Source organism: Phaseolus vulgaris, chromosome 1 (genome assembly GCF_000499845.2).
Source record: "Phaseolus vulgaris cultivar G19833 chromosome 1, P. vulgaris v2.0, whole genome shotgun sequence".
Classification (NCBI taxonomy): domain Eukaryota; kingdom Viridiplantae; phylum Streptophyta; class Magnoliopsida; order Fabales; family Fabaceae; genus Phaseolus; species Phaseolus vulgaris.
In genome coordinates, this window is record NC_023759.2 from 18,599,462 (window position 1) to 18,743,640 (window position 144,179).

At 35.5% G+C, this 144,179-nt stretch overlaps 3 protein-coding genes and 1 long non-coding RNA gene across 8 annotated transcripts; 1 reads left to right on the forward strand and 3 right to left on the reverse strand.

Moving 5' to 3' along the window:
- Nucleotides 1-2,622: 2,622 nt before the first annotated feature.
- LOC137813729 (protein VERNALIZATION 3-like) lies at nt 2,623-5,305 on the reverse strand. The gene is made up of 4 exons (XM_068616137.1): nt 5,033-5,305; nt 4,832-4,893; nt 4,696-4,736; nt 2,623-3,054 (listed from the first exon to the last, which is right to left on the reverse strand). Exons 1-4 carry the CDS (start codon nt 5,231-5,233, stop codon nt 2,831-2,833), a joined length of 528 nt encoding a protein of 175 aa, XP_068472238.1. The 5' UTR covers nt 5,234-5,305; the 3' UTR covers nt 2,623-2,830.
- Nucleotides 5,306-62,451: 57,146 nt separating this feature from the next.
- LOC137815463 (uncharacterized) lies at nt 62,452-65,287 on the reverse strand. Its single transcript, XR_011081755.1, has 5 exons — nt 64,942-65,287; nt 64,691-64,780; nt 64,215-64,353; nt 62,720-63,126; nt 62,452-62,632 (listed from the first exon to the last, which is right to left on the reverse strand). It is a non-coding gene; the product is annotated as an uncharacterized lncRNA (long non-coding RNA).
- Nucleotides 65,288-70,645: 5,358 nt separating this feature from the next.
- Nucleotides 70,646-79,587, reverse strand: LOC137815464 (acyltransferase GLAUCE-like). The gene is made up of 2 exons (XM_068618584.1): nt 78,980-79,587; nt 70,646-71,677 (listed from the first exon to the last, which is right to left on the reverse strand). The coding sequence occupies exons 1-2, from the start codon at nt 79,433-79,435 to the stop codon at nt 70,793-70,795; spliced, it is 1,341 nt and encodes a 446-aa protein (XP_068474685.1). The 5' UTR covers nt 79,436-79,587; the 3' UTR covers nt 70,646-70,792.
- Nucleotides 79,588-90,675: 11,088 nt separating this feature from the next.
- Nucleotides 90,676-118,041, forward strand: LOC137813730 (transportin MOS14). 5 transcript variants are annotated; one of them, XM_068616141.1, is made up of 24 exons: nt 90,676-91,242; nt 91,910-92,008; nt 92,151-92,375; nt 92,482-92,601; nt 92,814-92,897; nt 92,971-93,030; nt 95,364-95,492; nt 95,756-95,817; nt 96,180-96,236; nt 100,293-100,413; nt 100,835-100,969; nt 105,491-105,571; nt 105,783-105,896; nt 106,000-106,079; nt 106,230-106,365; nt 106,696-106,845; nt 108,334-108,419; nt 109,041-109,228; nt 109,307-109,399; nt 110,049-110,236; nt 110,404-110,515; nt 110,895-111,052; nt 111,653-111,769; nt 117,444-118,041. In XM_068616141.1, the coding sequence occupies exons 1-24, from the start codon at nt 91,027-91,029 to the stop codon at nt 117,666-117,668; spliced, it is 3,036 nt and encodes a 1,011-aa protein (XP_068472242.1). In that variant the 5' UTR covers nt 90,676-91,026; the 3' UTR covers nt 117,669-118,041. The 5 variants fall into 5 exon arrangements, with proteins under 5 accessions (XP_068472242.1, XP_068472239.1, XP_068472241.1 ...); XM_068616138.1 differs by having other exon boundaries at nt 90,683-91,242; nt 100,835-100,981; nt 110,389-110,515; XM_068616140.1 differs by having other exon boundaries at nt 90,683-91,242; nt 100,835-100,981.
- Nucleotides 118,042-144,179: the final 26,138 nt, after the last annotated feature.

Consider the following 144,179-nt stretch of genomic DNA (forward strand, 5'->3'; position numbering starts at 1 on the left):
AAATAGTTTGTTCAGATTATGTAACAAACAAGAACTGAGATTTAATCAAAGAAAAATAGATTTGAGTTTTTCACATTTTTTGCTTTTGAAGAGTTGAAGTTTGCTTTGTGATGCTTTGATCAAGAGAGTGTGGAATAGGATTTTCATCTTGTATTGATTTCAGATCTTTCTGTAACAAGTGTAATCCTTTTGTACTTTGAGGAAACTCTGTGTGTGAAGCTGAGAAGTGTTGTGTGCTCTTGAGGTTGTCAAGATCAGCATTCTTAGTAGTGTTTGTGCTGAGCCAAAGGAAGTGTGTGTCTTGAGGGGATCAAGGTCACTTCTTTGGTGGTGTTGTAAGTAATCTAGGGTTGATTGCTTAGTGGATTCCCCAGTGGTTTCTGGGAAGATTGGATGTAGCTCTTGGTTTAAGAGTGAACCAGTATAAACCTGTGTGTACAATCTCTCTATCCTTTGAACTCTTTAATTTCAGTTTATATTTGTGAACTGATATAAACAACCGATTGTTTTTCTGGTGCTGTGATAAATTGCTTTGTGTTTTTGGCAAACTGAATTCTGAATCAAGTTTTCTTAAAGTAATTTCATTCTAGACTAAAAAGTTTGCGAAAACCCTCTTTAAACCATTCACCCCCCCCTCTAGTTTAAAGGCATACATTCTAACAATATGATTGGCACCCAAGTGCTTCTAAAGACTAAATTAACCTTAATGAAATGAAAATTAGGGTTTTCTGTAGCCCCCTTAGTTTTCCCTGCACCCAACATACTGCAGCCCCCTTCGTGTTCAACCTTTCTGCCGCTTTCTTCTCTGTGTCGTTATCTGTTCAGTAGCGGCGCTTACATGTGACGAAGACCAACTGAACGACGACGTCAATTGTGGTAGTGGTGGTCAGTTATGCGACATCGTCAGAGTTGGACGGCGAGAGAGAACTAAGCTACCAGAGAAGAGACGACACGCAAAGAAGTGAGTTTTTTCGTTGCGACTATCTTCCAAATATATTTATGCATAATACTTTTATGCGCTGTGGATAGTTTTATCCGGAATTGGTTTTTTTGGTTTTTGTTCCAGATGTGGATTATCCGGAAGTGTGAGTTTGTGCTGCAATGTCTGGAAGTTTTTTCGTTGTTCTGGATGTGGGTTATCCAGAAGTGTAACTTTGTGTTGCGGATGTAAATGTCCAGAAGTTTTTCTAGAATTCTTAGCTCCGGATATTAATATCCGTATTACACTGAAAATGGCACGTTTACCACCACACTAAAACCACATATGCAGCTCAAACCAGCACCAACCAAAGAGAAGAGGAAAACCAAGTTTCTCTGTACACCCTACACATTTTTCAAAATAAAGAAGACAAGGACAGAATTGGATTTTAAAAAGTTTGTCGGGTGCAGGAAGCAATTGATTGGGTGCAGGAAGCAATTGCCAAGAAAAATTCGTACTCTTATGGTCATAAAGCCCATACACGAAGCTTTTAAATATCTAGTCCATGTTTGCAGATGTTTTCTTCCTACACCTCTACAATTAACAACTACACCTCCACAGCAAGAGAAAAAGACTAAAATATACTCTTTGTTGCACCATTCCACCATTGTTGGTCGTGGTTGCTTCCACCATCACCATCGTTGCACCTTCAACTATATCTCAATTCCATAAAATCAGTACTAGAAGTTATTATATATGTTCTGAAAAGTTTATTCTAAAAATTATGTTTTAGAACACGTATCAGATTATGGGATGTTTATTCTGAAAAGTTCATTATGAAAAACATTTCATATATTCTATAAAGTTTGTTATGGAAATTTTGTTGCATAAAGTTCATTCGAGAATATGTTTCATATGTTCCACAAAACTTGTTCTAAAATTCCTATTATGTTCTCGCAATTCTATTTTGAAAATCCCAAAAAGCTTGTTTGTGAAGATTTCCAGGACAAGTACATTGGAAGTTACCTACATGAAGGGTAAAATGGTCCGTTTCTGAAAATTATGAGGGTGCAGTTAGAAATTGTGGAGGTGCGAGAACCAAATGCCTGTTTCCAAAATGGTTTCATTCCTTCTAAATTTGCTAATCCACTTTCGATTTTAAAACCTAGAATAAACCATTGGCCTGAAACTTCATGAAGGAAGAATTTGTATAATGAAATTACATCATCTCCTATTCACAATAAAAATCCTATTCAATAAATATTAACAGTTTTTTAACAATTAAAAAGTCTATATGTTAAAATAAAAATCAATTAAATTAAACATAAAGGGTTTAATTGGGTAGTATGATATATTGGTTATAAAATCTATTTAACAATACTTATCCTATATATTTTTTAGTATGAACGGGAAATGATCCAAATACTTTACATAATACACCTATCTTTGTCTTCTTTTATTTGTTTTTTGACCTCTGACTTAGTTGGTCAATTTTTTTACTTTGTCCTGAACTTTCTGTTGAGTGTTTCATTTATTGGTTTATCTTGGTCACAACTAAAAAGATACTTAAATGTTTTTGAGTGGTCTGAATTACATTACCGTTAAATATGCGTTAAATGACACGAGTACTGAGATTGAAATAATGGCCTTGTTCCTCTAAGAAAAATGAGTTTAAACAGAAAGAAAGCATTAAATTGTGGTAGTTATTAAGAGACTTCTGTGACTCTTATTCCATCTGTCTCATTTTATTTATATATATAAAAACATAAAGTAGTACATATATAGTGCTTCTGTTACATATTTGTATGTGGCCCAATGTGTTATTATGATTATTATTACGTAGGTTTGTTTATTTAGGTGGTGTATAGTATTGATATTAACTACACATGCACTTTTGGTACAAGGAAGGTTTCAAAATGTCCTACCACCAGAACCAGTTTCCCTCTGACAGTTGAAGAAGACTGCAGCAACTGGTAATCCAAGATTGTAAAGTTCAGCAAATTCTCTTGTGTTGAAATTCTGTCGCCATCCAGGAGCATACACCCTCTGTCGATACTGTTGACGGAACAACACAAACACCAAACGATGAATCCCCATCGTTGGTCGTGGGCTCTCATAACTAACAACCTCGTTACCTACGTGCAAATCATGCAAAAATTAGCATATTCATAATCTTCTACCACTTCTTTGATATTTGGCTCTTAGATCTTTTCCATGAAATTTCCTTTTTATCCTTTTTGGTTGCTGTTGTCATTTGTCTCATCATATAAAATTTAGAATTTGATGCCTCTCGTGGAATCAATTTCAATTTCTTCCATGAGATCATGTTCTGCATCATACACATTCTTTGTATTTCAAGTATCAACAAACATGGTCCACATAAATGATTCCAACACGACAAGCCCTTTAAATTCTAAACGAAACAATCTTCCGCATGATGTGATGCCAAAATCGAATTATAGTTATGCATACTTGTCGACAAACTACAAGATCGCAATTCCATAGCAGATTCAAAATATAGTGTTTATTGGCTTCTATATATTCCTGTTATAACTATTTTTGTTAAAATTTTATATCAACCAACACACAACATAAAACAACGTAAACACGCCGTAAGATCACAAAATATTTTCAAACTTTATTTATTTATTTTTGTATTCTTGCTGAAATGAAATAATAATTGATAACGTCACTAATATGATTTCTAGAATTTTTGAGTTATTTTTTATACTTTTTTGAATTGAAATCATGACAAATAAATGAATTAAAACTATGATAGAAGTAGAGCTATAACTAGATTTTAAAGATATCAAATAAGTAAAATTATACATGCACGAACGAAAATGGGTCATTTACATTTTCATGCTCACTCTCTTATTTAATATATTATGCGATTTATAAAATTATGCTCTATTTGTTTTATGTATGCTTTGCTTGCACTGTTTCTCTATCTTCTAAACGAAAGCTTTAGTTTTATAACTGTATATAGTGGAAAAGTATAAAGTGACTTTAACACAATGAAAAAAGCTTAAAAAAAAGTGTAAAACGTACAAGGGACATTTTAACAAAAATAAAAGGCTTAAAAGAATCCACACCATTCTTGTATTTGTAACTACGCTGACTTTTAGACATGATTAGAACTACTAATTATCCATTAAGTTAATTTTTAACAAATATTTTCATACTATAGTTAATGTTTGTCCCAGTTATGGTAATTTAAACTCAGCATGTACCTAGATGAATAAAAATACATAGTTAAAATGAAGATATTACTTATGGCATTGTTAGTCGATTTAACTATAATATTCTTTGACTAACACAAAAGGAATAATCTAAGGTAAAATATTAGAAGTCTAAAAGCATGATAAATCATGCTAATTGACAATTCCATAAGCAGAGAATTAATATGAATTATCAATATGTAAAATTAATATAATGCATTATATTTTTAATATTTGCCTTCTACTGACAGCTTATATTTTTTTCTTAGAGATAATTTAGATTATTAAAGACAATCCTAATTTTTTTCTTATAAGTTAACTCCGAATTCAAAACACAAACCACTAGAATCCATAAATTTACCAAATTATGTAGACATTAGTGCTGCATAGAAATATATTTGGAATACGTCAGAGTGGGTTAAATTTACACTACACTGAAGATTTGATGAGTTAGTGAAATTGAAGTCTTGAATTTTTAATCATAAATAATTTGTTCCCTTCTTTTTACAATTGACTTATTATTAAATGGCTTTTTTCCAAATTAAGTGCACACACCGAAACTAGCCCCAGTAGTTGCTGGAATATCAGTCACCAACCTATATAAAATCCATTGAGAAAAAGCATGTTAGTATAATAATGATATGTTACTAATGTGATGGTAGAAAAGCTTGAGTATGTCTTATTTACTCACCAATGAAGGTACTCTCTAGAATTGGGATTACTTGGGCTGGGAGAATCAGGATCTACTAACAACTTGAATAGGAAAAAATGAACAGATTTAAGTTAGAAGTGGGTATATAAAAATGCCTGCAAAGTGTTTGTGAAAAGTTTTATGAACAAGGGTTTAAAGAAGTTTTGGGTTGAATCTAAGGAAAGTAATGCAATGAATTACCAGAGTATAGAAGATCCTGAGATCATCTCCACCAACACTAACTCTGGGTTGGTTTGCAACTTGGGAAGGTTTAAGCTCACAACCATTGTTGACCTCTCTATTGCCATAGGAGACCCTGAAAGGAATAGAAGTTTCAAAGGGGTCTACTACTTCTCCTATAACACGCCCAACCACAAGAGGATTTCTACTACCAGTAGGCATCACTAACTATAACTCTCTGCTTAACACAAATATGACTTTGTTCGGTCACACACATTGTACTACACCCACATTGCTACATATTTATAGAGTGAAGTATGGGATATTCCCACAACTGTTGTATAGGAAATCATCGTTTTAGTTTTGTGTATACGCGCTACTTCAGAACCTATTCCGGCGAATAATAAAATAAAATCTTCGATAGACAAATTTAGTAGTTTTCATTTTTTTTATATTATTCTAGTTTTAAATTATATCAAATGTATATCGTATCTGCCTAAATAACAGCATAATAAAATAATTCACTAAACTTTAATTGTTTTAAGGACATAATCATCAAACAAATTAATTATGTTAATTATAGAGAGCCTGTGTACCGTATTCAAATGAATTGAACTAAATAAAAACAAAACAAAACTAAAAAAATAGTGTTTTAAACATAATGTAATCTAAGAAATAGTTTAAACAAACCTAATAGGAATTTGTTTTTGGTTTAGTTAATCCTATACTTTTGAATTGAGCTATTAGTTTAGATAGTTTACTGCATTCTATTTTTTTTTCATAAAATAATATAAATATCAAAGTTTTAATATTAGACCAACAATACACTCTCTTAATTGAGAGTACTGACTTAATCATAATTATTATTATTGAAAATAAAGAAACTTTAACATACAAGTTTTTTTTTTATATTATGATTTTTATTATATCTATTATCATTATTATTACTAATATTAATATTATTAATACAAATGTTATTAATATTATTAATATAAATATTATTAATACAAATATTATTAATGTTATTAATACAAATATTATTAATATTATTAATACAAATATTATTAATATTATTAATATCATATATATTATTAATATTTTAATATTTTTAATATTTTTAATATTTTTAATATTTTTAATATTTTTAATATTTTTAATATTTTTAATATTTTTAATATTTTTAATATTTTTAATATTTTTAATATTTTTAATATTTTTAATATTTTTTAATATTTTTAATATTTTTAATATTTTTAATATTTTTAATATTTTTAATATTTTTAATATTTTTAATATTTTTAATATTTTTAATATTTTTAATATTTTTAATATTTTTAATATTTTTAATATTTTTAATACTTTTAATATTTTTAATATTATTAATATTTTTAATATTCTTAATTATTATTTTTTAATTAAATTTTAAATAAGTTATATACGTAAGTAACAATTTTCTTTTAATTAAATTTTAATAAATTACGTATGTAAAATTTTTAGTTATTTTTTAATTAAATTTGAAATAAGTTACATATGGATCATATGTAATAGATTTATTTTGTTTTAATTTATATTACATATGGATATAATTTTTATTTTGTTATTTTTTAATTAAATTTGAAATAAGTTACATACACATTTAATCTGTATGTAACATTTTTTGTTAATTAAATTTTTAATACATTACATACGGATGTTAATCCGTATGTAACTTATTTCAAATTTAATTAAAAAATAACCAAAATTGTTACATATGATTATATCCGCATGTAACACTTTTTATTATTTTTTAATTAAATTTGAAATAAATTATATATGAATTATATCTGTACGTAATAGTTTTTTTAATTAATTTTATAAATATCTTACATACAAATTATATCCGTATGTAATAATTTTTAATTTTTTAATTAAATTTTAAATATCTTATGTAAATATCCATATGTAACGTTCACTTTACATATGGATTTTTATCCATATGTAATAATCAACATGTAAATACAAATTTCCAAAACATTCATGATCATTTTAAATTCTAAAAGGATATAAATACAAATTTAATTATAAGTTTTGTCTCGTTTGTAAGTAAATAAAATAAAAAAATACAATCCCTATATTTCAAGAAAGGATCATTTGTCCCAGTGGTTAATTTAATACTTTCTAATTGGTTTTGGATTCAAATCCTAACTCCAAGCAAAATTGTGTGTCAGCTACCTTCTCAGGCTGGTCAGACGTGCTCGGGGCCCGACCCGAGCACTTAAGTGTGTTATCTTGGCTGGTCAGGTCAATATGGGGGAAATACTTAGCTAAGTCTAAGATAAATGGTATGTCCAATGATACATCAAGAGGTCGGCCCAAACAGCTAGCAACATATTAGAGATAATGCTCTACTCACACCCCTAAAATAAATTAGGTCTATGAATACTATAAAAGGGGCTCGAGACCCTGAGAAAGGTAACTTGATCGTCAGAACCTAATCAATAGGTGGAACTCCTCTCACTGTGAATTATTAGCGTCTCAAAGCAACAACAACAAAAAAGAAAACAGTAAGCTTATCAAAATTCCAAGTGATGCCACCTAAAGTCACCAACTATTCCACTTGAAGCACCAAGTCATGACAACCCAAAGGAATTAAAAAGACATTAGATGTAAATGCTGTTTGCTGTAATTTCCTTGAAAAAATTCTAACCATGGAAGAGATAGTGATCTTGATCCATCTGCAACCGTGACCATCACTAGGTCAAACTCCACAATAGTGCAGCCAACTTTCTTGGCAACCTGAATAACCAAAAACTTATGTGTACTTCCCTTATCCAACAAAATATGCAGTGGGTATTTGGGGACAAAGCTCGTCATGCTCATAGTCCAGAAATTAGGCATTCCCGTAAGAGTGTTAACTGATATTTAAGGATCATGATCAGTTGGTGTAATTAGGTCTTTATGCATAAAATCTTAATCGTCTTTTATTTCTCTAATTTCCAGAACATGCACCTATAGTTTTTTTTTTATGTTTGAGACTGTGTTCTCTTGTATATGATTCATCACAGAAGTAACAAAGTCCATTGGCTCTTCTATCGTTCATGAACGAAGTAGTCAAGGTTCTTGTGGACCGAAACTGTTGTTTAACCGTATATGCGGGTTTAGGTGTTGTATTTTTGTCATTATAACCCGTTTTAGGACCCATAGAATCTGAACTTGTATGTGTATTAGCTTCTTCATACACCAAAATTTGGATTCCTTTATTTAACCCTCCAAGAAAGCAGTTGAGGGTGTAAGATTCTGAGAGGTTTAATAGGTTAATAATGGTGTTGAAGGCTTCATGTTAATCTTTCAATGTGGTCTGATGTGATTTCCTCAGTTAATCTTTCTCTAAGTAAAGTGTTATAAGCTTTCAAAGATAATAAAGAGCAATTGGTATGCTTTGCCATTATTGTATGTCATTGTTGGGTTGGGTTCACTTCCCATGAGGAGACCAGTCCAATATTAACTTTTAGGATTTTTTCGAACAGAGTGACAGTCGTTAGAAGAAACAAAGAGAGAAAAGAAAAGGAGAAAAGAGTAAAGATAAAAAGTTTCTCCAGCAACTTCCGGCCGCCACCGACACTTTGTTCGCCGTTGGATCGGACTAAAAGTTTGTCAACAGGTTCATACTTTGTAGTAATTCAATCTGACCGTTCGGATCTGACAGATGTTGTTTGAGCAGAGAGAAATTCATCTCACATTGCAGCAGCATTTTCAGCGTTTCTATGAGAACGAAAATTTTCGGATTTCTGCTGCTGTTTCGTCCACCGTTGGATCGAGCTAAACTTTTGTCAACAGGTTCATGTCTCGTGGTGCTTCAATTGTACCGTTCGGATTTTTCAAAAGTCACAGTAGCAGTGACATATAGGCCGCGTACGGTAGCTGCAGTTTGTGAATTTTTCAAGTTTCTTGTTCTCTGTTTCATCTCTGTTGTATTGCTATTTGGCTGGTTATTGAGAATAATTTGTGCTGTGATTTGAGACTCTTTTGTAACCATAACTTTAATCATAGTGGAGTTTCACATTGAGAAGGTTTTCCACGTTAAAATTTCTTTGTCTTCCTGAAGTGTGTTTTTTTGTTGCTGTCATTATTTGTTATTGCTCCTCACAAATTCTTGCAAGTTGGGAAAATTATTATGCGCTGCTTATTGCTCTTGTTGAGATATTATTGTTATTGTGTTGAATTTCCCATCAGAGTGGTATTCGAGCTCCTTGGTTGAAGCTATTTGACTGCTTGAATGATGGAGGCAAATACATAAGATGGTTTGTTTGAACGACACTAACTATCACTTGTGGAAGGGAAAAATGAAGGATCAGAAGACAAGACTGGTGAGTAATGGAAGTTTGAGCATCAACAGGTTTGTGGTTTTATTCGTCAGTATGTTGAAGACAATGTCTATAATCACATTGCTAATGAGGAAGATGCAAAATCATTATGGAAGAAGATTGAAACTTTGTATGCTTCTAGTACAAGAAACAATAAATTATATTTGTTGAATTCCTTGATGAATTTGAGGTACAATGAGGGGATTTCTATTTCATATCACTTAAATGATTTTCAGGGGCTCCGAGATCAATTGTCACAAATGGGCATCAAATTTGATGATGAAGTGTTGGAATTATGGCTACTGAATACTCTATCAGATTCTTGGGAAACATTTTGGGTTTCAATTACAAACTCATCTCTGATGGTGTTGTCTCCTTAGAAAATGTTAAGAGTAGTGTTCTAAATGAGGAGATGAGAAGGAAGGCTCATGGTACTTCATCTTATTCCGAGGTACTTGTCACTGAAAATAGGGGAAGAAGTCAAGAAAAGGAACCGAAAGGGAGTAAACAGAACAACAGAAGATAGTCCCAGTCTAGATACAAAAATGTGGAGTGTCATTATTGTCACCAAACAGGGCACATTCAGAGAAACTGTTTTCTTTGGAAAAAGGAGAACAAGGATAAGAAAGGGAAGCAGAAGGAGAAACATCATGACAATGATGATCGTGTAACTACTACTATTTGTGATAATGATCTTATTATTCTCCGTGACCATGATTCAGTTAATTTTGTATCAGATGAGAGCATTGGATAATTGATAGTGGTGCTACATTGCATGTTACACCAAGGAAGGAGTTCTTCACATTTTACACTTCTTGTGATTTTGGAGTGTTGAAGATGGGTAATAATGATGTGTCTAAGGTAGTTGGTGTTGGTGGTGTTTGCTTCCAAACCAATATGGGATTGTAGTTGTTGCTTAGAGGAGTCAAACATGCTCCAGATATCCGCTTTAATTTGTTCTTTGTGTAGATGCTTGATGATAGTGGTTATGAAAATCACTTTGGTTCAGGAAAGTGGAAACTCTCCAGAGGTAATCTAATTGTGGCCAAAGGGGAGAGAATTAGTAAACTATATTGGACAAAAACATTGGTTGCTAAAGAAAGTGTGAACGCCATGGATATGGATGCTTCTTTGTGGCACCAAAGGCTTAGTCATATCAGTGAGAAAGGGCTGAATTGTTTAGCTAAAAAGGATGTGCTTTCGGGATTGAAGAGTGTAGAGTTGGAGAAATGTTCTCATTACATGTCTGGTAAGCAGACCAGAGTATCCTTCAAGAAGCATCCTCCCTCAAAGAAGTTAGAGCTGCTTGAATTGGTGCATTCTGATGTTTGTGGCCCATTGAAGGTAAAGTTATTTACTGGTGCCCTTTATTTTGTTACCTTTATTGATGATTGTTCCAGAAAGCTTTGGGTTTATGTTTTGAAGACAAAGGACCAAGTTTTAGAAAAATTCAAAGAATTTCATGTTTTGGTTGAGAGACAGTCAGGCAAGAAGTTGAAATGCATTCGTACTGACAATGATGGTTAGTATTGTGGACCGTTCAATGTTTATTGCAAGCAACACAGTATCAGACATGATAAGACTCCTCCTAAAACTCCTCAGCTGAATGGTTTAGCAGAAATGATGAACAAGACATTGATCGAAAGAGTTAGGTGTATGCTTTATGAAGCAAAGTTGCCTAAGCATTTTTGGGGTGAGGCATTGTACACTACGGTGCATGTTATTAATTTGAGCCCTGCAGTTGCTTTGAATGGTGAGGTACCAGACAAGGTTTGGTTTGGCAAGAATTACAAGTATGATCATTTGCGAGTTTTTGGTTGTAAAACATATGTGCATGTTCGAAAGGATGAGAGATCCAAGTTGGATGCGAAGACAAGGCAGTGCATCTTTATTGGTTATGGTCAGGATGAATTTGGCTACAAGTTCTTTGATCATGTTGAGAAGAAGACAGTTAGAAGTCGTGATGTGAAGTTCATGGAAGATCAAACCATTGAAGATATCGATATAATAAGGAAGACGACATCTGAGATAGATAATAGATTGTCTAATGTTGATCCAGTTCAAATGCATTTACATGACCTGGATACTATTGAGAATAATGTTCAGCATGATGAGCAACATGATGATGTTGATGATCGACAACTTGGAGATGATTTTGATGTTCCTATTGATGACGTTGAAGAGGAACATGGGATGTCACAAGATGAAGATCTTGGTGATGCTTCTGAACCACCTCAAGTTCAAATTTGGAGGTCTAATAGGCAGAGGGAAGCATCTACCAGGTATCCTTCTAATGACTATGTTACCTTGACAGATGAAGGAGACCCTGAGTGTTATCTTGAGGCCATAGAGAGTGAAGAAAAGAAAAAGTGGTTGGATGTAATGCAAGATGAAATAAAGTTTGTATGATAATCACACTTTTGACTTGGTGAAATTGCCAAAAGGCAAGAAGGCTCTGGAAAACATGTGGATTTATAGGGTAAAGCAAGAAAGAAATTCTACATCTCCAAGGTATAAAGCCAAATTGGTGGTGAAAGGTTTTAGACAGAGAAAATGCATTGATTTCAATGAGATTTTTTCTCATGTGATGAAGATGTCATCCATTATAATTGTGTTGAGTTTGGTTGCTACTCTTGATTTAGAGGTAGAGCAAATGGATGTTAAAACTGCTTTCCTTCATGGTGATTTGGAGGAAGAGATTTACATGAAGCAACCTGATGGTTTTCTTGTTGAAGGTAAGGAAGATCATGTGTGTAGGCTGAGAAAAAGTCTATATGGCTTGAAGCAGGCTCCGCGTCAATGGTACAAGAAGTTTGAGTCTGTTATGTGTGAGCATGGCTAGAAGAAGACTACTTCTGATCATTGTGTCTTTGTTAAAAGGTTTGCTAATAATGATTTCATTATCCTGTTGTTGTATGTTGACGACATGCTTATTGTTGGGAAAGATATCTCCATGATCAACAGGTTGAAGAAGCAATTGAGTGAGTCATTTGCTATGAAAGACATGGGAGTTGCTAAGAAAATTCTTGGTATAAGAATCATGTGTGATAGGCAAGAGAAGAAGCTTTGGTTGTCACAGGAGCACTATGTTAAAAAAGTGTTACAGAGGTTTCAGATGGTAAAGAAGTGTTACACTATGTTAAAGAAGCTAAGGCGGTAAGCACTCCTCTTGCTACTCATTTTAAATTGAGTACAAAAAAAAAGTCCTTCTAATGAAACTGAAAAATCAAATATGCAATGGGTTCCTTATGCATCTGTTGTGGGTAGTTTGATGTATGCAATGGTGTGTACAAGACCAGATATTGCACATGTTGTTCGTACTGTTAGTAGATTTTTGTCTAATCCAGGTAAAGAGCATTGGAGTGTTGTGAAATGAATTTTAAGGTATCTTCGTGGTACTACTTGTTTGAATATTTGTTTTGGTGGTGATAAGCCTACCCTTGTGGGCTATACTGATTCTGATATGGGTGGAGACATAGATTCTAGAAGGTCTACCTCAGGCTACGTGATTAAATTTGCAGGGGGAGTTGTGGCATGGCAATCTAGATTGCAGAAGTGTGTTGCGTTGTCCACTATTGAGGCAGAGTTCATTGACATTACAAAAGCATGCAAATAGTTGCTTTGGGTGAAGAAATTCATACAAGAACTTAGTTTTGTTCAAGACAAGTACTTGCTATTTTGCGATAGGTAGAGTGCCATTCATCTTGGTAAGAATTCAACTTTCCATTCTAGGTCCAAGCATATTGATGTGAGGTATGATGACCAAGACGCTACTAAGAAGCAAGTTTGAAACTTGTTGTGAGATTGTCGGTTTGTCGATCATCTCCACATAGTTGTGAGGGGGAGATTTGTTGGATTGGTCTCACTTCCTATGTGGAGGCCCAGTCCAATATTGCCCTTTAGGGTTTTTTCGAACAGAATGAGAGCCGTCAGCAGAAACAGAGAGAGAAAAGAAAAGGAGAAAAGAGTAAAGATAAAAAGTTTCTCCCAGCAACTTCCGGCAGCCACCGACGCTTTGTTCACCGTTGGAATAGGGTGAAATTTTGTTAGCTGGTTCATACTTTGTGTGACTTTAATCTGATTGTTCGGATCTTGCAGAAGTTGTTTGAGCAGAGAGAAATTCATCTCACATTGCAGCAGCGTTTTCAACGTTTCTATTGAGAACGAAAATTTTCGGATTGCTGTTGCTGTTTTGTCCACCGTTGGATCGGGCTGAAATTTTGTCAGCAGGTTCATACCTCATGGTGATTCAATTGGACCATTCAGATTGTTCAAAATCACTGAAACAGTGACATATAGGCCACGTACGATAGCTGTAGTTTGTGAATTTTTCAGGTTTTTGTTCCCTGTTTCATCTCTGTTGTATTGTTCTTTGGCTGGTTATTGAGCACAATTTGTGTTGTGATTTGAGATTCTTTTGTAACCATAACATTGATCATAGTAGAGTTTGATTGACTGGCTTGTGTCCGTGGTTTTTACTTCTCACATTGAGAAGGTTTTCCACGTTAAAGTTAAAATTTCTGTCTATCTCAAGTGTGTTTTTTTGTTGCTGCCATTATTTGTTAGTACTCCTCATATATTCTTGCAAGTTGGGAAAATTATTATTCGCTCCTTATTACTCTTGTTGAGATATTATTGTTATTGTGTTGAATTTCCCATCAACTTTTCCATTGTTATATGCCATTGAAGGGCGCGTCCCTCAGGATAAATAATGATCATTAAGTGTGTTATCTGTGAGAAAGAAATTCTCACATTGATAAATCACTTATCTACATTATCACCATTGAACCTACGGAAGTCAATTCTTGGCAATCTTGTCCCAGTAAGTATTGTATGCTTTAGAACACCTTTGCCCATTGAAGAATTGTAATCCGATATCTGGTCATTGATGCCAATACCTCCTACAACATCCTCCTCGGCCGACCATCCATCAACCGGCTGATGGCCATCGTATTGATCCCTCACCTAGCAATGAAATTCCCTTCGAAGACGAGAGACATTCTTACGGTCCACGTGGACCAGAAGGAAGCACGAGAGTGCTATGTCGAAAGCCTCTGAGTGGAGCCCTTAAGGAACGACATCTCCCCCAAGAGAAAGTCCTCCCGAAAGGACCGCTCACCCAGGGAGGCCCGACCGATGTCAGTCGAGCCAACCATCGCGTTGGTATACCTTGACCCCCGGGCGACCGAGGATAGAATGGAGGCAAGAGAAGAGCTGAGGAGGGTACCCCTCTTGGACGAAGAACACAACACTGTTGTAGGGACGACCATGGCAGCTGCCGAGGCCGAGATCATGTACGTTGCGCTAAAGAAGAATATGGACATGTTCGCATGGACACCGGCCAACATGCCGGGGGTGAGCCCGGACATCATCAGCCATCGATTGTCGATATTTAAAGAAGCCCGACCGATCTCCCAGAAGAAGAGGGACCTGGGCGATGAAAAACTCCTAGCAGCGAAGAAAGAGGCCGAGAAGCTTCTGTCGGTCAGATTCATACGGGAGGCCCGATACACGACTTGGCTGGCCAATGTCGTCATGGTCACCAAGCCAAATGGCAACTGGAGGATGTGCGTCGACTACAGAAACCTCAACAGCGCATGTTCAAAGGATACCTATCCCCTCCCAAACATTGACCGTCTGGTGGATGGGGCGGCCGACCGTAAAATTCTGAGCTTCCTGGACGCTTACTCTGGCTATAATCAGATAAGCATGCACCCAAGGGACAAGGAGAAGACGACCTTCATGGTGGCCGATGCCAACTACTACTACGAGGTCATGTCGTTCGGCCTCAAGAACGCGGGGGCGACCTACCAGCGCCTCATAGACAAAATCTTCAAAGGCCTAATCGGTCAGGCGGTAGAGGTATGTGTGGATGACATAGTCATGAAGTCTGACTTTTTCGAACAGCATCTGAAGGACCTCGACGAGGTGTTCAAAGCCCTCAGAGGGGTCAATATGAAGCTCAACCTCGAGAAGTGTACATTCGGGGTTGAGGGAGGGAAGTTTTCGGGCTTCATGCTCACCTACCGGTGCATAGAAGCCAACCTCGACAAATTTCAAGTCATACTTAGCATGAGAAGTCCGAAGAACATCAAGGAGGTACAACAACTCCTAGGGCGCCTGACCGCCCTCTCTAGGTTCGTCTCCCGTCTGGCCGAGAAGATGAGACCGATGGTCTAGCTGCTTCGGAAGGCCACCAAGTTCAGCTGGGATGACCGATGTGAAGAAATCTTCAATAGTTCAAGGAGTTCCTGACATCCCCAACTGTCATCTAGAAGCCGAGAACCGACCACCCAATCCTGGTGCATCTGGCGGTCTCAGAGGAAACAATTAGTGTTGCTTTGGTGCAGGAGGCCAAGGGCGAGGAACGGCCGGTATACTTCGTGAGTCGAACCCTCCACACGGCCGAGACGAGATACCAGATGATCTAGAAGGTGGCTCTCGCAAAACGGATGCACTCCTACTTCCAAAACCACTTAATAACTGTGAGGACCGACTATCCCCATTTTTAAAATTTTATCTAAGTCGGACCTTGCAGGGAGAATGATAGGCTGGTCGGTCGAACTGTCCGAGTTGGACATACGCTATGAACTGAGGGGCGCCATCAAATCTCAGTGCCTGACCGACTTCTCGGCCGAGCTGACACCACTGCCCACCTTCTCTGGTGGATGGACGCTCTATGTGGACGGCTCGTCAAACAAAACGACCTATGGAGTAGGAGTCGTCCTGGAAGGTCGTCCTGGAAATCACCCAGGGACGAGGACGATGGCCGCTAAGGTCTTGCGGGCCGTCTACTACTGGCCGACCGTCCAGGGTGACTGTGTCGCGTACGTAAAAAAATGTGACAAGTGCTAGGAGTTCGACCCTCTCCATCACACAAGGCCGAAAGAGCTGCACAGTATTATCTCCCCATGGCCGTTCGCCATTTGGAGGATGAACATTATCGAACCCTTTGCGCCAGGAAAAGGGCAGACCAAATTCCTCCTGGTGGGAGTCGACTACTTCACCAAATGGATCAAGGCCAAACCCCTTGCATCCTGCTCGGGCAAAAATGTGCAAAATTTCATATGGAGAAGTATTGTGTGCCGATTCGGCGTCCCCCACACGATAATCATTGATAATAACCGACAGTTTATTGACCAAGGCCTGCAATCCTTCTATGACGACCTGGGCATCAAGTCTGTTACGGTGTCGGTAGAACACCCGCAAACCAACGGATAGGCCGAGACCGTCAACAAGGTCATACTCAACGAGCTGAAAAAATGCCTTTGCAAGGCGAAAGGTCGATGGACCGAGGAGCTAATAGAGGTACTTTGGGCGTACAGATGCACCCCCCAGACTACCACACAGGAGACACCCTACAACCTGACATATGGGGCCGAAGCCATGATCTTGGTCGAGGTGGTCGAGCCCACCATACGAAAGCAGATGTTCGACCTCACCCTAAACGAGGAAAGCCTACCGGTCAACCTCAATTTGGTAAGCGAATTTCGTGACAAAAGCAAGATTCGGGAGGCCGCCTGCAAAATCAGAGCAACAAGACGATACAATACAAATGTCTGGCCCAGGAGCTTTCAGAAGAGCGACCTCGTCTGGAGGATGCGTAGTGATGCGAGAAAAAATGAAGGGGAGTTTTAACTTGTGAAAATTCTTCTTAAATACAAAAGGGAAGGGTGATACATTGATAATGGCAAAAGGGGAGGTCACACCCCGACCTTGGAGAAGAGAGAAAGATATAAAAACAAGAGAAGGCCACATCCCAACCAAAGATTAACATACTTTTAATTAACTACAATGCACTCGCCCTCCTCGGCCGGCCCAACCCCTTGTGCGGCCAAAGCAGCCAGCTCAGCACTCGGTACCAACCGACCCTGGTGAACCTCACAATCGAGGTCAAAGTCACCAGTGGCCAGCGGCCCCCATAAAGCATGTGGGCTTGGCGCACGACTCGACAAAACATTGCTTCAACAGCTCCTCCAACTCTTCGAAGTTCTGATCAAGCTCAGCCTCGGCCTCGTCCTTTGTAACTTGGAGGGCGACCTATTCAATGGCCGAGGAAGAGAGTTTCTCATCCCTCTCCTCGACCATATTCTTCAATGTAGCAATCTCAATCGCCGCCCTCAGCGCTTCGGCCTTCTCCGTTGCCAAATGTTGTCTCGCCTTGGCAGCGTCTTGCTGGGCGAGCTCCCTCTCAGCCCCCTCCTAAGCAATCTTGGCCGAGAGCTCACTCTTAGCAGCCAAAGACTGCTTTATGTCTTCAGAGGCCTCGTCAGCTGATGCTCCAACCGAGACACATCCTCGGCACAGCGGTCTCGGCCCTAAATCCCGTGCTTGACGAGGACAATCGAGATGCACATCAGCTCCAAGCCGCTCCTCAGCAAGTCCGAGGGGAAGATGCCTCGGATCGACTCCCGAGTCTCCTTAGTGAGGGTCACGCGAACTCTTCGCGTAAATTGGAGGCCACCTCCCAGAAGATCGAGGGGCGATGGTGAAGCCCTAGCACCGGCCTCGGGAGGCTCGACACATTCTCCATACGCCTGGGCGAGGGCGAGCCCACCTGGATTGCTTCGCAACGAGGGGGAGGTGTCGGCATGGACCCAGGGGAGCGGGTGGTGGTGGCAACGTTCCCACCATCTCTTGGGTGTTTTTTGGATTTTTTGGAAGGGCCGGGACGCCGAGCCCTTATGCGCAAGCATCACTTCAATACTACGGCGACCCTTTCGCTCGGCCGCTCGCTGCTTATGCCTGTCAAGAGCGCTGACAGCGGTCGGTCGCTCTTGCACCATGATCTCTGCAAAACAAAACAAAAAGCAAACAAGTGTTAGAAGCGCTTTAAGATCGACCGAATCAAAGGACCGACCCACAAAGTATAAACAAAAGACCCATACCCCTAATGGCTGCCCAACGTGCCACTTGGCATAGGCACCATCAGCCTCCGGCACGGAAGCTTCCTCGGGAGGGCATCAAAGAGCGAAGGGACCTCCAACTCATCGACGCCCTCTGTCGGCCTCGACCACACCTTGAAGTCATAAGGCTTACGAGTCCAGTAGAGGGGAAACCTCGACCGATCGGCCTCGTCAAAAAAGAGGGTCGTCGCCTTTGGCTGAACAATGACCCTTACAAACCTTTCTTTAAATCTCTTATAAGAGACGGCGAAAGAGTCAAATAACACACTCCTCGACCAACCGACCAACAAATGCCAAGAGGCCTTTTGGGCGGGGTGAGGGGCGTAGTAAGAAAGAAAAGAAGAAGGGGTGGGATGAAGGTGCATTACATCACACAATAGGCGAAAGGCCTGAAGGGACGCCCAGGTGTTCAGATGAATCTGGGTGGGAGCCACGTTGAGCGCCCGAAGAACACCCATTGTGAACTCGTCAAAAGGGAGAGACACATGAAGGTCCGAAAAAAGACATGTGTACATATAAAAGAACGGGGGACCGGCGCCCGGTCGCCCCAAACACACCCTCTCGGTGGGCTCACAAGACAAAACACTAAAGTAGTGAGAATGCCCACCCGCCTTTAAAACCGGGTGCTTGGCCAAGAATTCGATCACAACAACCTCGGTCTTATAGTTGGACAATATCTCAACTACCTTAGGGTCTACCCAACTAAGGTCCACCAGAGGAATGGCCGTCAAGGGAGAGTCCGACTGGTCAATTGCATTGGCCAAATCGTCCCCCTTCACGACCTCTACCTGGGGTGGCGCCTCGGCCACCCCAACCGACAAGGAGTCGGCGGTAGATGAAGAAGAGGATGAAGAAGAAGAAGAAGAAGAATAGAGGAAGAAGATTGTTCAAGGGGAAGAGAAAGGCGACCAAGGGGAGAAGAAAGGTGACCGGAAGAAGAGGACGTAGGCCGAGACAGGGTCGACATAACTAACCTTACAAAGAAAGAGAGAGAGGCGATATTGAGGGCGAGAGATCACTCGGTTCTCAGAGCAATGGGCGAGAGAATGCTCGGCTATCAGACAACTCACAAAGAAAAAAGCACAAGGTCTCGACACTGTTGGGACCACTATTTATAGGGCCCAAGGACCTCGGAATACGAAACGTCAAAATGATCTCAACTGTTAGATCTGTCAGATCCAACAGTCCACAACATCTCCCGCCCGAAAAACCCCTCATCAATGCACGTCTTGTCAAGCCGCCGAAGGTCACATCACACCTCGAGAAGCCCAATAGTGACGCGCCTAGGGGAGGTCGACCGACACCCTATCATTCAAGACTCATCAGATGTACCCACTCTCGAGCCTGGGGGGCAACTGTACCGGTATGGCCGATCGACACTATGACGTGTCTCGGTCTCCCTGCCCGAAGTGACCGAGACACACGCTGACACGTCTCTGTCTACCTGACCGACCGACACACGGCCTGGCCGACCGACACGTATAACCATTAACGCTCAAACCAAAGTTAGTGAAGCTAAACCAGCATTATGGATTAGGTAATGCAACCCTAAGTGTGATCCACTCCACTAATCAGGCCCAATGAGGTAAGTCCATTAAAATAATATAAATAGCACACATTCCAAGGAATAAGGTACGTCATTTATTACTGTGCACCTACCTGAATACCGATCACCCGCTTTACTGACTTGAGCGTCAGAGTGTCTTCCACAGGTACCCCCCATTCGGTGTTCACCCAAGACCGAAAGCCGAAGAAGAAGCACGAAGACGAGAAGGACCATAGTCAAGCATCCAGCAACCTGTCCAACCAAAGGAGGAAGACAAATACTTCAATAGTACAGGAACAACTACCATATATCTCACAACACAAATCCACATTCGTTAATTTTTTTTTGATCTTTTAAGTAATAGTTTCTTCATTGGTAATCATATTTATCTTTATTCATAATTCAATATCAAGCATCAGTAGACTTCTACATCAAAGTTACTTCGAAAGATCTAAATATGCATGTTCTTTCGTGTCCTCTTGATTTCAATTCTCTTTGGCAACAAGAGATAGAGAGAGAAAATGCATTAATGTCACAACTTTTTTTACTGTATCACTGCATCATAAATTTTTACAAATTGATAAATATATTGTTTTTCATGATAATTATCATAAAAGTTTAATCGGTGAGATAAATATTCTAACATCGACATTATATAAATGTGGAACTTTAAGTGTTCTTCGTCAAGTCAAGTTGTAGATTAAATAAAACACACATAAAATCTCTCTATAAATATTACGTTGTAATCAGTAGTTCACAAAAGCCAAGATAAATATGCAACTAAAATCTGTTGGTGGAATAAATACCAGGAAATTTCCATGGTTGATGCACTAGTGCTAGGATTAGTCAATGACATTACATCAATTTCCATAAGTATATTAACCTTTTTGTGGTGAATAATCCAATCAAAATACAAATTAACGAATCTTCATTTGCATTTTGTTCAACTATAGTTTTTATTTACTTTTGTGATACCTTTTAAAAGAGCAACTAAAGTGCATTTGAGTTAATATGCGTTGGTGGTGCATCTATGCGGAGTGGCTGTCACACCCTAATTCAACATTGAGTTTTTGTTTTCTTATTCTCAATTTGCATATTCGTTTCGATCTCATGAGTAGTCTTTGAATTCTGTTATCTACAAGCATAGAATAAAAGTTGGATGTACAAAAATAACTGTATTTTTTCATATGGATATAATATATATTCATCATAAATTCTAAAGCATATGTGCATTAGGGATTTCATTGTAAAATTTTAAATACAAAGTGCATTCATGAAAGTGACATAATAAGGGAAAAGAATATGGTCTCAAACTTGATAAAACAAAACATTTCATAATTATGTAAGAGCTGTTTTTTTTATTAATTTGATAGCTACACTGAGAGTTTTTTTTTTCACAACTTTTTTTTTAAGAATTTTTACAGAATTTTATGTAATCTAAAAAAATCAAGTCGTCAAAATTAACTAATATGGTTGATCAATTTTTAACCAACAATTTTTCAAAACTACTTAGTTTTAAACATTATGGGGTTAAATTTACAAAAGAAGAAGAAGAAGAATTCGCAATTATAACTATAGGGGAACAAAATAAATTTAGTTTTTTTTTTAGGTTTTAGTACAAACTTTTGGAGGGTCATGTGTTTAGTTTGGAATTATATTACGTTGGTTTAACTAGAAATAAAAATTTCCTAATTAAAATATCAAATTAAGGTATTATGAATAAAAAAATGTAGACGAGAATACCTTACTAAACATCTATAACGTCATAATCTGAAAATGGGATATTATGATCTCTTAAAAAAGGATTCTATAGAATAAAAATCACAACCGTTTAATTATTGTATTGTGATAATTGAAGGTTTAGATACCATAGGATAATGCCCGGAGGAGACAGTTCGTTACACAATTTTTGAAACTAAACCATTTAAATTTGGCCACCTAGCAATGTATGTTAAAAGCTACACAACATTAAACACAAGAGAATTTGGTGCAAAATGTATCTTTTCCCTATGAAAATGCCACCAATTAAGCCTAAGTTTTTTATTTTCAAACAATTGATTGGCTCCAATAGAAAACATTTGGTATCAAAGAATATTTATGTTATCTCATCATTAAACACACTAGCTATTGCTTGGAAACCCATCTCTGCCTTACATCCTCAATTTGTTTATCTACCAATAAATCAAGAATCTCACATTATGTTAAAGATAAAATAAGAGATTGTGCATGCATTTGATGTTTTTTTATGAATCTTAGCATACATTGTAACTTTAATAAGATTTTCCTTTTTATTGAAGACTCGGTGTTTGTTTTAAAATCATTTTTTAATACTTTAGTATTTTTTTTAGAATCCTTTTTTAATACTTTGAAAGTAAATTGGGCTTGATGATGCTCTTTATTTAAAACAACACAATACTGAGAAGAACATGAAGAAAGGGAAAGAAGAAGATACAAATAAAAAGCCTCATAATCAGACTTCAAATGATTAAATAATTTTTTTTCTAACTATTGTATACACAACAATTCTTATAATTATAGGAATTGGTGGTTAAAGTTTAACTAACTACCATACAACTCACAACACAATTTTACATTCTTTAAATTTTATTTTGATAAGTAATTGTTCTCGTCGGTTGACCTTCGGTTGGATTGAATGTCGTGAGATGATTTTCAAGATTTTTTATCCTCCTAAAAATGCAATTTTAGGTGTGATGGAATGAGCGGACACAGACTCATCCATGATTTCCTTCGAGAATGGTTTGAGACTATCTCTCGCTGGCAAGTTTAGAGATAGTTCCCTGGTGAAACATTGGACACGTTGGTGCAGGCTCTTGCGTAATTCTTCATTGGTTTTGCACAACTTCTCATTGGCTTGCACGTGCCCCTCCATTGCTGCTCGAGAAGCCTCAATTTCTCAATTGCTGCAGAAGCTCTTGCTTAGCTCGGGCTTCTGCTCGTAGCTTCTCCGGTTCAGACTTGGCTTCTTCTTGGATTCGTTCTTGCTCTTGTCTGTGCTCCTCATTGGCCTCCTAGAGGGCCCTCATGGCATCCATGAGTTGCTATAAGACGGGGGCATCGCTTCCTTCAGATCCCTACGAGCCTAGCCTTGTGTTTCTCTTCACGTCTGAAGGCTCAATCAAGAATGCGGATGAGATCAAGTTTTATTGGGCCCCACAGTGGGCGCCAAATGTTCTCGCCGGTTGACCTTCGGTTGGACTGAATGGAGAGCTCCGCTTCTAGCCTGTCTCCTTTCGGTGCATTAGAATAACGCTCCGCTGGGATAGAGGGGGTTCTACTGTTGATCACACTGCGACGATCAAATTAGTGAGAACATACAAAATACTAAACAATTTTAGTCTCAAGTATTCAGAAACAACGTACCTTCACCGGGGGTCTCAAGCCCCTTTTTATTTATAGTTATCCCTTTATTCACGGGTGCTTGCTACTTAATTAACCGCTTCCTTTATTCATTTAACTAACGACTTTATACATATATTCTAACAACTTTTACATATATTAACATATATATTCAACTCAACATTTTCTCTACTCTAATTATTTCTCACCGAACTTACCATTAAAACTGGGTCGAACTCATGACCCGCCTTTTGAACTCAAAGCCGAGTTGACCATACCCAAATGCTTGGGTCCAGTACAATAATAATTTCTTCAACTTTTATGATTTCATAAAATATATATTCCTACTCATCTATACCTTTAATATAATACTTTATTAGTAATGATATCTATCTTTATTCATAGTTCAATGACTTCTACATCAACGTTACTTTAAAAGATCAAAATATACAGGTTCTCTCATGTCCTCTCAATTTCAATTCTCTTTGACAATAAGAAATAGAGAAAAAGAAATGTCACAACTTTTTTTACGGTATCATCCCATCATAAGTTTTTACATTTCATAAATTGATTGTTTTTCATAATATTGTTATAAAAATTTAATCAGTGAGATAAATTTTGACCTCGACAATAAATGTGAAACATTAATTGTTCTTTGTCAAGCCACGGTGTAGGTTAAATAAAACACACATAGAATCTCACTATAGGTACCACGTTGTATTTAGTGGTTCAAAAGAGCCAAGATAAATATGCAACTAAAAAATGTTGTTGGGATAAATACTAGGGAATATTGGTTATTTTGTTTCATGGTTGATTCACTGGGTGTTAGTATTGGTTAATGACATTAGATCAATTTCCATAAGTATATTAACCATTTTTGTGTGTTCAATAATAATCCAATCAAAATATAAATTAACCAAAATCTTCATTTTTATTTTGATCAACCCTGGTTTTTATTTACTTTTGTGATATTTACTTTTTGTAATTAAGCCTAATATTTTTATTTTAAAAAATGACACATCTAAACAATTCATTGGCTCTAAGAAGACCTCTGATATCGAAGAATATTTATGTCATCTCATATCATTAAACACTATCTATTGGTTGGAAACTCATCTTTACATTATGTCTTCAATTTGTTTGTCTCCATCAGGAATCTGACATTATATTAAAGATAAAACAAGAGATTGTGTATTCATTTGACATAAGATATTGTGTATTCATATCATGTTCTAAAAGACATACAAAAATGATAAATAAGATTCTCTTTTATATCTTTTTGTGCATATTATAAAAGAAGCAAATAAAAATAATGAGATTGTTTAGTCATAACAAGAACCGTATCAATTAAAAAGTGAATATAAATCAAAGAATACTTTATACTTTATATATTACAAAACAAGTAAAGTGCGTGAAAAAAACATGATAAAAACAGTTTCGTTTAACGGAATCTTAATTTATCCGTTCTGTTTTTGGGTGGTCGCTTGTCAGCACGAGGAGCCTATCAGATGTGTACAACTTCATTTATGTAGTATCTAGTCTCTCAAGTGCAGTTTACTAAAACGATTTAATTGATATATTCTAAAATATTATGTAAATAAAAGAGTTATTCTTAAACTTTTAAAAAAGAAACTATTTAACGTAATATGTCTTCATTCATATATATAATATTAGTATATTAATATTTTACGTGAAAAATAAATATTTAAATTTATTAAAACAAATAACATTGCGAGATTTTTCGTTTTAAAGAACCATTTTGGCTTCATTTTGGGTTTCAGCATATTTAGAGGTTTTTAAGTTCTCTTACGGATTCACTCCCAGACTAGCTCAACGCAATTTTTTCTTAATCATGAAGACTTTTTAGGCTTGGGCATTGATTTAAGTGAATTTAAAAGTATCATCTTTGGTTTAGCTTAGCTCCCACTACAACAAAATCATGAAATAGAAACCAATTTTAGATACAAAAAATAATTAGTTGTTATAGTGACTAAATTAGAGACTATTTTAGAGACTAAATAAAATTTTGGTTTCTAAATTAGTTTCTATTATTGTTAATGGTTTCTAAATTGGTATCTAATTAGCAACAAATGTTTATTACCAAATATAGAATATAAATAATTGGTAGTTAAAACCTTGGTAGCTAATTAGATACCAATTCAAAAATTATTTAACAATAATAGAAACTAATTTAGAAACCAATTTTTTTTTTCTAAAATGATCTCTAATTTAGTCACTATAGCAACTAATTATTTTGTGTCTCTAAAATTGGTTTCTATTTCATAATTTTCTTGTAGTGTCCAAGCTCTTTCCAAACGAATTTGAGATTTCTTTAGCATGAAGGACTCTTTTTACTCAACCCTTTTGAATTCATTTAACCTTCTAAACTCTGTAAATCTTGATCCATCTGGCCTCAATCCAGTTAGTGCATCCGTTTGGTGCTCAACATTTGATGACTCTTTTACGACAAATGTGTCATGTCAGAAGTAATAATTTGTTCCTAAGGAAGAATATCGGACTTACAAAGAATAGTTGAATTCTCAAGTAAAATTCAATAAATGGAAAACAATAAGTAAAAATTTGTAGGATGTTTATTGTGTTTGATTGCAAGAATGTAAATAAGGCAAAGTAAAGATTTGTTGATTCAATTGGAAAAATTGGGATTGGGATTCATCCTTCTCACTCTTTTGTATTTTGAAAAGCATAATAATATTCTATCATTTGATTGATATTGATGCTTATATAAATTCATTATATCGAGTTTGGACCAAAGTCTAGCAGCTCGAAGCCAAGTCCTCTCAGTCACCAGAGAAACAATAACCACTAGACCAGGCAAGTTCTTTGGTCATATTGCGATTTTTATTATACTTATTATTATTAATATAATTTATACTTATTATTATTAATATAATTATTAACAATAAAAATTATATTAATAATATAAATTATATTCATATTATTAATATTATATTCATATTAATAATGTTATTCATATTAATAATGTTATTAATATTAATAATGTTATTAATATTATTAATACTATTCATATTATTAATACTATTCATATTATTAATACTATTAATATTAATAATAATAATAAAAGAATTTGTCTGATGTAGTGATTAAAGTTTCTTTAGTTACTGAAGGAACTTGAGTTCGATTCTCATCCAATGTAATGTTGACTTTACATACGGATTTTGATCCGTATGTAATAATACGTATATAATTCGCGTTTTTCTTGTAGAGTGATTCTCCTTTAGCCATTTCATCTCCAATTTCCCATAGAATCTTGAAATTAACACAAATTTGGGAATAAATATATCGTTCTTATTTACATTATAATCACAAAATATGTAAAAAAGTTTAAATTCATAAATTAGAGGTTAAATTATAGTGATTTTATCAATAAATATCCATAAGTTCTTTTATTTTAATATGAAATACTACTGAAATATGACATTTTTTTAACATTCTGGAAGTTTTTCAGTTCTTGCTATATGGAGTCAATCCGCTAAGCCATTTTCCATGCGCTGGGAAGATTGCTCATTTCTAATCCTTTTGTTTGTTTTTCTTCCTCTTTTTCAAGATTTCATCAAACTCTTCTTGTCTTCTTTTCTTGAGTTAAGTTTGCTTTGTGGGATTTTTTATGCTTTTCAGGTTGTTTTTCATGTATTCCACTCATTATGCATGCCTAGTTTGTTATGAGCTTTACAACAATTTGTCATTTATGTAGTACTAAGGGATAATTTAGTTCTTAAAGCCTCTTGAAATGCTATCTAAAATCTAGAAATGAATCTAGAGTCTCTATTTGACACTTTGTTAATTGGCACCCCATGTAAACAAACAATCTCCATAATATAGATTTCAGCCAATTCCTTCAAAGGGTAAGTAATCTTAATAGGTAAAAAGGGGACAAATATTGTAAGTCTATAAACTATCACCTGAATAGCATCTAAACCAGTTTGGGTGTGTCCCACTAAAAAGTTCATTACTATGTTCTCCCACTTCCATTCAGGGACATTAAGGAGTTGCAACAATCCTAATGGTTTTGGTGTTCTACTTTAACTTATTAACATAGGACTTTTTGCAAAAAAAATTGCTATTTTTTTATACATGTTTAGCCATCAAAACATTTTGTTTACATCTTTATACATTTTGGCTGTACCAGGATGTATAAAAAACTACTTCTACATGCTTCTTCCAAAAATATCTCTTCTAAGGTTTTCGTCCTTGGGAACACATATCCTTCCCTTAAAGGTTAATGTTCCATCTTGTTCTTCATTTAACTTCCACTTTTCTTAATAACTATGAAGGTCTACATCTACTTTCTTTTTCCTTAATTTGATCTCTCAAGGTACTAGAAAATACTATTTTATGTAAGCTTAATTTAGAACCTTCTAAGTGAACTTCGAGTTTTAAATTTCTAAACTTTTCTAGAAACAAAGACTCTTGAACTAACATAGAGATGTGAAGGGACTTTCTACTTAAAGAATCAACCACAACATTGACTTTTCCTAGATGATATTTTAATTCAAAATCATAATCTTTCAAAAATTTCATCCACCTTCACTACCTCATGTTTAGCTCTTTTTGGTCAAAAAGGTATTTCAGACTCTTATGGGCACTAAAAATCACGAATGAACACCATATAAATAGTGTCTCCAAATTTTAAGAGCAAACACTAGGGCTGTTTATTCAAGGTCATGGATATGGTAGTTTTCTTCATGAAGTTTCAACTATCTAGAGGCATATGCAACTACCCTTTTGCCTTAGAACACATCATATCCTTTATTTGAAGCATTCTATCCCCTTATTTAGAGAGAAATATTTGAATGCTCTTTGAGGGATACATTTTCTGCAAGCATACTTTACCATTTCTTTTCTAAGCAATTTGTGAAATTTGAATTATGCTTAAAACTTTATCACATTAGAAGATATGTTCCAAGTTCAAGATAACGATAACTTTCCACTATTCTCATAAAGTATTTCATAATGCATAGTATTATACTTAGATATCTTTGTATGAAAGGAAAATGGTGATTCTAGAAATAACTTATAAGAAAGGCTTATAAGACAACATATCTCTTTAGAAAATGATTCCAATGGGGTTTCATAACCTATAACCATATACTTCTTCTATGTCACATTTCTCATTATAAAAGGAGGAAAATGATGGAAATAGGAGAATCACTCACCTTGAGAGAAAACTGATCAGTAGAACTTAAAGAGGATAAGAAGAAGTGATGGAGAAAAAAGGAAAAATGGAAGAAAGAGGAATCTCTTGATTCCTTGGGTTTCAGGTGGTGAGGAAACCTTTTCTCTCTCATTTCTCAACTATGTTTGTTAAGTTAGTAGACAATCCATTACCATTAAGACGAACTCATGATATGATCGTCTATATGTTTTGATGATAACAAACATGATAAGGTGTATTGTGATATGACAAAGCTCACTCATCTGCAGTAAAAGTCTAAACAAAAAACAATAGAGTAGACAGACAAGACTCACTAGATGATAGAACAGCAAAAAAGATTGTTAGACGAAGTAATGACACACACTCACAACAATCAAACGATCTAACCCTCATGTTTATGTTACAAATATATTCTAAGTGGATAAATGTCTATGCTAGTGATTGGACTATTTTGTCGACTCTTCAACATGTAAATCATTATTTTAATGATGTCATTATTAGGCAGGAGCAAGATACTCCTAATTGGAGTCTAGATGACTCTATAAATTTTACTCTTAAATATGCTAAGAAGTTCTTCTTGGATCCTGGAGTTCGTTGTGGTTGGGGGTAAGCTTATCTGGTCTCAATATATTCCTCCTTCCAAAACTTTGATCTTTTGGAAAGTTTTTCATGGTCGGCTTCCTATTGACCATTACATTCAACATAGAGGTTTGCATATATGTTCTATGTGTACTCTTTGTGAAAACACAGAAAAATCCATTCAAAACTTAATTTTTGAATGTCCTCATGCTTTGCATATTTGGAGCTGGATACAACAAATTTTCTCTAATCCTTATTTCTCTAATGTTGATGATCTCATTTGTTTTGTTAAAAGTGATGGTATTCATTTGGTTAATTTGATTAAACTTGTTGTTATTACTTTCTCTATTTAGAAGATATGGCATATGCGAAATTATGCTAGATTTCAGGTTAAGATTGGCCTTCCTAGGGCCATTTCAACTATTAAAGACTTCATTTGTTTGGTGGGTGATAAGTGTCTAATTTCAGTAATATTTTATATTAAAATATAGGCACTTATGAGGATTTATTGCTAATTTACATATAAAATAATCCCTAATTTATGAATTTATACCTTTTTACATTTTTTATGATCTTTATTTAAATAAGAGTATTTTATTCCCAAATTTGGTGTTAATTGCAGATTTCTAAGGAAGATTGGTGATTTGGATTAAATATGAATGATTTGAGCTAAAAAGATAAAGATAGAAGGTCCCAGAATGGAAAAGATGCAAAGAAAGATTGGGCCTTTTTTATGTTTTATCATTTAGCCCATTAGCGCGACACAATAAACAACCTAACCCTAGAAAACTAGGATAAATAGAGGGCTAGAGGCTCAACCTTAGGGTGCCAGATTGAGAGGAAAACACCATAGAGTGAATTGTAACCCAATTGGATGGAAGGTGATAGAAGTATGTGTGGCTAATTCTACCCTTTGGGATTGGGAGTAATCTGCTCAAACTCTTATGTATTGAGGTGATATTTTATATATTAATATTCAGTTCTTGATTGATTATTGGTATTGTTGTTTTACTTTTAATTTTTCGTGACAAATTGAGAATCTTAAATCTGACCGGGAGGTATTTTTAGGGTTCGGACCTAAACAACAATACTTAACATATTTGAGTGTTAGGAATAGACTTGAAATGTTAATTGCTATTAAACGTCTGAGCTTCGTTCTAAGTTGTTCTTATAATTATGCGAGGGATCGATAGTTAGGGGACATTCTTAAGGATTTTATATGCGAGGAATCGATATAAATGATTTTTATACGGGCATCAATTTCAATCAAAGAACTTAATATTGACATGCTAATCAAAATATTTGCGAGTGAGAGAGATGAAACTAATCCTTATTTTTCCAATTGAAACAACTAATTCTTTGTTTGTTTTCTTATTGATCAGTGCCAACACAATTAATTCAAAACTCTTTTAATTGTTCTGTTTTTATATTTAGCGATTATTGTACTCGATAATTCACTGTTTCTTGTGGGATCGATATCCGTCCTTAGGGACAATTATTACTTTTGACAAACGCGGTGCACTTGCCGTAAAAAGTCATCAAGTTGTTATTACTTTCTCTATTTAGAAGATATGGCATATGCGAAATTATGCTAGATTTCAGGTTAAGATTGGCCTTCCTAGGGCCATTTCAACTATTAAAGACTTCATTTGTTTGGTGGGTAATTCATCTAAAAGCTCCATGAGGAATGATATGTTTGACTTCTCTATGCTTAAGTTCTTTGACATTAATACACGAAGTAGCAAATTCCTTCATCCTTTTCCTGTTAGATGGAGTTTCCTTTCCCCTGGTTGGGTTAAAATTAATACTGATGGTGTTATTAGGGGTTCTCTTGGCCTTGCTACTTGTGGTGGTATTTTTCGTGGGAGTATGAGGGAGTTAATTGGTGATTTCTCTACTTTCTTGAATATTTAGATTGCTTTGGTTACTGAGTTCTATGGGGTGATTCATGCTATTAAAGAAGGCAAAAAGATGGGTTTTCCATGTTTGTGGCTTAAATGTGACTCTCCCTTAGTTTGTGCTACATTTACTACTAGAACTAATGTTCCTTGGACCTTTCGCAATAGGTGAAACATATGTCACGATTACTGTGGAAAAATCATATTTAAAATTTCTCACATTTTTTGTTACAACAATGCTTGTTCAAACCAATGTCCATCACAACTCCACCACTGCATGGCATAATCTACGAATTTTAGGGAAGTTAACTTAACTTTTTGGTCCTCTTCGACCTCATACAAATTAAATATTTGTTCTACTTTAGCTTCCCATCCTAAATATACATTTATGTCACTATCCCCACTAAAACTAGGTAACTTTACAAAAGGAAAAGAAGGCTTTGGTGGTGGGTGTTGATGGCGCCTTTCTTCAAAGTTATGCACTCTCCAATCTTGGTCTTCTTCTTGACTCCCATAGTGCATGTAACTTCTAGAGGCTCTTCTTAGTTCCCATCTCCTTTCTCTAGTTTGTCTATCTTGAGTCGCTTCTAATCTTTGCAACCTTTCCACTAGTTGCCTCATCTCCAAATGAGCCATACTTTGAAAAAAAAAGAAACAAACAATTAGTGAAAAATAACAATCTTATCCACTCCTCACGTGTATCACTCGACTATTTAGTAAAGGAGGGAAGAAAGGTAATGCACTCAAGAAATATTTGCACTCTAAAAAAAAGATTTACACTTGGTAGCAACACCTCAAGTGAAAGATGACAAAGCTCTTACACTTGCTAACCAAAGATCCCCACAACAAAACTTAAGAAAATTTGAAAGACAAACAAGAAAAGCTTAAAAGAAAGAAAGCTAAACCAAATGGGAAAAAGATAGTGACAAAAATTTGAGAAGACAAACAAGAAAAGCACAAATGAAGACTCAAAGAAACTTACATAAACTTTTTAACTTTGAATTTTTAATTTTCTTAGAAATTGTAAAACCAAAAAGGATAAAATTCCACAAATATGAAAATAATTTGCCACATAAAAAGAATCCTCTTTTTAATAATTTTGAACTTGAAAAGTGAATTGCACTAACTTTTTTTTTTGTCTTTGCTTTTGTTTTATAGATTCAAAATGTTCATAATCTTGGCATGCATATTTTAATTCACTTTCAATTTTTATCAATAGATTGAGATTCAATTCATATAAACATGTGTATCGTTACTTTTGGAGAAACTGTATTTAAATTTTATTGTTATATAAAAGCATAATTTTATTATTGAAACATAGATAATTGAATTATATTTGACATTGAGTATATTTTTTTTTTCTTGTATATCAAAAATTTGTTTTATCAAATAACAAATAATAATGAAAAAGCCATGTACTTTAATTGTACAAAATAAAATTTCTATAAACTGTTTTCTTTCCTGAATTTGTTTATAAGGATTAAAAACCGTACCTACAAAAACCTAAAACCTCCAAATTAGTTCTCTTTAAAAAGAATATTAACTATTTAAAATACTATCAACCAATCATTTAATTAATTAAATTATATAAAATTAAAATATACAAAAAAATATGAATGAAGAAGAATTATGAATTTTAATATTTGAAAAATTAGAAGCACACATAAATAAAGGAGTAAAATTGGAGGTAAAAGTTAAAATGATACAAATATTGTAATTTAACTGAAATATGATGTAGATGCATGTAATATACATTAGCAAAGTTGCAATTTACTTTAAAATTTATTGTAAATACCTTGTGTGGAATAAAAGAAAAGTATGTAAGATTAGAAAAAGAAGAAAAAGTGAGTGTTATTTGTTGCATTCTATTGTAAACCAAGTAAATTGTTGATATCATTGGCTGTGATCAATGAGCTTATCAAAGTGTAACTAGTTAACATAACAAGTGCATTGAATTCCAAATACCTCTCATAGATTTGAATTTCTTTTTATTATATGTTTTTTTTGTGTTTGAATGAAATACATTTGGATATTTTGAACATTTAGAAATAATATTGTATTTATGGGCAGGTCTGAATGTTGATGAATGTTGAGTATTGTATTTAAAAACTGGAATGTCTTTCAGTATAAGCAGGTGTAGAACTGATTTTTGGAGTTTTCAAATATTAATAAAATTGTCCATTGTTACATACAGATTTATCAGTATGTAAGTTTGCCCACTGTTACATATGGATTTATCCGTATGTAAATTTGCCCACTATTACATACGGATAAACGGATTTATCCATATGTAAGTCTGTCCACTATTGCATATGGATTTATCCGTATGTAACTCTACCCACTGTTACATATGGATTTATCCATATGTAAGTCAAGCCATTGTTACATACAGATTTATTCGTATGTAAGTCTGTCCACTATTACATATGGATTTATCCGTATGTAAGTCTGCACATATGTAACATCCATATGTAATTACATACGAATCCCGAATCTGTATGTAATAGTTACCTACGACAGTTTTACATACAGATTTTTGCCTGTATGTAATCCGTATGTAACTATATTTTGCATACAGATTTTTTGTGTTACATACGGATTTGTGTTGTATGTAATACCAAATTTTCTTGTAGTGAGGAGAAAAAGTCGTTATATAGTCAATCCTTTCCACTTGTGTGTAGCCTTTGGCAATTAAGCGTGGCTTATATCGTTCATGCTTCCATTAGACCTATGTTTTATTTTATAAACTCATTGACATCCTATGAGTTTGTGGGCCGCTAGTAATGAAACAATGCTCCAGGTGTTGTTTTCAGTCAAAGTTGATAATTCAGATTCCATGGTTTCCTTCTAATGAGGAGAAATAAGGAGAAAAAATGTCCTGATCATATGATGAAGGCTCTTTGTATGTAGAAATGTTAGCTAAAAAAGTGCAATGAGTAGAAGATAAGTCGAAATAAGAAATAAAATGAGAACGTGGGTATTGTGTACCTAGGAGACAACCTTGGCTAGGAGTGGACTGATTGGCGCGAGGTGGCTACAAGTAATCTTTTTGTCATGCAGGAGGATGCTTGAGATGTGTAGAAATATCAGGGGATGAATTAAGCGCAAGACATTCAATGGTTATAGGTTCAAGAATAGGCTCAATGGGTATGGGTTCGGTAACGGGCTCAATGGGTATGGGTTTTGTAATGGACGCACTGGGTATGGGTTCGATAATGGGCTCAATGGGTATGGGTTCGATTATGGGCTCACTGGGCGAAACTAATTGTGAGTTCGGTAGTGTGACAGGAAATGTAGAATTTTGAGTGTCTAAGTTAATGACCAAATTTGGTAGAATAGAAGAGTGTGAGAGTGATGTTGTTTCATGAAAAGTAAAAATGGTTTCGTTAAAAACGACGCCCCTACTCACAAAAATAGTGTTTTCTTCAAGATCATATAATATGTAGCCTTTATGATTAGGTGGATATCTAATAAAGACGTATCGTCGAGTAAGGGGATCAAATTTGTGTTTGGGATGATTCACTGTTGCATAACATAGGCTGTAAAAATACATAAGTGTGTAACAGATGGAACTTGGTTGTATAATAGTTGAAAGGGTATTTTATCTGACAAAATGGGGGAAGGTAAGCAGTTAATGTGGTAAACCGCGATTAAAACACAATCCCCAAAAATGAATTGGTAAATTAGACTGATAAAGAAAAGATCGTGCAATTGTGAGGATATGACGGTGTTTGTACTAAACCACCCCGTTTGGTTGGGGGGGTATAGACACATGTACGTTGGCATTCAATATCGTGATCAAGAAAAAATTGACGCCTGGAAAGAAATTTTGTACCATTATCTGTTCATACGACTTTAACACGAATGTGAAATTGTGTATACGCAAATGTGATGAAAGATTGTAGTAGACACAGAGTATCTGATTTGTGTTGAATCAAAGAAACCCAAGTGCATATAGTGAAATCATTGACGATGGTTAAAAAAAGTTATCCATTTTTATAAGTAGGTGATTTATGAGGACCCCAAATATTGCAATGTAACAAATCAAATGGACGTTGTGTATTTATTGCACTGGAATTAAAAGGAATTCTTGTTTGTTTAGCAATGAGACAAATATTGCAGTTATTATGAGTAGACATATTGAAAGAAAATAATAAAAATGCCAATTTTTAACGGGATGAAGACGGATGGCCAAATTTCATATGTTAGAGATCCATGTTGCTGGAAACATGAAAAGAGTCAAGCAATTTTTTTAATGTTTTCATGTAATAAAGACCACCTCGCTATTCATCTGAGGCAATTATACTCCCTGTAGCTAGATCCTGTAGGATACAACCATTTCGAAGTAAGACAATACAACAATTAAAAGCTTTGGTGAGTTTACTTGCTAAAATAAGATTTAAATGAAAAGAAGGGACGCATAAAGCATGCTCTAATTTGATATCCCTATTAAATTGGATGGTTCCTTTGGACGTGATTGGGTTTGTTGAGCCTGTAGGAAGGTTTACCAAAGAAACTAGTGATGGAGTTGAATTAATAATAATTTTGGATTTGAAACAATATGATCAATTGCGCCACTGTCCAAAATCCATGGTTTTGTGAAGATAGAATTTACTATAGTATTAAAGTTCATAAGAAAACCTGTTGCAATTGCGTAAACATCATGGTTACCCGAATTAATCATCGACAGTTGTTGTGTCACTTCTTGTATAATTAATGAATATGTATGTCGAATGTTAGATAAGGAAGAGATCATCAAAATATTAGACCAAACACCTTTATATATAGGTGTTATTTAGACCCATAAGAAAGTGCATTAAATGGTCTTCTCCATTCTCATCATTGTGGGCTTTCATTTTATTACAAGGTGAGGATGAGCGATATGTGTCTAACTCGTTCCAAAGGCTCTTGATTTTTATGTAATATGACGAAACAAACATCGTACCTTGAATAATTATGGCAATAACTTTTTGTATCTGAAAAAAATTGAGTCGTTCATTTGCTCCACATTGGGTAGTTTAAACCATTCAAATTCTTTGGGACAAGTAGATGTTTGGGTTGATCTGAAGGATGTACATAGTATGAATTTGATGTATGCGTAACTGTGTCTTTGAAGTTTTCGGCAAACATAGTTGTCGAGAAAAAAAGGGTGAAAGAAAATTTTGTAGAGTCATAAAAAACGTTACTCTCATACCATATCAAATATTATGGAAATAATATTTTTGTTTATTCATTCAACGCATGACTAGTATTTATATTCAATCAGATTGGAGAGATGTGCTTCATATAATTCGCTACTTCGTGTATTATGCCTATCTATCAACAATTATACCAAACTATTACCTGATTTTTGTCACATATATTATACATTGATACACTTTCTACATATAAATTCATATATAAAAATATAATAATTTCAATACAATTGTAATCACTAGTTCACAAAAATCCAAGATAAATATATATAAAAAAAAAAAAACTGGTTCATTCAGTCGGTGCTAGTAGTATTAGTCAATGACATTACATCAATTTCCATAAGTATATTAACCTTTTTGTGGTGAATAATCCAATCAAAATACAAATTAACGAATCTTCATTTGCATTTTGTTCAACTATAGTTTTTATTTACTTTTGTGATACCTTTTAAAAGAGCAACTAAAGTGCATTTGAGTTAATATGCGTTGGTGGTGCATCTATGCGGAGTGGCTGTCACACCCTAATTCAACATTGAGTTTTTGTTTTCTTATTCTCAATTTGCATATTCGTTTCGATCTCATGAGTAGTCTTTGAATTCTGTTATCTACAAGCATAGAATAAAAGTTGGATGTACAAAAATAACTGTATTTTTTCATATGGATATAATATATATTCATCATAAATTCTAAAGCATATGTGCATTAGGGATTTCATTGTAAAATTTTAAATACAAAGTGCATTCATGAAAGTGACATAATAAGGGAAAAGAATATGGTCTCAAACTTGATAAAACAAAACATTTCATAATTATGTAAGAGCTGTTTTTTTTATTAATTTGATAGCTACACTGAGAGTTTTTTTTTTCACAACTTTTTTTTTAAGAATTTTTACAGAATTTTATGTAATCTAAAAAAATCAAGTCGTCAAAATTAACTAATATGGTTGATCAATTTTTAACTAAAAAATTTTCAAAACTACTTAGTTTTAAACATTATTTAAGAGGTTAAATTTACAAAATTAAGAAAAAAAAAGAATTCTCTAGAATTATACAGGGGAACAAAATAAATTTAGTTTTTTTTTTTTTTACTTTTTAGTACAAACTTTAGGAGTGTCATGTGTTTAGTTTGGCACTATATTACGTTGGTTTAACTAGAAATAAAAATTTCTTAATTAAAATATCAAATTAAGGTATTATAAATAAATAAAATGTACAAGAGAGTATACCTTACTAAAAAAAATATACGTTACATCTACAACGTCGTAATCTGAAAATGGGATATTATGATCTCTTCAGCAAAGATTCTATAGAACAAAAATCACAACCGTTTAATTATTGTCTAGTGATAATCAAAGGTTGAGATACCATAGGATAATGCCCCGAGGAGACATTTCGTTCACAATTTTTGAAACTAAACCATTTAAATTTGACCACCTATGAAAATGCCACCAATTAAGCCTAAGTTTTTTATTTTCAAACAACTGATTGACTCTAATAGAAAACATCGAAGAATATTTATGTTATCTCATATCATTAAACACACTAGCTATTGGTTGGAAACTCATCTTTGCATTATGTCCTCAATTTGTTTATCTACCAATAAAGATGAAGAATCTCACATTATGTTAAATATAAAATAAGAGATTGTGCATGAATTTGATGTTTTTTGGAACCTTATCATACATTGTAACACATTATAACTTTATTATGATTTTCCTTTTGATTGGAGACTTGGAGCATTGGTTTGGGAATCATAATATTTTGAAAGTAAATTTGACTTCATGATGTTCTTTACTCGATTCCCTAGAAATAAATTTCTTTAAGAATAATTGCATTCCTGGTAGAATCAACTATTTTTTCTAGTAGAATTGTTCAAGACTGGTACCAATTATTAGAGAGAAAGAATTTAGGATTTTAGTCCGAACAACACAACACAACACTGATAAGAGATCAAGAAGAAAAGGAAGGAAGAAAATTTATGTGTGTCACAGACATAAATTTACAAAAACTAAGTCTAATAGTCAAACTTCACATGACTCGTAATGACTCATATTAAGTTAAGAGTGTTTCAGACAATGTTTAAATAACAACTGAACACTTGAGATTTAACTAACGACCATACATCTTGCAACACAATTCCACATTATTTAAATATTATTTTGATAAGTAATAATTTCTTCAACTTTTATGATTTCATAAAGTCATCCTATACCTTTAATATAATTTTTTTTATTAGTAATCATATCTATTTTTATTCATAATTCAATATTAAACATTGGTAGACTTCTATATCAACATTAATTTAAAAAATCAAAATAATATACATGTTCTTTCGTGTCTATCGATTTCAATTATCTTAGACAACAAGTTAAATAGAGAAAAAGAAAATACACTATTGTCACAACTTGTTTTACAGTATCATCCCATCATAAGTTTTTACATTTGATAAATATTATAAAATATAGCATAGATGAATAAAAGAGAATAGAAATGAACAAAAGAGTAAAATGAAGACAAATGATGAGAATGAATATCTCTTCTTTTTGTTCAATTAAATCAAAACAAATAGTCTGAAAATATAAACAAGCAGTACACTCATTCTAGATCTAACTAAAGAGAGAAATAATCAATCAATAAATACTAGAATCATAACAGACAGAGACAAAACAAAGGTTATTCACCTCTATAAAGGGAAACATGATAGAATTAGAAAATACACAATTAATATTAGCATCCTTCTATAACTCTTGTATCCATATCCTTTAATACCCTCACAAGTTTGGAAGCAAATATTGATGAGACTCAGCTTGGAACAAATGCTCTTGAAAGATTGAGGACTTTTGGTATAAATGTCAACCAGTTGCAAATGGATAAAACCCTTCTTTAATTTTTCCCTAATAACGTGACAATCTATTTCTATATGTTTCGTACGCTCATGAAACACTGGATTCGCTGCAATGTATCTTGCTGAGTCATTGTCACAATATAAAAGAGATGGTTGCTCAAAAGGAACTTTGAAATCTTGAAGAAGATAAGTTAGCCATTGAATTTCACATGTAACAGTGGTCATTGCCCTGTATTCAGCTTCACAAGAACTCTTTGATATTGTTCCTTTCTTCTTTGATTTCCATGATATGAGAGAATTCCTAAGATACACACTAAAACTAGTCACTGATTGTCTAGAGGTGCCCCAATCACTATGGCAAAAGGCTTTGAGGTGAGCAGAAGTGTTGGCAGAGAAAAATAAACCAAGACTTGGAGCTCCTTTAATATATCTGAGAATTCTAATCGCTACAGTATAGTGAGCAATTGTTGGCTTAGCAAGAAACTGAGAAAGTTGTTGCACGGAAAATGTTATGTCAGGTCGGGTATTAGTGAGATACATAAGCCTTCCAATCAATCTTCTGTAGGCTTGAATATCTGCGAAAGGAACACTTCCAGTAGAAGATCATTTTTCATGATTATCAATAGGAGTGAGTGCAGGTTTGCAGACTAAAAGACCTGCATCTGTTAACAATTCCAATGCATATTTCCTCTGATTCACCATTATTCTTCTTTTCTTACTTCTTGCTACTTCTAGACCAAGAAAATATCATAAATCCCCAAGATCCTAATCTTGAATTGAATCCCCAAGATCCTTAATCTTGAATGTCTGATTCAAGGCTTGTTTAATTCGAGAAATCTCTTCTTTATCATTTCCTGCAAATATTATAGCATCCACATACACCAATAATATTGTAAAAGATCCTTTAGAAGAACTAATGAACAAGGAATGATCATTCATAGATTAAGTATATCCCATAGAAAGCAATAAGAATGATAGTTTGGAAAACCACTCTCTGTTGGCTTGCTTAAGGCCATATAAAGCCTTTTTTAGTTTACAAACTTTCCTGGAGGAAAAGAAGTCAATCCAGGAGGAGCAACCATGTATACATCTTCTTTCGAATCTCCATGTAAAAAAGCATTGTTTATGTCTAATTGTTTCAATTCCCAATTATAGATAGAAGCTAGAGAAAGAAGCAACCTTATGGTGGTCATCTTTGCTACTGGAGAGAAAGTATCAAGGTAGTTAATGCCTTTAGTTTGTGTGTATCCCTTTGCCACTAACCTTGCTTTATACCTTTAAATTGTCCCATCAGCCTTATATTTTATTTTGAATACTCATTTGCAACCTATGCCAGCTTTGTCCTTAGGCAAAAGAGCAGTCTCTCAAGTTTGATTTGACTTTAAAGCAGATATCTCACATTCTATAGATTTTCTCCAACAGTCATCTTTCACAGCTTCAAAATAAGAGTTTGGCTCAACATGCGAAGAAAGAGACATAACAAAATATGTGTAAGAAGATGATAAATTTTTATAAAACAAAACAGAATTCAAAGGATATTTAACTCTTGAAGATGTATTGGAAACATTAATATTACAATGATAATCCTTTAAATACTCAGGTGGTCTTTTTATTCTTATACTCATTCGAATAGATTTATCTTATTTATAAATTTGTTCTATGACATGATCTTCATTGAGGTTTTGATCTATATGGGAACAAACTTCTTCTGGAACTTCAATGTGTGACTCACAATTATTATTACTATTATTTTTAGCATTATCACAAGGTGCAAGAATGGCTTGTGATGACTAACTCAAAACAGGTTGATCTTCAATATAAAAAAATTGATCATGAATGTTAGGACTGTTAGTTTCATTGCTAATATCTTGAACCCTTTGATATGGAAAAACATGTTCATAAAAGACAACATCCCTAAACACAAAAAAATCTCTTGGTTCAATATTCAACAAAATATATCCTTTTGTCCCCCTCTTAAAATCAATAAAAACACATTTTGATGCCCTTGGATCAAATTTTCTTCTATTTGTTGACAAAGTGCTAACATAACAAAAAAAACCAAACACCTTTAATACATTAAAATCTGCTTCAGTTTCGTAAAGCATTTCATGAGGAGAAGAATAGTTTAAAACAGGTGTGGGAAGCATGTTTATAATATGCGCAACATGTATCACGAAATATGATCAATAAATTTTGGGTAAATGAAATTGTATCATGAGAGCTCTTACTATATTTAATAAATGACCATGTTTCCTTCCAAATTGTGTTTGAACAAAAACAACAAAAATTTATTACTGTCTCAAATTGTGTTTGAACAAAAACAACAAAAATTTCCAAAACCTTGAAAACTTCATATTTTTGTTTTAAAGGAAAAATCCATGTGTACCTCGAATAATCATCAACTATGGTTAAGAAATATTTATGACCATAAATTGATGGTATTGAGTATGGTCCCCAAATATCTACATGAATCAAATCAAACATTTTTTTGATTTAGATGTACTGATAAGAAATTAAAGTCCTTTTTTCTTTACAAAATAACAAACATCACAAACAAAAGATTTCTTATATTTAACAAAAGGAAATTTATTCTTGATAACATCAATACATTTATTTGAAATATGACCTAATCGAAAATGCCAAAGGGTTTCTACATCACTAGCACTGACATTAACAATATCGATGGTGTGTGTAGATTTGATGGGTTTGATTTGAAGTGTCTGGGAAGATGAGATCCTGAGTATATAAAGTCTATCTTGCATCTTAGCAGAGCAAATCATTTTCAAGGAGTTTTTGTCCTAAATGTGACAGCCATTAAAGTCAAAGGTAAGAACACAAGATACTTTATTAATCAATTTTGCTACTGAAAGGAGATTAAAAGGAATATACAAAACATTGTCTATGACATTGTAGTGGACCAGAGTGCTCAGAGCTCGGTGCTCGAACCTCAGCACTTGCCAAGGCAGGTCAGCTCGGCTCTTCGGCCAAGTTGGTGGGTCATGAGATTAGGCCTTAAATGTATGTATTAGTTCCTTTTTCGTATAACCCTTTGTGCATAAGGCCCGGGCAGCTAGAGAGGGGTAGTTTTGGACCTTGGGGTGTGCTTAGTGCGCAGGGGGTCTAGCTTAAGTAAACGTTTCCTTTAAACATAAGCCCATGTGTGCTAGGACACGTAGAGGTTAGGTAGCATGTATTCAAAAGACAGTGTAGCGCCACATTGAGGGTGGCTACGTAAATAGATTGGACCCCCGATGCTGGTATATGAGTTGATACCCTGGTGGTTATTCTGTTATTATTTCATGCACTCCATAGAGGAAAGATTTTGTTCGGTTACAACACCAAGAGAGTGTGCCTTTAAACATAATATTTTCCTGTTGAGTATGCTTTCAGTTGAGATTATATTCTCGTGAGGGAAAGTTGTTACTAAAGGTAAACTATTAAAAGGGACTCGAGATCCCAGGTTAAGGTATGTTGTTTGTAAGACTGAAACTTGTTACTTCTTGATTCTTATAAGCCTTGTACTGAATTGATCGTCAGAGTGCAATCAACAGGTAGAGCCTCCGCTGTCTCAACGGAGTCGCGTTCCAACGCAACAAAGAGAAGAACATGTTCCAACAGAGATAGTCAAAGCTAGAACTTGTCATCAGAATTAATCGACGAGCAGGTCAATCAGCAATAACATCTGGCGCCCACCATGGGGCCCAATAAAACCAGGTCCCACCCGCAGTTGTGCTCAAGCTTTTAGGAGTAATGAGGAATATGAGATAAGGTCCATTAGGATCTAAAGGGAGTGACAACCGCACCATACAACAACTTATTGAGACTATGAGTGCTCTCCAGGAGGCGATGGCGGCATCTAGGGATGACCAGGAGAGGCTCATGGCAGAGGTTCGAGCCGAGTAGGTGCTCAGACAAGACCAGTTCATGGAAGAACTAGATGTGTCACGAGCGAGTAATGAGGAGTTACATAAAGCCAAGGAGGAATTGTGTAAGGACCTACAGCAGTTGGGCGAACGCTACACAGGGGAGCGAGGCCTGACTATTCAACCAAGAGCTCGCCCCAGGCCATTCTCACAGGTGATTATGGTTGCCATACCAGCTAGTTTCATAACGCCCAAGAATGTTTTTACATGTGCAAAATGTTAGAATATATGGCCTTTAAATAAGAGGGGAGTGAATTGTTTGAAAGAGATTTTCGATTACTTTTGAACGTTTAATGAAACTCAGTGAAGAAATCCAAAAAAGGAACCAAGTTAGCCAAGAATATAATTTGTTTTAAAGTGAAACACATAAAAATAACCGATTGTTTCTTCGATTCAATCGGTTGTTTATACCAGTAGAATTTAAAACAACTTAAAAACATAATCTAAAGACATCATAGTAAGATAAAAGCACACAAGTAGTTTATACTGGTTCACTCTTAAATCAAGAGCAACATCCAGTCCCCAAAAACTTTTGGGTTTCTACTATGCAACCAAAACTAGATTACAACACAAACCACCAAAAGAGTGACCTTGAGCCCTTCAAGAAACACACTCCTTTAGGCACAACAATTCATAGAAATCAGAACACCCTCTGATTCTGCACTTACACCCAATTACAAAAATACAGTAATCAAGGAAGAAGATAATAGAATACACCTGGGTATTACAAAGCTTAAAGATCACAAGTACACCTAAATCCTATTCCACACACTTGAAAATCCAAAGCTTGATGTGAATCTTGAAAACTTGAAATTGAATTAGCACTATGATTTCTCAAAACTATTTTTCTTACTTTCCAGGAGCGTATAACTAACTTTTTATACTCCAAAGAATAATTAAAAACATTTAAAACAAAGTGCATTCAGTTAGAAATCATTAAAGAGAGATTCATAAATCAGAACTGAATTTTGTTAGGATTTTCAATGAAACGATCAGTTGAAAACACGAAACAACCGATTGATTTAGTTTGACAGTTAAGTCAACCAAGTCAAATAGCTTTCAACCTTTTTCAAAACCTTCTAAGAACAAAACAACTGGTTGATTCGATAAAACAACAGGTTGTTTTTCACTTAGTTAAAAAACATTCCATTTTAAAAAGGTTTTCAAATCAAATCAGTTTTGGATTCAAACAAGGAGTGGATTACACTTTAATCCACCTAGATCCCACCCCATACACAGCAGCAACATCAGTCTTTCATCGAACACCTTGGATTTGGATTCTTCAAAGCTCTTGATCACTCTTGATCAACACAAAAGACCTGGAGGCCCATCTCACAACATTTAAGGCTCAAATGATGATTTCAGGAGGAACGAATGTTGTGCATTGCAAGATGTTCAAGGGCACGTTCACAGGCATGGCGCTATAGTGGTTTGTTGGCCTCCCAAACGACCACATCACCTATTTCGATCAATTTTTTGGATTGTTCAGGGAACAATTCATCGTCAACCAAGCTCAACCACCTGTCCCTTTCGACCTCTTCGGTGTGAAAAAGAGACAGAAAGAACCTTTCAAGGATGTTTTGAACAGGTTTGGGGTGGTCGTAGTAAAGCTTCATACTCAAGATGAGGCCTTGATGGTTCATTCCTTTGGGCAGGGGATCATGTCAGGGCCATTCAACGACTCGCTGATCAGAAATCGGGCAAGGACAGTCGGGGAGATTTGATGACGAGTTGTTGCCCACATCGTTGCGGAAGAGGCTGTAACAGTGAAGCGCGATAGCACGTACCCAGGGCAGGCCAAGCCCAAAGAAGACAGTCGAACTCAACCAATGAGAGTACATGAAGTTGTGATCGAGAAGAGGTCAGACACACGGCGAGTGCCTGATGTGCCAAGAAAGAGCCAACCCAGGTTGAAGGCGAAGGACGACCTGCCTTTCTGACCCAAGTTCAAAATGCCTTACAAGGATTTTTTGGCTATGTCGGGTATGACAGATAAGCTGAGGTTCCCCCTGAAATCTAACAGGAATTTGGGACCACGCAAGGAGGTCTGGTGCGAGTTCTACAAAGCGTTCGAGCATGATTTGGAACACTATATAACCTAGGCTACCAGTTAGCAAGCTTGATAAAGGATGGGTTTTTGAAGGAGTATTTGGAGGGGAGTCATGAAGGGTCGAAGGAGGAGCTTCCACCAGCAGACCAAGGGCATGAGGTACCTGTCCACGGCAAGAATAATACTATCTCAAAAGGATTTTTAGGAGCGGGGTGTTCCGCTTCCAAACATAAGAAGTATTTGAGAGAGGTGATGATAGTAGAGGCGCGGGGGATTGGCCAGCAAGTCGAGCCCGACCTCTGCTTTACAAAGGTTGATTTGGGAGACGTAGTCCCACACGAAGATGATCCAGTGGTGATGTCGGTCATCACTGTGGGAAGAAGAGTGCACAGGGTTCTCATTGACCAGGGGAGCTCGGCCGACGTAATGTCTTAGGTAACGTTTAGTAAGTTGTAGTTGTCACCTGACCAGCTGAGACCATACGACGACTGCTTGTTGTGTTTTGCTGAAGATCAGGTGGAGGTAAGGGGGCATGTGGAGTTGAGGACGACTTTCTCATATGGCACCTCATCCCGCACAATCAGTATCAGGTATTTGGTTGTTAACGTTGTTTCTGCTTATAATATGCTTTTGGGGAGACCTTCCTTGAACAGGATAAGCGTGGTAGCCTCGACAAGGCACATGAAGATGAAGTTACTCTCCCTTTAGGGAGGGATAATCGTCATCAATTCTGACCAGAAGGCGGCGAGGAAATGTTATGAAAACAGCATGAAAAACAAAAGGGGAGTATGTGTTGTCACCACCCAAGCACAGGGACTTGATGGGACCACCCATGCAGAAGTCACCCGTGAGAGACGACTTGAGCCTGCTGGTGAGGTTCAGGAGAAAGAGATCAAAGGGAAGAAATTCAAGCTCTGCCCATCACTGGGCTAGGAGATGCAAGATCAGATCGCCGAAGTGATAGCAAGACACTTGAGCGCTTTTGCATGGAATGCCTCGGATATGCCCGACATCGACCCTTATTTCTTGTGCCACAAACTCACTATGGACGAGAAGGTCAGGCCAGTAATACAAAGGAGAAGGAAGTTTAATGAAGAGAGACGTCTAGTCATCAAGGAAGAGACCCAAAAACTTTTGAGTGCTGGCCACATAAGGGAAATCCAGTACCCTGAGTGGTTAGCAAATGTCGTGTTGGTAAAGAAGGCAAATGAGGAGTGGAGAATGTGTGCTGACTTTACGGACATGAATAAAGATTGTCCTAAAGATTCATACCCGCTACCCAGCATTGATTCCTTGGTGGACAACGCTTCGGGTTACAGACTTCTGAGCTTTCTAGACGCGTTCTCGGGGTACAATCAGATTTGCATGCATCCCCGTGATGAAAGCAAGACCGCGTTTATGATAGATCTCTCCAGCTATTGTTATAAAGTCATGCCCTTTATGTTGAAGAACATCGACGCTACGTATCAGAGGTTGATAGATAGGATTATTGCCCCCATGATTGGGAAAAATGTGGAAGCATATGTGGATGACATGGTCGCCACCTCGGAAGAGAAAGACCAGCACGTCGCCGACTTTGAGGAGTTATTCACTACCATAGCTAAGTATGATCTGAAATTGAACCCATAAAAGTGTGTATTTGGGGTGGAGGCATGGAAGTTTCTGCTCACTAAATGGGATATTGAAGCAAACCCGGACAACTACACAACCATCATAGGAATGAGGAGTCCTGCCACTGTGAAGCAAGTGCAACAGTTGACTGGACGTATGGTCGCTCTATCCAGTTCTTATCAGCAGGAGGAGATAAGGGGTACCCTTACTTCCAGTGTTTGAAGAAGAACAATCGCTTCATGTGGACTCGCGAATATGAACCTGAAGGAGTACCTGGCTAGCCTGCCTATCCTTTGTAAGCCGCTACCAGGTACTCCTCTTCGTCTCTATTTTGCAGTTACAGATCGAGCGATCAGTTCGGCCATCGTGCAAGAGCAGGATCAGGTTCATAGGCCCATATATTTCGTGAGCAAGGTGTTGTAGGGGCCCGAGGTACGATATCAGGCCATCGAGAAGGCAGCCTTGGCAGTGGTATTCTCAGCTCAGCGACTCTATCACTACTTCCAGAGCTTCACTGTGATTGTCATGACCGATCTTCCAATTCGTAAGGTTTTCCAAAATCCTGATATAGCAGATCAGATGGTACACTGGCAATCGAGCTATCTAACTTCAACGTGCAGTACGAACCCAAGGGGCCTATTAAGGGCCAGTTATATGCTGATTTTGTGGTAGAGCTATCCTCAAAAGCCACCCAGGTAGACGGTGGAGATTTTTAGTGGGTCCTCTCCATGGAGGAATCCTCTAATAAGCAAGGTAGTGGTGTTGGAATCATTATGGAGGGACCCAATGGACTGCTGATTGAGCAGGCCCTTATATTCGCTTTTAAGGCCAACAATAACCAGGCTGAGTACGAAGCCCTCAGAGCTCAGGGCTCTGTGGTCGGACCTCAGCACTTGCCATAGGCAGGTCAGCTCGGCTCTTGGGCCAAGTTGGTGGGTCATGATATTAGGCCCCAGATGTATGTATTAGTTCTTTTTCGTATAACCCTTTGTGCATAAGGCTCAAGCGGCTAGCGAGGGGTAGTTTTGGACCTTGGGGTGTGCTTAGTGCGCAGGTGGTATAGCTTAAGTAAACGTTTCCTTTTAAACCTAAGCCCATGTGTGCTAGGGCACATAGAGGTTAAGTTGCATGTATTCAAAAGATAGCGTAGCGCCACACTAAGGGTGGCTACGTAAATGGACTGGACCCCTGATGCTAGTACATGAGTTGGTACCCTGGTGGTTATTATGCTATTATTTCATGCACTCCATAGAGGAAAGATTTCGTTCGGTTGTAACACCAAGAGAGTGTGCCCTTAAACAAAATATTTTCCTATTGAGTATGCATTCAATTGAGATTATATTCTCGTGAGGGAAAATTGTTACAAGAGGTAAACTATTAAAAGGGACTCGAGATCCCAGGTTAAGGTGTGTTGTTTCTAAGACTGAAACTTGTTACTTTTTTATTCTTATAAGCCCTGTACTGACTTGATCGTCGGAGTGCAATCAACAAGTAGGCCCCCTCTGTCTCAACGGAGTCGCGTTCAAACGCAATAAAGGGACGAACATATTCCAACAGAGATAGTCAGAGCTAGAACCTATCATCAGAGTTAACCGACGAGCAGATCAACCGGCAAGAACATACATGATTTTGATTGAGAAAAATACTTCCAGAATAATTGGCAATGACTTGATTTCCATTTGGTAATTTGATAAAAATAGGGTTAATTTGATGATATGAAGTGAAATAAGTTAAGGATGAACAAATGTGATCAGTAGCACCACTATCAATAATCCAAGAACTGAAGGAAGAAATAAAGTTATTACCAGTTTGTGTTGTCATGTTGGAAAAAATAACAGAGACTTGACTAGAAACATTGTCACTGGATTTGGCCTGTTGTAAAAGAGCTAACAATGTTTGATACTGCTTAGGAGTAAAACCAATTTGTTGAGACTCCACTTCTGACTTTGAACCTTCATGATTCTGCTCATTATTATTAAAATTTGTATTATGAAAAACTGCATTAGTATGACCTTGATCATAGTTCTGATTTTTAAACTTGAAATGAGGTGGAAAGCCATGTTTTTTATAGCATGTATCAATTGTACGCCATGTCTTTCCACAATGACTGCAAATTTTGGAAGTATATCCTCTTCCATAGCTTCCTATTCCCTATCCACCACTTCTGTCATAGGTTGTAGCATTATTTTTATAACCTCCTTTGCTAGTAGCAATCATTGCCTTGGATTGATCACCAAAAATTTGTCTCTCTTGTTGTGTAACGAGAGAGAAAACTCTATTCAAGGATGGATTATCTGATGAACTAACATGATAAGGTGAACAAAGATCTTGTAAGGGATCAACAACTTTATCCATAGATAAATGTAGCAACCAGAGTTCTGATCAGAGCTCTGATATCATATTATAAAATAGAATAGAGATGAACAAAAGAGGACGAAGATGAACAAAAGAGTAAAAGGAAGGCTAGGGATATGAGAATGAATATCTCTTCTTTTTATTCAATGAAATCAAAACCAATAGTCTGAATATATACAAGCAATACACTCATTCTAGGTTTAGCTAAAGAGACAAACAATCAATCAATAAATACTAGAATCATAACAGACAAAGACAAAATCAAAATAAAGATTATTCACCTCTATAAAGAGAAACAACTAAGAATTAGAAAATATATAATTAATATTAGCATCCTTCTGTAACTCTTGTATCCATACTGTCAGAGCTTGTTTTACGGTATCATTCCATCATAAGTTTTTACATTTGATAAATTTATTGTTTTTCATAATATTATCATAAAAATTTAATCAGTGAAATAAATTTTTTACCTCGACATTATAAGTATGGAACTTTAATTGTTCTTCGTTAAGCTATGTTGTAGGTTAAATAAAACACGCATAGAATCTCAATATAGATACCATGTTGTATTCAGTGGTTTATAAGAGCCAAGATAAATATGTAACAAAAAATTGTTGTTGGAATAAATACGAGAGAATATTGGTTATATTTTGCATTTTGTTCCACCATAGTTTTTATTTACTTTTATGATATTTAGCTTTGTAATTAAGCCTAAGTTTTTTTATTTTAAAAAATGACACATGTAAACAATTGATTGGCCCTGAGAAGACATTTGATATCAAAGAATATTTATGTCATCTCATATCATTAAACACACTAGCTATTGGTTGGAAACTCATCTTTACATTGTGTCCTCAATTTGTTTATCTACAAATAGAGATCAGGAATCTCACATTATGTTAAAGATAAAACTAGAGATTGCGTACTCATATCATGTTCTAAAAGAAATAGAAAATGATAAATAAGATTCTTTTTTTTATATCTTCTCGTGCATATTATAAAAGAAGCAAATAAAAATAATGAGATTGTTTAGTCATAAGAAGAACCGTATCAGTTAAAAACTGCATATAATCAAAGGATACTTTATATATAACAAAACCAGTGAAGTGCATGAAAAGAAAATGACAAAAACAGTTTTTTATCGTTTAACAGAATCGTAATATATCCGTTCCGTTTTTGGGTGATCACTTGTCAGCACGAGGAGCCTATGAGATGTGTACAACTTGATTTATGTAGTACGTGGTATTTCATGTGTAGTTTATAAACGATTTAAATGATACATTCTAAAATATTAATTAAATATTCTTAAGCTTTTAAAAAAGTAACTATTTAACGTAATATGTCTTCACACACACATATATTAGTATATTAATGTTTTACGTGAAAAATAAATATTTAAATTTATTAAAACAAATAACATTGCGAGTTACGAAGGTTCATTTTCAAAATAACTTTTTTTTTTATTAAAAACACAAGCAAAATCTTGTATATATTTTTATGTTTTTCTGTTGTTGTTGCCGATAAAAGAAATTTTGTCTGATTTTAAGCTGGAAAGATTTGCCAAAACTTGACAATAACATAAAACTAAATGAGTGCTGGAACTTAAAGTTTTGATCAAAACGAAAGCTCATAATTTCAAAAAAGTAAATAAAATTCTGTTAAAAGTAAAATGTAGTTTGAAAAGAAATGGAAGATAACAAGTAAGAAATACAAACATAAAATAATAAGTTTAATAATTTAAGCATTTAATAAGTATGTAAATATATTTTTCAAATAAGAGATATAAACATAAAAACAATAATTAAATATGAACTGCAAGGAAGAAATTTAATAAAATGAACATTTAATGCAACACTTTCATCCTATTATTCTTTTTTATTTGGCATTGAAACTTGATAGTGCATTTTATCTAATTTTTTTAACCCATAAATTAAAATTATTTTTAACGAAGTTATATTTAATATTTTCGGTGGTTTTAACCTTCATTAAGTGCGTTATCCGTACTGTAGTTTTTTTTCTGGAATATCCAACATCGTTAACGAATTACCAACGATTTTTACTAACCCCTAGTATGATAATTACTTTCTGACGATTTTTACTAACCCCCTTTATTTTCGGCAATTTCAAAACTCCTATTATTCCTAATGGTTTCGAAACTCCTGTTATTCCTAGTAGTTTCAAAACTCCTGTTATTCTTGGTGATTTCGAAACCCCTGTTATTCCCAACAGTTTTGAAATTATGGTTATTACCATCGGTTTTGAAACCTAATTATTCTCGATGGTTTTGAAAACTCGATACTTCCTACGATTTCTAAAGCTCGTTACTTCTAGTTTCACTATTCCATTAATTTTATTTGTTAAATTGAACTATTTCACGCACATTAGACATTCTTTTGTTAGAAACACTCTTATCATCTTATATAGACACAAACATCCAAAAAAAAAAAAAATTCTTTTATAACTCCTTTATATTCCTTCTAACTTTTTCTTTTAAATTTTTTTTTAGTAATCATTGATGGAAAACCATTCATCATGTCTAAGAAAATTAAAGAAGGGAAAACTATGAAAAAGAATCTACTTATTCAGATAATAGAATATTAAATTTTCTTTTTTTTAGTCTTGTAAAATTTGTATAGATATAAAATAATTTGTATCTTTTTAATAGAATTTTAAATAAATTTGGATTTCAAAATTAGGCATTAAATTCAAATAAGTTTTATTACTATATTTTTGTGTGAAAATCTTTCAAAGTTGAGAAAAAAATTTCATATAAAAAGATGAGTTATCATTCTAATGTTCATAGAAGTTTTATCACTAGCGCAGAAATGTTAAACAATGGCGGTTATTTTACATTTACAAACGTGGCTTTGGTAAATAACCGCACTTGTAAATAATGGTTTTTTTTAGTGCATGATAAACCCATATAAATTAACCTGTTCAATTATATATACCCAGCCAGACAAATACATAAATTCAGATAAATTCAGAGAATCAAATATATATTAATCAAAATATACATTACAAACAGTAATCAAATTACATATAATCCCTACTTTATTGATCAACTATCCTAGAGTTATAAAAATTTATGAAATATGTGGACCAAGAATGTATCACATATGACATGGCTTCCGAACTCATTGGTATTTCTTCCGTGAATAAGTACATTTCAAAATATAGTTGACATAAAGTAGTTTTAAGATACATATATGTTCAAGAATTATAAAAATGATTTAACATATCATGTTACCTCTTTCCAACCAGTTTTAACACCTAGTCTTACAATGGTAATCATCCATTGCATAATGTAATAGCCACATTCATAGCTTCCTGGTTGTTTATTACACTATAATTCAATAAAAAGTAAAAGTTAGTATATTGATAAACAATGATAAGAGAAAGAAAAAAAATTACAAACCTTTATTCTTATCCAATTCAAATTATTTGAGCTGGATTGACCTTTAACGATGTTATATCCACGCCATGAACTGGTTAATACAAAAAACCTCGTTAGTAGATGGTTAATTAGTAACATACAAAGTTAAGTTTATAGTGTACTTACGTATCAATGATATTTTAAAATATGTGGGTATCTTCTTGTGTAGGGAACAAAACCACACAGTAGTCTTATCAACCATTGATAAGACAAGTAACTGTCAATGATGCCTATATCATCCATGAAAAGAGTTAGTAAATATTTAAAACATGAAATAGTAATAATTGATGACATATAATTAAACTTACTCATTAATATAAGGGCATAAATAAATTTGTTTTCCCTCTTTTTCCAGGGTGTTAGTGATGTATGTATGGGTCTCATATGATCTTGGTCCAACGGGATTAGTATATGCAGGATCTAAGAATCCATACACATTTTTCTTCTCCTCAGTGAGACAGACTCTATGCAAAAACCTACAAGTTATTAGTTAAAGCATAATCAATAATAATTTAACATAAAGTAAATTGAAATATAGGTAAAGATACTTACATCATAAAAAATTGAATTATATTTATATTGAGCTCCTGATTCCCAGCTACAAATTCTAATAAATCGGTATTGTACATCATCAGTGGTAGTTTAGTGTTTATTTGAAAAAACGTATCATCCCACGGAACTTCAAAGGGTTGATAACCAATCTGACTAGCAACTAGACCTAAGGAAGCTATAGGATCGTCAACTGGAACCTCACGCTTCTTCTTCGGACTTGGTTTCCAAAGAGGTTTCTACAAGATAAAGAACATTTGTATTAAACTACATGTAATATATAAATATAAATATAAATTAATATAATGAAATGAAATTATTACATGAGGTTGTGGCATAAATCGAATGAGGTGTTTGGGCCAGGCAACGAATGTCTGAAATGCATCTGCTACAGTGGTTACCTCATCTGAAGGTAGTGGAACACGAGCATCAGATACTCGTACTTTTTCAACTGTTACCTTCGCCACATCAAAGGAGAGAGGAACGTTATGTAAGGTGGTGGCCTCTTCATAGACTTTTTCAAGGGTCACCACCTGAGGAAGCTTGTCGGCCGCTACCAGTAGCTCACATTCCCTCGTCTGCCCAATGATATCATCCCCTGATGTTGTAGGAGCTGCACAACTCCCCTTTGTGCTCTTAGGAGTGGGACTAACAAGGGGTTGAATCGGCTCAGCACAAAGTTTTTGCGATAGAAACTCTTGTCGCATTCGATCATTCTCCTTTCTCATCTCTAGCCGCATTAGATCAATCTCCTTTCTCATCTCCTCCATTAATTCTTCACATATCTTAGTCTTCATTTAAGTTTTGCTCTCTTTGGAAGAGGAGGATGACTGTCATTGTGAAACTTCAAAATATAGTTTAATTTCAACCCCTTGTCCAGCTGCACGAACACGACCTCAATGCTCAGGTCGTCCAATTGCTTCAACTAGGATATCGTGACGACCTTCAAGAACAAAATTACCTTGGGATTCCAAGGAATCCTGCAAGAGACAAAAATCATATCAGTTTTTAATATAATTAATGCTTTAAAATAAATGAAAATAACTAAAAATAACTTACAATTTTTTTTATGATAATCCTAGATTGCTCAGAACTTGGTGCACCCGACTTTTTAATTCCTCTTCCATTTTACATGGCGAAAAGGTGGTGATGGAGGAGAAGTGACCCCTGTTTCCACATTCTCATACGACATCCCCTGTCTAGATTGCATCTTTTCACCACCATAAGTGATTGCTCAAGTTTTCGATACCTCGAATGAGAGAGTACGTGCGGGGTAACATTCTTCAAAGTTATCTCTTGAGCTTTCTTCCAACGATCCTGTCAGAATTGAAACAAACAAAGTGAAGTAAATAAGATAAACTTATTAATGTTATATAAATAAAAATAGTTAAGTTACTTCACTTACCATCCAAGCCACATTTTCACGGCTTTCTTTAAAAAGACGTCATGTCTCTTCATCAATATGTTTGTACTTTAAACATGGATTTTTGTCTTTAAGGTCGCCAAAAACATATCTCGAAGTCAGTCTTGACTTAAAGGTACGAAATTTAAGTCTGATATTGGATATAATCTTTGATCGAAGCGGTTCCACATCAGGAATTTCAAAGTTTGCCTAGAAAATAACATCACCAAATTAAAATTAATCAATGAATATTAAAAGCATTATATGGTAACAATAATAATGTAAAGCTTACCAGAACATCCTCCCAGATCATGTTCCGATCGACCTCTGACACCTCATCCCATGAATTAATCAAAATGGAGAGCCTTTCACGAGAAATAACTCCAAGATAGCTCATAAACTATCTCTGCTTTAGGACCAAAAGCCACTCCAGTGTTGACGTCAATGTCAACACGTGTCTTCTCACCAGCAGCACGTCTCAATGTGAGACGCTTCAATCTAGTAGGTCCTTTGCTGCCTCGTCCGGATCGAGGTATGATTGGAGTCTGATCGCCATCCATGTCTCTGTTAAAAAAAATAGGTAACAAACATTAGTTAATCTGCATCGAATTAAAATCATATAAAAATAATACATAAAATTCTAAATGCTTATTTACGGGTTGCATGTGGGTTGAATGTTCATATGTAAATTCCCTCACTGTGGTCTTTACGGGTTGCATGTACATCATCAAGTACATCGTCATTTTATTAATTATCATTGGTGTGAATGAACGGGGGTCACCATTTTCAATATCATCTATGGCCTCCCCTTGTTTTTTCCCGTGTAAAACGACATACCAATGTTCTGACATAGGATCTTTCACGTAGAAAACCTGAGATGCTTGTTGAACCATTATAAATGGCTCATCTCGATACCCTATCTTTCGAAAGGCCACTAGTGTTAATCTTGATTCATCAATTTTAACCCCACTTTTATTGTCAACCCATTTACACTTGAAAACTGGAACGGAAAACTTAGTGTAGTCAGCCTCTCATATCTCTTCTATAAACCCATAGTATGCCATTAATCCAAGTACTAGATTTGTATCTTTCAAAGTCGAAAACTGCATTGACTCGGCTTCAAGAGTAACACCAGGATTTTGAATTGTACTCTTTTCATCCATGGACTTCGTGTAAAATATACAACTATTCACTTCGTACGTTGTACATGAGATGACATCAAACTTCAATCCAGCAACCAACCAGGTCAAGGTCTTTGATTTTGTTGAATCCTTGAACACCTCGTCTTTAAACCAAGGCATGAAACTTCTATTATGTTCCATCAAGACCAATTTCTCTGCTTGTCTTGGGTTATTTGCCTTCACAATGGCTTTATCAGCTTCTATGTAAGGTATAATTTCATCTGTGTTATTCAATATGTACAAATGTGCTTGCAAAACTTCTGATCGAGATTTGCTTACAATATTCACACCACGTAAACATTTACTTGTAGAACGCCTGTGGTGCCATGAATTAGCTGGAAGACCTATTGGATTTGCTTTTGACATGTACTCAGAACAAAATTCAATACTTTCTTCAGCTATGTACCTTTTAATCATTGAAGCCTCTGGACGATAATGATTTTTCACATAACCTTTCAAAAAAATTATATACCGCTCAACAGGATACATCCATCTTTAGTACACTGGTCCACACAATCTAACCTCTCTTACTAGATGCACCACTAGATGAACCATGATGTCAAACAAAATGGAGGAAAAAACATCTCCAATTCATACAAGATAACAACAATTTCATTTTGAAGTTCATCTAGTTTTGATGGATCAATGACTTTACAATAGATGGAAGAGAAGAATGAGCACAAACGGGTTATGGTATGTCTAACATTTTTGGGTAAGATCCCACGAATAGCTACCGGCAACAACCGTTGCATCAAGATGTGGCAATCATGAGACATCAACCCAATTAACTTCAAATCTTGCATTGACACTAGGCTCTTCACATTTGAGGAATGTCCTTGTGGCACTTTCACACCCTTTAGACATTGACAAAAACTAATTTTTTTCATCTTTTGACATTGTGTAACAGGCTGGGGGCAAATATGTACGCTTACCCATTTTTATGGGTGCCAACTCGCCTCATATGTTCATCTCGATCAAGTCTAAACGAGCATTTAGCCCATCCTTCGTCTTCCCGTTAATGTTAAGAAGTGTACCAATTAAGCTATCACACACATTATTCTCAACATGCATTACATCTATACAATGTCTGACTTCTAACCTGGACTAGTACAAAAGATTAAAGAAGGTTGATTTCTTCTTCCAAATGTTTGTCACAGATGACTTTTTTTTTACTTACCGAAGGTGTGGTCTATGTTATTTACCTTTATGTAAACCTCAACACTGATTAATGGAGTTGGTGGACCACTAGCCTCTTAGTCTCCATTAAAGGCTTTTTTCAACCTCCGGTAAGGATGATGACTTCTAAGAAACCTCCGATGTCGAAGATATACTGTCTTCCTTCCATGTTTCAATTGTTGAGAAGCAGTGTCTTCTTCGCATATTGGACATGCTTTATGTCCCTTAACACTATAACCTGATAAGTTACCATATGCTGGAAAGTCATTGATGGTGCAAAATAACATGGCATGAAGCTTGAAAGTTTCATTAGCAAATTCGTCAAATACTTCAACACCCTGGTCCCACATTAACTTCAAATCTTCAATTACGGGACTTAGATAAACATCAATATTTCCCTGACTGTTTCGGACCGGACATCATCATAGACAACATCATGTATTTTCGCTTCATGCACAATCCAGGAGGTAAGTTGTAAATAACTAGTAAAACAAGCCATGAACTATGATTTGTACTCATATTACCAAACAGATTCATTCTGTCTATAGCTAAACCAAGTTGGATATTTCTTGATTCTTTACCAAACTCTGGAAACTCATCATCAAATTTCTTCCACGGAATAGAATCAGCTAGATGTCAGTACATGCCATCACATTTCCTCTCATCTACATGCCATCTAACATTCTTAGCATAGTTTGGGTTTGCAAACAAACGCGTCATCCTTGAAATGATGGGAAGATACCACATAACCTTCATTGGGGATCCATCATTTTCTATATCTTCAATAGTATCATCATCTTTTTGTTTCAACTTATAACGTGATAACCCACACCTCGGACAAGTTTTCAACAATTCAAAATCTTTCCGGTATAATATACAATCATTAGGACATGCGTGTATCTTTTTATACTCCATACCCATTGGACAAAGAATCTTTTTGGCCTCATAATTATGATTAGGTAGAGTATTTCCCTCTGGAAGCATATCCTTCAACAACTGAAGCAATTCTGTGAAGCTTTTATCAGTCCATCCATTTATTGCCTTCAAATTCATCTATCTTAACACCGCCGACAACCGTGTGAAGTTAGTTGATTCAGGATACAATGGAGTCTCTGCATCGCTTGACATACTTCCATATCCATGCACTTTGGAAAAGACTCTGCTCCTACATCACGAATCATGTCCTCCAATCGATCATCATCTACATCATCGTGTATTGCTTCATCCATGGTGGACCCCACGTATTCTTCGGTTACAGAAACACGTGGTAAATTTAATAATTCACCATGCCATGTCCAAGTTGTATAAGATTGAAGAAACTCATCAGATAGCAGGTGCTCCCTCATTATATTAACATCCAGTATCCTTCCATTCAAACAGTTAACGCACAAACACCTGATCTTTGCTCCATCATGACCACTATTAATCGCGTTATGTTGTGCAAATTGTATAAATTCCTCTACTCCTCTTTCGTACTTGTCACTTATACGAACATAATTCATCCAATTTCGATCCATTATATATTCTGAAATGGTTAGGATTTTTCAATCAGTGTTCTATCTCACACGTTTGTCGAGGGTCGAACACCCCCGGACTCAATACCAGAACGTATTATTGCCAAAGATAACATATAAAGTAACAACTAACTACTAAATAATATAAATTTTAAAAAATAAAAATTACATAATACATAAAAAAGAAAAAATTCAAAATATAATAAGTACTAATACTAAATAATATAAATTTTTAAAAAATACAAATTATAATACATAAAATAACATACAAATTCAAAATATAATAAATACTAAATAATATAAAATTTAAAATATACAAATTCTAATAAATAAAAAAATAAATTCAAACAATTAAATAAAAATTCAAAATATTTAAAATAGTACACCAACCTTGTGTGAACCAACGTTGGTGGGAATGCTAATGGAATAGTATCTTCGACCACCAATGCAAGGATAAAAAATAAATATAAGGAAAAGAAAAACATTTATAATACTAACATTTGTGAAGATGGAGAGGAAGAAAGTGATTCAAGAAACTTACATTGGCACAATATAATGAAGATGCAGAAGAAGAGATGAACGAAAGGCCAACGCAGGAATAGTGCAAACGAAAGGCAAAGTGGAGAAAGAAGCTACGAAAGTCTGTGGCGCGCTTCAAAACTTTAGGGTAAAAAGGATTTACAAATGCGGCTATACAAACAACCATATTTGTAAGTCAAATTAATTTTAAGAATGCCACCGCGTTTTTTACGAATGCGTTTAAGCGCAAAGCCGCACTAAATAAAGAGCATTCTTTTCTTCATTTTGCACTAGTGTATGGGTCATAGATACCATAATGAAGGTATGAGCTTAAGAGAGGAAATTTAAAACTCAAGAGAAAAATGGATAAAAGAGATGAAGAGACAAGAGATATATGTTTGCACAACTATGAATAAATAGTAGGAAAATCTAAAAGCAAACATAGTGAGAAAGAAAGACCATTAGATTCCTCCTACCTCTACAAGTGAATGGATGCATAGTATTCATCACAATGATGATTACTATCAACACCCCTAGGCTTCATAAGCCTTGGAAAAATAATTATAACAAGGAACCTAGTATAGACCTTCCTGCATTTTATAGAAAAGATAATATAGAATATTATTACATTGAAAGATGAAAGCATAAAAACTTTTTATTGGCCACCAATTTCATGAGGATAGAAAAGTATCCATGGAAACCTTAAGTTTTCAAGGGTATGTTGATAAGTGCCAATGTGTAGTTTTTATGATTGAGAAAATTGAACACTTTGGAACTTAATTGTTGCTTAATGTAAGAAAATTACCCTAATCTAAGAATTATTGAATCTGGTTATATATTTTGAACCAAGAAACAAATGAAGAAATTTAATCTCAATTTTTGTGTAAATTGCAGATGAATATGAAGCATTGAAAGAATGTATTCAAGTTGGCATTGAAAGAAAGAAAGCAAAAACTTAATTGGATCACAAGAGGATTTAGCTCAAGCTAGAGGATTTAGCTCAAGCTAAATATGTCCAGAGTTGATTAAAGGTGCAGTACTAATTCTAGCCCAGGCTAGAATTGCTAGCTCAAGCTAAAAATGCACCGAAAGATCTAGCTTAAGCTAAATTGGCTAGCTTGAGCTAAAGTTCATTATATAAATTTTGAAACACAACTTAAAAGGAAGCGGTGGAAAAAGATTGGATCTTTAGAGAGAAGTTAGTGAGAGAAGAAGAAGGAGACATATGTTCTTAAGAGAAGAACGTGCTCAGATCAGCCCTTCTTATGCAATCCAGATCAAGAATGAAGATTGGAGGAGCTGTCATGAGTGGCTAAGTTCTTTCTAACTTGGGATTGAATGTAATTTACCTTGATCAAATGTATTCTTGGTGATATATATATATATATATATATATATATATATATATAATATTCTCTTTTCTACTTGTTCTTGGTATTTTCGTTTTATGTTTATTGCTTGATTTTGTCTGATCAATAGAGTCTTGATTCTAATCCTTAAATTTAACTGGAAAGTACCTTTAAGGATCTGAAATAAACGAAAATACTTGATAACTTGTAATGCTAGGAATAGATTCCAGGTTATTAATTGCATCATAATTTTGTTCATAAAGTTGGATGATTTGTTAGATATCTGAGGAATCAGTATTTGAGAAATTATCTTATGAATTTCATCTGTGAGGAATCAAGGTGAATGACTTTAAATTAAGCATCAAGAATAAGTATTTTTTAGTATTATATATTGTATTATTCAAAATACAAATGATTGAAATAGACGCAATTCTATCCCAAGTATCTTTCTCTATATTTGATAAGTTAGTTTTGGTTTTGGTTGAATCAAACCCTAACTCTCCGAGTTATTTGTGAAATCTTTAATTTGGTTATGAACAAAGTCTCAAAATTATTTTCTATACTTAATGAGTTTTACAACATATGTCATCTAGCAGTGAACTTCCTTAGAAAGAGATAAGAGAATCATCATGAGCCTCCAATTAGATCTTGGAATGAACTTAGGAGTGTCATAAAGAGGAGACATATACCCTCATAATACGCGAAGGACTTAATGGAAAAGCTCCAAAGACTCCAACATAGGAACATGTCATAAAGGAGTATAAACAATAGATGGAATTGTCATGATGAGAGTAGGATTAGGGAAGAAGAGAGAACACCAATATGTTGAACAATAGATTGGGTTCAAAAGGAATAGGTGAATTAAATTTTCAAAGATTTTCAAAGTTTTTTCAAAATTTAAAACACTTTATCAAATTTTCTTTGAATTAATCAGTCCAATAAATGATCCTTGAACAATGTCTTTAAGATGTTATATCAAAGTTTTTATATTGAAATAAAAAAAAACAATATATTCAAGATAACAGATATGTAAATAGTATAAGGAAGTAGGAAAAACACACAAAAATTTATACTAGTTCACTTTACAAAGAAAGTTACATTCAATTTCTCTATTACATTTAGTAAGCTTATCCACTAAATTCAAGTTTGTACATGTTACTTTACAAGAAAAACAAGAAAAGCAACACAAACACTTGATCTTGAACCCTACAAAATCACCAACCCTAAATGAAACCCCTTCACAAGCAAACCTTGATCACATTGATAAAGAAAACTAGAAAACTATCAAATTACATTTTAAAGATTGGAACAAAATCACCTAGATACAACAATTGTGATACTAGCCACACTATGAGAAAAAACAAGGTGATTTGCATTATGTAGTAAAGTTGAACAATGCTTGAATTTTTTTTAGAAGAGATTTTTTTAGACCTATTTATAAAGTATTTTCTACTATGAGAGTTTCACAACGCTGAAAACTTTTGTTATTTTCTTATTCATCAAGGTTCATATATTTAACCAATGAAATCAATTTAGAAAACAAAATCTAGTATAATCAACCAGCTGGAAACTATTTTTAATTGATTGATCTAGAGTGTAGGATAGTTCATTTAACTATTTTAATTTGTTGAAATGTAAATTAATCAATTAAAATCACTTAAATACACTTTTTTAGTAATTTCAATTTATGAATTCATGTTTCAATCGATTGAAATAGACCAAGTAAGCTTTTTTATGAAGGTTTCGGGAATTTCAATCAGTTGAAACATTTAAGCACAAGTTTTCACACATCTATGAGCATTTCAACTGTTTAAAAAATATGATTTTAAGTAGTTGAAATTTCATAACCTTCATTGAAAAGAAATCAAAACCATTTTAAACTAATTTAAAAACATGTACTCTCAAGATCAAGTTTTTAATTTAGTTACACACCTTCTATGATAAGAATAACATAAATTACTTATTCTTCATCAAACACTCACTACAAAAAAAAATGTATATTGTGGCGGTTATATTCGTATATTGTGGCGGTTATAACCGCCACAATATACGCTTGTGGCGGTTTCCCAAACCGCCATAGAACTGGCCGCCACAAAGTTTAATGTGACGGTTTTACACTACCCGCCGCAACACCCGCCACTTTAAACATAGTGTAAGTAGTGGCGGTTTTTATATGTAAGTTGTGTCAGTTATAACTGTCGCAATTTACATTCATTGAAGAAGATTTTGGTGTCATAATATACGTAAGTAGTGTTAGTTATAACTGTCGCAATTTACATTCATTGAAGAAGATTCTGGTGTCATAATATACGTAAGTAGTGTCAGTTATAAGTGTCGCAATTTACATTCATTGAAGAAGATTCTGGCGCCATAATATACATAAATAGTGACGTTTTTAACTAACGTAATTTTAATTCTGAATAAATAAAATTTAACCACCACTTTTTTATAATCTGTTTTATACAATTATAAAATTTAACCACCACTTTTTCATAATAAAATAAAATAATGTATAAAGTTATAATCATCCATTCTTTTCATTGAAAATATAAACACATAATAATGTCCAAAAATTTATATGTAATTGAAAATTAAAACACATAAAAAGTTCATACATCCCTAATCAGTTTTGCTTCCAGCACTTGATCCTATTACTTGATTAGGTGAATGAGCACCACTTCCATAATCTGATGCCTGAAATAAATAATTTTAAGTTAATGAACGTGTATGTTTATAATTATAAAATAAAAGACACCAATAAATATTTAAATATATTAATACCTCATTGGTGGATGCATGTTACACTTGATTCTTCACCATGCAAATACCAAGTTTTGTAGTTCTGAGGGAAAGCTGTACATGTTAAGTGTTCTTGAACTACATCCATTGTTTGCCACTTTTTGAAACCACACTTTGCACATGGACACTTAATTACATGACCATTAGTATGTTGAAATGCAATATCCAAAAACACATTCAACCCATTTGCATACTCAATGGTGTTTCGTGGTTTACAAATCCACGATTTATCAATTGGCATGACTACACCAAAACAGAAAAATAAAACATTACTTATCTAGTAATGTGTACATATATTATATATTAAACTGAAGTAAAAAAAGTTAACTAAAACAAACTTACTTGGAGTGATGGTTGTGAAGTTGTGAAGCTGCTAGAAGATTGTGAAGCTGGAAAATGTCCATTAGACACATCAAAGATAGACGTTATCATTAGATTACTTCAGCAATTAAAGCAGAAAAAAAATAACAGAAAAGAAATTTGAAATAACAGAAAAAAAATCAGTTGGTCAATCTTCCTCTTACATGTCAGTTTTATGATGTCATGATCTTAATAAAATAATAGAACACAACCTGGTTTTAGTTACATTCATTAATTATTAAAAGCATAAGATAATTATATTTAGAAGCATATATGGATTTTTAGGCATTGTCAGCACCCTGGTCTGCTTTTCATGACAGCTACACAGATTATACAAATAAGAAGTAAGGAGCAGAGGGCTACAGCAGGGTTATACACCACAAAGAGTGTTGTGTTTAAGATGTAGCTTTCAAACTTATAGGAACCTTAAAAACACCACTCTGCCCCACCCCACAATACCGAAAAATATGTATTTGCCTATTTATACCTCTGCTGCACTCAATTATACTTAATTAATTGTCATAAAATGGAATTAAATTTTAGGTGACCAATTCGTATTCGGTCACATAGTTATAGGGTTCGATCACATGTGTCTATGCCTCTCTGTCACATAGTAACAACATTCAAGAAACTTATAAAATTATTACAAATATCCCTTCACACTGTATTTTTGTTTCACCTTACAGAAGAAATCCAAATAATACTTGTTGGTATCTCTTTCCCCCAGAAAGGATATAAAAATAAGCTAAAGTAATTTTAATTATAATTCAATTAAGTTAGGTAAAGTTATCAAATTCAGTAATTTTAATTATAAAAAATTTATCCCTTCCAAATAAAATTTAACGTTCTTTAGTATCGACAACATGTTAAGAATACTTACGATATACAAATAAGTAATATTAATATGATAAAACATAAAAACAATTGTAAAAGTATTAGATGTTATGAATTAGGTTAACTAAAAAATTTAATACAACTCACTCAATCTAAAATAAAATAATAACCTACATGCATAAACAACATATAATAAACTATATGAATTGTATTAAGCAATATTCAAAATACATTAATTTATAAAATCTTATATAATTGGTGAGTAATTTCTCTTTGAACGTACCCTTTTGGGTGCTGCCTCAAGAGCAATTCTTGTCCTTGTTATGACTCCTAATTATCCTAATTAAGATCACCAACCCCAAATTCAGCCAGGTGCCTAGAAGTGTTGGAATTTTCTACTCGGAATGTGAGACCAAAGGTACCTGTATAAGTACCCAAAACAGTCAAGAATGTTGGTTTTCCAAAGAAGTCCTGATTCACAAAATGATTCAGATTAGTGCAAAAGTACAATAATCGCCTTACAACTATCCAGTAGCATTCTCTATAGGCAAAGACACGATAGAAGTGTTTTTGTTATAACCACAAAAACACTAATAGGAAAAGACACGATAGAAGTGTAGGCACTCTTACTGTTCCTTGTTTAGTTTACAACACATTCCTCAAAATATCTTCGTCTACGTTAAATCCCAAACAACATGCTGCAGAAAATATTTCTCAAGCTATGGAGTATTTGCAGAGAATACCAACAGAGAATTATACCTTGGAATTTTAAGTTGCTCTATTTGATCACTTGCTTCAATTGCTCTCCCCTGCCTCTGTGATAACTTGCTTCAATTGCTCTTTAGCTACCTAGTAAAAAGATGCGGATACACAAATAGAACCACATAACAAATCCTAAACATCAAACAAAGCATGAAACATTCAAAAAAAATCTACGAAGCAAGCACATCCAAAAAATCAATGAAGCCGATGGTCGGCATTGATAAGAGAACGCGCGAGTATTTAATTACCTTCAAATCGGGCCTCTTCACATCGGAGGCATAATTTGAACTTCTGAAGGCGATAGGGTTGGTCACTGACAGCTGATTGTGTTGAATCCTTGCAAGGAGGTGGCGATAGCGGACGCGAGAGTAGGGTTTCGTGACAATAAACGTGTGGAGGCAGAGAGCGCTAGGGTTCGTGTGGAGGTAGAGAACGCTAGGGTTTGTGAGGAGACAGAGAGCGCTAGGGTTTGTGTGGATGTAGAGAGTGCTAGGGTTCTCCACAGAGCGACGAGAATCTTCGTGTGGAGGCAGAGGGACGAGAGTGTTCCTGTGGAGGCCAAGGGACGAGAGTGTTCCTGTGGAGGCAGAGGGACGAGAGTGAAGAGCGTTAGGTTTTCGCAACTGAAATTCAAAAAAAAAAATTCTTAAGTTTTCAAAAAAAAATTCAATTTTCAATTTTTAAAATTCAATTCAATTAGTTTTCGTGAAAGTAAGTTTTTAAAAAAAAGGAATAAAGTAAGTTTTAAAAAAAATCTATTTTCAAGTGAAAGCAAGTTTTCAATTCTGAAGGAAAGTTGTGACAGTTAAAAATGACATAATTTAAAAGATAATTGTGACGGTTAATGAAATGACGTATTATACTGAAATTTGTGGCGGTTATTAATAACCGTCATATTAAAACTGCCACTTTTTACACAATTTTTTGTAGTGACTTTGTATTTTCATCAAACTCTTTCAAAAGATTGGAAACATCAAATCAAATCTTCAAGTTTAAAAATAATCCCCTATTTGATGGTGATAACCACTTTGGTGCCTTCGGAGGAAGCTCAAAACCTGAAACGAAAACTATAACACCTTTCCCCCCTTTTGCATTATCAAAAAATAGTTGGTGAAGATAAGGAATGAGTGTATTAAAATAGTCATTGATAGTAGAAAATTTTGTTAATGACAAAAAATGTTCATTGATAGTTCACAATACATAACATCAAACAATACATAAAAAACAAAACAAAGTAGTAGTGATAAAAGAAATATAATTAGAGAAGCATTACAAACAACCACACAATAAAATGAAAGTGAAATCCTATATTAAGAACAATGAACGAATAAATCATTTTTCTTAATCCTCTTCTTCATCTTCATATCTATAAGACATTTGCATCTCAACAAACTACTCATATAACTCTTCAACACTGTTGTCATGTTGATTAAACCTCTTTACACAATATATTTGATGCATCTCCTAGTTAGATGAGATACCATCTAATCTTTGTATAACCATACATTCTAATTGAAAAATTGGAGCCTCTATCCTTATGTGGGACATATGGTATAACATCTTCTTAAATTACCACATTTGTTGATGGATTAGTAAATGCACTAGGTTCTCAATATTTGTGTAGAACATGGAAGCTTTGATGATCCAAATTTGTGTTGAAGGGTTGATGCTTTGTTGTTTTGGTCGGGGCTTAGTTTTAGGGTGTTTAGAATTCTTGTAAAGATCATTCTTAGTCCTATGCACAAGCTAGATCAAACTGTTTTAAAAGAAAAAATATATTTTTTAACCGGTTGAAATCACGATATAATCGGTTGTTTTACACTTAGCTTATTTGAAGGTTTTCAAAACTATTTTTGACTTAGTTGACTAACTGTCATAAGTGAGATTGAAAAGAAGTTTTAACCACTACACCAGACAAATTCTTTTGTCATATTATGATTTTTATTATACTTATTATTATTATTATTAATATTAATATTATTCATAATAATACTATGATTAATATTATTAATATCATTTATATTATTCAAATTATTATGTGTATTCATATCTTTTAAATATCAAATATTATTAAGTAAAAATAAGATAGAAACATTTTTTCTCATCATGTATGAGTTTCAACCTACTATTTTAATAATTAAGTTGCAGTAAAAATTATATTAAAAAATATAAATTTATAACACAAGAAACATAACCAATTTTGATTTGTTGTTACTAACATAAAACTAAAAAAGAGAAATATAATAATGAAAAGAAAAAAGAAGAAAAATAAGATGAGAAACTCCGTAACAAACCTTAAGAAAATATTTATTTTCTAATTCCTTTCATCCTCTTCGCAAGAATATCATATTCAAAACGCATTCATACTCTCCGTAGATGCTCACATCAATAATGATGTCAAGATAACTCTGTACCTTAAAACAATTACGTCATCATTTTTGTGAATCACTAATTTTGATTTGTTGTTACTAACATAAAACTAAAAACAAAGAAATATAATAATGAAAAAAAATAATAAGATAAGAAACTCTGTAACAAACCTTAAGAAAATATTTATTTTTCAATCCCTTTCCTCTTCTCCAAAAGAATGTTCAGAATGCATTCATCCTCCTCATCGATGCCCACATCAACAATGATGTCAAGTTAACTTTGTACCTTAAAGAAATTATGTCATCATTCTTGTGAATCACTAATTTTGATTTGTTGTTACTAACATAAAACTAAAAAAAAGAAATATAATAATGAAAAGAAAAAAAAAATAAGATGAGAAACTTCATAACAAACCTTAAAAGAAAATATTTATTTTCTAACCCTTTTCCTCTCTCCGCAAGAATGTCATATTCATAATGCATTAATTCATCCTCCCCGTCGATGCCCACATCAACAATGGTGTCAAGATAACTATGTACCTATGCCATCTTAATGCTCTGTATTCTGCCTTCGGTGTACGAAAATGAAAATCAGAGTAAAAAAAAATAAAAATGATAAAAATGAGTAACATTATCAATTAAACAACCAAGAAAAGAAAACTCATTTATAGAGACTAACGTGGGATGCGTGCTCTTCTTCTTAATCTTATCTTGAAGAATGAATATTTTTATCTAATGGAAGTGATGAACAGAAGAGATAAAGTGAGAAAGAGGGAGGAAAGAAAAACGATAATAAAAATTCCAAATATAAATTCAAATTGAAAAGAAATTGTGAGTGAAAACTGAAGAAATAAAGATATATTTCCAAAAACTAAATTCAAAACTGTTTTACGTTCAAAAACTCCATTCTGATAACTGTTTTAATATTTACAAAATTAAAAAATAACTAAAAATAAAATTAACTTTTTTATATATATCAAAAACAGTTATGGAGGTATAGATATATATCAAAAACAGTTATGGGGGGAATCCCCATTATATATAGGTATAGATTATAAACATTATTAATATTATAAATATTATTAATTTTAATAGTATTATTAAATATTGTTAATATTATTAAGTATTATTAATATTAATAAAAATTATAATGTCAATATTATCATTAATATCAATATTATTATCATTACAATTATTAAAATTATTGTATGTAATACTTTATATACGAATACAATCCGTATGTAATTATCCCCGCTTCATACGCTTCATGCAGCACCTAATTTTATTTTTAGTTTTTTAATGAGCTGCAACACATATTTTTAGTTTGTTCATTGTTTTTAATTCCCGTCAAGAATTATACGAATCCAAATCCGTATGTAAAAATTCGTATGAAACGTGCACTTTACATATGGATTTGGATCCGTATGTAAAAATTGGTATGTAACACTTACTTTACATACGGATATGGATCTGTATGTAAAAATTCGTATGTAATGCTCACTTTACATACAAATTTGGATCTGTATGTAAAAATCGATATGTAACACTTACTTTACATACGGATCTAGATTCGTATATAAAAATCCGTTGTAATGCTTACTTTACATACGAACTTGGATATGTATGTAATGCTCATTTTACATACGAATCTAGATCCTATGTAATGTTCACTTTACATACGGATCTGGATCCGTATGTAAAAATCTGTATGTAATGCTCACTTTACATACGGATTTGGATCCGTATGTAACACTCACTTTACATACGGATCTAGATTCGTATGTAAAAATCTGTATGTAAATAGCAAATTTCTTGTAGTGCACTTGGTTAAGTTCGTGTCCAGTGGGAATCTTTTTTAGGTTTCTTACCATATTTTGCTTAAAACAAAAAACCATAAACAAAGTGTAATCCATAAAAATGTGCAATTCTAAAATCAACTTACATCAATATTAGTATATAATACCTTCATCCAATCAAGATAAATTTACCATTTAACTCAAGGAACTTTTGCACACCTTGATAGTCCAACATATTCTTAATTTCATCAAACCTTTCATTTGTAAGCCATTTGAAGTTGAATATTTTAGGAACATTTACCAATTTCCTACTATTGTGCTCGAGGAATTGAATTTTTTCAATTCTTCATCTCCATCAAACCAAATATATATATAACTATCTATAGGAGAAGGTGGGTTTGGTTGAGAGGTTTTTCCAAGAGGCCTTCCTCTAGAATCAACACTTTTGGTATGTTTTTTTGGGGTTACTAGAATAAGCCATGATTTTTGGATAAATGGAGAAAAAAAAGTTTACACACAAACAAATGATAAGAACCAACATATGTTCTTCCTCTTGCCCACCTAATGCGACTATTGGGATTATAGGTTTCTTGTACCACTAATTGGTGACTCCCTGATTTCATAGTACCAACTTAGAAAACAAATTGCCTCTAGCATTCTAATCTTTGGGTACATGTAATAGTTAAAACGAGAGGATTATTCAATGAGTCCCTTAAGGATAACCTTTGTGCTAGAATATATGGCTTGAAACAAGAGGGGTGAATTGTTTTCGTAAGATTTTCGTAAATATTGGTGTTAGATTGAAAACTTTGAACCAATTGATCAATCTGTTCAACTGGTTGTTATAAAAAGCTTACCAGGTATATAACCAAAAATTAAACCTATTGATTCGAGAAATCAATTGATTGTTTGACTCGCAAAAAACTAAAAAAAAATAGTTTATATCACAAATATCAGAGTAGGGAAGAGAGAGATCACACAAGAAAATTATACCGGTGCAGATGCAGTCCGTGGTGGACAGCGAGATCTTTGGTGCGGTAGTTAGGTGGAAAGGAGGTCCAAGAGGTGCTGGAGGCGTGCAGATGTCCTAACAGCACGTGGAGGTGTTGGCGGCGTGCGAAGGTGTTGCCGACGTGAAAGGTTGTTGACGTGAAGGGTAGTAGAGAAGCAACGAGGTGGCTCGAGTGAGACAACACGATGTCTACAATGATGATGAGGGGGGAGGGGAGGGGGGGGGGAGAGATCAGTGGTGCGAAGGAGAGGAGTGGAGCAGAGTGTCATGGAAGAAATGAGGCAACGGAGTGAATGGAGCGTTGTATGGAGAAGAAGAAGTGAGGGAAGGTGATACTTTAACACCCATGCCATGCAGTAAAACAAATTCACTTCACACCCCCAACAAATTATTATTTTAACCATATTTATTTAATTTTTAATTTAAAATATTATAATAATTATTATAATTATTTATCAAATGTATATTGTTTACTATTTGAATTTCAAAAGAAACTTTTTCATAAAATAAATGAGTTGAGGTGATATTTAAACATCGAGATTTTCCTAGCTAATTAATTAGTTTTGGGTTAATTAATTCTCCTATTATGTTCAATTAATTAGTTTTGGGTTAAATTCTCCTATTATGTTTCAGTCTTTTGAGTTCTTTGGTATTTAATTCCTAACCAATAATATAAAAAAAAAAATTATTTGTATATTTAAAGTATACATATGAACCCTAAAATGAAACAATAATTAATTTTCAAGGCCAATATGTATTCTTGTGAAGCAAAAGAACGGTGGATCAGCCACCATATCATCAGCAAATCACCACTTACAAGTAAAGTATCCTTATATTGAAATATACCGATCATCACTTATTACACCATTCGTATATATATAGTTAAACATATGTTGATGACCATATGAAGAGAAGAGATGGATCAGACTGAATTCAAGAACATGTAAAAGAGGGTCTCGAATTTTTGCATTTCCTTGGGAGGAAGAGCCACTATAATGTTTATCCCATCATCACCACCACCACCAAAGGGAGGAAACAACAGAATAATATCCTTCCGATGATGCACCACAGGGCAACAATACTTTGGCTTCCCCCACGGATACTCCACCTCTTCAAACCCTAATCTCCACCACGTAGACACCAAAACATCCCCACGTGGAAACCCATCATGCACCTCTCCACGGTCTATAATAGACCTCGCATACTCATCACTCATTCTCTCTGCCCCCTCCTTCACCATCTCCACCAACCTTGAGAACTCGCCCTTCTCCAACTCCTCGCACGTCGCCGCCGCATACGCCGTTAGCACCGCGTTACCAGCGAAGCCTTTCGGCAACGGAGGGATCAGTTTCGAACGTATGTCCACGGCGAAGAGTATGGTGGATGATCTATTAGGGTCATAGGGTGCTGATAGGGCCTTGCACCTCCATACATGGGCGGTGATAACGTTAAAGCCAGTGGCACGGGCATTGGTGCTTCCCTTTGCTTTCTCCTTCAGGCTCAGGATGTCTTCTGAGGTTAGTTTCAAAACCCTAAAGTCGAGTTCTTCATTGGAAGCATCAAAGACGGTGGACTCAATACCTGTGGGTAGGTAATCGAGCTGGATTAACTCGGGGTGCGGGAAGGTGACACGTGGCGGGGATCGTGCGGCCAAGAGGTGCCTGTCGTTGCAGGGTATGACTGCGAAGGGCTTATTAGCAGCCAGTGCGGCAAGGTTGTCCAAGAAGGTTTTGAAGCTAAGTCCGTCAAAGGCCATGTGGCTGGTTGAGAAGCCCATTGCAAAGCCACCACACTCGAAGGATGTCAGCTGTAAAGTTAAGGCAATATAATCTATTTATTATTTATTGTTTTAACGTTGTACTCATGCATCAAATTTAATGTTTAATGGTGATGTGATTATGATAATGTGATGCTTTACGCTTTATTTTTATTTTTTTTTATCGGCAATAAATAATAAATAAAATAAAATAGAACCACTTTAGGGATGGTTCAACCCTTATACATAAAACGCTAAACCAATTCCAGCTATCTTCTTCTAAAAACCAACCCAACACTTCTACCCCTTACTAAACCAAGCAAAAACCTCAAGAAACTAACCTCGTACACTCCAAAGGAGCCAAACACCAATCAGAATAAGAGAACGAAACTAACCGGGAATTTGTTGAGACCTAAGACCAAGCCTTGACCTGTGCCAATGCAAAGACCTCTTTCTCGTCTGCCACTCCATTATTAAAAATTATACGATTCCTGTGACTCCAAATCTCACTAATCACCCCTACCCAGATCGTGTTCCAAACAACCAGGCCCGTCTCCGAAGGTAAGCTCAATCTAAATTGATCAAAATTGCTCCTTGGATCAATATGAGTCACAAACAGGATTCCTAGCCACTTAAAACATAAACACCAAACTCGCCAAGCAAACGAACAACCAAAGAACAAATGGCTACTCGACTCCTCCTCCTTCCCGCACAACACACACCTCAAGCTTTCTAAAAGAACCCCTCTTCTACTAAGATTGACCCTGGTAGCAAGCTTGTTTTCCAACACCCTCCAAGCCAAAACCATTGCAGAAGGAATTGCCTTACTCCTCCACAACTTTCTAAGCTCCTGCGAGGAAACCGCCTCATTATCCTTCCTGAAAAGGTTGTAAGCTGAGCTAACCGTATATGACTGAGAACCCCCACCCTTCCAAACCCAACTATCAGTCTCTTCAAGAACAACCGCAACCCCAAGCAGGAGCTGACTCAATCGATCCGCCGCCGGCTTCTCCCATTCGAAAAAAGGCCTTCTCCAAACAAGTCCCCAAACCCATCTCCCATTAGACCAAGTCCCAAGTTCCGACAGTTTTGCATTTTTGTTAGAGCTAACTGAGAAAAGTCGTGGAAAAACATTCTTCAACGCCTCACCCATCAACCAACTATCCTTCCAGAAACAAATGTCCGTCCCATTCCCAACCTTCCACTCAAAACTATCTTCGAAACATCTCCCCCACCCCTTCGAATACCAAACTTCCTTAAAATCCTTCCACCAAAGAGAACAACTTTTACCATTACTTGCCTCTCCCAGATCTCTCCACCCACCGTACTTAGAAAAAATGATGTCCTTCCAAAGACCTACCTCAACCGAGCCCAACCTCCATATCCACTTTCCCAATAGAGCCAAATTAAACAATCTCAGATCTATTATTCCAAGCCCCCCAAACTCACGAGGTTTACAAACCAGGTTCCAGGAAGCCCAAGCGATCTTCCTCCCTTCTGCACCCCAGCCCCAAAGAAAATCCCTTTGTAACTTGATCAACTTCCTTGCCACCCCAGCAGGCAATCTGAACAAAGACATAAAAAATAACGGAATAAAAGAAAGCACAGACCTAATCAGACAAATCCTCCCAGCCATCGACAAACTTCTTCCCTTCCACCTGCTTAATCTAGCCTGCACTTTCTCAATCACCCCGTTCCAAAACGCACCGCGCTTGTGACTCCCTCCGACTGGCAGACCCAAGTAAATGAACGGAGGAACCATCGTATCGCAACAAAGAATCGCTGCAAATCTCCGATGTGTGACCTGATCCATCCCCGTCCCTCCAATCCTACTCTTCGCAAAATTAACCCTTAACCCAGAAGATAGCTCGAAACACTGCAGGATCGCCCTGATGTTGAAGACACTTTTGGTATTTGCTTCACAAAAGAACAAAGTGTCATCCGCATACTGTAACATATTTACCTTTACTTTATTCTTCCCAACCTCCAAACTATCAATCAACTTTTTTTCCTCTGCTACCCTTGTCACCCCAGCTAACCCCTCCGCCACAATAAGGAAGAGAAAAGGGGCAAGCGGGTCACCTTGACGAAGACCCTTTCTAGGAAAGAGCTCCCTAGTTGGGCTTCCGTTTACAAGGACTGACACCGAAGCTGACTCCAAGCATCCCTTAATCCAACGAATCCACCGAGCACAGAAACCCAACCTCCTTAGCATATAATATAAAAATTCCCATTTCATCGAATCGTATGCCTTCTCGTAGTCGACTTTAAAGAAGATACATTGTTTTCTCTTTCTCTTGTAATCCTCAAGAACCTCATTTGCAATAAGCACACTATCCAACAAACCTCTTCCTTCTATAAAAGCCGACTGTCTAATGTCAATGATTTTTCCAATCACCTTTTTCAGGCGCAAGGAGAGCGCCTTTGAGATGATCTTATACAGGCAACCTACTAATGAGATAGGTCTGAACTCCCCCAGCTGTTGAGGATTTTCAACTTTTGGAATCAAACAAAGAAACGATGCGTTTGATCCTCTTGGCCAACATCCAAAATCAGCAAAATCCTTTACTGCGTTCATCACATCCTTCTTCAAGATATCCCAACAAGATTTTATAAAACCAAAGTTAAACCCGTCGGGACCAGAACTTTTTGAACTATCGCACCCCCAAATCACATCTCTTACCTCTTCTTCCGAGAAAACGCTGACTAACATAGCGTTATCAGCTTCCGATATGGTATTGAACATGACATTATCCAAAGTGACCTGACAAACATCGTTCCGGGCAAACCTTTCTTCGAAGTACTTACTAACCTTATCCTTTACCTCCTCCTTATCATCACACCATTTATTATTGTCAAAAAAACCATGTAACTGGTTCCTTGCCCTCCTCCACTTAACCGCGGAATGAAAGAACTTTGTATTGTGATCCCCCTACTTTATCCAATTCTGCCTTGCTTTCTGGAATAAGATCGCCTCCTGTTTGGATTTGGACTCAGATAGTTGAGCAAAGAGAGACTTTCTTTCTTCCCTTTCTGACTCCATCAACCCGTCTTCGTCGTCACGAGAATCTAACTCGTCTAACCTTTTTTGGATTTCCTTACTAGCCTGATCCACATCTCCGAATACTTCCCTATTCCACACCTTGAGGTCTGCTTTTAACTTTTTCAGCTTCTCTTTAAACACAAAAATTCCCCCTCCTGTCACCTTGTAAGCAGACCAGCTCGAACTCACAAACTCCTTAAACCTACTATCCTTCAGCCAAACATTCAAAAACCTAAACGGCTTCGGACCCCAATCCACTGAAACTTCCTTCAGAATAACAACGCAATGGTCCGAGATTGATCTATTGAAGACAAATTGTTGGCTGTTTGGCCACAACTCCAACCACTCCTTGGATACCAGCACCCTGTCAATCCTGCTTTTCACCAAACCATTGGGTTTGAACCAAGTAAACTTCCTGCCCACCAGCGGAATATCAACCAACTCAGAGCTTTCAATGAAATCATTAAACCCCTTTATTTCTCTAGAGTAATCAGAGCACGACACCAAACTCTTCCTTTCCTCCTGCCTTCTTATACAATTAAAGTCTCCAATGATGCACCAAGCCTTCAATAGCTGACCCTGTCTGATACCACTGATCTCATTCCACATCTCCTTCTTTTCCCGAAAAGATCCTGAACAATAAATGTTCACAATGGTGACGTGGGTTCCAAAACCCCTCTTCCAAACCCCTTCTAACACTGAAAAGTTCCTACCATTCTTGAAACTGGACAGCTGAAAAACCTTATTGCTCCACATCGTAATCACCCCACCTGCGCTATTAACTGCTTTGTTTTCCACCCAATCCACTTCGTTGGTTCCCCAAATAAGATACACATTTTCTCTACTAAAATCCGAACACTTTGTCTCTTGTAAACATACCATGTCCACCTGCTCCCTACTAATCATATCCCTGACATAATTCTTTTTTACCGCCCCGCCTATCCCTCTGATATTCAGACTAAGAATCTTCATTAACAAACTTGCTCCTCTCTTTCCACATTCTCCTCGTAGTCACCCCGCCTTGGTTAGATAACGAATAAATACCATCTAAAACTATCTCTTCTCGATCAGCGAGCGAAAACCCAGCTTCTTTCCCTACTCCCCAGACACTTGCAACCAAATTCTTATCTGTCTTCACCCAAAAAATCCTGTTACAATTCTCAATTGCACTATCAGAAGTGAATAGCGAATTCGACGAGCTGCCTGTTTGGTGAACCAAAAACACTTGATCCACTGAGGACTGTCTTCCCACGACTTCTCCATCCAAACCCGACACCCTGCCCTCCATATCACCGTTGTTGCCCCCACCTTCCACTTCGTCTTCCAAACCCGCCCCTAAAACCTCTGATTGTCCTCCTGGAGAGGAGGCGCACCCACCGTCTCTCGGCTTTGACGTCTCTGATCTCCTTGCCTCCTCTGCATCATCTGGCTTTTCAGGGTCAGCCGAGCCACTATCAGTCAAACCTTGGACTACTGGAGACTTTGGGATGTCCATTACGACTAACGAACTCCCGACAACTCCATCTCTAATCACACTGGTCCCAGACTGTTCCAAATCGTGCAAAGAAGGTCTTATCCCTATCGAGTCAGCGACCGAGTCAGCGACCTTACTCACCAAACTCGTCTGTCTTGAAACAGTCCCAACTTCAACTTCTTCTTCTTCGTGACAGCCATTCTGGGCGCTCAAAATAATGTTGCACGGCTTCATAAGTGCACTTTGACACTTTAAATCCCCCACCACTCCTTTCACACTTAAAACTCCATTTTCCACGCACCTAATCATAGGGGAACACACCTTTAAAGAAGCGGGCCCACCATCATTAACTTCCTGCACTCCTACTTCTAGAAAAGGCTCTTGAGGTGGCGCTTGAAAAGACGCTCCTGCCCTCACAGAACCACTCAACGTGCACCTACTCACTCCTACACCACCATTACTCCTTGCCTTTTTATCTGCTGACTTGGACTCCTTGGAACTAGCCACCTCCACGTAGGAATCCACTTTCTCTTTCTTTGAAAAGCTAAGAGAACCGTGCCCACCCACTAAAGCCACTATCTCTCTCAAGGAATTACCGTGCACATTCAATGGCCCTCTTAAATGATCTTGAACCCTTCCCTCACGCCCCTTACCAAGACAACCCGGGCCCACCTTGCCCTGCACCGTCTCTTCCATCACCATTCCTCCTTCCCCGACGGCGTCCACACCTCCATCTCCGGCCATCCCAAGCTCCGACCCCACTGAATCACACAAACTAGCCGCTACGCTTCCGTCATCAGAGCTAGCTTTGGTGTCTACCTCTGAAGCTCCGCCATTCCACTTGCCAAGACTCCGCTCCGGGACGCACAACTCTTCAACAAAGGCGACCTTACACAACCTGCCATTGATACACAACTCCTTCTCCATATTGACGGCTGATCTGCCCGTTGTTTTAACTCTAAACCGAGCAAACTCCACTGTTTCTCTTCTCTCAGTTGCTTCATCAACCTCCATCACCTCTCCCACCACGGCCCCTATTTTGGAAAAGCTGTGATTGCACCAGAGCTGTAACGGGATTCCACTGCATCGTATCCATGCAAAACGTTCTTTTAGTTTGAAAGAACCATCCCAGGGGGTAACCGCCGAGAACACTTCGTCGAACCATGACCTGTTGTCTGCTATGATCTTCTGCAGACTCCCTCCAACATCGCATGAAAGCAGAACGAACCTACCACCAAGATATCTTACTTTGACTTGGCTGAAACCTCCCAGCACAAAGCTCTCCTGAATCACTTGCATGCTTGGAAGCTCTTTCAGATTACCAACGTAGCTTCCTTCTAACCAATCATCATGTTCTACCTCCACTGTAACCTGAAAATCGACTTCACCCCCCAAAGAGCTACCCGCATTCTCGCCTGTTCCGAGCTTGCCTGCCCCCCCTGAGACAACTTGAGCGAACGAAACCTGCTCCGTTTGCTTCCCCTTCCCTAAACTGGACCCTTCATTCCTTTGCTTCCTTGGTCCATCCTTCCTCTGATATTTGGGAAGGTTCACCTGCATCTTCCAAGTGCCAATCCAGATTGCACTCAACTCTCTTTCCAGAGAAAGAACATCCTTCACACCCTGGAACCTTACGAAACCAAATTTCATGTTCCTTGCATTGAGCTTTCTTGAAACAAAGACATCCATAACCCTTCCCCACCTTTGAAAAACCTTCCAAAGATCTCTCTCCATGAAATGTTCGGGGAAGTTAGTAAAGAAAAACGAAGTGTCCGCCATTGACGAGAGATAACAAAACCGTAAGAGCCTTTACGTATCCGACCACCATGTTCCTCCGATTGCTCAGGATTTGGTCAACCCATCCACCCTAAAGGTTCCGGCTCTTCAACATACTTTACGCTTTACTTTTTCTTGTGCAATTATAGTTTATGTAATTTAATCTTTAATTTTTATTCATATACCTAAATAACAAGTATGGTTGAACATAATATAATTAATCTCTTCTCTTAATTACTTTTTAATTGTGAAATTTTTAAAATTTATTTATTTATTTACTGTGCTTAAAATTCAAAATATATGTAGTTACATGTAAAAATAAAAAAAATATTCCATAAGTAGTTTATTATGATAAATATTACTATATTTCTTATTTTATATAAAAAAAAATTAAAAGACATAAAAATGATAGAGAGAGTAGTTTATTTCTCAACTTCTTGATAAAAGGGTTCAGAAAAATCAGTGAAGAATGTTCGCTTACATGATTTTGGATAGCTAGAGAAATAATGAAAAATATTACAAAATATTATTAAAAATATTTCATGTGAGATTCATAGTACTAGTGACATCAATTCTCAAAATTATTCCTTTTTTAAAAGTATTTAGTTCCTCAAGCTTAAGAATGGATGTTAATACGACTTTTATATGCGTAAAATCAATCCTAAGAGTGTAAATTGTTTATACTTTGTGTAAGTGGTTATATATTTATCAAAATAAATATGATTTGATATTTCCCTCTGTTAACAATTCCAGAAAAAAACAAACAGAGAAGGAAGCAATTGTAATTTATTGCTATACATTTCTACTATTAAATTTGTTTTTCTCTGGTTGATTATAAACTGGTGGAAATTGTTAATAATATAACTTTTACTAAATTATAGGCAGCTAGTATGAGTTAATGATAATTAAGTAGAACGCATAAGAAGTGTATTTATTCAAATGATGTTGCATTTTGGGCAGCCCAGGCAAGATAAAGTGCAGCTGATGCAACATATTGAACAACCAGATGCAATAAATTGGAGTTACCAAACGCAGATTTGCAAAAATGGAAGCATTTTACCTGTAGTGTGCATAGTGGAAGATCGGTTGGTTTAAGGAAATCCTCAGTCTTGTGAACCAAATGTGCAAAAGCTGGATTGGGATAAGCGAGATCTCCAATCTCAGTTAACATGTGGTGAGTGGAAGCCACCACAAACACAGCACCCTTTGCGTTGCAATCTATCTCTAATCGTTTTGTTTCGGGGTTCAGACTCAATCTTCCGGCTAAGAAGTCATAGCACACAAGAGCATCCTCTAGGGCCTTCTTCAACTTCTGAGCCACCTTTTGGGGTGAAAAATCTTTGTTTGCTGAGAAGAAGTGAACCGTGTCCACGTCAAAGTTCACTACCTTGTCGATGTTTGATAGGAACAAGGTCTTCTTCTCCGTTTCTTTGGATGGGAAAATCGTTGAAGTTTCGTGGATGGTCACCTTCAGATCTTGAACAAGTGATGGAGATTCTATGCAAGAGGTTCCCATGTTTGACAAACTCAACTAAAGTGTGTAATGTTATGTTATACACTGCGTGTGTTATGCTTTTTGGCCTTCACCTATATATATACACTGGATATCATCTTTGCGGAAGCATGCAACATGCACACCATGCACCATGTACCATAACGTGCTTTTATGAGCTTTAAATTCACCGGAGGTTCAGATTGTCACACGATGTCACGCAGAAATTAAGGCACAAAATCAATGGATTCAGTAGCTTGTTTGGAATTTGTTGGTACGTACAAAGGCAAAAAGTAGAAGCAGAAAAGGTGGGTAAGTTTAAAAGAAACTAGAATAGAATAAAAATTAAAGTTACTAAATTGAAAAGAATTAAAACAAAATAATTCTTTTAAAAAAAATTATTATTATTATTCATTTTATTATTAATAGACTATTCTTCTTCTTCTTATTATTATTATTATTATTATATTATTAAGCAGTACATTGCCAAAACATAAAATTTTGAAGACAGTCTCATCATAATATTACGAGAAGAGTTTTTATTCGAAAATCATTATTATATTATGGTCTATTTAAAATCAATGTCCATTCTTTTTCTATGTAGTGAAACATAATTAGTTATGAATCTGAACCATCTTTTAATATTTGTTTACACTTTTAAATAGACCATGTCTAAGATTTTGGCCATGTCTAATTTTAAATAGACCATCATGTCCTTAACAGGGGTTGGGAGATGATAGGAGCTACTGATAAACTCTCCTGGCCTTAAACAGGGGTTGTATTTTTTATTTTTTATTTTTCTTCTGTTGGTGTATATTTGTTTGGTTAGGTACTCTGGTAATGGCTACAGGTCTGAAGACTTCATATCAGATTGGAGTTTCGGGTGTCCTATTCAAAGTATGAGAAGTTAAGCAGGTTTCCTAGCCGTATTCACTGTGTTTTGGATGAGCAGCTGCGTGGTTGGTGTGCAGTAGCTACAGGGGATTGTTAAGTGTCGAGCCTGCTGTGGAGAACGGGTGCTACTCAACACCGTCAGCTTAGCGTATCTTTTACTGGCGTGGAAAGTCTGGTGGTTTTGTAGAGTGCTGATATGATGGTGTGCTATGGAGGTTTTCGTGGAATTTTTTAGGGGTTAAGTTTGTTTTCTGTCTTAGGTAGTGGGTAAGGATCTTTTGTGATGTTTTTATCCGTTGGGGTAAATGGGTAAACCTTAAGTGTTTAGGTTGGCTCTTTTATGTCCAGCAGAACCTTATTAGCTTATGCGTAGAAGGGTTTTTTTTATATGGGTTGGAATACTTCCTGGAGTGTCTTTTTTAAATTTTATTAATTTGTTGCGGATAAAAAAAATGTCTAAGATTTTCTAAGACCGTCGCCTCTAAAATCACTAACTATGTCTAAGATTTTCTATCTAAGATTTTCTATCTAAGATTTTCTATGTAATGAAACATAATTAATTACGAATCTCATCCATCTTTTAATATTTGTTTACACTTTTTTCTATTGTTTTTCGCAGGGAAATTGTATAAAAAATATGTGTAAGATAAATATAAAAATTGATATTGTACATGCAAAAATTCTTAATTTTAACATGCGTTTGTTAACAGAAGTTAGAATAACTTCCAGTAAGACACTTACGTATTGTACTGGGTATTTTTCTAATCCCTGATAAGTGTTGACAGGTTTTTAATAAATCATAGTAAAGTTTTTATTTTTTAAGAAACTTCGGCACGTAAGACTGTTTTTCCTAAAAATATTTATAGACACTTCATCACGTTCAAGGTAGGATTTCGTTTTAGAGGAAAATCTTTGTTGCTCACGTAAGGAGTTTTCCCTCTAAATCATTTCCAACTCGTCTAATCTCTTCACTTCTCAACTCATATTCTCTTTACTTGTATCCTATTTGCTATTTATTTCAAAATTGATTTTCACTTTCTCCATTTCTCATATCTTATATTACTTTTGTGGTTAACTCTAAATGTGTTCTTTATTTTTGTGAACAAATTATTCTAAAGTGGTGTATTTTCATTTCAGAATTGTGGTGTGTTTTTGTTCTGGGAACTACAGTGAAATTTTTGGATTCGATGACTCAAATCTTTGTCATTCGTCTCTCATTTTTCTCTCGTCTATTTATGAATCTTTTAAGTGCTTTCTTTGAAATACATATATATGATCGTCCAACAAATGAAAATAAAGATACTTGATTTTTTTTACTGTAAATTTACGTATGTTAATTTTCATTGGATCTTATTCACTTTTTATTTTATTTCTTAGAACTCGACAAATTATCTAATGGATCAATTTTATCTGTAAATTTTTAAGAATTTTATGTGGTGACATGGGGTTTAGAAGTTAAGAGTTATATTGTTTAAACAAGAAATGTTATAGTTAGATTTCGAAAGAAAATGAAGGTTTTTTATTTCCAATAAATGTTTTTAATTTGACAATTTTTTTAAGGCTCAAAGATGATAAATTAGTATAAACTTAATATGTAAACAATGAAAACTAAAGCTCATTCCCCTCTCTTTCTTTCTCTTTTCATTTGAGTAACTTTATATTTATGTTTTCCTTTTATTTTTTGATGATTTGTTCCTTATAGTTTAGGATAACAATGTATCATCTTCTTTTATGTTGTTATATTTCATTATTACTCAGTTTGTGATTTTAGAGGCGTCTAGTAAACACTTAGACATTGTTTTTGGAATGGTCATTTATGGAACTAGCTGGTCAGAATTTCCATAGAAGTAGAAGGGACCTAGAAATCTTCAAATACTTTTGAGACTACATCCATATGTGTACTTAGAAACAGTAAGTTTATTTTATAAAATTATGAATAATGGTGTGATGCCAAACAAAATCGTGGATTTACATATTATATCACTATTAGATTCCTTTAATTTTGTTTACTTGTGTTTTTAGTACTTTTATTGGTTTATTGTTTTCCGATAAGAGTATCATATAACTAATGTTGTGAAAATTGTGAGTATAATTGCATACTCGTTCGATTAAACAATTTTAGAGAAGAAAGCAAGGAGATTCGCATGGGAGATTGTGAATCGTGCGGATTAGAACGAGTACGCGTGTCGCTTGCTAGATCAAAGGATCGTTCAGTCATCACTGATGGCAGAGAACATATCCCTAGGACAATGACCAGAAGAATCTAGGAAAAGTGAGACTCGGCAGAGACTAACAAAGACTCTCTCTTACATGACCTAGTTGTACAAATTAGAATAGAATTTCTGATGGAGATCCATCTCAGACAAAGCCAGCCACCACAACTTAAGACTAAGAGTAGAGATAGTAGAATATATTTTTTTCAAGCCTTGTATAAAATGTAAAAAGTAGAAATAGGAAATTTCCTTTCTGACCCTGTATTTTGGGTCAAGAGTAGAATAGAAATCAAACTCTAAACCTAAGGATGAGAGGAAGTGAACAACAACCTCTACAAATCCTAACTTCCCATGCAAGCTAGGGTTAGTAGATGAGAAAGGCAACTCCTACAAACCCTAAACCTAACTTGCCATGCAAACCAAGGTTAGGGAAGTTACCCTTCATGAAAACAGCTAGAGTTCTTATTGATATTAATAAGGGAAAGCTGAAAGTCAGAGCTCAAAATGATGAAGTAACTTTTAATATTTTTGGTTTGAAAATTTCCAATACAGGGGAAGATTGCTTACAAAAAGATACAACAAGCCTTTCCTGAAACTAAAGAGCAATTAGACCTCTCAATTTTATTTGAGAAATTTATACATCATCACATTTCAAACGACGAGGACAAGAAGAATAAACTTGTTCCAGAAGTTATAGAAAAGCAACACACCCTAATACATCAGGGACAAAAGAGGAAGACAAAGCCCAACAAAAGGTAACTATAGTGAAGGATGAATTTAGACCAAGGCAACCAATAATGCTTAGAAGTGCTAAAATAAAATTTCAACCTAGAGGGTTGAAAAAAAGGGTCAAGATTATGGGTTATTAAAGAAATTAGGACAGATGAAACTATTGAACTTGAAAGTCCATATTCTAGAAGAACTAAAGTTGTCACCAGGAAATTGTTGCAACAAAGTGGTCGTCCACCTTAGAGAAGTAGGCATGAAGCTATATGATGTTAAACAAGTGCTTTCTGGGAGGCAACCCAATTTTTCTTGCCAGTTGACCCGCTCGCCGGTTGACTCTAGTGACAAGCTCTGGCTCCGTCTATCTCTGCTGGAATCTGCTATTCCTTTTGTTGTGTTGGAACACGGCTCCGTTGAGATCTCAAGTCCCTTTTATATTTTTACCTCTTGTAATAACTTTCTATCACGAGAATATAATCTCAAGAAAAAACATACTCAACAGAGAAATATTCCGCTCAAAGGCACACCCTCAAGGTGTCGCAACAAAACGTAATCTTCCCTTCCTGGAGTGCATAAAATCGTAACAGAATAACCACCAGGGTACCAACTCATGTACCAACATCAGGGGTTCAATTTATTTAAGTAGCCACCCTCAGGCTGGTGATACGTTATCTTTTGAACATATGCAACCTAACCTCCACGTGCCCTAGCACACATGGGCTTAGGTTTTAAAGGAAACGTTTACTTAAGCTAGACCCCTTGTGTACTAAGTACACCCCAAGGTCCAAAACTACCATTCGCTAACCGCCTATGCCTTATGCACAAGGAGTTATATGAAAAAGGAACCAACACATACATCTAGGGCCCAATCTCATGGCCCACCAACTTAGCCCAAAAGCCGAGCTTACTTGCCTACGATAAATACTGAGGTCCGACCTCCGAGCGCTGAGCTATGAGCGCTTTGGTCCAGTACACAAGCCCCCCAGGCTCGAGCTGAGCTTGCTTCAGCGAAGAGGCTATTTGCTCGCCCTTGGTGGCTTACGTGTCTTGTGAGTAGTGGCGCGTGTGGCGCGATGCACGAAGCATTTCTGAGTGGACATCTCACCATACTCCATCGTGAGCGTACACATGGCCCTCATCAACGACTGAAAAGCATTGTAGCTTACCTTTCCCAACACTGTGCCTTTTAACGTTTGAAAAACTTCAACATTTGGCACTGTTTCATTTCTCCTTCACAAAGCTTTCACGCCTCTCTTAAACTTTCTTCACCTCCTTCCTCAACCTGGGAAACCTCCTCGCCTCGACTTACTCCCTGAACACAGGTACCTCTTCCTACCCAAATCATCATTATTTGTTAGACATTATTGTGATCATATCACCTGTGTTGGGACTGTTCCGTATTCACCCTTTTTTAGGTTACACTTACTGCCATTTTCTGCTAGTTTCGTTGTTTTACTTGAATTTGAAATGTGCGTTTGCTTTCTTTGCCTGAATGTGTGCTTGCTTTTGCTTGTTGTTTTCTGTTCTAGATATTCTATTACGACGGATTACCGAAACATGTACTCCTGGGCTCCTGCAAACCCTCTAGAGGAAACCTCTTTATATACTACATGTGACCAAATAGTAGCCCTTAGGAAAGAAAAATGTCAGCTTAAATATCATTTTGGTAGGGAGAGCAATATAGACTTTAGAATAATCCCTTGTAGAGAGGACGAGCCCATCTAATGCGATGAGTCCTCGGACCTTGATGGTCCATTATGCTATTTTTACACCATGTCTTCAAAAGAGTTCTCCTTTGTTTACCCTTGTTCAATTTTGAAAAAGAGCTCCTCACTGAAATCAATGTCGCCCCAGTCCAGCTACATTCAAATAATTGGGCATTTGTTCGGGCTTTTTCCATCCTCTGCACCCATTTCGACAATCTTCCATCTGTAGAGGTCTTTTTATATTTCTTTGAGGCCAAACGCTTGGGCCGCCAATTGTGGGTTTCCTTCAACGGGGTGGTTGGGAGAGCATTGCTTTCATTCTTCCAGCAATCATATAATGGGTTATAAAGACAAGTTTTTGAAAATTCGTTGCAACAAGAGGGACCCAACTCTTCTTGATAGGTTCCCTTTGTACTGGATCCAGAACCCCAACTTCCAAGGTGCTCGATGCCTGGAGGACATGCCACACCGGGATTAAGAAGTGTGCCTCTTCTTCTCCAGCTTGAAGGTGGTTTTTGATACAACCACCCTTATAAGTAAAGAGTTATCCCTAGTGGGACTAAAAGCTTACATAGGTATCCTTCGTTCTCTTGCTCTTACAGATGTTAACTTGTGTATTTTCTTGCTGATCTACCTCTATTTCTCTTGCAGACAACATGTTGGGTAGACTAAAAAAAAGGACTTGGCAGCCAGGGCCAAGAAGATGAAGGAAGTTGCCCAAGCTCGCCCTGTTGAGGACCTGAAGCTTAAAGTCATTGCTAAGGCCACCCCTGCTCCTACTGATGATGAGGAGACCTACTCCGGGCCGGTCTTCAAAAGGAGGCGCAAGGCTTCCACCAAGCCCTCTGAGCATTTTGTCTATTGTTTTTGCATTTTTCAAAATGAGTGATCATTTACATGTATCAAGTGTACAAGGGAGTAATAGAAAACAAAAAGATGCCTATAGGTGGAGAGAGGAAAATAGAATTTTGAGAAAAGATAAAGATAGAAAATGGGATAAGATAAAAGAAATGTTTGGCAAAATGGTTCTCAACCAAAATAAGGACAAAAGGTTTGAAGAAGAAAGACCTATTCATAGAAGAAAGATTTATAACTCCCATTATCAAAGAAAGGAAGGGGTGTGTTTTGAGCCTAGAAGTTTATATTATTCTACATAGCCTGAAGTATACATTGCCTACTTTGATGGAAAAAAAATGTTGAAGAATATTTAGAATGGGAGACAAAGTTTGATCAAACTTTTAAGAAATACAAAGTGGATGAACATACTAAATTTTTCTTGGCTACCCTATGTTTTCAAGAATATGCTAGGTCTTGGTGGCAACAAAGGCAACTTGATGTTAGAATTGGTACAACATCAAATGTATAGTATTGGAGTGATTTAAAGGCATGTATGAGAAGAATATTTGTTCCATCTTCATATGATAGAAAAAGAAAGCTTAAAGAAGAAATGAAAAAGCTTGTTAAAATAGGAAGAAAATTTGTAGACAGAGAAAAAAAATATGCTAGAGGAGAAAAATAGTTTAAAGAAAAATTACAAGTTATTGTTAGAAAGAAAGAAGAGAAAGAAAAAAAGAGAAAGAGAGGAGAAAGAAAGGAAAGTTAGAGAGGAGAAAGAAAAAAGAGAAAGAATGATGACAGAAAAGGAAAGTACAAAAAAGTCTTTTTCTGGAGCTGAACCAGATATAGAAATAAACTCTTCCTGCACAGAAAAGACATATGCAGGTTTGATTGATAAGGAAGAAGAAGAGGAAACCAACAAAGAAGAAGAGTCTTTTATGACACCCCTGCAAGCATAGCTGAGAAAGAATCCTTAAAGGGGGATTGCAATACTTTGAACTCTTCTTTTCAATTATATAATGCTAATTTTCTTCACAAAAATCTCAAAACCAACACTTTGTGATGTTGTTGCCTAGCTTGGGCAATAAACAACACAAAGTGAACAAAAATATTTTTGAAAAAGGCTTTATGTTTTTCTTTCAAACATTTTATAAAAATAAAAGGCCTTATTTTTGTTTTATTTTATTTTATTTTCTTTTAATAAAGAAAATGATCTCATATTTGTTTTATGTCTATTGTAGATTGACATTTGATCCAGGAGGAAAATAAAAAATAAATAGAGGCTGCTATCATTAAACATCAATCAGGATATGAGGATAGATCCTTCTCAATAGGGAGAGAATGATGAAAACCCATCCAGCCTCAAAACATTTGGCTAAGGAGATTGGAAGCAGAAAATGGATCTTAGAAGACTCACATCTTAAGGAGAATTAATGTTGTTTGCTCTTCCATTTTTATGTAGTTTTATAAACATTATACAGAGTCATATATGCTTTATTTTGGGCTTGTATTTGGGTCATTTTCTTCGGCCATGTTTTGGGCCAATTAGAGTAGGGTGTAAATAGAAAAAAGAAATTGTCTAGCTAGAGTTACATTTGATGCAATCCTAAACCCTAAACCTTAAACCTAGGTAAACTTGTCATGAAAGGTGAGCTTGACACAAGCCTAATTTATGCTAAGTACACCTCCAATTTATGCTAATTGAACCCTATTCTAGCTTATTCTTCTATTTAGACCCCCAAAGTGAGCCCAATTTATTTACATAAACTTGTCTTGTGAAAAGACTAAAAGAAAGAACATTTGATATTCTGGTTTATGTCTAGCTCTTCTTTTACTAAGGCTCTCTTGAGGTTTGGTGGGGCCTGGTTTTGTGTTGAGATGACTGACCTAATTGTGAAGTGTATGTTGTGTCCTTAGTCATTTGCTTATTAAGGTGGTTTGTATCACTATGTCCATTTCTTCTTCTGTTGAGGTCTTTCTGATGTTTGGTAGGGCCTTGCCTTGGATGTTGAAATGATTGACCTAATTGTTAAGTGTCCATGGTGTCCTTAGTCATCTTCTTGTTGAGTTGGGTTGTATCAATATGTCTCGACCTTCAATTCTTTTTCTTTTTCAAATTAAGAGGCCAAATTTTTCTTTTTACACATTCATTTTTATGAAAACAACTCTAAAAATGTAGTCAAATTCACTCCTAATCAACTAACAATTGCATGAATTATGTTCAATCAAGTTTCAAACTAGAAGTTTAGGAAAAATTTTAAAAGTTCTTGACACACATGTAGAACTTAAGGAAAAAATGATTTAGAATTTTCTAATGCACTAATAACAAACGAGGAATTCAAACAGGAAAAGAATTAGACAACAAGATGGTTCAACTAACATGTTTTTAAGCAAGAAAAATAATGTAAAAATTTAGCCCTACTTCTAAAGAGTTTATGACATGTTAAAGGACTAAACAAAAACATAGAAGATTCAAAAATTAAAAGCTAAGTAACACTTGTGAGTAAAGAATTCAACAAAGACACAAAATTAGACAATCACACATAATAGAATTCCTAAACATGGCACTGATTCAAGATAATTGGAACTAAAATTTGAATCAACTAAAAATAAACATGGATTGAACATGAAATTTAAAAACTAAGACACAAACATGCATATAAAAGACAAAATCAAGCAAGGAAGAATGAGTGTCTCTTGAAGCTTCCTTACCTGGCTCATGATGCCAAATGATGGAAGACACTACAAGCAACAAAAGAACTTAATTTTTTTTTTTAACTTTTCCCAAGTTTCTAGTGAGCAAAAACAACATTAAAAGCCCTTACTTCCAAGGAAGATTCCTTGGTGGTGAGCCTAGTAGAATACTCTCATTTTAGATGACTTCAAACGAACAAGAAAACAAACAAAATGCTTTAGTAAATTCAAGTTCAATTTCAAAGTGAGGAATACAAGAGGCAAGATCTAAAGAATGTGAGACTAATTACACAAGAAGAGAGAATTTCAAATTCGGCACCTCAAGCTAGTCTTCAAGTCTCACATTACCCAAAATAAGATGTTTTCATGTGTTTACAAGCACTCCATGTAATTGTCTTGGTGTATGGTCGTGTGAGGCTATGTGATGGTTGTGTGTTGTTCTTGTTGGCCTCCTTAATTAGGGTTTTTGACTTCCCTAATGAAGAGGGTTGAAGTTTGACTCTCACACAAAGTAGGGTGTTGACCTCTCACTCACACACTAATTATGGTCCAAATGTAGCCTACTTATGCTTCTACTTTTTACACAAGAAAATTACTACTCTTATACAAAATATTTCGCTCTTGTTTACATTTTTACAAGAATAAGAAAAAAAGGAAAAGAAGTTTTAATAGTTCATACTCCATAGAAAGAGAGTTTTCTAAGGTTCTTCTTCCTCTTCCAATCTCATATAGCCATGCCCTGATCAAAGGTCCAATGTGTGATCTTTCAGATGGTCTTCCATCAGTTAGGTTAAGTGAAGCACTATAAAGCAAATTTTCACTGTCTTTCTATTTCATGTTTATATTACTTATTTCATTTATCCTTTCACATGATTTTGAAAGTGATTGAGAAAAAAAATTATAAACTAATAAAAGCTAATCATTAGATTGTCTACTTATACATACTTTCTAACTAGCTTTGTGAAATATTTTACAAGTTTTGTTCAACTCTTTTTATAAAACTATAACTTTTTTTTTCCATATGTGACTTAAAAGGAAACTATGAGATTTAGTTAGAAAATTACATAAATGACATGAAATAACTTTAAACTAATTTGAGTTTGGCTCATTCCGTGAAATCATGGTTATATATTTTCAGCTTATTAATTTTTGTGACCTTTAAATTATGTTATTGAAAAAATTATGAAAAACAACTTTTAAAAAAATTAAAAAATAAAGCCTTGAAATATTCTTCTTTAACATATCATAATGTCACCTAAACAATTAACATACATACTGCACTTTGGTAATATATCGTATCAAAATGAGTCGCGTGCTAAAGTAATAAAATTATAGGACGAAGTAGAATTATAATGCTTACAATAAGTAGATATACATTATTGTTTAGATAAGTCTACATTATTTTCAGATTCTAAATTATTGTTATCTTGAAAATCTTTTGCCTCTTGTTGTTATCTTGAAAATCTTTTGCCTCTTGTTGTTATGTTGAAAAATCTTTTGTCTCTAGTCTCGTCCACAGTTGCCAGATGCTCCAATTCATGTTTTTTTGATTCTTTTCACTTTGTCTTGATGATAGACAATGTCTTGACACATTACGGTTAATGAATTCTTCAATAATACATGTATTCATGGCAGAGAAAGATTAGAATGTGATGACCGTTTGATGTTCAAATTTCCATAATAATAATAATAATTTTATCATATTCATATTCATATTTTTCAAAGAAAAAATAAAAAACTAAATAATAAGACGGGATAACAGCTAAACCAAATAATGAGAAGGGATAAAAAATTATAATTTTTAAGAGAGATAAATATATAAAGAAAAATTGCTTCACATGCCACTTCTAATAATAAACTGTTCCACAATTAATACACTATTTTGTTCCACGTTATTTAAAAAAAATAATAACTGCTTCTTACAAAATGACACTATATTAATATTAAAAATAAAATAATTTTTTTTCAATTAATTATAAAAACATTTAATTATTTAATAATATTTAGAAAATAGAAAATGATTAAAATATTTAAAATAAAATAATAAAATAAAATATTAATAAAAATAAAATAAAATAAAATTTGTGTATAAAAAATATTTATAATAAGAAATCTCCTTTGTATAGGTATAAATTAATTAATAATTATTGTTATTATTATTGTTGTTAATAATAATGTTGGATTTAACATAAGATGGGAGAGGGAGGGTAGTGGAAGTTGGATGCGAGTGGGGAATGAGGAAAAGAATCTATAAAATAGAGGAGTTGGCGTATGGTGGGATGCAGAGGAGCAGAGCCAAACCCTCAACCGTCTCTCACTGCTCTGTCACTCCCTCATAGCCCGTAGCCGTCCGATGAAAGGGTAACAACGGTTAACTGAATCCGTTGCAGTTGTCCCAGGCGTCGCATCCTCATCATCACCCTGCTTCTCTTCCCTCTGATTCTCTTTTTTCCCAATTTCCTTTTTCTAATTTTCTAAATTCATTTTCTCTTTCCTAATTCCCTCAATTTTCTAAGCAAACAAAAATTAAAAGGCGAAGGACGTCATGGAACTGGCAATGAAGGTGGCGGAGGCCGTCCATGTGCTCAACCACGATACCCAATCCTGCAACCGCGTCGCAGCCAATCAGTGGCTCGTTCAGTTCCAGCAGACCCACGCCGCCTGGGACGTCGCCACTGCCATCCTCACCGCCGATCGCCACCTCCCCCTCGCCTCCAATTTCGAGGTCGAGTTCTTCGCAGCGCAGATTCTCAAACGCAAGGTCCTCTCTCCTCTCTCTGTCTCTCTCTCTCTCTCTCTAAAACCTGTTTCTCTCTTTCTCTCTCCAAAGCCTCCAATTTGTTTAATGTTTATGGATTTAGTAATTGAGGTTTCGCCTTTACTTAATTATTGCTATGTTGTGTGTTTATTGTGCATTATGAACTGGAGTGATTCACTTAGGTGATCGAAGAGATGATGAGGACATGTTAATATGCTAAGCATTCTTTCGTGTCGCAGTTGCAGTGTTATATTGAATCGATTTTCTTAACTTTAGTCGGTGTCGTAAAAATATGTGAGGCTTTATTTGTTCTCAGTGCTCTACAGTGCAGGTCAAACTTGGAGAAGGATTGAAGTTCGGGACTTTTTTTTTATCGTTGTTGTTTCTTGGCTTTCTTTACCCTTTTATGGTGTTTTGTTTTTAACTTCAAGCCTAGCTGTAGTTTTCTACTTAGTATTAAGTTCTTTTCTGTGAGTCATTGTGAGCAGTGCAGTGGTAACTTGCTGCCAATAACTAATGTCTGAAGGTTGATTTTGATTTCTTCCAGCTCTGGACATTTTTTTTAGTCTATGAAGAGCCAATTCCCGAGAGAAAAATAGAAATAAAAAGAGCTTCATGACTGATGCTTTAAGATTAGTTGGTGATGAATGTTACATGGTTCAAATTACAGATTCAAAATGAAGGTTATCTACTGCAATTAGGAGTTAAAGATGCTTTGTTAAATGCCCTTCTTCTTGCTGTCAAAAGATTCAGTACTGGTCCACCTCAGGTGCATTGTTTTTCCTTTCTGTTTTTTATAATGCTGATACTCTTTTCATGGAGGTGCTGTATAGACATTTTTAGCTGTCTTCTTGATGGTTCTTGTTAAGAATAATTTGATTTCAACTTGTTCTTTGTTATTATCATGACAGCTTTTGACACAGATCTGTCTTGCACTCTCTGCACTTGTACTTCAAGTTGCTGCATATGGAAACCCAATTGAACAGCTCTTTTACAGTCTACAGAATCTGCAAAGCCAAGATGATGGCAATATTGCTGTCCTTGAGATGCTCACTGTTCTGCCAGAGGAAGTTGTTGACAACCAGCGAATCGATTCTAAAATTAGTTCATTACACAAAAGCCACTATACCCAAGAGGTTTAGAAACTTTTGCTTCGATACATTCATATATATATGCCATGTTTTTCTGTGTGCATCCTCTCTTTTACTCTGACTTCTGCACTCTTTTATGTCTGTTTTACAGCTTCTCTCCCATACACCTATGGTTCTTGAGTTCTTGCTGCAGCAGTCTGAAATAAATTTTGATGGTTCTGTGCAACAACATGAAAGAAACAGGAAAATTCTACGCTGCTTATTGAGTTGGGTGCGCCATTATACTGATGACTCATTCGGTTTTTACATTTTTGCTAACTTTTATGTTGCACTGCTTTAAGCATGGTTATATCGACAAGACATCTTTTGCTTTGATTCTCCCCTCTTTTGTCTTATTTGAACTTAAATATTCATCTTTCCTGAGCTTCATAAAAAACTTTCTATTGTCTCGAGTTTATTCTAACATGGTCTTCATGTTTTCAGGTTAAAGCAGGTTGCTTCTCTGAGATATCTCCTGGAACATTGCCGGCACACCCTCTTCTAAATTTTGTGTTCAACTCATTGCAGGTATTCCAGTTCTCATATTGTTAAGATGATCATTCATGACTACGCAGAATAATTTGTATCGCATTCTGTGTAGGTTTCATTATCATTTGATCTAGCCATTGAAGTTCTTGTTGAACTTGTGACTAAACACGAGGTAAGATTGCCCAATTTGTTGGAACATCTTTCATACTCATTAGTATTATCTGTTTGGCTTAAGTTTACATGTCTGTAATTATTTTAAAGATGTCATTGTACTACTAGTCTTCTAAAATGTTCTTGATTTATTTTTTCATTCTCTTAGAATTTATAATATGTTCTAGACTTCAAGTTTTCTACTAGATTTGAGAGTTGTTAGGTTCTTAAAATGAGACACATAACTATACTGACTATCGTTTAGTTTAAAGCGATGCTCTCATACTATCTATATTCCAGGATGGATGTGTGATTGGCCTATAATAGTCAAATAGAATACTCAAACACCTGAATTGTTTCTTGTTTAGGATTTAGAGGTCCAACATAACAGTTAATTTGATGGTGTTATTTGCAGAGGTTTCTTATGCTAGGGCAGTTTAGCAAGCTATTATTGATCATTAAGGGTCAGTTATACAGTTTTTTGGGTGCTATGAATTGTATAATAGAAGTTGGGTTATGAAGCTTCTTACAGCAGATTTCTTCAAGACTCTTAGAAAGTGAGGTTTAAGCCTTATTCAACCTCAGAAAACCGACTTGTATGGTGAGGTTTGTATCCATCTATATACTATAATTCAACTATATTTCTAGTCAATGTGAGATCTTTAACAAAGATGAATTATTAAATGAGTGTAACGAGAACAAGTTTAGGAATGCTTTAAATTGAGGAAAACATGTTAGAAGGCAAAAATCCTTTATGAAAAAATATTTGAAAGTTCTTGACTTAAAATAACAACAAAATATAAGATAAATGTTCTAAATTCTAATTATGTGTTGGATGTTCTTGAACTGCCTTGTTCAGTTGCTATTGGGGTTGGTGGAAAATAGGTGATTAAATGTTTATAATATCTAGAGAATGATTATTGAGTGGAAAAGAAAAACAAAGGAATTTAGGGAAGCTGGGTTGCACTGACCAAAGATGAAGTAGAAGAAAAAAGAAAGGAAAAGAGGACTTGCAGTGGAACTAGAGGTGGCTGCAGCAGTGGTGGGACAGTGATAGAGTGCTTGGTCGGTCAGCAGTGCCACAGCACTGGAAGCAGAGGAGGTGTGGGTGGGTGGTGCTTAACACTGAGATAGGAGTGTGTTAGGCTTGTTTTCTAACGTAGTTGTTTGCGTTTGGGTCGATTTGTATGGCCCAACCCCTTGTTTTAAAAAGAAACATTTTAGGCTGACCAAATATGCATTAGCCTTAAAATAGAAATAGAAGAGAAAAAATTTAAGGTTTTAAGTGGTTCGGTCGGGTTGCATCATGCTGATATGAGGCTTCTTCTTCCTTAAGCATAGTGCCCCGCAGTCTAAAATTTCCGCCATGGCTACTCTGCTACTCTGCGACACCCAACATGGCTGCTATGAGCCGTCATGTGAAACCTGATTCGCCACTGCCATGTTGCGGTGGCAAGCAGAGAGTCTGCCACCAAATCTGCCATGGCACCACCATAGCCTTTTGTAGATAACACTGTATACCTTGTGATGCTTAGTTGCGTAAGCATGAGTGATGCAATATCAATATTATGGTCTAAAATTCAAAAGCTGGTGATTACCTATAAAATAATCAATGTAGTATACGTAGAGTTTAAAATTGGATTTGACTAATTATGGCACATAGTGACACATTTTAGAGGCTTGGTTTATATAAAATTACTATATAATTTATTTTCTTGAATTATCTTTTTGGGATTTTGGGTCATAGTCTCATTTTTGCTCCCTCTATCATTCCCTCTTTATGTGCCTGTCATAAATGGGAAACTAATGGAGTCCTACTTCTTTGCCTTTTCTTTCTTTATTGAGTTGAACTTAAAGGAAATCACATAACATATATAAGGGAGGCAGTTGGACTATAGACCCTTTTTATTTGTGTATTTAACTGTTATTTTAGCTTACAGCTGAAAACACAGTAGGAGCAAAAAACTTTACTTTGAGCAGCCAGTTGGTTTTTCTTTTACAAAGCTAATACCTCTGGTTGAGAGAGTTTCTTTTTTTCATCCTTTTCTGAATCACTCTTCCCATCCTCTCGTCACCTTTTAGTGTTGCTAGTTGTATATTCAAAATTATGTTCCCACTATGCTTTCTTTGTGGCATTGGTGATAAAGACTGACAGAAACAATGACTTTATTACTACTATTATTATTGCATGAGGCTAGAACTTGTCTGGATTTATTTGTGTAATTTTTTCTAGATAAATTTGGTTGAATTTGGACAATTTACTAAGTTAAACTAGTCTTCTTTTCTCATCTTGTATTGCCATGCATAGTGTTTCTATATGGGCGATGTATTGATTTTGATTTGGGTTTTCTTTAGGGAGTACCCCAAATTTTATTATGCAGGGTACAGTATCTGAAGGAAGTACTTCTTTTTCCAGCCCTTACTAGGGGAGACATGAAAGTAATTGGTGGCCTCGCGTGCTTGTTGTCAGAAATTGGGCAGGCTGTAAGTATGAGTTCTCTAGGATTTCCAAAATCCTTGCTGTGACATTTTTCTATGTGCTGTCTACTTGTCTGTTGGAATGGCTTTGTTAACAAACTCATACTAATGATGACTATCGTTTCTTTAATTTTACATGTTTGATATATAGGAGTAACTCAATCACATATGGTTACTAACTTATTATCATTCATTGAATTTTTCTTGTTATGTGCAAACCAAATAATTCATGTACCATTTACCTAGACAAGTTGTTAAATGTATGCTAGGCTCCATCTCTAATTGTTGAAGCAAGTGCAGAAGCTCTAGCCCTTACAGATGCCCTCTTGAGGTAATCTCAACAATCTGCTTAGAATTTTTACTTGCTTAAGGCATTTGCTCGTTTTTGGTTTTGAAGAGATCAAGGATTTTAGGGTTTATTACTTATGTCCTATTCAACAGAATCATTGTATTTGAACTCTTAGTGCAGTGTAGTTAGTGGATCTAAGATCATCTCTTTAAATATAACAATATACAGGATACAAATGTTTAGTAATAACTAAAACTAAGATTTAAAGTTTGGGATCTTGTATTAACATACTTGAAAAAATGCTCTCTTAGATGTTATAGTTTTTGCATATATCTAATCAGCTTGTTTGTATATTATTATAGATTTGGTTGATGTTGATATTAAACTGTTTGATATGCTAACAGCTGCGTGGCATTTCCAAGTGAAGATTGGGAGATTGCAGACTCAACACTGCAGTTTTGGTAATGCAATTTTAGTAAGGCTTTACAACTTATTTATTGGGAAAAGTATGTTAGGTAGGTATACTTGAGGTTTTCTTATGATGCACCCCCCTCAAGTTTGTAGAACACTCACTACCCTTGTGTATGGATTAGGTTACGCCTGATATCCCTTGAGAACATGTCCATTAATTGGAGTTGCTCACCTTGCCATGATCTCACCATTATACCCTCATATCCCTTTCTACACCATTTCTTTTCTCCTTCACTGTGATTCTCTATAAGTAAAATTGAGAAGACATAGAAAGGCTTAAGGAGCTTCTTTCTGAGTAGTTGAGAACTTTCACCAATGATATGGTGTTGTATATACAAGTATCAAAATGATCATGTTCCACTTGGTAGGTGCTGTTAGCAGTGGCTTTGTTTGCCCTGCAAAATTTGTAAATAAAAGTGCAGTCCTGTGCTTTAGTGATTGCAAAATCAAAGAAGCTACAAATGAGGATAAAACAGAAGATAAGCTTGAAGGAATTCAATCCCTAGTTTGGTTAATGGGTCTAATGATTTCCAGAACACTACCATATTTGGATGACTGGTGTGATGCATGTGGTTTATAGTTTGTCCAAATTTTCTTAGTCTAAAATGAACATTTTTTCTTTGATTGCTACTTAGTTCTTTTTGAGAAATCACTACCATGTGTCTACCTTTGTTGCGTTGTGTTGGAGATCCGACATTGACTAGAGAGATAAGAACATTTTATAGTATATAAGTGAGTGAAAACCTCACCTTATGAGCTACTTTTTAAAGGTTGAGTTAGGTTTAAAGTCCACTTCTTAAGATGGTATCAAAACCATATAGAGTCTATCTTAGCGAGAATTTGTTGGGCTTATCAAGCCACCTGCTATTGGACCGTTATCGGATCACTCATTATATAGTCCCACACACGAGTTGACATGTCTCGGCATGAGGGGTGTGTTGGAGATTCCACATTGACTAGAGATAAAGACATTTCATAGTATATAAGTGATGCAAACCTCACTTTATGAGTTGGTTTTGTAAGGTTGAGTTATGTTTAAAAGTCCACTTCTTAATACCTTGGATCCGTTGGCTGTTAATATCCATGCCTAAACAGTAAATTTTTTCTAGGTGGGAGATCCCTTGTGATTCAGACTCTCTGGCCACCACTATCTTTGTTTCTTTATTTTCACAAATACTGGTTTGAAACGGATCATATTTTGATGAATTTATACACGACCAACACTAGTTAGTTTAATGAAACATATTGACATGTGTCATTTTGAAAAAATACACCAGCTCATTTCCACTTAATTAGTTTGTACCATCCTGTCCCCTTTCTTTGAAGTCTCAATTAGGCTGCTCGTGAATGACCTGATTTGAAATCAATTGACTGTTCATTGTTTGGCTTGAAACAAGGGAGAACAAGTGAATGAGAAATGCAAAAAAGAGAGAAGAAAGGGATTGACTTACATTTTCTAAGTTGAGACATGAGGAAGAAGTTTGTGTGTTTTTAATTTGAGGACATGTTTCAGATTTGGTTTTCTATTCCAATTGATGCTGAATGCTGCATTCTATGGGGTAGGTTTGTGTCTGTTGTAAATTTGAGTTTGTGTTTGCAATATAAGAAAACCTCACAGGTATTAAGGGCAACTTCCCCTTGCTTATCTAGACTTATTTAGTTTAACATATTCTGATGAATTTATACACGGCCAACACTAGTTAGTTTAATGAATCATATTGACATGCGTCATATTTTGGTAAAATACACCAGCTCATTTACACTTAATTAGTTTGTACCATCCTGTCCCCTTTCTTCTTTGAAGTCTCAATTAGGCTGCTCGTGAATGACCTGATTTGAAATCAATTGACTGTTCATTGCTTGGCTTGAAACAAGGGAGAACAAGTGAATGAGGAATGCAAAAAAGAGAGAAGAAAGGGATTGACTTACATTTTCTAAGTTGAGACATGAGGAAGAAGTTTGTGTGTTTTTAATTTGAGGACATGTTTCAGATTTGGTTTTCTATTCCAATGGATGCTGAATGCTGCCTTCTATTGGGTAGGTTTGTGTCTGTTGTAAATTTGAGTTTGTGTGTGCAATATAAGAAAACCTCATAAGTATCAAGTGCAACTATCTTTGTGCTCTTTTTTTAACCTTGTGGCATAGTTTTTTGTATACATTTATCCTTCTAAGCATGTGAATATTTGTTTGTTCATGTTGCTAATTGATTACTAAGATATGATATAACATTTTTTTTTGGGAATGTGCATGTAAGAATATCTTGTATATTCAAGATGTGGTACCATGAATTAGAAGAGATCTTATTAACTAATTGTTGTAAATAGCAGATTGTTAGGATAAAAGATATTCTCAATATCTCCCTAGTATTTAGGAAAAAATATCTTTAGAATCTTCTTATTTATTGAACATATTTTTTTTTTTAAAGGTTTTGGTTATTACAAATAGAGATGAAGAAAATGTAATTAGTTTGATTGATATCAATAAAATAATTCTTTATTTTCTTACATAGTTCAAGTTGGTATCAAAGATGATTTGTCTATATGACTAACTTAGGTAAGTACAATATAAGAGTGGTCCCTATATCAAGAGTCTTCGGAGGTTTCAGGCAAGCATGTTCATCATGATGAAGGGCAGTACAAGGTAAGGATCACCATTGAGGTAATCATGGTTAGAAATGCTTCCGTTGGAAAGGGAGTGTACCAATGTGAGACTAAGACTCAGACTTGTAGTCCTAACAATCACTCACTCAAGTGTGACTCCCTTTCACATTGGGTACATATGAGAAAACTGAGCAACATTTAAGGAACAAGGCCCACAAATTCATTGCTTGAAGGTTTTGAGTTGAAAGTGGTATCAATCTCTTATATGATGGGTTTGGTTCATGTCTGTTAGGACACAAAATAAGGATAAGACTTGGAAGGTATATTATAAGAAAAATAAAAAATAAAGGGCGGTTAGTAGTGGTTAGTAGTAGTTAATAGCGGTTAGTGCGGTTAGTGGTCTTTAAATATTCTTGAATATCCATTCTGGATTACATTTATGCAAATTAGAATACATTTTGGAATGACCATTTCAGCAAATTAATAATAGACAGGCACTTGTTTCCGGAGTGATTTCTCCAGAATAAAAAAACTATATATTAGAATGGCCTATAAAGAAAAAGCAAAATACATTTTTGAATGTAAAGAATATGTACTGAATTTTAGAAAAGGTTATTCCAGAATATCCATGCTAGAATATAAATATGTACCTAATTGTGGAATATCAAAAAATACATTCTGCAATGTTCTAAACATGAGGTGCATCAATGGATTAGTTAATCCCAAAGCAGTTATATATTATTCCAGAACATATTTTCTGGAATAACAAAGTTGAAAAAAAATTACAAGAATGAAGAAAAGGATAATGTAGGGAAGAATCACTTCAGTTATGGTGTAGGAAGAAAATTATGGGTGCAGGAAGAAAGAGCTTGTGAAATGACATGTAAAATGGAGGGGATAAATCTGTTAAATACTAGACTAACATAACAAACAGGACAGGAGGCAGCAGGAGAGTGGGAAAGGAGACGGTATCATTAATAATATGAGAGGGATGAAGGATAGAAGGAAAGATAGGCAAACATTTGCGTAGTTTGTGGGTTTCTGTTGCTAACTCACCGCAAAGCAGAGAAGGTCTTCTTCTCTTGCAATTTCTTGAGCTGTTTTCTGTCTTTGAAGTTCCTGGACTATTTTATTGTAATCAGAGAATTATTTTCTGGATTTGCCTATTATTTCTATACCAAATTCCAGTACCTATCTGATTTACTACAAGTGTTTCTATTACGTTTTTGTAGATATACTTTCATTAAGCATAATGAGAATTTTGCAATGTTTAGGATTTATGTGACTGTTCTTAGTGATTATTTCTGCTAAAAACTAGTGGTATTATGTTATGTGCTGATATGCAGAGACTAGAAGCCTTTCTGTAGCCGTTAGCTTCTCAACGTAATTATTTTTTGTTCTGTCTTTGCTGACAACTTATCACGAGAACAACATATCTTGTCACAGGTCTACTCTTGCGAGCTATATACTTGGCATTGAAGATGGTGCAAAAAGTAGAAAACATATGGAAGACAGTTTTTCTCCTGTCTTCTCAGCATTACTTGATTCACTGTTATTGCGTTCTCAGGTTTATTCCTGGCTATTTGCTTGTTCAGTATGGGCATGGATACGTTGCTCTCTTTTCTGTTCTTGTTTTGTGGCTTGGGGGGGTAAGGGTGGACTCTATTTGCATTTCCCAGCGTGGGATTTTCTACTTAAAAAAATTATCTTTGTCTCTTTTTTTTTTCTTTTAATTAAGAGTGAATGAAATTTGCCTAACCATTGGTTGTGTTCTAATCTAAGTCTATATCTTATGAATGTTGGATATATTATTTGCCCTATTTAAAAGATCAATGTACCACTATGGAAAAAAGTCTTTACTACCTTGTTTGCGAGCATAACCTTTATTCAAGAGCATTAAAAATTGATATTGATCTCTTCTTTGTTCGCTTCCTTATATTGATTTCTTTTAGTAAATTGCATTTTCTTCCGTTCTGGGTGCTTAACAGGTGGATGATTGTACATACAATGATGAGGGAAGAGTAGTTGATTTGCCTGATGGGCTTATCCATTTCAGGATGAACCTAGTGGAACTTTTGGTGGATATATGTCACCTGTTAGGATCTGCTACGTTTATGCAAAAGGTGCTTTGCAAAGTATGATTTCTTTTTATTTGGACTTGGTTTTATGTCATAGACTTTTTTTGGTATCAATTTTCCGAATACCTGATTACAATTATAATCACTAATTTTGATTTTGTATGCTCCTATTGGATTATTATGAATGCATACTACTTATAATGATAGATACAAATCATACAAAATAAGATTTCATTCAAACTTTTGGTGTTTTTAAATTTGAAATTTAATATCATGAATGGATACTATTAATGGTGACAAATTAAAGTGAAGATTTCATTTTAAAGAGTTTCTTTGTCGTTGTGAATTGTGTGTTTAATCATACTTGTTAACCCTTTATTTATAGTCATTTAAAGTATGATATAGAGAAAGTTAGTAATGACTAATATTGGAGATATCCCTAACTATACTTATTTCCCTAATTGCTAAGACCAAATAATGTCTTTTACTCTTCCCCTCAAGTTGGAAGTTGGAGCGTATATGTCATGAGTCAAGCTTGTCACAAATGTGTTCAATATGAGGTCTTCAGGTATTTACTGAACATGTCTGCAAGTTGGTCATTACAGTTGACAATGTTAGTGATGATTTCTCCATAGAGCACTTTGTCTCATAAAATGAAAATAAATTTATGTGTTTGGTCCCCTCATGGAAGATTGGGCTTGATGCAATGTGAATGGTAGCTTCATTGTCACATTTTACTTGAGTATCTTGTCTATATCCAAATTTTAACTGATGGAGAAGTAGCTCAAGCCATGGATCTTGAATGCAACTTTTGCGATAGCTTGGTACTCAACTTCAACACTTAGCAATTGTATTTTGCTTCTTGCTCCTCCAAGAAATCAAGGTCCCACCAATTAGACGACAATACCTGAAGTAGATCTCCTATCTGATGATGATCCTACCCAATCTACATTAGATTGGCAAACAATTTTGGAATTGCCTTTATCTGCATATATTAAACTGTGACTTGGTGCATTCTTTATGTATTGAATGATGCATACCACAACATTGCAATTACTATTACACGAACCTTTAGAAATTGGTTAACCGTAGTATTTGTCTATATATAAATACTAAATACTAGAACTTAAAGAGAGTCTTGAACAAGCTCTCTAAAATATATTTTCTCTTCTATTTTTCTTAAGTTGGTATCAAAGTATGTTGATCCCGCTCTGCTTGTGCTTGTGCTGTCCAACAAAGAAAAAGTTGTCTAGCCAACTATCTGTCGCCTTCCATTGTCGTCCATCACACTTTTCTTTGGTGACAACCGAATCAGAAGTGTCCATCCAAGTGACTACCAACCCCGCCAGTCTTGTAGGTAGAAACTATCTCACGCTCCAACCACTTTGTCTCACCTCTCCAGTGTGTGTTGCCCACTTGTTGCCTTCATGTTGCAAGAGTGATGTCGTGCCACCACTGCTGGGTTTGTCGTCCTCTCAAAAGAAATATGTTACTTCATATCCTAAAAAAGACAGGTATGATTGATTGTAAACCAATCAGTTGTCTTATGGATCCAAATAAGAAAATAATGGCAAAATGGAGAGATGGAAATTCACTCTCATTCATTCTATCTGAAATCTCCAATGTCATTATAAATATGAGATCCTAAGAGGGAAATTAACTCTCAAATTCATTATGTATTCTTTTGTATTTTTCTCAAGTAGCTTAATGGAAAAAATTGTCTTTGGCAACATCTATGCAACTTTTGTTTCTTTGCCAAGGGTTTCGTGATCACTTGGAAAATGATGTTAGTGAGATCTTATTAGAAAACATTGCTCAATGCAAAAGTTAAGATTGTCAACACTGAGCTCTATTATGTGAATCTATGGTACCTATATATTGGGATCCCTTGAAAATTTCAAAACATGACAACCTTTTGGAGGAAGGCCCAAAGTATTTTTGCAAAGGACATTCATTGGTTCTATGATTCTTCCCACAAGCCGACATCTCTCAAACAGGGAAATCATGATAAAATATTTTTTATCACCATAAACACTATGGGGATAGTTGATGTTGCAATAACAGACGCTATTGAGATTGTAGATGTTATGGATGTAGACGCCGTAGAGTTAGACTCTATTGAGTTAGATGTTACAGAAGTAGACACTATGAAAGTAGACACAATGGGGTTAGACAGTCCATTTAAGTCAGCTTTTGCACCTACCTTAGTAGAAATAACACATATATTAGCAAAATCCTCCTTAGCTTGAACAATAATATGACCTTTAAGAGTGTCTTCAGTTTTGGTAAAAGCATGAACAAGATCAATAATAGCATTAGGTATCAACAAAATCATCAGCATTAGTCAAGTTGATCCATAATTGTTGTAATAACCTTCTGTGGAAGAAAGTCTTCCACCTTCAAGTGGCATAGAAGCTAAATGCATAACAAAATTAATTTCAGCACATTTAGCACGCACATTAGAATCACAAGTGCATCGTGTATTGGTTTCTGAAAGTTGTGTTAAATCAAAATCTAAGTCTATATCGTTTTCACACTATTTTCACTTGTTCTTCCTCCTCTTCTTGGAACTCATGCTCTCTTTCATCCTCTTCAGTTAATACAATCTCTTCAACCTTTTCATTGCACTAGATGACTTAACACTTACATTATTTAGAGAATCAACAAAATTATACATACAACTAGCCAATTGTTCAATGTGATTCCGAAATATAATTCGGCTAGCCTCCATATTTTGTTGGAATTTCAGGTTCGTTTCACTCATTTGCTTCACCATCTCTTCTAAAGTTGGCTCTTCAAAAGTAGGAACAGTTACCCCTATATCAGTTTGTACAAATTCTTCATTTGGTGGTATTGAATATTCCTTAAAATCCGGTTGAACATGCTGTTAAAAAATGTGACTGTAAGGGTTACTCATAATATTGCTCAAAATGTGGTACACGAGGCTGCAAGGTATGCTCAAAATATGGCTCACAATGCTCCAAAGGATGCTCATAAAACTGTGAAGGTTGCTGTAAATATGACTCAAAATGATTGTTGAAAATATGACTCACAATGCATCTCATAGTTGTATTGTTGATCATGATGAACTGAAAAATAATTCTCATAGGAAACTAATTGTTTACAGAAACTAAATCCATATCTAGTGCCAAACGAATGAAACAGAAAATTGAAATAATAGAAAATAGAAAACAAAAATAACTACTAGGCTTGACTAGACTGGACTAGGTGGTCTGCAGAGAGACTCAAGATAAATAGACGGTTTATGGATAAGACTATTTATGACAGACCATCTAATCAAGACCTTATGCTAAGACCATCTAGTGAACAAAAAAAAAAAATCTTAAGGAAAAAGAAAAGAAATAAGAAAAAAAATCAACATGGAATAATAACATGACGTCTCGACAACGGTGCCATTTTGATAAAACTCTCTAGTCGCATCAAGTTTTTCCAACAAAAACTAAGTTTTTCCTAATGTAATATAGAGGATAACCTAATACTCTATGAAACAATGTAATATAATCATTCATAGTATAAATATAAGGAAACCTAATAATGGCTATTAATATAGAGTATCCCTGCTATACATGTTTCCCTAAATCAAATCATATCTTTTACACTTTCAAACTTTTGGTGTGTTTGAAATAGAACTTTTATATAAGCTTGCTTAGTATGGGAAACTGATTCAAAAGGTGTTGTTAAATATCCTGATCTTTCCTACAAGAATATATTTGCATTTTTTTTTTATTTTGGATAAAAGAACACTATAGCAGGAAAGAAAATACAAAAGGGGAAGGTTTCCTTAGATTAAACAAACATGAAAAACAAAAGGCTGAAGTACCGGTAAATTAAAAATAGACTTGGATTGGAATGAGTAAAAATAAATATTAATTTTTGATGATTCAAAAGGTACAACAAAGATCACTGTTATACGGCATTGATCATAAAGCTATTCTATGATTATAGAACATCAAATTAGACCTGATTACTGCAGACAAGGAAGCCGTGGCCAATCAATCCTAATGAAGGAATGAATCTAATTAAATATATAGAAAAAGAAAAAATCCACTTGCTTCATATTTTACCCATGTTACAGCACTCTCCCTCAAGCTGGGTGATAGATTTCTATCATTCCTGACTTGCTAATTCATGGATATTCCTTCGTTTGCTTCTACTTTCCACCTTTTATTTGGGTGTCTGTCTAATATTAGAGCATAACTCGGCTGCTATTTTCTGACTCATCCATATTTTAATTTTTATGCTTCCAAGTTAGTACTTATTGGAGATCCCACATTAATTAGAGCTATGACCAAATTATAGAATATACTTTCTAAGAGTAGTGTTAAACTTTAATCATTGTCTGTGCACTTAGGTGGACAAATTTGCAAATTACTGGAGAGTTGTTCATCCAAGTTTTCAAATGGAAGATAATTTGTTACCTAGTTTCAGGCTATATTGTTGTTAATGTATCTCAAACAACTATTGGTCATGGTTATTATTATTCATGTCAATTTATTTAGTCATTAAACTCTCAATTCTCAATCTGAATATCTTTTTTATTTACAGTTCTTTATTGGTGGGTGGGCATCTCAGAATCTATCCATCCCCTGGAAGGAAGTGGAAAGCAAACTATTTGCTCTTAATGCTGTGCGTAGCACTTGCTGCATGCTTTTACCTGTGTTTCTTTATTGACCTGTTAATTATATCATTCAGACTCGTGATTTGGCATGAAACAATGTCATAAGGCATCAAATCTGGGTCTCATTGTTGACACTTTTCTTTACTGAAAAATAACGCTTTTGTGGTCATATATTGTTCTATACCCATGTTATTTAAGGCAACACTTCCTTTACTCCAGGTGGCTGATGTAATCATACAGGATGGCCAAAGTTATGATTTCTCTGTAGTTATGCAGTTGGTGACCATGTTGTCCATTAAACCTTCTGATGGCTTAAAGGGTTTCATTTGCATTGTGGGTTAATATGAACTCTTCCATTCTCTCGTTTTGCAGCATTTATTTTTAAGCAGTATTCTTCTCTTTTCATGTTCGTTCAAAGCTGTACTTCAATTTTTAGGTATACAGATCTCTGGCAGATGCTGTTGGTTCATATTCTAAGTGGATCTCTGCTTTTAAGGAAAATTTTAGATCCTTGCTGTGAGTACACCACAAAACTCCATTTTTCCATGGTATTCATAATTAATGGGTTAAGTTTTTTTGTGTCAAACTTGATAACTAATTGCTGATGGAAAATTTTCTGTATTCAGTATTCACATATTCATGTGCTACAAACCTTTCTACTTTCAGATTATTTCTTGCTGTTGGGATCTCAGAACCTCTATCCTCAAATGCTTGTGCATCTGCCTTGCGAAAAGTTTGTGAAGATGCTTCTGTAGTAATTTATGAGCCTTCAAATTTGGAAATTTTAATGTGGATAGGAGAGGTAGGTTACTCTGTACTTGCAGAGGGAGTAAATATCTGGATGATGATTTCATGTATTAAGTTCAATGATGCATATTTTGCGTGAGTTTCTGTCAATTTCTTTTTTCTCTACATTTTTTACATTGTGTTACCATCTATGTATAATATATGTGGCTAAAGATTCTCAGCATCTTGTTGTACATAGAAGTTAATGCATTTAGTTTTATACTATTTCTCTTACTTTCAAGATCTGTGTATAAAATCCTTTTCGTACATGGTTTATGATATCTTTCTCAAATACATTCTGAACTATGGATTCAACTTAGACATTCAAGTTATCTTGCTGCTGTAGGGTTTAGAGAAGTGGAATTTATCTTTGGAAGATGAGGAAGAAGTTATGCATGCAATAAGTCTGGTCCTTGGTTCTGTGTCCAATCGGGAACTAAAGAACAACTTATTGGCTAGATTGCTTTCATCTAGCTACGAAGCTATTGGCAAACTTGTGAGCCTTCTTTATCCCATCTTGTCTGCATTATTGATTTTATTGTGTGATACCTACTTTGGCCAGCACTATTGCTAATTGTTTTCCGAAAAACATAATTATAAAGAAATAACTTTATTTTTTGTTCCGCTCCTACTTTTGCTTTCGAAGACAACCATGAATTTATTGCTTCTCTTTAACTACAGATTATCTGTTTTTTCTATCACAGAAAACCAATTATACTTTGGCCATTAAGTTTGATAAAACAGAAGAAATTTAAAAAGTAGCCTTTTATTGATATCACAGTATTGGAGAGAAAATGTTCGTGTATTATAGATTGAATAGTACAAATTATGAAGATTGGACACGTCTCTTAAATGGTATGTCTGTGTTCGACATGTATCAGATATTGACATGTCTGCGACATCGACACGTAACAGTTTATAAAAAGGATAAAAGTAATTTTCTAAAAATTCAAACTTATTGTATAAGTTTCTATTATGATTATAATAAGAAACAAATCCTATATATAATTAGGAATATTTAGATTATATATGTATTATTGGGAATGTTTTTATTTAATCTCTTGTCATATCTTCATAATTTTGAATTTTTTTGAAGTTCTTAATTTGTCTTTAAATGAATTTAAACTGAAGTGTCTTTTTCAATGATGATGATCAAGAAAGTGATGAAATGCCTTAAATAAATTAGATTATATTCTCTTTTCACTTTTTGGATTTTAGATAGATGAATTAGATTAATTTTAGTTATATTTGACTAACATTGATCATATAAATCTTGATTGTTAATTTATATAGTTCCTAATGATATAATAGATAAATTCGTGTCCCCGTGTCCTATATTTTGGAAATTACACTTGTCGATCTGTCCGTGTCTGTATCCGTACTACATAGAGTACAAGTGATTGAACTAACCAAGTCGGGTACAGGTAACTGATATCACCCTACTATAGTTACTGGAAGAGTTTTTATTTGATACAAAGGAGTTATACACTTACACACCAAAGCCAAACAGGAGCATTATGATACTTTCTGCAGTTGAACATTTAAATTGTCCATATAATATGTAGATGTAAATAAAACAAGGATGTTAGTTAGTTAGCTAACTTTTGTTAATTGGGAGCTGTCTATAGATAAGGTAGGTTGTTTCTATTCTAGGGAGTGGAATGAAAACTGAATGTAAGATTGAAATGATAATTAAGTGCTGTGTAGTTTCTTTGACCTCCTGTTTGTCTCTTGTTCTCTCTATTCTATTCTTACCCTCTTTTGGCACGTCCTTCTGTTTCTTTGTCTTTCCCTACTAATTTTTTTATCACCATAGTATGTGTTCACAAGTTGAAGAAATTGCAGCTATTACAGTTCAGGGAAAGAAACTCTTATGATCTGCTGTAACTTCTTTTTCCATTATAAAATTTCTTGATGCATTTGTTTGAGAGGATTTTCAGTGTAATGTGATCTTTGAATTGGTGGATCTCATTCTGCATTTCAGGTTGATCCCGAGATCAGCCTGTCTCTTAAACAAAGCCCTGCTTCTTATACACAAGTTTTAAATGCTTCCTCCAGAGGGTTGCACAGGTATGCCGTTGAATAGTATGTTTGGAATTGTTAAAATCTTGAACAAGTTAAATTAATTTTACTAGATTACAGGTTATTCATGTTTTCTTACTCATGTTTTTGGAATAAAACTTTTATTTGGACTTGTAAGCAAGTGTCTGATGTGGAATTTGTATATCAAATCTTGTTTTATATCAGTCTTTATTCTTTTTAAATTTTTGACTATGTTGTTTATGTTGTATATCCCTCCTTAGCCCCCCTGTATTTTTTTTATTGTTTGGTCTACGTGATTAACTCAGTCCCTCAGCCTCTGGTTGTGCCATGATGGTTTTCAACCTGCCAATAGAAACACTTCCAATTCTATGTTTCCAAATAACTAGCTTCAGCAAAAGCAAAAGAAGAAACATTATTTTCATTGACATCTTTTGTCTAGAGACTATCAATATCTCAATGTTACAAGTCTTGCTTACGCTCCACATTTTGCTAACTGAAGAGATTTTTGCTTGTGAGATTGAGTTTCTTTAATTTTTTCCCCATAACTTCTAATACCTGTTCCTTTGTCGCTAGTATTGTGTCTTTGTATTTGACACTATAGAAATGTTGTGTTTGTTCCTTCTCTCATATATAATCTTTTTAATTCAGAATTGGAACTGTATTCAGTCATCTTTCGGTATCTGTGGCAATTGAACCTGCTGCAGATGACTCAATACTTTCACTGCTAAGGGTTTTCTGGCCCATCTTGGAGAAAATTTTTGGCTCTGAGCATATGGAGAATGGCAATTTATCTGTAGCAGCTTGCCGAGCTCTTTCACTAGCTGTTCAATCTTCAGGTTTACCTACTTTGACAGATATTTCGAAAGTTAATGATTTCCTCTTGTGATAATATATTTATTCTTTTTAATGTGCAGGTCAACATTTTGTGACATTACTGCCTAAGGTGATGGACTGGCTTTCGACAAATTTTGTTTTGTTCCAAAGTCATGAATGTTATATAAGAACTGGTACGGATTTTTTATGATATCTCTTTTTCCTTTAGTAACGTATTATGCACGGACCAATATACTTTGTCATTTTCTACTGGTTGAAGCTTTTGTTAAATCTTTGATGACTTTGGCAGAGTATTGGTACATGAGTAATTTGGGAAAATAATTTTTTATTTTATTTTAGCTGGTATTTACATTAAAGGTTTACATCTATGTGATTATCAATCAAGAAAGCATGGTTGGATGCTGTAAGCCTGTAACAATCTTATTTATTTGTGTCTGTTTCTGTTGGAGCCCAACAAGTTTATGGGCCCAAGGAGCCATTGGTCCAATGGGGCATGGGACACCTAAGGTATGGAAGGTGTATGTGTGCAAAAGAAAGAGGTTGTTAGATGTGGGAGAATATTTTTATTACTTAGTCTCGTGAGGCAGAGGGGGAGGGGATTCGGTTGGAGCTATGCTCTGGGCAATTGGAGGTTTCCTCCTTTTGAAGTTTCCTTTTAATGGCAAATAACACAATTCTCCAGTTCCTTAATATTTGCTGCTTCTCTTTTTACCACTATAATATCGTCTGTAACAGTTTCCATGTTCTGATAATGTTGTTGGGCACCTTCTGGGTTGTTGCAGTGAGCATTTACTAATATCCTTATGCAAACAATCTTTTCAGCCTCCATTGTCATCGAAGAATTTGGTCACCTAGAGGAGTATGGACCTTTATTTGTTACTTTGTTTGAAAGATTTACTCGTGCAGCTTCTGTAATGGCCCTAACTTCCTCCTACATATGTGATCAAGAACCTGATTTAGTGGAGGCCTACACCAATTTTGCATCAACATTTGTCCGATCCTGTAACAAGGTCTTCTTTATTCTGTTTACCCTTTTTTTTGTGGATGTAGGGTCCAGAGTCTTCAGTGAGGTTGAAGAAACTGCTTTAAATTGTTTTACTAATATTTAGGTTAGATTTAATTGCTGTTGTAAAAATGAACTCTGCATGTCCTTACATGGTAGGATGATGTATCACAGGATGCCCTATCAGCTTGTGCTTCACTTCTTGAAGTTTCTATCCAAAAGGCAGCTATATGTTGCACAGCCATGCACCGTGGTGCAGCACTTGCTGCAATGTCATATTTATCCTGTAAGAAAAGTTTATATTACATTTTTGTTCTCATCTTATTTCTTTTAAATGTAAAACCATTTGTAGAGGAAATGGTAGTAAATTGAAGTATAAAAATATAAGAAACTGAAGAATATCATAAACCATCTATGAAAATCGTGTAGCCAAACCAACTTCAGGAATAAATTGCAACATTTTAGTAAATTCTAGAACAGTGATGTTGATATTTATTTGACTTTATAGTTGCCTTCTGTTTGTTTATATGTAAATTTATTTTTGGCATGTTTTTTTTTTGTTTTGTTTTATGAAGCTTGGTGTAATATTGACTACATTTATTTTTTAGTGTATTTTTTACTCAATACTTTGTAGTTGATTGATTATGATTATCCTTTCTCTTCAGGTTTTTTAGATGTGGCCCTTGTCTCTTTGTTAGAATGTATGAATTCTATTACTGAGGGATCATTCAACATCACAGCCATTCACGTCATATCTCACAGTGGTGAGGGGCTTGTATCTAATGTGGTGTATGCTTTACTTGGTGTGTCTGCAATGTCTCGGGTAAATTTTTGGACTATCCTTGTATGTGAATTTCTTTCATATTCTCAGACGAAATAAATGGATGCTATGGCTATATGCGATGAAGTAGAAGCAAAAGAACATATGGTAAACTATGGAGAAATTGATGCTGCTAGGATGAAGTTTGGTTACTTTATTATCCTCTCATCATTTTGCAAAGAATCGAATCTTTGTTGCCTGCCAGGATTATTCTATTTTACATTTTCTGTGCAGGACCCTTAGTCAACTATTTCTTATAGTTCTTCTACGATTCACAAAAGCAGTAATAAGTCTAATCAAAGCAGTTTACATTTGAAAAATAGGTTTTCAGACCCCTATTAGTCGATTTAATCAGGTTTTTATCCTGCAGGTTCATCCCTTGAAAATTGAAAGTATAACTGACTTTTCCCTAGCCGTATTGGTGTTTTGGAATGTTCATAAATAATCTAAAAGTATCTAAATGTTTTCTTATATTATTTTCTCCTTTTTCCCTCTTCCTGGCTTCATTTGTTTGTTCCATCCCTAATTGTTCTTTTAGCCTAATTTATGAAGGCTCATAGTTTGGATTGATACATGGCTAAAAGAATTGTTTTTTACATATAGGTTCATAAGTGCGCTACAATTTTGCAACAATTAGCAGCAATTTGCACACTATCTGAAAGAACGAGATGGAAGGCTATACTTTGCTGGCAAACACTTCATGGCTGGCTGCAGTTTGCGGTCTCTCTCTCTTCCATTCCTTTATTTTGTGTGTTTAATTATCATGTCACCTTTAAGATTTGTTAATTTGTTCGTTTTGCCTTATTTAAAGAAACCAGCAGTTAAGGTTTGATTTTATTTTTAAGTTTCCTCTTTTCATGAGCCTTATATTATAAAACCTTAACTTGATCATTGATTTCTTTTTCTCCCTACATCATTTATAACATTTTAAATTTTGACTATGAATGGTTGGATTGGATGGAACATCTTGTCAATTTAAATTCTTGTTGGCTTCTTTTGATTGAGTTGAATTGGCTGTGAAATTCTCCGTGGCATATGGTCAAGATAGCCCTGTGCCTCATCCGAACTCTAGTTCATCAAACAAACTGTAATAGAGCCTAGTAATCTTAAATTACGAGTTTAAGCAAATTCTGCTTTTTAAATGTATAAGCTAAAAGGTAAGGATGAAGTTTGAATTTTGAAGAATGGGAGAATGGTCAAGCTCAATTAGTTAACATGTTGGACTATTGAACAATCTGTAGAACTATGTGGTTAAGTGTTGTTTTGGCATTAAAGATTAATGTGATTTGATGTGGGATTAATTAGACTAGTATATGGTACCAGTTATTGCTTAAGTGGTTTTGTTAGGTTACACATAGAGGAGTTAGTTAGAATTAGTGTTGCATAATTAGGAGAATTATGTTATAATTAAGTGCAGATTCCAGTTTATATTTATTAGGACAGATTTGTTAGTGATTTGATTTTATTTGATTTGTACAGCTTTAAACACTCATTATTTCTGGCTTTCATTGCCTATTATTTCTTTCTTTAATTAGGTTGTAAAACAGTCTATAAATAGAGACCGTAATCACATTTGTAAGAGATCTCAGAAATATATTTCATCTATTTCTTTCCACTTGGTATCAGAGCTCTGATCTAGGAGACTCTGCTTCCGCAATTTTTTTAGCCTTCATTGCTGTAATCATTTTCCTTGACAGCCGTCATTGCTGTAATCATTTTCCTTGACAGCCTTTATTGCTGCAATTATTTTTTTTTTTTTTTGGACAGCCTTCATTGCTGCAACTTTCTATTTTCCTTATCCTTTCTCCATTGACCACCACCACCACCTTGCACCATTGACCGTTACTGCCACCGCCATTGACCACCGCCGACCACCACCACCGACCACCATTGCCGTCGCTCGCCGGCCGCCGGAAAATTTTTCCGGCGGATTTTTTGTGTGTGCGTGAACAGGATCAAATTTTGCCAATCTGAAAAAAGTTGGTTTTGAACTCTCATGGACTCCCTTAGTAAGCCATCTAGCTATTGTTCCTTTACTATGAGTGGTAAGAGTTCTAGTTTTTTATCCTTTAATGCTTCTAGTACTGAAAATATCTGGATTATAGACTCTGGTGCTACTGACCATATGACACCTCATTCCTCTTTTTTTTTCATCCTACACTACTTTATCCGGTAAGCCATATATTACTGTTGCTAATGGTTCCACTACCCCCATTAATGGTCGTGGTAACATTCACCTTCAACCTTCATTTCCTTTAAAAAATGTGCTTCATGTTCCCAAACTATCCAATAACCTCTTGTCTATTCAAAAGATTACCCAAGATTTAAATTGTGCAGTGGTATTTTTCCCTTCCCATTGTGTTTTTCAGGATCTTGCCACGGGGAAGACTATTGGAATTGCTAAAGAGCAGGGCGGGTTATATTATTTACAGCATGAAGAAAGTAAAAAGGATGCTAGACTACAGGCACACACTTCTAATCTTCAGCAAGGTCGTGAATCTTGGTCATCCTCTCAGATATGGCTTCAACACAGACGTCTTGGTCATCCTCCATTTAGTACCCTAAAGTCCTTATTTCCTGTTTTATTTACAAAAGTGTCTGCTGAGTCATTTCATTGTGATGTTTGTCAGTTTGCTAAACACCATCGGACAACTTTTCCTCCCAATGGTAATAAAAGTTCTAAACCTTTTGATCTTATTCATTCAGATGTATGGGGACCTTCATCTATTCCTAATATCTCGGGTGCAAAATGGTTTGTTTCATTTATTGATGATTGTACTCGGGTTACTTGGATATTCCTCATGAAAGATAAGTCTGAAGTTTTTCACTTGTTTGTAAAGTTTTACAGAATGATTCAAACACAATTTGAAAGTCCAATTAAGAGATTGCGTTCTGATAATGGAAGAGAATATGTGAACCAAAACCTTTCCAAGTTCCTTGAGGAAAATGGAGTTGTTCATGAATTAACCTGTGTGGACACTCCTCAACAAAATGGGGTTGCTGAAAGGAAAAATCGTCATCTCCTTGAGGTTACTCGAGCTTTACTTTTCCAAACATCTGTTCCTAGATCTTACTGGGGGGAAGCAGTCCTGACTGCCACTTATTTGATTAATAGATTACCCTCTCGGGTTCTAGAGGGTGTTACTCCTATTCAGGTTATGACCACATTCTATCCTTCTATTCCCATGTTGAATAGTCTTCAGAATCGTGTCTTTGGTTGTCCTGCTTTTGTCCATGTTCATAGTCCTTATCGAGGTAAGTTAGATTCTCGTGCCATCAAATGTGTCTTCATAGGTTATGCCCCCAACAAAAAGGGATACAAATGTTATCATCCTCAAAGTCGTAAAGTGTATATTTCCAAAGATGTCACCTTCCATGAAACAGAGTCTTTCTTTCCTAGTTCTCAGCTTCAGGGGGAGAGTATTCAAGAAGCTGAGGACCTTGAGTTGCCACCTTTTCCTTTGTTGCAGGATTTCATTCTTAGGGAGGATGACAAAGACCCTGCACCAACATCATTACCAGAGAAGAATAATGAAGACAAATATTTTGGAAAACAATATCAGCGAAGGCAACAAGAACCCGTCCTGGTCGAACAGCAACTTCAATTGTCTGAACCGGAGGTAAGAACTCATACCAGTGAGACTCTTGAGGACACCTTAAATACTGCTTTTGAACCTAACCTAAATGATTTACCTATTGCCTTGAGAAAAGAAAAAAGATCTTGTGCCAAATATCCTATATCCCAATTTGTGTCTACAGAAAAACTTTCTATGCAGCACCAGAGTTTTCTTTCAGCTATTGATTCTATCAAAATCCCTTCATCGGTACAAGAAGCCTTAAAAGATGAGAACTGGATTCGAGCCATGAATGAAGAAATGAGCGCGTTAGAAAGGAATGAGACTTGGGAGATTGTAGAGAGACCAAAAGATAAGAAAGCAGTGGGTTGTAGGTGGATATACACAGTTAAGTATAAGTCTGATGGCACACTGGATCGGTATAAAGCAAGGTTGGTTGCAAAAGGGTACACTCAAACCTATGGGATCGATTATGAGGAGACTTTTGCTCCAGTGGCAAAAATGAATACCGTCAGGATTATTCTCTCCCTGGCAGCACACTTTGGTTGGGCAATGCATCAATTTGATGTTAAAAATGCCTTCTTGCATGGAAGCTTGGAGGAAGAAGTATACATGGAGATTCCACCTGGTTATGGTATTGTTAATGAAGGGAATAAGGCGTGCAGACTTAAGAAGGCCCTATATGGTCTTAAACAATCACCTCGTGCTTGGTTTGGAAGGTTTACTCAAGCTATGGTATCTTTGGGGTACCGACAAAGCCAAGGTGACCATACTCTGTTTATAAAACATTCTCAGAATGGTAAACTCACTCTACTTTTGGTCTATGTAGATGATATGATTATTACAGGCGATGATGAGATTGAAAAACAAAATTTGAGGGAGAGACTAGCTGCTCAATTTGAAATGAAGGATCTTGGGAAGCTGAAGTACTTCCTTGGGATAGAGGTTGCTTACTCGAGACAGGGCATCTTTATTTCTCAAAGGAAATACATCCTTGATCTTCTCAAAGAGATTGGTAAGTTGGGTTGTAAGCCCACTGGAGTGCCAATAGAGCAAAATCATAGGATTGGGAATGATGAGGAAAACCCAAAAGTGGAGAAGACACAATATCAAAGACTTGTGGGAAAACTCATTTATCTTTCACACACTAGGCCAGATATAGCCTATGCAGTTAGTGTGGTTAGTCAATTTATGCATGATCCAAGAGAAAGACACTTGCAGGCAGTAGATAAAATTATTCAGTACTTAAAAGCCTCTCCAGGAAAAGGATTGCTATTCAAAAAGGGGGAAAACTTATCCATGAAAGTATATACTGATGCTGACTATGCAGGATCGATTGTTGATAGGAGATCCACCACAGGCTACTGCATGTTCTTGGGGTGGAAATCTGGTGACATGGAGGAGCAAGAAGCAAAATGTAGTTGCAAGATCAAGTGCAGAGGCAGAATTTAGAGCCATGGCTCAAGGGGTGTGTGAACTCTTATGGATGAAGATCATACTTGATGACCTAAAAATAAAATATGAAGCTCCTATGGGTTTGGCATGTGATAATAAGTCCGCTATCAGTATTGCACACAATCTGGTTCAACATGATCGAACAAAGCACGTAGAGATAGACCGACACTTTATTAAAGAGAAGTTGGATGATGGTCTTATAGCCTCTGAGTACATCCCTTCAAGACTCCAATTGACAGATATGTTTACTAAGGGACTTCCCATAAAACAATTCGAAGATCTTACTTGCAAGTTGGGAATGATAGATATACATTCACCAACTTGAGGGGGAGTGTTGCATAATTAGGAGAATTATGTTATAATTAAGTGCAGATTCCAGTTTATATTTATTAGGACAGATTTGTTAGTGATTTGATTTTATTTGATTTGTACAGCTTTAAACACTCATTATTTCTGGCTTTCATTGCCTATTATTTCTTTCTTTAATTAGGTTGTAAAACAGTCTATAAATAGAGACTGTAATCACATTTGTAAGAGATCTCAGAAATATATTTCATCTATTTCTTTCCACTATTAGAATAGTCATGAGTTAGTTATTTGATTTGCTATTTAGATATAAATAAGAAAGAGGGAGAGGGGGAGGGGCAGTGTGTAATATTTTTGTAGATTGAGCTTCAGGTCTTTGTGAAGGGGAAGCCCTTGAAGGAGAGAGTGCTCTCTTATTTCTTGTTCTTTTCTTTCTATTCAATAAAAACCTTTCTTTTCTTCTCTTTATAATTCTTGGTTCCGAACAGGTTTAATGTGGTATAGACCAACCTGTTGCTGATATCTTCCAACCCTAACTTCGGTATTTTCCCTCGATATGTTGTCAACCTTGACCTAGAATATGAGCCAGCTTGAAAAATAGGATCTAAATGATATATTTGTCATACACATCCATACATTGTTTATTGTGAGGTTTAACATGCACTAGAATTCTGGGTTTACTAAATTTGCTTCCTGTGGGCTTAATATACAAAAGCCTAGCTAAAGCTGGGTTCCTTAAAATGAGGCAATAATTATAAAATAACTAGTAATGTATACACTGAAAAGAATCTATGGAATCTCGTCTAGCACGAGAAAAGTTTTGTTCTGGTGGAACGATATTTATCGACTTTTTATTTGTTAAATACATAAAGGAAAGGAAACTGGGGATCAACATGGTTTATAATTGATGAACAATGTGGGTTGGTTGGTGTGTACCTCCATTGTGGACTTTACTGTCTGTTTAGGGTTTAGGGTTGGTCTTTTTAGTTTGTGGCTCTAATTTCTTTTCAACAATTGTTCCCACCGTTCTCAGCATGATTGACAGTTTATGATTTCAGGTTCAGGCTCTTCCTGCTGAATACCTAAACCATGGAGAAGCGGAGGCAATAGTGCCACTTTGGTCCAAGGCACTTGCTCATGCAGCCTCTGATTATCTTGAGAGCAAGAACTCTGATGGATTAAAGAGCGATTTCGGGCATATGCAAGGGAAGGGTGGCAGAGTGCTGAAGCGGCTGGTTCGGGAATTTGCTGATGCTCACAGAAATATTCCAAATTTAACTTAAGCACTGGTTGATAATTTTTCTTTCGTATTTATCTGATGCGTTTCAGCATGCAGGCTCAAGAGTTGATGAGGCACCTTTGGTCTTCCCAAACGGTAAGGGTACCTGTATTATTTGTTGTAAATTGATGAGATATGTATAGATGCGCGTATGGTCAACTATGGTGCCCTACCATCTAAAGTGCCTTACCATTTTCCATTATTATTTATCTGTATTTTTGTCCACTGTACAGTATATGCCCACAATTTTGGCCCTAAAAAATCAGGTTAGGATAGATGCCCCCTTCTCAAATTGTACAGGATATCCATGAAGGATCATCCTCATATGGAATTGCAGATTTTGGAAGGAAAAAAAAATTATTGACATTTATATTCTACTGTCATCTTCGTTGTAACCCCGTGAAACACACATATGGGACACTTAAGTGGAAAACACTTCTTCATAGATACTTTTTAGAAGAAAAAAATAAAATGAACTTTGCTATAAGCTACGATTAGTTTATATATAAATTAATTTATAAAGGATTGTCATGTAGTTTCTTCAAGTTTTTTTTAACATATGTATAAATTAATTTTAGTTTATAGAGGAATTTATTTTATTTCTCCTAAAAATATTTATGAAGAAATTTGTATAAGCATGCTTTGCAAGAGATTATTATATACTTTAGTAAATTACACTTTACGTTTATTTTAAGATAAATATAATTTTCACTCTTAAATCATTTTTCAGAAGAAAAGAGGCAATACAGGGTGAAGTTCAGTTAAATTGCACATAATACTAATACATGAAAGTGTAAAATGGTGACTGACACGTGTTGAAAAATTTATTTGAAATGTCCAATTATTTTATAAAAATCCATTTCTTTTAATCAAACGCTTCATTTTAAGACGATAAAGAAAGGGTCTTTCAAACTCAAATTTGTTTGTAAGTTAAGTTATTCTCGGTTAAAATAACAAAAAAGGGTGTGTTTCGTGGGTTTTTTTACCAAGTTAGTGTAATTTTACAGTAATACTATTTAACAATTTAAATTTAAATAAATAGACAAGTACCATTTTGAAAGGAAAAAGGGGTGTTTTATTTTGCATCTCTATATTTTTCTTTTCTACACCTCTACATTATTGTGAATTCAAAAAAATTAACCTTGGGATTTTTTATAAATCTTAGGTTAGTGGAGACGTCCCTCCTTCTTTGTGATTTTTCTTGATACTATGGAGAGCAAACGACAGTGCAAATCGATCCCATCATTGATGATTTTGGTGCCTTGTCAGTGGATGTAGTAAAACCTTGACACTTTCCAGTGACATTGTGGTGATTAGGGGTGGTTTTGGAAGTATGGTTCCTTGAAAAAGAAAATAATTTTCATTTGCTTGGCTTCTGGAAATGATAATCTAAAATATTTGTGGAATTGTGAATCCGAAATGATCCCGAAATCGGTAATCTGGAATTGTTTTCGGAAGAGGTTGTCTGGAATAAGAGCAATGTAAGCCATGACTAAGTTCCTATCTGCTGTGGGTGAACAAGTTTGAATGGAAGTTGCATATCATGCAATGTCCAGAAGTAAAAATCAACAAGAAAATGGGGGGATTGTGGTTGCCACGTGCTTGTTTTAAATTCTATTTTGCTACATTAAGTTTGCGGCCTATAGTCAGTCTTGGAAGCTTTCGTGATCTCTACATACTCGCTATTTGGAAGTTCGAACATGAGCAAACAAAGCAGGACAAATACAATTACATCTTCTTCTTATATTCTAACCTTCCGTAATGTAACTATACAAATGTTTTCTCCTACAATAAAGAGATTGATTACCAAGGAAAGAGCGAATACATAGTAAAGTTAAATATTAATAAAAAAATGCATTGATTCACCAATCCATAAGTAAAAAAATATATTTTGCATTCATTAATTCATAAATCAACAATTTTTTAAAATCGGGCTTTTGCTTCTTGCATCCCACGTTTTTAAACCTGCACTCCTCACAATAACAAAATAACATAAATACTTTTAAAGGTTTATAATTAAAAAGTAGGTTTATTTCTTTTCTCCTCTTCCTATCTTTTTGTTGTTGCAGTACTCTCTTGTTGTTATAGTTGTGGATTTTCTTATGTTTTACTTTGCTTTGGTTACCCATTGGAGATTTTCATTCTTTTTTGGCCTGGTTTCGGGTTCATTAACACCACTATTATATGAAGAATGTCGTTGAAGAGATATAGGTTCAACTTTTTTTTTCTTTCCAAAAGGGTAATATGAAAGAATATTGAAATTTGAATTCCAAAATAGGTAGAAGTGTACAATATTTGATAAGTTTCAAAATAAACTTTTTTTTGGATTATGTTTTTAGAACAATCTTTTCTATCACAATTGGTAGTCAAGGTCACGAGTTTGATTTCTAGTGGAACATTTTATGGGGAGGAGATTTTTGTAGGTTGCATCAATTGTTCGGTGGCACTAGCTAGGTGGGACAAGTCACAATCGAATAGTGTGATTCTATAGGATAAGTGTTAAAGGGAGATTGTTGTAGGGTGCATCAATTGTCTCGTGGCATAGACCAAGTCGGCCAAGTCACAATCAAATCATGTTGCTTGGGTTATCACGATAAAGATATATGGTCTTAAGAATTTCATGATACAATTTAAATATTATAAATTTTCATTTTACATTGCATAGGATGTTCATTCTAATCGTTCTTATAAAAGGATCTCACCAAGATTTGCCTACATTAGAAAAATGTGTTAAAGCTTTCCCACACAATAATCTTTTTGAAAGGACTGGATGTCAACATCCCATAGGCCATCAATCTTGCCTTATACTACAAGTTGGATAAAAGATACCATAAAATTTTTCAAAAAACTTAGAATGAAACTTTATTAGCCATGGTAATTTTAGGATTCAGTTTCTTTGAGAAAAAAAAAATAGAACTAAGAACACATAAGAACAAGGTTGCTTCACAAAAACATCAATAAAAGAAGAAGAAATGCACAAAGATTTATAATGGTTCACTCTTTTTTAGAGATACATCCAATTGTCTAGCCACACCAACTAACCTCACACCATGACAATGTTATTAGAAACACTTGTCCAATACAAACAACACAAGAAATCAACTCTTGAACCCTACAAAAGTGAATTTCCAACCCAATAACACCCTATTATTGCACTGTGACTTGAAACCCTATCCAAAAACAAACAAAAAAACCCCATAAAATTTGAAAGTACACTGGAATGAATTCACCTAAAGGCAACAAACATAATAATATAAGAAAATATAGGTGAAACTTTACACATGTTAAATCATGAATAAGTAAAAAGAAAATGAGGAAAATTGTGAAGTTAAAGAAAATGGTGATTAGATAACATATATGTGTTGTAATTGGATTGTAGATATGTTATTCTTCTTTAAAATGTACATTTTGTTATCTGAAAAACCAATACTTTTTGGAAGTCCAACCTCATTAGAACACTGTAAAAGACCTTAAGATTCATGTTCTAATATGTTTGTGATATTAAGATGAAATGAAAAGTAACCGTGATTTATTATGATTCAGTGAAAATAAAGAGAAACACTTACATGTGAGCATATGAGAAAAAATTCCTTGATGAATTGTAGTTTTATTGTTTTAGTTTGATCCTGGAAGTTGATTGTATCTATATTTTGCTATATTTGAATTTGGAAGCAACATAAGTTTTTCACTTGATCTGTTGTTTAGTCAATAAAGTTGTTTTGATATTTAAAAAGTATGATTTAGTTATATTCATTTACTTTGCTTGAGGTCAAACAAGATTCTAAGTTGTGTGAGTTGATAAGTATCATATTTTAGTAATATTTCATATTAAAATACAGGCTTTTGTGGATATTTATTGATAAAAATAACTATAATATAACTCCTAATTTATGAATTTAAACCTTTTTTTTACATATTTTGTGATTATAATATGAATAAAAATGATTTATTCCTAAATTTGTGTTAATTTCAGGATTCTAGGGATAAATATAGATGAAAGGGCAAAAGGATAATATACAAAGATAAAAAGGGAAATCCACGCCAGGTGAGATCACTTTAGAGACGTTGGGCCTATTTTCGTCCAACTTGCCCAGGCAAGCCCAATCATGCCTAGGAGAGAAGTCACTTAGCCCAAGCCCAACTAGGTAAACCCTAGACATTCATTGGGGGAATAGGAGGTGATAGAAAACCCTAGAGGAAACAACCGCTAGAGAGAAACATCTTGGATCTTCTTTTCTTGCTTTCCATGCTTGAAATGGCCAACATGAGTGAATAATTCTACCCTTTAGGATTGAGAGTAATATGTTCAAACTCTTACGTATTGAGATGATATTTAAATATAATATTTTGTTCTTGATTGATGATTACTATTCTCATTTTATTTGTAATGCTCGTTTTACCATGATTTTGATCCTTCGATCTGACTAAAAAGTGCTTATAAGTTTCTGACCTAAATGATAATGCTTAACATATTAAAATGCTAGGAATGGATTTGAAATGTTAATTGCTATCAACATCTAATCGTAATGATAATTTTTTTTATAAATATGCGAGGAATCAATATTTAAGAGACTCTCTTAATAATTTTATATGTGAGAAATCGATATAAATCAATTTTATATGGGCATCAATATCAATCAAATGATAGAATATTACTATGTTTTTCAAAATACAAAATAGTAAGAAGGATGAACCTCAATCTCAATTTTCTCAATGAATCAACAACTCTTTACTTTACTTTTATTTAATTTTCATTTAAAGACTAGTGCAAAAAGGAAAAACAACGACGACTAATTTATATTTAAGACAATGACTATATAACCGCAATTGATGTACACGTAGTCTTAAATCGAAGAGATAAGAAGGTGGTTATTTGGCAACATTCGTAAGTTCCATTTATAAATGTGGCTATGGTAAATAGTCGCATTTGTATAAGCTTCTGAATGATTTTAATTGGGAAGAGTAATGCATTTACGAATGCGGCTATTACCATAACCGCGTTTATAAATGAAATTTACAAATGAGGCTATTACTATAACTGCATTTATAAATCGCATTTACGAATGCAGCTATGGCAAAAAGCCACATTTATAAATCTTGCGTTGGATTTATAAATGCGGCTATGGTAAATAGCCACCATTTTATATGGTTGTTTTTTTTAGTACAATTTGTTTAATGCTAATTCTCATATAAATTAACCTATTCAATTATAACACAGCCAGAAAAATACATAAATTCATACATAAATTCAGAGAATCAAATTTTATATATTCATAAAAATGTATCACAAACACTAATACTATATATATATATATATAATTCCTACACTATTCATCAGTTATCTTAGAGTTATAAAAATTTAGGAAATATGTTGACGAAGAATGTCTCACATATGCTATTGCTTTCGAAGATTGGTTGCTCATCCATGAAGAACTGCATTACAAAATATGGTTAACATAAAATAGTTTTAAGATACATATATATTAAAGAATTATAAAGATAATGTACCATCATGTTACCTCATGCCAATCACTTTTAAGGCCTAGTCTTACAATGGTAACCATCCATTGCATAATGTAATAGCCACATTCATAGCTTCTTGATTGTTTATTACACTATAATTCAATAAAAAGTAAAAGTTAATATTGATAAACAATGAAAAGAGAAAGAAAAAAAATGACAAACCTTTAGTTTTATCCAATTCAGATTTTGAAAATTTGAACTGGATCGACCTTTTAGGATGTTATATCCACGCCATGAACAGATTAATACAAAAAACCGCGTTAGTAGATGCTTAATTAGTAACATACAGAAGTTTATAGTGTACTTACCTTTCAATGATATTCTTAAGACTTGTGGATGGCTTCTTGTGTAGGGAACAAAACCACACAACAGTCTTATATACCATTAATAAGAAAAGTAACCGCCAATGACCCCTATATCATCCATGAAAAGAGTTAGTAAATATTTAAAACATGAAATGGTAATAATTGACGACATATAATTCAACTTACTCATTATTATAAGGGCATAAATAAATTTCTTTTTCCTCTTTTTCCAAGATGTTAGTGATGCATGATTAGGTTTCATTTGCCTTTGTTCCAATGAGATTAGTATAAGCGGGATCTAAGAATTCATACACATTTTCCTTCCCCTTACTGATAGAGACACCATTCAAAAACCTACAAGTTATTAGTTAAAGCATAATCAATGCTAATTTAACATAAAGTAAATTAAAATATAGGTAAAGATACTTACATCATAAAAAATGAATTATATTTATATTGAGCTCCTGATCCCCAGCTACAAATTCTAACAAATCTGACATGTATATGTACAGTGGCAACCCAGTGTTTATTTCAAAAAATATATCATCCCATGGAACTTCCAGAGGGTCTCAACCAATCTGTTTAGCAACTACAACTAATGAAGCTATAGGATCGTCAATTAGAACATCATGCTTCCTTTTCGGACTTGGTTTCCGACTAGGATTCTACAAAATAAAGAACATTTGTATTAAATTAGATGTAATATATAAATATAAATTAATATAATGAAATGAAATTATTATCAAAGGTTCTGGCATAATTCGATTGAGGTGTCTAGGATAGGTTACGAATGTCTGAAATGCATCAGCCACAGTGGTTACCTCATCAGAAGGTAGTGGAACACGAGCATCGGGTACTCGTACTCTTTTAACTGTTATCTTCGCTACATTAGGGGAGAAAGAAACATTATGTAAGGTGGTGGCCTTTTGATAGACTTTTCCAATGACCACCACCTGAGGAAGCATGCCGCTCTCTACCAGTAGCTCACATTGGCTCGTCTGGCCAATGACATCCTCCCCTGATGTTGCAGGAGTCACACAACTCTCCTTTGTGCTCTTGGGAGCGGGACTAAAAAGCACCTGAACCGCTAGCTCGGCACAAAATTGTTGTGATAGAAACTCATGTCGCAAGGCACATTCGATTAGCCTCCTTTCTCATCTCCTCAAGATAGCCTTGTGAGCTAGCATTACCTTTTTGACCTCTTTAGAGGAGATGACAAGACTTTTCTTAACACTCTTTTTTTCATTTTTCTCATTTTTTTTTTCATTTTCTCTATTCTCTTTCATTTTAACTTGGTCTTCATTTACCTCCTTTGGAGAGAGAGATTTCAATATGATCTTATGCCTTTTGAAGGTAAAAGAAATTTTATTAGGAAGGCCATCATGTAAAACTTTTTTATCAAATTGCCTTGGCCTTCCTAATAGAATGTGGGTGGCTTCCATTGGCACAACATCACCCAAGATCTCATCTTTATATTTTCCAATTAAGAAGGCTATGAGGACTTGTTTATTAATAATTATTTTTCCCTCTTTACTAAGCCATTCAAAAGGGCTTTGCATGAGAGATGGTGGGTAATTCAAGTTTTTCCACTACTCTTGTACTTGCCACATTGGTGCAACTACCCCCATCTACAATTAAGGAACTTAATTTGTCATTAATAAGGCACCTTGTATGAAAAATATTTTTCCTTTGACATTCATCAAAAGGTTTTTGAATGTGGCCAAGCATGCGCTTTACTACTAACAAATCACCTTCTTAAGGCAACTCATATTCATCCTCACTTTGGCTTCTTGAAGAGGTAGGGGAACTAGACCTTGAGGTTTGGGAACTATGGTCACTCACAACAACCCCCCCTTTTACCATCATGGTTCTTTTAGATGGAAAATTTGCAACTATGTGCCCAAAACCTAGACATTTAAAACATTTTATGTTTAAGGTTTTGGTGGGTGACTTAGGGGTAGAGGTGGAAGGGTTAAACAATCTATGGTTAGAAGTGGTTTCTTTTGAAAAATTGGAAGGAAAGGTTTTTGTACAAATTTTGTTTTTATCCTTACATGAAGATTTGTAGAAGTCACCATTATGAGTATTTTTGAAATTGGTTTTCTTCAAAAGTTGTGATTCTACCTTGATGGCTAGGTGAACCAATCTTTCCAAAGAACAGTACTCATATGATTCTACAATATCTTGGATTTCTCTCTTTAAACCACTCACAAACCTAGCTATCTTTGTCAATCTTGGTCAAAGTAGTGTCTAAGTCTTTGTAATATTCATCTACACTCCTAGTTCCTTGTTGAAGTCGTTGAAGCTTCAACAAGAGTTCCTTCCTATAATGAAGAGGAACAAACTGTGCGCGCATGCATTCCTTTAAATCATACCAAGAGACCAAGCCTGGACTCTTGTTCAAACCAATGCCCATTATAGTTTGATGCCACCACTGCATGGCATAATCTAAAAATTCTAGGGAAGCTAACTTAACCTTTTAGTCCTCTTGGACCTCATACACATTGAAAATTTGTTCTACTTTATCTTCCCATCCTAAATACATATTGGGATCACTTTCCCCATTAAAAACAGGCAATTTAAGAGAAGGGAAAGACGACTTTGATGGTGAGTGTTGATGGCACCTTTCTTCAAAGAATTGCACTCTCCATTCTTGGTTTTCTTTTTGGCTCCCATAGTGTGTGTAGCTTCTAGAGGCTCTTCTTTGTTCCCATCTCCTTCCTCTAGGTTGTCTCTTTTGAGTCGCTTCTAGTCTTTGCCACCTTTCCACCAATTGCCTCATCTCCGATTCCTTTTGAGCCAATGTCCTCTAGGTTTCCGCAAGTTCTCCCAAAAGAAAAGCCTTTCGAGGAAATTGTGGCTTTGAAGATTTTCCTGAAGAAAAATGATCCATAATTTACACAAAAAAGAAACAATCAATTGGTTAAAAAGATTAACAATTTTATCCTCTCCTCACTTGTATCACTCGCTTGTGTAGAAAGGGGGGGTGGGGGTGGGGGAATAATGCACTCAAGAAAGATTTTCTCTTTAAACACAAAGGTCTACACTTGGTAGCAAGCACTTCAAGGGGAAGATGACAAAGCCTTACACTTGCTCACTAAAGATTCCCACAACAAAACTTAAGAAAGTTTGAAGGACAAGCAAGAAAAGCTTAAATGCAAGAAAGTTAAACCAAATTGAAAATAAGATAATGACAAAACTTTGAGAAGACAAGCACCTAAAAAAAAGACACAAAGAAACTTACTTAAACTTTAATTATGAAGGTTTGCATGATTTTAGAAATTGTGAAAGCAAGAAGGATTAAATTCCACAAGTATGAACACAATTTGTCATATACTTAGAATCCTCTTTAGTAATTTGCAAAGTGAAAGTTGAAATGTGAATGCTTCTCAAAACTTTTTTTTTGTCTTTGTTTTTATGGATTCAAAAGTTCCATATTGTGTTTTTTTTTGCATGCATATTTTTTTTTGTCATTCCACTTTTCACTTTTCCGAAAAAGATGTTGGTTTTGGATTCAAATCATATGAACACTTGTATTCTATGTTTGGAATTAAATCAACCACTACTCAAACAACTTCTAATTTGTTTTTAACACTTCACAATTAAAATCAAAATAAGTAGAAAGGAAATAAGACTCCTTAACACAAAGAACATAAGACTCAAGCAAAAGATGTGAGGAAAAAAATTAACACAAAATAAAATTCAAAAGCAGAATTTAAAGTGCTTAATGAATAAAAAGCGGAATTGTAAATGACAAGGAAATTAAAGGTGGAACTGAAATTGCTTGAAGGTAAAAGCAAGAATTTAAATGTGCTAGAATTTAAAGGGTCGAAATCAACTCAAAGCAAATAAGCACAAAATAACTATGCTCTGAATACCACATGATGTGAGTTGATTTTAGGATTGCACATTTTAATTGGTTGCTCTTGTTTATGATTTTGAGATTAACAATTCAAGGTGAGAACCCTAAGAAGATTCCCACTAGACGTGAACTTAACCAAGTGGTTAAGTAAGTGTGAAGGTTCACTTCAGAAGGGCAAAGAGAAAAACACAAGAATAAGGCGATTATGATGCAAGGGGAGAAAATTAAGAACAATGGAAGAAAAGGATGAATGAAGATGACCAAAATAAAATGACACAAATAAGAACATAAACAAGTAACATAAATGTAAGACTTACTTAGTTACAAGAAAATTTGGAATTACATACAACTCAAATCCGAATGTAAGACACTATCCGTATGTAAAACATAGTTACATACGTATTACATACAGACAAAAATCTGTATGTAAAACTGTCGTAGGTAACTATTACATACGAATTTGAGATGCGTATGTAATTACATACAGATAAATTCGTATGTAAATACATACGGATAAATTTGTATGTAATTACATAGGGACATACCCCTATGTAATTACATACGGATATATCCCTATCTAACTTACAAATTTTTTTTAAAAAAATTGAATTGTTTTGAGTGAACTTTGATGGACGGTTATATGGTTAAATTTTTTTGGAAAACCTTATTATCAATTTAAAAACCTGGTAGAAGCAAAAATAGAGAATGCAATAGTCATTTTCAATTGAGTTCAAGTTCAAATATACAAATATATTAATTTTTCTATTATCAAAATCCAAATTCCAGAATAAATTATTTTTTTTCATTTAAGATCAAAATCTAAATGTATTATAATAGTAATCTTAAATCTTTCTATAATCAACATGTAGAATATAGAATGCAAAAATATATTTCCCAATTCAAAATAAGCAGACATGTATCATGGCTAAGCTCCATGAGGGTATTTGTGGGAGTCACATCGATGGTCGAGTTCTCTCATCAAAGGTTGTTCGAGCAGGATACTATTGGCCGACCATGAGGGAGGACTGCACGAGGTATGCGCAGCAGTGCAAACAATGCCAACAACACGCAATCATGCGCCCTTAGAGGAGTTGCGGTCGATCTACAGCCCATCGCCTTTTCACACACAGGGAATTGACATCCTAGGTCCGTTTCCCCTAGCAGTTCGTCAAATGAAGTACCTGGTGGTAGCCATCGAGTACTTCACCAAGTGGATAGAAGTCGAACTTGTTGCACAGATCACAGCCCACAAGCTTCAACACTTTATGTGGGAGAACATAGTTTGCCGTTTTGGAATCCCAAAGCATTTAGTGTCTGACAATGGCACCCAGATTGCAAGTCAGCAGCTAGGCAAACTATGCACAGAGCTCGGCATCAAGCTGGTGTTCGCCTCGGTAGAACACCCCAAGACGAATGAGCAGGTCAAATATGCTAACTGAGTCCTGCTCAGAGGCCTAAAGAGGAGACTGAAGAAAGCCAAGGGAACTTGGGCAAACGAGGTTCCTAGAATTGTGTGGTCTTACCATACCACTCCTTAATCCACCACTAAGGAGAAACCTTTTAGCCTGGTGTATGGATCAGATCCCATGATTCTCATCAAGATCCAGGAAAGTTCACCTCGATTCCAGAACTTCGTGGCCGAGGATTCTAACGAGGAAAGGAGGGTAAACTTAGATCTGCTCGACAAAGTCAGGGAGGAAGCGCACATCAAGGCCGAAGCCTTGAAGAGAAGGGTGGAGTATAAGCAGAAGTCCAAGTTGAAACCTCGGTAAATCCAGGTTGCCGACTTGGTAATGCGAAAGGCTCACCCTATAAGTTGGAGAACAAGTTGTCTCCCAAGTGGATTGGCCCATTCTGCGTGATAGAGGTGCTCAGGAACGGAGCGTATAGACTCGAGACCTTGGAATTCAGGATTATTCCCCGAACATGGAATGAGGCCAATCTTAAATTTTATTTCAATTAATTACGTTATTTTATGCAGTTCGAACTTTTAAGGGGACACTATTTTTCCCTTATCAGGGTTTTTTTAATGAGATCAACCAATAAAAAGTTATTTGAAAAATATGCTTGCAATATATCGTGCTAACAGTGAAATATCCCCTTGGTAAGATTCCAAGAGTGGGAACAGTAGGGTTCATAGCGAACCTCCCCTTGGCAAGATTCCAAGAGTGGGAACAGTAGGGTTCATAACGATTCTCCCCTTGGCAAGATTCCAAGAGTGGGAACAGTAGGATTCATAGCGAATCTCCCCTTGGTAAGATTCCAAGGGTGGGACACAGTAGGGTTCATAGCGAACCTCCCCTTGGGAAGATTCCAAGAGTGGGAACAGTAGGGTTCATAGTGAACCTCCCCTTGGTGAGATTCCAAGAGTCGGAACGAAGTTTCCCCTTGGTAAGATTCCAGGAATGGGAACGAAGTCTCCCCTTGGTAAGATTCCAAGAGCGGGAGCGAAATCTCCCTTGTAGGGAGCAGTAAGACTCATAGTTATTCATGAAATACCTCTTGCTCAGAGAGCTCGGGTAACCCTAGTCGCCATTGGCACGAACCACAGTGAATCCTCCCTTTAGGGAGTACGTTCAGATAAAGCAAAGCAATTTGTAAAGGAGGAACTGTTGACCAACAAGGCTCTGAACTCAGGTACCCTAAAACATAAGTTTACCATTGATTAATCAGGAGGACCGTGCTACTTAGGTATAGGCGATCATTGACGTTCGATTAGTTGTTAAAATCGTGTCAAGACATACACTATTATCAAGCTAGCCGAAGTTAGAAAAGGAAACATTCATACACACACACATATATATATACACCAGAATGATAAGTTGTTCATTGGATTACAAAAGGAAGGCAATAGCGGGGAGTTCCCCACAGCTATTCCTCATCTACTAGTTGTCCATCTATAACAACTTTACCTAACCCTGTATGGGAGAGGTCCAGCTCAGGATGCACACAAATGACTTAGGCCCTGGAATCCTCGAAGTCTACCGTGTAGGAGTCAGCGGCATCGCTCATCAGCTCGTCCTTGGTCTTCTGTAGGAGCTCGTCCTTCTGTACCAGCTCCTCTTTCGCATGTCCACTTCCTCATCCCTCCCAGCCAACTCTCCCTTCAGCTTCTCCACTTCAGTGTGGAGGTCGTTGTTCCTAGCATATAGCCCCAAGGCCTCATGGGACTTTCCAAATAAGAGAGCCTTGGTCTCTTGATGAGTTCTTGAAAGCTCATCCACTTCCAGTGTGAGTCCGTTGATTTGTCGTTTGAGCCCTGCAGCTTGGAGGACTTCTTTGTTGGCCAGTTCCTTCGCTTTCCGCATGTTGGAAAGGAGAAGACAATTCGCAACTAGGGCTTCCCCAGTTGCCTTGTCATGTGCTCCATCAATGGATCCTCCTCCAGGTTTTCCAGTCTCCCTTTAACTTTGGTGGAGAGAAGCATCTTTTGTAGGAAGGAAGTTGGGTTTGAGAAGGAATCCCATTGGTCTCCCTTTGAGGCACTTTCTCCTCTGTTCTCCTGCACTGCAATGTCTCGAGGAGGGGAAGTGCTGGTGGAAAGTCCCGATATGAGAGAGCTCGACCATTCAAGTTAGAAGGAACAGAGATGGCAGCAACAACTGTTCACTTCCTCTTGAAGACTTGTCCAGAGCAAGTTTCTTCGTCCTCAGAGGGGGTAGCTTCAGCCACCGCTTTCAGTTTTTGGCCCTTGGTAAAAGGGGCTGGGGAAACCTTCTTCTTCTTGGCCAAAGCAGCTAAGTTCTTTCTCTTTTGAGAGTCCAAAATATTGCCTGCATGAGAAAGAAAACAAAGAAGAGTTCGGAAAACACATACATGCAAGATATTGCTAGTAGGAGTAAAGGGAAGGGGGATACCAATATATGCCTTAAGGCCTGTAGGGCTGTACTCGTTCTTTATCAAATCAGCAGTGCTAAACACTACCTTGAGGTTGGAGAGGAAGTCACACACCTCTCGTTCTCGCTAGGGTAGGTCTTCAAGGCATCTAGGTTTTTTTTTTTAATTGGGTTCCTTAGTCCAGTACAGGGGGAACCCGTCCAGAAGGCTTGGATCATTATCATTGCAACGGATTTTGAAGAATTTACCCTTGAAGCCTTTGTATGATTGTTGAAAGAGGGTCAGCAAAACTCTCTCAGCAACCTCGTTGATGCTCACCCACAGCTTATGACCAGATCACTTGGCTTCAAAGTAATACAGGAACACATCCACTGATGACAGATGGCCAAAGTAGTGGCACAAGATGGAGAAACCTCGAACAAATGCCCAACTATTTGGATGTAGCTGGGTAGGGACGACGTTGATTTCGGTAAGAAAGGCTCTCTCAAAACTAAGAAAGGGAAGGCGAAGAAGAAGTCTTTTAAAAACTATAGAGTAGATGAAGAAAACATGTTCATCTTCCCTACAAGGAACAACCTTAATGAACCTGTCGTGCTCTTTGCCAAAAACACAGTTCTTTTTAGGGTGCTCATTATTCCTATACGACACTATCTTCGCATGGGTGGTGAATTCAGATGTTTCCTCTAAAATGTTACTAGGAGCCCAGGGGTATAGGGTTTCGTAATCCATCTTACAGGGAATCTAAAACAAAGAAAGAAAACAAATGCAATACTCAGAGGAAGAAACGCATGTGTTTTGAAGAAAGAAGCAAGGAAGCAGAAAACAAAGATATTTACGATCATAGATACGAGAAATATAAACAATCTCAGCGCAGTTATGAGAAGATTAAAGGAATTGAAATGACAGACCAAAGGCAGTCACAAGATAAAAAATGTACCTTGAGATGATTAATGAAGGGAGGCGAGGAGTCTTGTTTAGAGAGGAGAAAGCAGGGTGTTCAAAGTAGAGTGTTCGAAGGAAATCGCGAATGTGGAATGAAACAGTGAAGGGAGCGTAAAAATCGAAGGGTTAATGTATAGGGGAAGCACAAACGACAATGCATTCTAGCTGTTGATGTAGCCACGTGTACGCTCGCGAGGGAGTATGGTGAGACGTCACCACAAGGCACTGTGCACGTCGCATCACCCATAGGACTGTAGGTCGCCGTAGGCGAGCGGTTAGCCTTTCCACTAGAACAAGTTCCAGCTCGAGCCTGAGGGGCTTGTGTACTGGACCAGAGCATTGGGCTCAATGCTCAGGTGATCAGACATCGGCACCTGTGTGGAGCAGGTCGGCTCGGTGGCCTGGTCAGATTAATGGGCCACGTAAGTGGGCCCAAAAAATGCGTGTGTCGAAACCCGCATATATGTAAGGCCTAGTTAGCAAGCGAATGCATGTGGTGTGTATAGTGCATTTGGGTCTAGCACAAGTAAATATCCCCTCAAGACGCCTAAGCCCAAGAGCGCTAGGGTTTTCAGGGGTTAGCTGCATGCATGATACGTAAAGGCTAGAGTGCCTATAGTGACAGATAGGCCCCACGACGTTGGTACTTGAGTTGGTACCTTGACGACCATGCTGTTAAGATTATGCACTCCAAAGAGGAAGATTTTGTGCAGTTGTTGCACTAAGATTGTGTGGCATCGTAACAGAATGTCTTCCCGTCAAACCTACTTTAACTCGAGATAAGGTGATGTATTTCCACTAGCCATATAGAGAAAGGTTCTTGACCTTCTTAGGAATCACCTTGAGTTGGACATTATAGAGGCACTTTTCTTAGAGTTGGATCATTTGTTCTAAGACAAGAACTCACCAAAAACTAGTACCAAATCCCAAACTCATTTGGATGAACCAATTTTAGTCAAATTGAACCAAAAAAGAGGAGAAACTAAAAGGAACCGAACATAATTGAAATTAAAAGGCAAGAACAGAACATAGGTGCTGGAAAAACAGAAAAACAGAACCAAAAAACTCAAGAACACAAGACAACATGAACAATTGAAAGAGAAGAAAGGAAGGAGAAGAGAGTGCTCATGAAGATGGAAGAATGTTGGATGATCTCGCCACTAGAAGTGTGGAATGCTCCTAGATGAGAGTGATGCCGCCACTTGAGGACTCCAATGATCCATCAAGATAAGACTAGAGAAGAAGGCTCCAAAAGCTCTCCAAAGTTCACTCAAAATTTGAGTAGAGTTTTCTTAGATTAATTCCAATCTGAAAAATACAAAGAGAGCACCTCTATTTATAGCCTAAGGTGCTGAAATATAAGCTACACAAATTCAAAAACTCCCTCCCAAAAAGCTTCTAGAATTTGCGCCTAAAACAAAGCATGAGGAAGGTGTGACCTCTTCCTTCACTTTGGCACCTCCTTTTCTACTCCTACACCTATCTACTAACACACCCCCCTAAGACTCCTAACTAAAGACTAAAAGATGCTAAAACAAAAGAGGTTTCTAATGTTTCCCTCTAAGCACCTTCAACTAAAGAAATTACAAAAAGAGAAAATAAATGTCCTCTAGCTCCCAAAGCTTTGAACATGCTTCTTGTAATCCTTTGAGGTGGACTTTGACCTTCATGGGCGTCTTCTATTTGTGCCTCCACCTCCTCTTGATCTTGTTGATTGGCCTCCATTTCCTCTTGGGCTTGATCTCCATCATACTCCCCGAGTTGGAGAGAATTCGACCACGAATTCTGGAGACCTACAGAAAAAGGAGTTAGATCGCTGACATTAAAAGTATGACTACCTAAGAATGTATCAGGCATATCTAACTCATAAGCATTGTCATTAATCCTCTTGAGGACTTGGAAAGGTCCATCCCCTCGAGGTATTAGTTTGGACTTCCTTTGAGTAGGAAAACGATCCTTCCTCAAGTGAAGCCAAACCCAATCGCCCTCATCAAACAACAATGCTTTTCTCCTTTTATTGGCAAGTTCAACATACTTGCCAACCTTCTTCTCAATTCTCTTCTTGATATATTTATGCAAAGTTTTCACAAAAGAAGCTTTTTCATCTCCATCTTTGCACAAGACATCTCCAAGAAGGGGAATAGGAAGAAGATCAAGAGGTGTTAGGGGATTAAACCCATAGACCACCTCAAAAGGAGAATGGGAGGTGGTAGAATTTACTACACGATTATATGCAAACTCAACATGGGGTAGTAAATTCTCCCACACTCTAGGATTCCCCGAAATAAAACATCTCAATAGTTGTCCTAAAGTTCTATTCACCACCTCGGTTTGACCATCAGTTTGTGGGTGGCAAGTGGTAGAAAATAAAAGCTTAGTCCCAAGCTTGCCCCACAAGGTCTTCCAAAAGTGACTCAAGAATTTAGGATCTCTATCAGACACTATAGACCTAGGAATCCCATGTAAGCGAACCACTTCTTGGAAGAAGAGGTTTGCAATGTGGCATGCATCATCCACTTTGTGGCAAGGAATAAAGTGAGCCATCTTTGAAAAACGATCCACTACCACAAAAATGGAGTCCTTTCCCTTTGATGTCTTGGGTAAGCCTAAGATGAAATCCATAGATATATCTACCCAAGGCATTGAAGGGATAGGAAGAGGAGTATATAGACCATGGGGATGCATCTTAGACTTAGCTTTGCGGCAAGCTATGCATTTATCACACAAACTATGAACATGTTTATGCATATGAGGCCAAAAAAAATGTTCATGCAACACATCCAAAGTTTTAGCAACCCCAAAATGTCCCATTAAACCCCCCTCACGAGCTTCTCTAACAAGAGATAATCTAATAGAGCATTGGGGAACACAAAGACGTTTTCCCTTAAAAAGAAAGTCATCTTTAATAAAAAAGTATTTGTGTCCTCCCTTAAGACACTCTTGATAGAGGAGAGAAAAATCAAGGTCATCATGATAAAGTTCCTTAATGTGATCAAAACCAAGATATTGAGAGGTTAAAAGATTTAGCAAGGTGTATCTTCTAGAAAGAGCATCCGCCACAATATTTATTTTGCCTTGCTTGTGTTTGATCACATAAGGAAATTGCTCAATGAATTCCACCCACTTAGCATGCCTATTGTTAAGTTTGTTTTGGCTTTTCAAATATTTAAGAGATTCATGATCACTATGTATCACAAACTCTTTGGGAAAAAGATAGTGTTGCCAAGTAAACAAAGCCCTAACAAGTGCATATAATTCCTTATCATAGGTGGAATAGTTGAGATGACTTCCCTTCAATTTCTCACTAAAATAGGCTATGGGGTGGCCCTCTTGAAGGAGAACAGCCCCAATACCTATGCTTGAAGCATCACACTCAATCTCAAATGTCTTAGTGAAATTAGGAAGGGCCAAGATGGGAGCATTAGTCAATTTTTCTTTCAAAGTGGTGTCAAAAGCATTTTGTTGTGCTTCTCCCCAATGAAAGACCACATCCTTTTTCACTATGTCATTGAGTGGTGCGGCAATGGTACCAAAGTTTGGGACAAATCTTCTATAGAAAGAAGCAAGTCCATGAAAACTTCGGACCTCATTCAAAGATTTCGGTGTAGGTCAATTTTGAATGGCCACTACCTTTGTTTTGTCCACATGGACCCCTTTACAACTCACCACAAACCCTAGGAATTCTATATGATCAAGAGCAAGCATACATTTAGCAAGGTTAGCATACAAATGTTCCTTCCTAAGGGTTTCTAAAACTTGCCTAACATGCAACCTATGGTCATTCAAAGATAAGCTATAAATGAGAATGTCATCAAAGTAAACCACAACAAACTTACCAATGAAAGGTCTAAGAACATGATGCATGAGGCGCATGAAGGTACTTGGTGCATTAGTTAAACCAAAAGGCATAACTAACCACTCATATAAACCAAAGTTGGTCTTAAAAGCCGTCTTCCATTCATCACCCGGTTTGATACGGATTTGATTGTAGCCGCTTTTAAGATCAATCTTTGAAAAAATTTTAGAACCATGTAATTCATCCAACAAATCATCTAGTCTAGGTATGGGATGCCTATACTTAATGGTTATGTTATTTATGGCCCTACAATCCGAACACATTCGCCATGTGCCATCCTTTTTTGGCACTAAGATGATAGGCATAGCACAAGGACTCATGCTATCTTGCACCCACCCTTTCTCAATCAAAGCCTCAACTTGTTGGCGAATTTCCTTGGTTTCACTTGGATTGGTCCTATATGCTGGACGGTTTGGTAAAGAAGAGCCCGGTATCAAATCAATTTGGTGCTCAATCCCTCTCAAAGGTGGAAGTCCATTTGGAGGATCTTGAAACACATCTTGGAACTCTTCTACCAAATTTTCCAAGCAATGAGGACTATCAACAAGTGATTCTACTCTAAGAGTTCTAGGGATGGCTAAGAAAAGAGGATGATGAGCCACTATTTCCCTTTCAATGTCACGCCTAGACACAAGGAGTGTAGGCTTAGAACTCTTATCTTTTTTTTATCTTTTTCACTCTCCCTCTTTTTCTTCATAATAACTTGGTCCTCATGAACTTCTCTTGGAGAGAGAGATTTTAAAGTAACCTTGTGACCATGGAATTCAAAAGATAGTTTGTTGGTAAAGCCATCATGTAAAACTTTTCTATCAAATTGTCAAGGCCTTCCCAAAAGAACATGAGTGGCTTCCATGGGCACAACATCACATAATACCTCATCTTTGTATTTTCCAATGGAGAAATGGATGAGGACTTGTTTATTAACAATTATTTCTCCTACTTCACTAAGCCATTGTAATTTGTAGGGCTTTGTATGAGAGATAGTAGGCAATCCAAGCTTATCTACTACTCTTGTACTAGCCACATTTGCACAACTACCCCCATCCACTATCAAGGAACAAATGTTGTTTTGAATAAGACATCTTGTATGGAAAATATTTTCCCTTTGACTTTCATCAAAAGGTTGTGAAACTTGTCCAAGAAGTCTTCTCACAACTAACAAGTCCCCTTCAAGTGGACATTCGCTCTCTTCCTCACTAGATGCATGAGAATGCAATGAATGCTTAGGAGAATCCGAATCATGCTCACTAACTACAATGCCCTCATGCATGTACATACTTCGTTTGGAAGGACAATTTGCAGCAATATGACCATAACCCATACATTTAAAGCATTTAGTATTAGACGTTCTAGTGGGAGATTTAGGCCTAGAAGTAGATGGCTTAGATTCCTTGGGTTTGAAAGAAGAATCTTTGGAAGGATGTTTAGAAAAAGAAGTTTTGTTTCTCCAAGACTTGGAGTAGTATCCATCATTGGAAGCATTTTTAAAAGAGTTTTTCTTAGCAAGTTGGGCTTCCACCTTCATTGCAAGATGAACTAAAGAGCCCAATGATGTATACTCTTGTAACTCAACAATGTCTTGAATATCCTTCCTAAGACCACTTACAAACCTAGCAACCATGGCTTCTTCACTTTCTTCTAATTCAATTTTAAGCACAAGCGTCTCAAGCTCCTTATAATATTCATCCACATTTAGCGTGTCTTGTTGAAGTTGGAGTCTCAACATGAGGTCTTTCCTAAAATGTGGGGGCACAAACCTAGCGCGCATATGATCCTTTAAAGAGTTCCAAGAGTCCACGGGAGGACCCTTGTGATAGATAATGTCCTTTACAATTCCATGCCACCATTTCATGGCATAATCACTAAACTCTAGGGTGGCTAGCTTGAGCTTATGCTCATCTTGGATCTCATGGATCTCAAAAATTTGTTCACACTTAGCCTCCCAATCTAAATATACATTTGGATCACTAGAACCATTAAAACAAGGTAGCTTGACCGAAGGAAGCTTGAACTTTGCATCATGATAGAAGCCATTGCCGTAGTGAATTCTTTCCCCTTGGTGATGATGTCTTTGTCCATGGACTTAGGGTGGAGGTCTCCTTCTCCTATGCTCATCTTCACGGCCAACATCATTTGAAGAAGCTCTTGAAGATGGTCTATGAGAATGATGTCCATCATGGATAGAAGGAGATGGTCTAGCTTGTTGGACCTCCATCTTTTGCATTTTCTCCTCCAACCGTCTAATTGTTCTTTGAGCTTCATGTAATTCACCAAGAATTGAAGCTTTGGAAGGAGAATTCTGCTTGTAGGATGCATCACTTGAAAATCCAGCCATTTGGAATTAAAAACAGCAAACACACAAAACAGCAAACAAGTTAAAAAAATTAGCAAAAACAGTGAGCTTGGCAATTGAAGCTGCTGAAGTGAAATGAGGTAGAAAACGAGGTCACTCTCAAAGAAATAATGTTCTTGCACCAATCTGATCTTGAGGCCTTGGAATCCTCAAATGAAAGATGTTAAAGCAAGCACACCAATCTCAAAAGCAACCACCACAAAACCAATGAAACAATAAAGACAAACAAGAAAAGGTATAAGCAAGGAAAGGTAATTGCAAAAGGAATACTATATGTAAGACAAACTCAAAGAGTAAGAATGAAAGACAATCAAGAAAATAAAGAACTCAATGAGAAAAGTAGGCACACAAAAGAATACTTAAGGAAAAGCTCTAGTGTAGATGAAGAAAACAAAAAATTAGCTACAGGAAATTTTTTTTTTTTTAAAAAGCAAACTGTGCTTGATATTCACTGATTTAACTGGAATGATGTAGAGCGAACTGGAATGTGAAAAATTAACCACAGAAACTTCAATGTCTCAACTCAATAATGGCACTGGAACGAAGTAAAAACAGTAAGCCAATTGAGAGAAATAAATTTTTAAAAATCGCTGCCAGATTACCGTATTCTTTTCGGCAGAATTGTACACTTTTTTTATTTTATTTATCATTTTTTGTGTACTTTGAATTTTTGAATGATTCTTTTTTCTACTCTTTTCTAACACTTGGAATATCACAAATCCAGAATTTCAGAATTTTCCAGTGAGTAAATCAATTGAAATAAGGAAAAACAGTAAGCACTTTTTTCCGAAACAGAAGAATCCTAATAGGAATAAAAAACAGAATTATGAACTAGCAAAGACATAATGGAAAATGATGTATTGGAACTTGTATAGGTCTAGAATACAAGTATGAACTCAATTCTAAAAAGAAAATGCACAAAGGATCAATATCAATTCAGAAAATATATGACACTAAAGCAAGAAACAATCAAAACAAGAAAAGTACTACAAGAAGTAATGACAATTATGGAATAACATGACTAAGACAAAACTTGACATGATTACAAAATTAAAAGACACATCACAAATTTTAACAACAAGTGAAAGGAAGCTTAAGGTAAACTCTAGGAAGGATAATGCCATTCCAAAAGAGCAACCATACTCATAAGAAGAATGAGTGCCATAAACCTTTTCACAAGCACTTGGTGTAAAAGAAAAACAGCAAGAATACTCAAGTAAAATTCTAAAACAGAAACTTAAATTGCAAGAAATTAAAAGAGCTCTTGAAATAAAGTGCACACAACTCAACAATTAAACAAGAATGAACCTAAGACTCATGATACCACATGATGTGATTCCACTAGCCATATAGAGAAAGGTTCTTGACCTTCTTAGGAATCACCTTGAGTTGGACATTATAGAGGCACTTTTCTTAGAGTTGGATCATTTGTTCTAAGACAAGAACTCACCAAAAACTAGTACCAAATCCCAAACTCATTTGGATGAACCAATTTTAGTCAAATTGAACCAAAAAAGAGGAGAAACTAAAAGGAACCGAACATAATTGAAATTAAAAGGCAAGAACAGAACATAGGTGCTGGAAAAACAGAAAAACAGAACCAAAAAACTCAAGAACACAAGACAACATGAACAATTGAAAGAGAAGAAAGGAAGGAGAAGAGAGTGCTCATGAAGATGGAAGAATGTTGGATGATCTCGCCACTAGAAGTGTGGAATGCTCCTAGATGAGAGTGATGCCGCCACTTGAGGACTCCAATGATCCATCAAGATAAGACTAGAGAAGAAGGCTCCAAAAGCTCTCCAAAGTTCACTCAAAATTTGAGTAGAGTTTTCTTAGATTAATTCCAATCTGAAAAATACAAAGAGAGCACCTCTATTTATAGCCTAAGGTGCTGAAATATAAGCTACACAAATTCAAAAACTCCCTCCCAAAAAGCTTCTAGAATTTGCGCCTAAAACAAAGCATGAGGAAGGTGTGACCTCTTCCTTCACTTTGGCACCTCCTTTTCTACTCCTACACCTATCTACTAACACACCCCCCTAAGACTCCTAACTAAAGACTAAAAGATGCTAAAACAAAAGAGGTTTCTAATGTTTCCCTCTAAGCACCTTCAACTAAAGAAATTACAAAAAGAGAAAATAAATGTCCTCTAGCTCCCAAAGCTTTGAACATGCTTCTTGTAATCCTTTGAGGTGGACTTTGACCTCCATGGGCGTCTTCTATTTGTGCCTCCACCTCCTCTTGATCTTGTTGATTGGCCTCCATTTCCTCTTGGGCTTGATCTCCATCATAAGGTTCCGGTGAGAGAAGGGTTGTTACAATACCTAAGAGTAGTCTATAAAAGGGACACAAGATCTCTGGTAAAGGTACACCGTTTCTAAGATTGAAACTATTTACTTACTCATTGTTTCTTAACCCAGTACTGACTTGATCGTCGGAGTGCAATCAATAGGTAGGGCCCCCTCCGTTTCAAACGGAGCTGCGTTCCAACCATCCCAGGGAAAAAGCAAATTCTAGCAGAGGCAGGCAGAATCATAACCTGTTCCCAGAGTCAACTGGCGACCAAGTCAACCGACAAGAACACTTTCAGTTGAGATTAGATTATCGTAATGGAAAGTTGTTACAAGAGGTAAGATATAAAAGGGGCTTGAGACCCCAGGTAAAGGTACGCTATTTCTAAGACTGAAACTTACTACTTCTTAAACTCTTATAAGCCCTGTATTGACTTGATTGTCGTAGTGAAATCAACAGGTAGGGCCCCATGTGTTTCAACGGAGCTACGTTCCAGAGCAACAAGAGATAAGACGAGTTCGTGAAGAAACAGACGGAGCTAGAGCTTGTCATCAAAGTCAACAAACGAGCAAGTCAATCGACAAGAACAATATTCTTCTTTTCTTTTTGTCAAATATTGGAAAAGCTAGTTGTAAGCACAAGAAGGAAACAAAGAATATATACATGCAAGACTAATAATTCACGCAGCAAAGAATCTTTCAGTTGAACTATTGACCATCACGTGTTTCTTTTTGCCAAAGTGTTCTTCACATGAAATCCACATCCTTTGGAAAAACACTGAACTCTAAGGGACGAAGTGAAAAGGAAGAGACAGAGAAAAAGAGAAGGACTGTCCTCATGGTCTCCTAAGGGTCTTGGTCTTGCCCTATGCATAACCAATAGACAAAGAGTTCCAACTACCGAATCAAAGCAAAGAGGAACAGAGCCGCTTTCCCCAATTGAGGACAAAAAGAATGGAAATGAGTCCATTGATTCACCTATCTGAAGCTAAAGAAGATTGATCTTGAGTCTTGATCCCTTGCTTAACCTGAAACCTCTCAACCAGTGGGTTGGTGCCAGACACATCCATGTTATTGTCACTTACATTCCCGTCTTGCTTACCTTCTGCATTGGTTGATGGAGATTGTAAACCCAGATGAATGGAACTTTCGCCGCTTTCCCAACCATAATAGAATGTAGCTGGTCATTTCCTGCATCGTAAAGTGATGCTTGTTCTTAGCAGAAGATTAATGAAAATCACCACATAACTATGTTGTTGTCCCCTTTTTTGTCTCCTATCCTGTTAGCAAAATTTGTCTCTTGTAACTTGATAAATGATGCTTTTAGTTCATCTTATTCTATTCTAATATCATCTAGTCAATCAACCTTTAGCCCTTATTATTCTAATCCAATCCAATATCATATGTATACACACTCAATGCTCGAGGCTCATTTTACTGTGTTCGATCCAGAAACCCTCTAATTTATTTTTTTCTGGCATGGCATACATCTTGCTCAAAACGTAACACAGTAAGCTCTTTGGATTATCCTGCTAAAGGGATGTGTAAACTTTTAATTACTTTGTTTAATCCAACGAAATACGGTTGTTTTTCCTTGCTTAGTTTATGAGTTAAGTGTTTAGCAACTTAGACAGTGGAAATATAAAAATGATCAATACAAAACATATCCAACTCAAATTGTGTTTGGTAAAAGACAGATGAAAGAGTTATACCACCAGATGAAAAGTATATATAAACATTATCTGGAGCATATGGCTTTGTTTCAAAAAGAGCCCACTCATTCGGAACCTTCATAAACCTGTCAAAGTCATCAAACATGCTCACACAAAATATATGTGCACTATTCAATTTGTACCCATGAGTCTTCTCTTTAGCAACTAAAAAAAAGCACCCAATTTAATCATACAAAATAAAAAAGATACAACCCAATATCCACTTAAAGTTATACAAACCCAATTCAAATTTATAAAATAGGGTAATTTCATTAAATTAGGTTTTCAGAAAGTTATACCTGTCTATAATCAATTTGGGAACTCAAGGTACCAACTAGGTTGACCCACAAGGACTACTATGACCCAGCCCATTATACGACACCGTCGAGCTCCGCAAGTGGTCTTTTTACAAGGCCCTCATCCCTGAGTTTGTCGCCACCCTTGTTTCCTCTACGTCACCATCCTTGCGTCATCAGCTACAACCACTAGATCAATGTTGGCGACTTCTACGAAGGCGTTGGCATCCTCGGCATCGCTTGAGCCTTTGACGACATGATTTTCGTCCTCGTCTACTACACCGCGGACATTTTTGGGGGTCACACAAACCCCGTCGTCATGTTTGGGTTGTTTCTTGCTAGGAAGGTGTCGCTAGTGAGATGAAATATTTTTGGAATAAGTTGCAGATAAAGGGAAAATGAATTAGGGAAGATAAAAGAGGAAGAGATTAAGAGAAAGGAGAAGGGATAAAGCTTGAGAGATAAAAAGCGAGAAGGTTGGACGAGGAAGGGCGATTGGTGAGAAGGAAAATGACGAGAGAGGCATATCAGATCTCTTAGTCGCGCAGACAGCTGCTCTCCATTTTCTTTTCTTCACTATTTCTCTTTCTCCTTTTCTATGTGCTAACCCTAACTGAATAACAAGGCTAATACATATTTTCCGTATGTAACACACTATTCCGTATGTAAAAATTTCTGATTTTTTAATTAAATATGTAATATATTATATACAGACACAATCCGTATGTAATAATTTTCGATTTTTTTAATTAAAAATGTAATGTTGTATATACAAATATAATTCGTATGTAATTATTTCCGCTTCATAGCGCCAAAATTACATACGAATTATGTCCATATGTAATTACTTTTGGTTTACATACGGAAAAATCCGTATGTAATGTGTATTTACATACTGAATTAAATAAGTATGTAAATATTCGTATGTAATGCTCAATTACATATGGATTCGTATCTGTTGGTAATAATCAATATGTAAATAAATAATTTCTTGTAGTGATGCTCCCTTAGCTTTCCTAACAAAGATGCAATGGTCAATGTAGTTAAATCCTTTGATTCTGAAATGGGAGTGACCTTTGGCTGCCAAGATTTATCCAAGCATTTGAGGATCTTGATGTTCAACTCCTCTCTTTCAAAGATTTTGCCAAGATCAATGAGATGATGTACAATGTGAGTAAATCTCTTCTGCACCTTAGAGATGGTTTCCCCTTTCAACATCCTAAACATTTCATACTTTTCGATTAAGGCATGCTTTCTTGCCCTCTTCACATTTGTTATGCCTTCGTGGGTTACTTCAAGGATACATCTCCTTTGTCCATCTACATTGAGAGTCTATGAAAAATTCTTCTGAATTCAAAGGAAAAGTTATAATGTTCTTGACAATGCAATCATATTGAGCCTTTCTTTCCTTCACTCTCAGTCCTTTAAGACCAAGGTTTTTCAATAAAAAAACATTATCTTTTTCAACCTTAGGAATAAAAGAACCATTGTGATAGCATCCCAGATTCCTCTATCAATTGACTCAACAAAAATTT

Bases quoted from the DNA above. Each gene is read 5' to 3' on its own strand.
- LOC137813729 (XM_068616137.1), bottom strand. From the start codon at position 5,233: ATGCCTACTGGTAGTAGAAATCCTCTTGTGGTTGGGCGTGTTATAGGA. The intron at 4,737-4,831 runs GTGAGTAAATAA...GATTTTATATAG, and splicing joins TCTAGAGAGTACCTTCATTG to GTTGGTGACTGATATTCCAG. The intron at 3,055-4,695 runs GTGTGTGCACTT...ATTTGCACGTAG, and splicing joins AACTACTGGGGCTAGTTTCG to GTAACGAGGTTGTTAGTTAT.
- LOC137815464 (XM_068618584.1), bottom strand. From the start codon at position 79,435: ATGGGAACCTCTTGCATAGAATCTCCATCACTTGTTCAAGATCTGAAG. The intron at 71,678-78,979 runs GTAAAATGCTTC...TTAACTTTACAG, and splicing joins TTCCACTATGCACACTACAG to CTGACATCCTTCGAGTGTGG.
- LOC137813730 (XM_068616138.1), top strand. From the start codon at position 91,027: ATGGAACTGGCAATGAAGGTGGCGGAGGCCGTCCATGTGCTCAACCAC. The intron at 92,009-92,150 runs GTGCATTGTTTT...TTATCATGACAG, and splicing joins TCAGTACTGGTCCACCTCAG to CTTTTGACACAGATCTGTCT. The intron at 105,572-105,782 runs GTGCGTAGCACT...CCTTTACTCCAG, and splicing joins AACTATTTGCTCTTAATGCT to GTGGCTGATGTAATCATACA.